Source organism: Homo sapiens, chromosome 9 (genome assembly GCF_000001405.40).
Source record: "Homo sapiens chromosome 9, GRCh38.p14 Primary Assembly".
NCBI classification, from domain to species: domain Eukaryota; kingdom Metazoa; phylum Chordata; class Mammalia; order Primates; family Hominidae; genus Homo; species Homo sapiens.
The window spans coordinates 63,280,248-63,424,426 of NC_000009.12; the positions used below are offsets into that span (position 1 = coordinate 63,280,248).

A 144,179-nucleotide genomic window follows, 5' to 3' on the forward strand; every position below is an offset into this window, starting at 1 on the left:
AAACAATAAAAGGGTATGAAAGGGTAAAGCACAATTTAAAGTGTTTTGGAAAATGTGGTCAGAAAACAACATAAGATCAGTAGAATAATTCTAGCATATCCATCGAATAATTAATATTATCACTATAGTAAACATGATTTAGCTCACACTATTTGGCGAAAAGAAAATTCACTTGCAGTATTCTGCACATTGTGTTATTTCTGCTCAAATGACATACTTACAATAATTTGATTGAAATCATGTGACTCTCCTGAACAATCATGTTCTATCTTCTGGTTTAAGGCTATGTAGATATTAAGAGACATACAGTGATCCATCTTCTTTGTGTGGAAACGATCAAACACTACAAGTCAGTTAATGTGTTTTCAATGGTGAGGGGTTAATACCAAAAGATTTATATTAGAATTGTATAGCATCTATATTTCTAATCCTTAGTTATTTGTATGAACAATTAGAAGTCTGACCTGTTTGGAACTTATTTTGGGGTAAATAGGTTCCCAAGCCTTCTTGCAAAGGACATGCAAATAATGAAAATATGATATTAAGAACCACTCCACTGTTATTAAATGAAGATGAAAAGAATTAAATCAAAGTCTGCCATAGAATAATTTATAGATACCATATTGAACATTTTCTAAATATGCCCACATTCTTGGAGTGGCAGATAATGTGTTAACATTATAATAAGCATGAGTTAATAAACATTATGCATATTCTCTACTACAGATGAGTATACTTTTTGGCCCTTTTAATGAAGGATGGGAAATAAGCAACTCCCTGTAAGAAGAAGAACAGAAATGGATCCATTTTTGACTTGAAACTTTTATAAAAATAGCTGTATTTAATAATGTTTTACTTATCATGGGTACATTTTTTTTAACTTGTGTTCATAAGGTAGATTCATTCAGCAAAAGAGTAACCGGTACTAGAAGAGAAGTAAGAAATTCATGGCTGAGTTAATGTAGTTAAACTATATCCGTCTGAAACTCTTTCTCTCTGAGGAAGCTTTTAAAATTATTTTTTTCATTTTTCCAGACCTTTTTTCTTGATCTCTGTATTTTCCTCTAAAGCAAAGACTATCAATGACATTCTTAAACTTTGAAAGATTTAGGATGAAGGGAATATTTACTTATATTTTAGAAATAGTGCAATTTTGGAGACTGAGAAGTCTCTCAGGTTATTATCATCAAAGTAGAACTTACCAGAGATGACTTTGGCTTTCTAAAGCATCTAAAATAAGCTATAGTATGCCCATGTTCCTGCAGCATTGGACTTACATAATTTCAAATGTTAATAATACCTTTCATGGATGCCTTTACAGGTATGCATAAACAAAATATCTCATTTTTTTAAATCATTCTGCCCTCCATATGAAACTATTGGTCTATTAGATATATTTTTATTTTTTAACTGTTGATTTGAAATTATTATAGATTTACAGAAGGTTGCAAATATAGTACAGAGAGGTCTCTCATACTCTTCACCTAGTTTCCCCAGTGGTTACATTTTTTTTGTAGCTACAGTAAAACATTAAAACCAAGAAATTGACATTGAAAAAATGTGTATGCATACATCTGTCATTTTATTACATGTGTAAATTCTTGTGACCACTACCACTATCAAAATATCTAACACTTCTAGTGAAGTGTAAAAATCTTATCTCGTTGGAAGTCTCTTTACCCATCCTTGTTTATATAATTTTAAAAATTTTTCATTTAGGTATTGATAACCATTTCGATGTTACAGTTTTTGATTCAAAAGTCAAACATAATTTAGAAAACTCAAGAAGAAAAATCTGTTGTACTTATTCATATTTTTGCTCTTTCTGTTACTCTTACATTTTTCTGATGATTTCAGGCCCCTTATTCATTTTATGTTTCAAGAACTTTTTGCTTTTCTTTAGGGTAGGTCTGTTTGCAACCAATTCTTAATTTTTCTTCTTCTGAGAATTTATTTAATTCTCCTTCATTTCTAAAGGACATTTTTGCCTAATACAGAATTCTGGATTGACAGTTCTTGTTTTGCAGTACTTGAGAAATATATCACTTCCTTTTGGCCACCATTATTTCTGACAGGAAATCATTGTCATTCAAATTGTTTTTCTTCTGGAGAGATGAAGCATTGTTTTACCTCACTGTTTCCAAGATTTTTTCTTCTGCTGTTTTCTGAAATTGACCTGTTTCTTTGTTGATTTTTTTGTATCTGTCCCGTTTTAGATTTTCTCATTTCTTGAATCTGTAGTTGTATGTCTTTTGCCAAACTCGAAAACGTTTTGGACATTATTTTTTCAAATATATTTTTAGCCCAACCCACTTTTGCCTTTCCTTCTAGGACTCTGATGACATGAATAGTAGATTTTTTGCTATAGTCTTATAGGTCCTTGAGGCTCTGTTCTTTTTTTTTTTTTCATTTTCAGTCTATACTCCCTCTGGTCTTTGGATTAGTAAATTTTTAATGTCCTATTTTCAAGTTCACTTATTCTTTTCTCTATTTCCTCCATTACCCTATTGAGCCATCAAGTATTTTTTAAAGTTTCAATTATATTTTTCGGTGCCAAAATTTCTATTTGTCTCTTGGCATCTTCTATTTCTTTGTAAAGCTTTCCATTGTTTCATTTGTTCCAGCATATTCGCAATTGCTCATTAAAACATGTTTATGGTGGTGGCTTTAAAATCCTTGTGAATAAATCTAATTTATGTGTTATCACTGTGTTGGCATGTGTTATCTCATTCAAGATGAGATTTTTTTTCTGGTGCTTGATATGCTGAGTAATTTTCAACGTATCTAGGGTAATTTGGATATTATGCTATGAGGCTCTGTATTTTAACTCTTGGAAATAAACCTCCTGTGACACCACACATGGTGAAAGTGGGGGTGCCTTGTTATTGCTAGGTGGTGATAAAAATTTATCCCTGCTCAACCACCTTTGGAGAGTGGGGGATTTTTTTCTTGTTTCTGCTCCCACTATGGCCTACACTGAAGGGAAGGCAAACATCAGGAGGCCTTGGACCTTTTTACCACTAGATGATGGTGAAAGTTCCAACTTCTCACTTAGTTTACTTTGACACCTAAGGAATCTGGTGGAGAAGGACGGGGCACATTGTAACTACCTGGCAGAGAAGAAAGTTCTAGATTCCCACACGGCCTTCTCTGATATCACCCAGACATTGATAGGCGGCAGGGCCTGTTAGTTTGTGTGTGTGTTTAAATTACACATTACCAATAGTATCACTTTGCATAAACCTATACTAAACTAAAAGCACGGACCCCACAGAAGATATGTAATTAAAGTTATCTTGTAGTATGCAGGTCTTTTTCACAGATGCATTCAGTGTGTGGTTTAAAAGGAAGTTAAAAGTTTAGTTCTAGTTACCATGCTAGAAGAACTTAATAGGTAAAGGATGACATCATCAAAGGCAGTGAAAGTCCTCTTTAATGTCTCAAGGCTTTTCATTGTGTATCACGAAATTTTGGTTATCTGTTTCTTTTCAGTAAATATTTAGTCTATTTTTCTAAGTTTTATATATTAGGATTTTCATTTTCATTAATCCTTAGTGTTTGTACTACTGATATTTGCACATACAGTATGAGAACATACATTTCAATTGATCATTTTTAAAAAATTTATTTGAGATATATCAAAAGTTCTATACCATATAAAGGAAAGTTATTCTACTATTCTAAAGCAGCTCATAAAATACAATGTACAAATAGGACAAAATACATGCAAGAAGCGGGAGAAATGTTCCTAAGCAGCTCCACTGATACAGTGGAGATATAATCTCTCCTCTCTATTGAATGAATTTGCTGAGGGTCGGTGCATATAGTAGTCAATGGAATACAAACCAATAAAAATATGATAGATAAATAGAATGAAAAGTATCCAAGGGTCAAGTGCTAAATCTGTTCTGCTGATTCCAGCTGGTATTTCCTTTTCTTCTTTAACCCACATGAAGACACTCTACTAAACAGTCATGTATAACTCAGGCATACTGGTTTTCATTTGTAATTTTCATTTTATTGTACTTTCAATTTTCAGGTTTTGTCCATCTTTCTTCCCCTTGGCCCTTCCATTACTTCTGCTACTTGATGAATTCTGTCTTAAACAGTAGCTAGAATATAAACATTTAATAAAATATTAACCTGATTGCTTGCCCTCCCCATAAACAGTAAAATGACATACATGAACAAATGACAAATACAATATTTTATGTTGTGTTTATTTCTACCTTTCTCCAAGGCTTCTTTTAATCTTTATTAAAGTTTATTATAGCAAACTACTATCAAATATTTCCATGCATTTAACTGGTTATTGTAACATCAACACAAGAGAGCAAATGAAACTTGTGAAGCTTATACTTTCTATTGCTCTAAGGTGTCTATGCAGATCATTATGTATTCTTCACCACAGGTCAGTTGCTTAGCGACCAGAGAAGTAGAGAACTACTAATTGAAAGTATTCTGTATTGCTGGCAAGGCTTGCTGCAGGACGTTGAACTTGGAAACAGCAGAGACTGTGTCAGATAAAAATGTTGCAGAGGATGAAAGAAAAATAGTTGCAGCATTATCATACTAGGAATGGTTATTATTTACTTTATGGTAAATTCTGCAAAATGCTTTGCTGTGCTTCTGTTTTATAAGATATTAAAATTGATTTTACTATTAAGGATCATTTACACAATCAGATTAAAAATCAGAGTTGTGGCATCTATTTTTAAAAAGTAAAACAGAACACAAAGGAGAAAAAGAAGAGGAGGACAAAAGGGAAGAAACAGAAGCAACAGCACTAAGTTAGATCCAGGTCCCTAAAGATAAGTAACAATATCTGTATGAACTTTTCTGATTGCTTATTTTATTTTGTAATGAAAACAAAGAAAGAGGATGAGGAGGAAGATGAGGATGAGGAGACTGAGGAGGAAGGCAAGGAGAGTAAGGAAGAGGAGCAAGAGGTAAAGGAGAAGAAAAGAAAAAAGAGAGAGAGAAGATTATTAAAAATCAAACTAAATACATATTGGAAAAACAATTGAAAAACAAACCAAAAGTAGCAACACTAACAGAGCAATAGTATAAACAAATTTATTCAAAGCATTAATTTTATATTAGTCTGTATCAGGCTTTCTAACCTGTACATTATATAAAATTAGGATTATTTTCTCTCTTCTTTCCACGTAATGTACAATTCATGTATCCATCAAAAATAGATGAGTGGTCATTGTGTGACATCTTTCACTTAATAGAAAAGACTAGGTCAGAAAAGAGAAAATGTCCTTCACAAGACCAAGACTAAGTTGGCTCAATTTTCCTGATAGCTTATTTGCTACAAGAATTCTGATATAATTCTGTATTTACAGGCTCATTCTCTCTCTCACACAATCCACAGGCATACAAAGTGTGTGTGTGTGTGTGTGTGTGCACATGCGTTTGACAAAGAGAGAGAGAAAAAGACTTGAATAACTGTTTCTTATGAGAATTCATTTGTGGTAATGGTTGCTACTTGTATTTCTATAAAGATTACTCCTAGTAATGATTGAAAAACAGGACATATGTTAATTAAATGTTCAGTGACTTTATAGTTAAATATACATATAATGCACATTCCAAGTTTTAAAAAAAATAACAATCAATAAATAGCTAAATGTTTTAAATCATAACTGGTCAGAATTTAGTTGTTAATATTCAGATACCATTTCAGTATCGTGTAGAGTCATTATGAATATCATTTGTCTGCAGTACTCTGAAGATAAAGGTGGTAAAACATGTGTTAGTCAATGGTCTACCTGTTATACAGCCTTTTAAAACAAATCCTTGGCATGAGATTGTCATTTGTCTGTTTCTCATAAAAGCTGAGTGTAGAACATCCTAAAAATCCAGTTCAGCTTTTTTATTCTTGTTACATTTCTGCAGAATTTTAATATAACTTTCCTTTTGTGTATTTATGCCTACTGTTTCTATTTACTTACGGGTGGCCTGAATTTTTTATCCAGAGATAAAGTTAATGCAAGAAAGAATTTAAAAATGTATGGTAGATTATCAAAATTCTTAACTTAAAAAAAGGTCAAATCCACCTTTGCTACAGCACACAACCTAATCTTATATCTGTTCATCTTTTTTGTCTTTGTTTTAAAAACACATACTTGATAATCATATTAGATGGTTACAGCTTTCTATTGCTGCATAATAAACCAGTCTAAACATAGCAGCTTAAAACAGCTAAGTAGCACAGATGGACCTGCTCATGATTCTTCAATCTGGGCTGAACTCAGCTGGGTGGCTCATCTCTTCCCTAGATGGTGTCTTCTGCTGGACTATTTAATATGTTTGTATTTAGAGGCAGCTCCATAGGGACTGGAGGATCCTAGCTGGCCCCATTCATATGTTGTGCTGGAATGACTAGAAACTAACTGGGTCTTCCTCTCTATCTTCCCAGTCTTTCATTCCTCCTGGTCTTTTTCATCATAAGGTGTCTCATCCACAAGGACGCTAACCTAGACATCTTTGCACAGTGGCTCAAGGTAAAAGACAGAGTAAACAAAAGCTATAAAGCTTCCTTAAGCCTAGGACTGAAACTTATACAGTGTCTCTTTAGCTGCATTCTCATGGCTCAACTAATTCACAAGGCTAATCTATTGTCTGGTTGGGAGGATAATGCAAGGACATGAAATCAAAGGACATCCATAATTCATTGGGGACTGTTTGGTAAGAATATGAGTTAAGGCTTAAATTTGTTCGAACACAACTGGTTCTAAAGCATCACATTGTTGTATTAGGTTTCCAGGGTTGTCATAACAAATTACAACAAACTTGATGACTTAAAGCAACAGAAATTGATTCTCTCACAGGTCTGGAGGCCAGAAGACAAATGAATGTGTTGGCAGTATTGGTTTCCACTGGAGACCCAGAAAAAACCCATTCCATGCTGTCAGCAATTCTTAGCGGTTTTTGTCTTTCCAGTCTCTCTGACTCTGTCTTCACATGCCTCCCCGCTTTTTCTGTGTCTTTCTGTTATTCTATCTCTTATAAGGACACTCATTAGATTTAGAATTTATTGTAATAGAGGATGAGCACACTTTATTACCTTATTACATCTTCAAAGATGCTTATTACGATTGAGGTCAGACTGTGAGATTCTGGGTGGACAAACCTTTTGGGCAAACACCGTTCAACTCTTACGATTTTCTATCAAAATGTATAATTTTCTCCCATACTTTTTCAGTAATCTCCACCATAAAGAACTTGGATTTAGAACACTTGGATTCAGTAATCTCCATCATAAAGAACTTGGATTTAGAACACTTTTTTTCCACATGTATTTAAGCAATATTTCTCAAAGTATATTCCTGAGAAAAGTATTTCAGTTATTCTATGAGTAAAAAGTTTCTTGGTCATGCAATTTTGGAAATTACTGCTTACTATTAACACCTCCTGGATATTTGCTTTGTGCATTAATTTATTAATGAGAAATCATATAGGAAAATATGCTAAAATTTTAGGAAGCACATGTTTTTCCCAAACACCAATAAACACTAAATATCACCAATTTTATTCAAATGATACCTATCAACACCTTACAGACAAAGGGTTATGTGTACCAAAGGTCCTGATTTGACCTATTGTGTTGACTACATGATATCTGTTTCAAAAATATAAACAAAATTACCATGAGTATTACTAAACATTTTAGTAATCTGTGCCCTTGCAATTCAGCAAGCCATTTCAACTACCTGGAATTTTCTTTCTCCTTTTTATGGATAACTCCTACTGGTCCTTTAGATATGAGATTAGAGGTTATTTTCCAAAGAAAGCTTTTCTTCACTCCCCAAAGATTCAGTTAGTTGTTCTTCCAGTGATTTTTATAGCTCTCTGTTCTTGGTGGTAATATATCACTGAAACACTCTACTGTAATTACCTTGGTTTTTGTTCTTTATTTAGTGTTCAACCATATGCTTGCTGAAGTTTAGGATGTTATTCGTCATTGATTTTTAAGACACAACAGATATTTAATCAATTCTTATTAAATGAATAGATGAGAAAATTTGACATTGGGTAGAAATCCTTTAAAATATTTTGCATGGAAACCACTTTTTGCTTTCAAAGTAATGTAATTAAAGACTTTTAGTTCCCACAGTTTGCAACAATAATCTTAGGAACTTAACTATTTGTTTTGTGAATATCTAGCACTAAACAATGAGCTAGAAATTTGATAAAACAGTTCAAATAATTTTTAAATCTCTTTGACTCAACTAGTCATGACTGAATTCATTTATACCATTAGGATATTAACACGTCTTTTAAAAAACAGTGTTAAATGGAGCTGGTCAAGCTATGCATTTTAAGAAGAAAAAGTACTCTCTTTTTAATAGGCTCTGCATAAGTAAGGCTATCCTCTTTTTCATAGTTTTTCAGAAACAATAACTTTGTCATTTTCTATACTTATTGATAATTTCCCCAACATATTAACAATTAAGAAATAAAGTTATGGCAGCCTAATTAGTCGAGTCAATACAGGAAGTAAATTGTTAAGACAGTGGGCATACCATCTTAGTTAGTAAGATATGGACATTCAACCACTCTCTTTCCCTACCCTAAGACACACACACTGTCAGAGAAAATGTTATGATGTGACTGAGAACTTTATGCTCAAAGCTTTCCAAAATTTCATATATAAATATTGTACTTTTATCAATATAAGATTTCACACTGTAAGAAAACATTGGCATAGGAATCATTCTCTTTTACACAGTTTGAAAATGAATTTTAATGACACTCATATCTGATAAATAATATAATGTCATGGAGTAAAAGTTATTTTCTTGATATAAATATTTTATCATTTGAGTATATTCTCCCTGAAATCTAGGTGTCAGTTTAACAAAATGCATTTCTCACTTCACTGAATATGACTCCAGGATAAATAAAAAAGAACATTCATATTCAAAAAAAGTAATTTATTTACCTAGTTTATCCCAAGATTTATACTGTCAATGCCTTCATTACAAATTAAGGGCTAAAATATATAGTAAGTTCCTGAAGCTCTACCAAATGTTATCTATACTAAGTAGAACTAAATTAAATCATTGTGTTAACTTTTTATTCCTATTAAAGGATTTAGTCTTCTTCTAGTTTAGCTATAATAACAAAAGCAAATGTACATCCCTGGTTTCTTGCCAATTATAGCTTGGTCACACCTGCCTAAGTAGTGTTTTATAATAAATACATGGTAAGTAAATTAGTATCCAACCCTCAGGCCTACATGGAATAAATTTGGTGGGGTACTTCTCCCTTGGGAAAAAAAATGTTGTTAGCATTTTTTGTTTGCTAGTATCCTTTAGACCTACTACCTATAAAAACCCCTCTAAATGAAGACTCTGGCAGCATTTCAATAAGCTAACTTCCATAGGTTTCTTCAGTTCATGGGGGTATTTTCCTCCTTTAATTTGCCAGCAGAGATCTGACATGAAAAAGTTCAGGTGCTGTTTTATAATATAAGAAAACATATACATGAGACTCCTTGTTCCTTGTCATAATCACATGTACAGTGCTTTAATTTCAACAAATCATATAGAAAAAAGAAGGTTGGTTTAAGTCATCATCACAAATAAAAAAGCCCATAAACCTACACCTATATTGTGGTCTTGTAATTCACCACTTGTAAGCTTGTAAAACCTAAAACTTAATATGCCTACAAATTTTGAATTTTTTAGAATATACTCAATTTGCTTCTACTTCTTCCATTGGGGTTCATGGCTATCTTACATTGTAAGACAGTTAGTAGACCCAGCAGAAATGACTTCAAAATATTTCTGGTTTCTGTGAAAGTTTGAAAATCTGTTGACTCCCTGGTTGTTCTGTTTGGAAGCCTTTTACGTGTTGCTTTCCCTTTCTTATTTCTCCTTACACACATACAAGCTCTTTTCTTGCCTATTGTGTGTACTTGGCTGATCTTCTTGGCACAGTGCCCAGTTGGTTTAATGTGTGCTTATTATTGTCTATAGCATTCCTGATTCTGTTTTGGAGATAGGTATTCTATGAATTATTAATGATTATTATCATCCTTTAGAATCAACTTTGCTTTTGGAATTTAGAAACAAAAGATGAACATTGAGCCCTATGGGTAATCACCAGCAATATCAAGGCCATGTCCAATGCTTGACTGTAAGGGAAAGGAATAGTGAATATACTGAAGTGAACAAAACAGGATTACTCCTATAAACAGATAAAATTAACAGAAGAAAACTTAAAGTTCAAAATGTATTACTTGAAAAAATGCTCGTAATATTATTTTACCATACCCATTTTACCATTTAAATATTACCAGTAGTTTTTTTCCTCAATATCCATTGATAAGCTTATTCTTTAAAAACAGAAGTGGGGAAAGTGCTAGCTTTTTTGCTTCTTATTCACAGGAACTTGTGCACCTGATGTAGTATAGCACATCCTCAAACATCTAATAGGTCACTTCTGAATTTTTCTCTGAACTTTGAATAAGATAAAAGTAATTTGAATTTAGCTATCATTTCAAAGAAGAAAAAAGTTGCATTTGCAAATTATTTACACAAGCACAAATTTTTAGAGAAAGAAATACTAGAGAAAGAAAAACATAGAGGAAAATAGGTGGTGAAAAAATTCTTTGGAAGTGCAAAAGAAAGAAAACATTTATTGGCAATGACACATGATTATTAATCCCCATGTCTAAGTAAATTTGGGGTCTTTACCCTTGCTATAGTTTGGACATGGGTTATTCTCTCCAAAATTCATGTCGAAATTTAATTTCCCATGTAAGGTGTTAGGAGATCGTTCTTTGAAGAGGTGATTAGGTCATTAAGACAAATTAATAACTTTCTGGTGAAACTGGGTTATTTTTCATGATAATGGATTAGTTCTCATAAGAGCCGGTCATTCTAAAGAAAGTTGCCTCTTTTATAAAGCAATGATTTGCCTGATTTCCATTTTGTTTCTCTGCCTTGCTGTGACATAGCATGTGGCTCTCATCAGAAGCTCAACAGATGCCAATGCCATAGTCTTGGACTTTCCAGCCACCAGAACCATAAGCTAAATAAACCTTTTTTTCTTTATAAATTACCCAGTCTCAGGTGTTGTTACAGCAGCACAACACAGACCAAGACAACATTACACCTGTAATACGTAATATTTTGAAATTAGATTTTAGCTTAGGAACAATACATACCCAATAAAGTGGAGCTCAGAAGACATCACTTAAGAATTGTTAAATAAGTGCCATCTTTTTGTTTTTATACTGAAAAACAAATGTATCGATTCTCAATTATTTTCTCCCTAATGTAACAATAATAACATAATATTGTATTTTCCAAAACCATTCCTCCTTTCTCTCAATTGTATGTATTTTTCCTTTTTTCTTTCTCCTTTTTCTTTTTGGAGTATGATAAATATTTTTAAATCTATCCTCCTGAAATTGCATCTAGGATTTGGATATATTTTGCTATAAATCTTTGCTTCCTTGGAATAAAAATATTCTCTACATTTTTATTATTCTAATGTTGATTCAGCTTTGGAGTTAATTTATATGCAAAGCAAATAATTTACCCAAACTTGTAAAGGATATGCATTATCAGAACACAACACCTGCAGGATTTCACATCACGACTATCTGTTCCATTACTTCCTCCATGTTAATGAATTCAAGTCTTGATTTTCTCCAAAGAAAATGGGGCAATGAAAATTGCATTTCCTAAAATTCTCCTTGAATTATGTTTTAACATTTCAAGTGTGTTAATGTAATGCTTTAGAAGCTAAAGGGAATGATTATATAGGAAGCTAAAGTCATCTATGTCTATCCTCGGGATTGATTAAGCTTGCTATTTATACATGTTTCCCCCACAACATTGCTGTGTTGGAATTTATCAGGATAGGAACCATCTAAATTGAAAATGCCCCTTCGTATATTTTTATCACAGTGAAAGTCAAAGCCTAGAATAACAGAAAGGCACAAAATTAATATCATCAGGAAACAATTTACTCAGCTAATTAGCATAACATTCTCATATAAAAAGACAGATGGATTAAGGGATCAGGTCATTCATAGCCTGCAGCAAACTGCTTCAGTCTTTAATCCCCTGCTGTTACCTATCAAATGGTACTCTTTTTATGGATTTGGACAGATCCCTGGGAAGATTTAGATTCTCCCATTGGACTGATTCACCTTGTTCCTTTAACTTTTTATTGATGATATATTTCATTATTTCCTGACTAAAACAACAGTAAGAACTCTAAATTAGTTAGCAGCTAAAGAATTGAACTAAAGGCGTATCTCCACATTTCTCATATAGTAGCTTCTACCACACACACACACACACACACACACACACACACACACACACGATGCCCTGCAGTGCTAACAAATAGGCTCCAGCTTGAAGACAACCATAGAAGAGTTATATATATATATATCCTACTTCAATAAAAATTGGGATTTCATGCTACATACGCAACATTCAAGACAATTAGGAATAGCACAGTAACAGCCAGTAGTAACTATGAAAAATATCAAATTCTTTACATGGAAGTAGTCAATCAGCATAGATTATAGATTTCCATGAGTCCTTTAAAAATGTTTCCAAAAATAATGTCTAAGAAAACTATTAGTGAAGATGTTTGATCTATTGTATAGAAACCAAAACCAACAAATGAAAGAAAAGGCCTCTGGGAAAAAAAAAATTATTTTAAAGTTTTAGGCTACAGGGAGATAATTTATTTCCCTTTGACTATTGTATTAGCTTTCTAGGGCTGCCATAACAAAGTATCACAATATAGGTGGCTTAAAAAAAAAAAACAAACATTTGTTGTCTCACAGCTCTGTAAGCTAGAAGCCTGAAATCAAGGTGTTGGCAAGATTGGTTCCTTCTGAAAAGTTCTGACTTAAAGTCCGTTCCACGTGTGTCTTCTAGTTTCTGGTGGTTGCCAGCAATTTTTGGTGTTCCTTGACTTGTGCATGCATCACCCCACTGTCTGCCTCTGTCATTACATGGCCTTCTTCCTTATATTTCTTTATGTCTCTCTGTGTCCATATTTTCTTTCTTTATAAAGAAACCAGTCATTGAATTAGGGCCCATCCCATTTCAATATGACCCTGTTTCAAAATAACATCTGCAATAACCTATTTCCAAATAAGGTCACATTCACAAGTATTGGGATTAGTATTTCATTTTGGAGACTCGATTCAACACACAATGACTATAAACAATCAGAATGTTAGTTTATTAATTTATAACAAGAACTATGTTATATAAAATAAAATTCTTACTTCAGCATAAACAGTACATACTTTCCACCCAAACGCACATCTGTATGGGAAAACAAAATGTAGTCACATGATAGCTGGGTATGTATTAGATCAGAAAAATAAAGTTCAATGATTAGAATATTTAACACCATCAAGCTAATATAAATGTGCACATGCATTTATTTTTATTGTAGGAAGGCTTACCAACTTAACTGGCAATTTCACTTGCCCAGACTTCCTGCCTCAGGAATTGGACTTCCACTTAGGTGGAAAAGAGATTTATGCCTTAAAGATTCATCTGTAGCTCAGTTTCCATAGGCAACTAATTCTCCTTTCATTGACAGACTCTTTCTATAGCTATGTTAATAAATTCAGTTCCAACATAGTAAAATCCTCTGACTTTACCCCCCTTAGGTTAGTTTACAGTGCTTCAGAAGGCATTCTTTCTTCTCTTAGTTTTATATATTTATAAAGGGTTATATAAAACTAAGAGGGTTGTATTTTTGTAGCCATCTTTCTGATTATCCCCATGTACTGAGAATATGTGTGTGTGTGTGTATTGATACATTTTATTTAGATGTGTGTGTGTGTATATATATATATATATGCAAGACTATATGTATATAGTCTTGTCCTATTTGGAGGCCCATTAAAGTATTTTTTCTTCCCATTCTTTTACTTCAACTATGATATACAATTAATTCTGTTATACACACACACATACACATACATATACACATACATATATATGTACGTGTGTGTATACATATGTTTTAATAATCAAAGTTACAATTTATTTTGAACATATTATTTGCCAGAATTTATATGGCATACTTTGAATTCACTAACCTATTTAATCTTTAATATCTAAATGGGATAATTATTATTATTTATTTTTCAAAGATGGAGTAACAAAGGCTTCTGTTACCCCTCAATGTTGCCCATTCTCTACAGACTGTATAATAGAAGTTAAAATTATTTTTGCCCAACATCAAATATCTTGCATCATACTGCATTCCTTTCAGCAACCTGCATATTTCAGCATCCTGCAATTTCCCTATAACCTGGAAATTTTGAACCTCCATGTCTTCGTGTGTAATATTTTCTGCATGAAAAATGTGTCATTTCAACTTATCTAACTCTTGCTTACTATCTAAGGTAAGGTAGAAGTGCCAACTTTTTCAAGGTTTTAGATAAAAGGTGAAAATAATAGTCTCTTGGTCCACACTCACATAGCCCTTTGTTTATATTAAACACTATATTATATTATGCTATATTAATAGTCAGCTGTTTATTCATCTCCTTCAGCAGACTCTAAAGGCCATTAGGGACTTGCTAATTCATTTACTAATTAATTAAAGAAATTTGAGGAGAATATCAAGAATAACCCTCTACTTGTTCCCGGCCACCATTCATCACTCACTTTCTTAATTGTTCATTCACAGTGTACATATACGGTGATGTCAGAAACGTTACACCATACTTCCATGAGAAACAACTTTATTAACTGGAGCACTGTGCTTGTATACACTTCCTTTCACCTTTAATTTTACAGTCTCCTCTCATTTCTGAAATTACTTATTTCAACGCATTTTTTCCCACCCATCTCAGTGAGGTTGTTTCATATATTTTCAATACAGTTATAATATTTTGTCACACTCTGCATTCCATCTTGCAATCCCTCTACTTCCTAAAGGATAGTTTTTTTTAAAGTTATATAAATTAATGTTTCCTCCTCAAGCTCAAAAACTCTTATGGATTTTGAGAAATGCATAATGTTATGTCCACCATTACAATATCATATAAAATAGTTTCAGTACAGTAAAAAATTTGTTTTCATGTTTCACATATTTAACCCTACTTCCTCTCCCCTCACCTCTGGAAGCACTAATCTTTTATACTATATTGTTTTGCCTTTTTTACCATGTCATATATTTAGCAATATATAATACGAGGCATTTGCTGACCAATTTCTTTCACAGAGCAATAAATATTGAATATTCATGTATTTATTCCTGTAGATTTATATTTATTTCTTTTTTCTGGATGTACCAGTATATCAATTCACTTACTTAAGGTTTAAGGCCATGTAGGTTGCTGTCCATTTTTGATAATTATAAAAAAGAACTCTGATAAACATTCACATTTTTATGTGATATAAATTGTCACATCATTGGGATAAATACCTAGAAGAATGATAGCTGAAGTACGTGGTGAGACGATATTTAGATTTGTAAGAAACTGCCAATCTGTCTTCCAGCGTGCAGTACCATTTTTAAAATTCCCTTCAGCAAACAGCTACTATTGCTCTACATTTTCACCAGAATTTGTAATACTTCGGTTCATGGATTTAAGCCATTTTAACTAATGTGTGGTAGTATCACAATTGTTTTAATTTGTGTTTCTCTAAAGAAAAAAAATACTGAGCATATTTTTATATGCCAGTTGCCATGGGTATTTCGGGGGCAGGGGTGAGGTGTCTTTTCAGATTCTATGCACATTTGTAATTGGCTTGTTTGCTTTCTTATTATTCAGTTTTCAGAGTTATTTGTATGTTTAGATACCAATACTTTATTAGATATATGGTTTACAGATATTTTCTTCTAGTTTGTGGCTTGTCTTTTAACTCTCTGGAGTCTTTCACAGAGCAGAAAATTCCATTTTAAATTTAACAAACTCTAACATCATTTTTTCTTTTGTAGCTAGAACTTTTCGTATTAATATTATATCTAAAAATCCACTATCAAACCTAATGTCACTCATTACATGTAAAGCATACTTTCTTTTTCAACTATTCTAGTGGTTCCCCAGAGTATCCAATACACATTTGTTACTAATCTAAGATCACCTTCAAATAGCACTCCACCAGTTCACATATAGTGCAGGTACCTTAATAAGAAGTTACAGCGTGCTGGCAGCCCTTGCTCGCTCTCCGTGTCTCCTCGGCCTGGACGTCCACTCTGGCCACGCTTGAGGAGCCCTTCGCCCCACCGCTGCACTGTGGGAGCCCGTCTGTGGGCTGGCCAAGGCCGGAGCATGCTCCCTCTGCTTGCGGGGAGGTGTGGAGGGAGAGGCACAGGCGGGAACTGAGGCTGCGCGCGGCACACGCGGGGGCGGCCCTGCACTCAGAGCGGTCAGGCTGGCGCCACAGGCCCTGGGCAGTGAGGGGCTTAGCACCCAGGGCCAGCCGCTGCGGAGTATGCGCTGAGTTCCGCATCACTGCCAGCCCGCCCGCTCTAGGCTCGAATTCTTGCCAGGCCTCAGCCGCCTCGCTGTGGGGCAGGGCCCGGGACCTGCAGCCCGCCATGCCCGAGCCTTTCCCCGCCCGCGCCTTCCCCCGTGGGCTCCCAGCGGCCAGCGGGAGTCTCCCCAACGGCACTGCCCCCTGCTTCGTGGCGCCTGGTCCCATCAACCACCCAAGGGCTGACTAGTGCAGGCACCTGGCGTGGGACTGGCGGGCAGCTCCCCCAGCGGCCCCAGCGCGGGATCTGCTAGGCAAGCCAGCTGGGCTCCCCAGTGAGGTGGGGTCTTGGAGAACTTTTGTGTCTAGCTGGAGGATTGTATATGCGCCAAACAGCACTCTGTGTCTAGCTCAAGGTTTGTAAACGCACCAATCAGCACCCTGTCAAAACAGGCCAATCAGCTCTCTGCAAAATGGACCAATCAGCAGGATGTGGGTGGGGTCAGGTGAGGGAATACAAGCAGGCTGCCACAAGGGACAGTGATAACCGGCTTGGGTCCGTTTCCGTGGTGTGGAGGGTTTGTGTTTTTGCTGTTTGCAGTAAATCTTGCTGCACACTCTTTGGGTCCACACTGCCTTTATGAGCTGTGACAACCACCGGGAAGGTCTGCAGCTTCACTCCTGAGGCCGGTGAGACCAGGAACCCACTGAGAGGAATGAATAACTCCAGACGTGCTGCCTTAAGAGCTGTAACACTCACCGCGAAGGTCTGCAGCTTCACTCCTGAAGCCAGCAAGACCACAAACCCACCAGAAGGAAGAAACTCCGAACACGTCTGAACGTCAGAACAAATTCCGGACACACCATCTTTAAGAACTGTAACACTCACCACTAGGGTCTGCAGCTTCATTCTTGAAGTCAGTGAGACCAAGAACCCACCAATTCTGGACACGTTAATAGAATAGTCCCAGTTCATCCTTCATATCTTTTGTAACATAACCATCAGGCATTTCACTTACCCACATGCTGTAATTGCCCAAAACATTTACTAATATTACTTTAAACAAACATGTAGTTTAAAAAGATTTACAATAAGAAAAATAAAACATTTTTTTTTCCTTTTTCAACATACTTGCTTTCTTATTGTAAATACAGGTTTCTGATCTATATCACTCTTCTCCTCCATGAATAACCTCTTTTAACACATTTGCAGGAAAGTTTTCTGGCAATATATTCCGTTAGTGTTTTATTGTCTGGTAAATTCTGATTTCCCCTCTGCTTTTGAAGTATAATTTTGCTAGATGTAGAATTCTAAGTTGGTGCATTTATTCCTAAACATTTCCCGCAACTCTCTTCTTTCTTGCCTGGTTTCTTACTGGAAGTGGGCTGAAATCCTTGCTCTTTTTTCTCTACAAGGAATGTAGTTTTCATTCCAGATTCTGTCAAGATTTTCTCTTTGTCTATTTATTGATTTATTTTATTTTATTTTATTCTACATATAGGTAATGCTATGTCTGGTGCTGTATTTTTGTTGTTTGTCATGAATTGTATTCTCTGAGCTTCCTGGACCGGTTGTTTGTTTCATGTCATTATGCTTTAAAATTTCTTGACCATTACTCATTTAGATAGATTCTCCTCATTTCTCTCTTTCTTGTCTTTCTGCTATTCCAGTTTCCCATTTTGTACAACTTTAGAAACTGCCCAGCGGGTCTTTGATGTCCTTCACTTTTTTTTTCCGTTTATTTTTTCTTGGCACTTTGTTTTAAAATGTATTTTTGACCTATCTTTAGTTTCACCAATTCTTTCCCCAAACATGTCTGGTCTACTAATGAAACCATTGAAAGCATTTTAAAAAAATCTATTGGCGTTATTTTAATTTCTAGCCTTTTATTTTGGTTCTTTGTTAGAATTTTCATCTCTCTGCTTATACTAATCATCTTTTATTGAATATTTTCTACATTTTCCACTAGTGTCCTTAACATCTTAATCATAGTTATGTAAATTTCTTGATTGCTATTTCCAAAATATGCATCATCATCACTGAGTCTTGTTCTGATGATCATCCTGTCTCTTCAGATTGTTAATTTTTTTCTTGCCTTTTACCATGTTTTGTAATTTTGTTGCCATTGTTGAGAGCCAGACATGTGGTATCCATAATAGATATTGAGATAAATTGATGCTGAGATAAATTGATACTGAGATAAAGTTAATTGAGGATATATGTTAATCTGTCTTGGAGTTGAACTGCATTTAATATTTGTTATAGCTCAAGTTTCTGAAGGTTTCAAATTCCTCTAGTGTCCTTGTTTTTGTCTCCTCCCTTAACTTTAGGTTTCCTTAAGTACTCATCTTCAAACAGTGTCTGTTTCTTATAGCTCTTTTGTCTGTCTCCTTATATTGGAGTCATGTTGGTTTAAATTTTATGGTATGAGCAGAGAAATATGTTCTACAGTGCTCTGATTGAATATCCGCCTTTCAGTGGGCCTATGTCTTAGGTTATGACTTTTACGAGTGTTTTGCCAGTAGTTTATCTTTTGTCCCTATTACAGGACTGCCAGATTCATATGCCCACTGAGCAGCAATAGACCAATACACTGAGACATCATAATTTGCAGCAGAAAAAGAGTTTAATAATCACAATGCCATTGGGCAAAGAGATGAAGGAATCCTCAAGCTTCACATCTGTCTGCTTGAGGGGTTCTGGGCCAGGGTTTTTAAGGGGATTGTGGCGGGTGAGGTTCTGGAGAATTGGGGTTGTCAATTGCTCAGGTCAAGGAAGATTAAATCATCATGATGTGAAAACTGCATTCTTCTGTGAGTCGGCTCCTTGCTGGGACCTTCAGATCAACTGGCATCAACAATTTTATCAGTATGCGTAACATAAAGGAGAAACTCAAACAGAAAGCATATCATCTCATGTGCCTTAGATCTTATCTATAGAAAAGAAAAGGAACACAGTCTTGTGACAAGGGCTACACTATCTTGGGGGAGTAAGAAGTAACTAGCTACAAGGAAGTAGGCCAAATTGGGAAGTGGATTTCATGATTGCCACTGATTATTCTGCAAGCCTAGTTGAATTTTATTTTCTCCCTTAATTGGTTTATAAACTTTTCTTTGGGACAGTTTCATCCTTTATCCCCTTTAGATGAGAAAAGAAGGTTAAATGAGGAGGTGCCAAGATGGCCAATTAGAAGCAGCTGTGGTCTGTGACTCCCATCTAGAAGAACAAAAATGGCGAGTGAATTCTGCACCTTCATCTGAGGTATCCAGATTCTCTCACTGGGACTGACAAGGTGATTGGCCTGACCCACAGGGAGCAAGGAAAAGCAGGGTGGAGCAATGCCTCACTTGGGAGCTGCATGGGGCAAGGGGCACTCCCACCCCCAGTCAAGGGAGGCAGTGAGTGATTGTGCTCCCTTTCCTGAGGAACCATGCTTTTTCCATGGATCTGTGCAACTCACAGATCAAGAGATCCCCTTGTGAGTCCACACCACCAGGGCCTTGGGTGCCAAGCACAGAGCTGTGCAGACTCTCATCACCGCTCAGGCTGTGGCCAGTGACAGCAGACTGGAGACTGTCTAAGATGACTGAGTTCCCAGGGGAAGGGGTGGTTGCTATCACTGTGGCATCAGTTGGCTGTTTTCCCCTGGTGGTGCTGGGGAGACAGGGAGGTTTAGACCGGGAGCACAGCAGCTGTGGCAGATCATGGCCAGACTGCTTTTTTAGGTGGAACCTGGATCCATCCCTACTCATTGGGTGGGGCCCCCTTGTGGGAATTTCACCAACTCCAGCCAGAGGTTTATGGACAGAACTCTGATCTTCCTGGGCAGAACTCCTGTGGGGAGGGACAGCCACAGTCTCTGCGGTTCAGCAGACTTAGTCTTTCCTGCCTGCTGGCTCTGAAGGGTCTGGACATTCTGGACAAGGGAGATTCCCTCCAGTGCAGTGCACCCTCTCTGCCAAGGGGCAGCCAGAGTGCTTTGTTAAGTGGTCCCCGATCCTGTACATACTCCCTAACTGATTGAGACCACCAACAGGGGTCTCCAGGCACCTTATACAGGAGTGTTCCTGCTGGCATCACATCAGTGCCCCTCTGGGATGGAGCTCAAAAAAGAAGGAGCAGGCAGCCATCCTTGCTGTTCTGCAGCTTCCACTGGTGACACCTCCAGGTAGGGGAGGGACCAAGTGAATAGGGTCTGGAGTGGACCCCCAGCAAACTGCGGCAGCCCTAAGGAAGAGGGGTCTGACTGTTGAAAGAAAAACAAACAAACAGAAAACAACAACAACAAAAACATCCACAAAAATGGCCCCACAAAAACCCCTTCCAAAGATCAGCAGCCTCAAAGATCGAAGATAGATAAGCTCATGAAGATGAGAAAGAATCAATGCAAAAATGCTGAAAACTCAAAAAGCCAGAATGCCTCTTCTCCTCCAAATGATTGCAACACCTCTCCAGCAAGGGCACAGAACTGGGTGGAGGCTTGAGGTGGATGAACTGATAGAAGTATTCTTCAGAAGGTGGGTAATAACAAATTTTGCTGAGCTAAAGTATATTCTAAAACAATTCAAAGACGCTAATAACCATGCAAACATTATAGGAACTGTAAACCAGAATAACCAGTTTATAGAGGAACATAAATGACCTGATGGACCTGAAAAACACAACACCAGAACTTCACAATGCAACCACAAGCATAAATAACTGAATAGACCAAGCAGAGGAAAGAATCTCAGAGCTCAAAGACTATCTTGCTGGAATAAGACAGGCAGATAAGATTAGAGAAAAAACTGAAAAGGAATGAAAAATAATCAGAGAACTATGGAATTATGTAAAAAGACCAAACCTACAACTGATTGGGGTACCTGAAAGAAATGAGGAGAATGAAACCAAGTTGGAAAACATACTTCAGGAAATCATTCAGGAGAATTTCCCCAACCCAGCAAGACAGGCCAACATTCAAATTCAGGAAATTCAGAGGACTTCAGTAAGATCCATGAGAAGATCAACCCAAAACACATAATTGTCAGTATCTCCAAGGTCAAAATGAAGGAAAATTGTTAAGAGCCACGTCACCTAGAAAAGGAAGTCCATCAGAATAACAGTGGACTCCTCAGCAGAAACCCCATAAGCCAGAAGAAATTGGGGGCTAATATTCAACAGTCTTTTTTTTTTATACTTTAAGTTTTAGGGTACATGTGCACATTGTTCAGGTTAGTTACATATGTATACATGTGCCATGCTGGTGCGCTGCACCCACTAACTCATCATCTAGCATTAGGTATATCTCCCAATGCTATCCCTCCCCCCTCCCCCCACCCCACAACAGTCCCCAGAGTGTGATATTGCCCTTCCTGTGTCCATGTGATCTCATTGTTCAATTCCCACCTATGAGTGAGAATATGCAGTGTTTGGTTTTTTGTTCTTGCGATAGTTTACTGAGAATGATGATTTCCAATTTCATCCATGTCCCTACAAAGGACATGAACTCATCATTTTTTATGGCTGCATAGTATTCCATGGTGTATATGTGCCACATTTTCTGAATCCAGTCTATCATTGTTGGACATTTGAGTTGGTTCCAAGTCTTTGCTATTGTGAATAATGCCGCAATAAACATACGTGTGCATGTGTCTTTATAGCAGCATGATTTATAGTCCTTTGGGTATATACCCAGTAATGGAATGGCTGGGTCAAATGGTATTTCCACTTCTAGATCCCTGAGGAATGGCCACACTGACTTCCACAATGGTTGAACTAGTTTACAGTCCCACCAACAGTGTAAAAGTGTTCCTATTTCTCCACATCCTCTCCAGCACCTGTTGTTTCCTGACTTTTTAATGATTGCCATTCTAACTGGTGTGAGATGGTATCTCATTGTGGTTTTGATTTGCATTTCTCTGATGGCCAGTGATGATGAGCATTTTTTCATGTGTTTTTTGGCTGCATAAATGTCTTCTTTTGAGAAGTGTCTGTTCATGTCCTCCGCCCACTTTTTGATGGGGTTGTTTGTTTTTTTCTTGTAAATTTGTTTGAGTTCATTGTAGATTCTGGATATTAGCCCTTTGTCAGATGAGTAGGTTGCGAAAATTTTCTCCCATTTTGTAGGTAGCCTGTTCACTCTGATGGTAGTTTCTTTTGCTGTGCAGAAGCTCTTTAGTTTAATTAGATCCCATTTGTCAATTTTGTCTTTTGTTTCCATTGCTTTAACTCATTTTATGAGGCCAGCATCATTCTGATACCAAAGCCAGGCAGAGACACAACAAAAAAAGAGAATTTTAGACCAATATCCCTGATGAACATTGATGCAAAAATCCTCAATAAAATACTGGCAAAACGAATCCAGCAGCACATCAAAAAGCTTATCCACCATGATCAAGTGGGCTTCATCCCTGGGATGCAAGGCTGGTTCAATATATGCAAATCAATAAATGTAATCCAGCATATAAACAGAGCCAAAGACAAAAACCACATGATTATCTCAATAGATGCAGAAAAAGCCTTTGACAAAATTCAACAACCCTTCATGCTAAAAACTTTCAATAAATTAGGTATTGATGGGATGAATTTCAAAATAATAAGAGCTATCTATGACAAACCCACAGCCAATATCATACTGAATGGGCAAAAACTGGAAGCATTCCCTTTGAAAACTGGCACAAGACAGGGATGCCCTCTCTCACCACTCCTATTCAACATAGTTTTGGAAGTTCTGGCCAGGGCAATCAGGCAGGAGAAGGAAATAAAGGATATTCAATTAGGAAAAGAGGAAGTCAAATTGTCTCTGTTTGCAGACGACATGATTGTATATCTAGAAAACCCCATTGTCTCAGCCCAAAATCTCCTTAAGCTGATGAGCAACTTCAGCAAAGTCTCAGGATACAAAATCAATGTACAAAAATCACAAGCATTCTTATACACCAAAAAGAGACAAACAGAGAGCCAAATCATGAGTGAACTCCCATTCACAATTGCTTCAAAGAGAATAAAATACCTAGGAATCCAACTTACAAGGGATGTGAAGGACCTCTTCAAGGAGAACTACAAACTACTGCTCAAAGAAATAAAAGAGGATACAAACAAATGGAAGAACATTCCATGCTCATGGGTAGGAAGAATCAATCTCGTGAAAATGGCCATACTGCCCAAGGTAATTTACAGATTCAATGCCATCCCCATCAAGCTACCAATGACTTTCTTCACAGAATTGGAAAAAACTACTTTAAAGTTCATATGGAACCAAAAAAGAGCCCGCATCGCCAAGTCAATCCTAAGCCAAAAGAACAAAGCTGGAGGCATCACGCTACCTGACTTCAAACTATACTAGAAGGCTACAGTAACCAAAACAGCATGGTACTGGTACCAAAACAGAGATATAGATCAATGGAACAGAACAGAGCCCTCAGAAATAACGCCACATATCTACAACTATCTGATCTTTGACAAACCTGACAAAAACAAGCAATGGGGAAAGGATTCCCTATTTAATAAATGGTGCTGGGAAAACTGGCTAGCCATATGTAGAAAGCTGAAACTGGATCCCTTCCTTACACCTTATACAAAAATCAATTCAAGATGGATTAAAGAGTTAAACGTTAGACCTAAAACCATAAAAACCCTAGAAGAAAACCTAGGCATTACCATTCAGGACATAGGCATGGGCAAGGACTTCATGTCAACAGTCTTAAAGAAAAGAATTTCCAGCTCAGAATTTCATATCTGGCCAAACTAAGCTTCATGAGCAAAGAAGAAATAAAATCCTTCTCAGACAAGCAAATACTGAGGGAATTCATCACAACCAAGACTGCCTTGCAAGAGCTCCTAAAGGAAGCACTGAATATGGAAGGGAAAAACCATTACCGGCCACTACAAAAACACAGTAAAGTACACAGACCAATAATATTATGAAGCAACAACATTAACAAGTCTGCAAAATAACCAGATAGCATCATAATCACAGGACCAAATTCACACATAAGAATATTAACCTTAAATGTAAATGGACTGAATGTCCCAATTAAAAGACAAAGACTGGCAAACTGGATAGTCAAGACCCACCAGTGTGCTGTATTCAGGTGAACCATCTCATATGCAAAGACACACATAGGCTCAAAATAAAGAGATGGAGGAAAATTTACCAAGCAAACGGAAAGCAGGAAAAGGAGGGGTTGCAATTCTAGTGTTTGAGAAAACAGGCTTTAAATCAACAAAGATAAAAAAAGACAAAGAAGGGAATTACATAATGGTTAAGTATTCAGTTCATCAAGAAGAGGTAACTATCCTAAATACATATGCACCCAATTCTAGAGGACCCAGATTCATAAAACAAGTTCCTAGAGACCTACAAAGACATTTAGACTCTCACATAATAATAGTGGGAGACTTTAACACCCCACTGTCAATATTAGACAAATTATCAAGACAGAAAGTTAACAAGGATATTCAGGACTCAAACAGCTGTAGATCAAGTGGACCTGATAAGTATCTACAGAACTCTCCATTCAAAAACAACAGAATATACATTCATCTTGGAGCTACATGGCACTTACTCTAAAATCGATCACATAATTGGAAGTAAAACACTCCTCTGCAAATGCAAAATAACTAAAATCTTGATAGTCTCTCAGACCACAGTACAATCAAATTAGAACTCAAAATTAAGAAACTCACTCAAAACCACACAACTACATAGAAATGTAACATCCTGCTTCTGAATGACTACTGAGTAAAAAATGAAATTAAGGCAGAAGTCAAGAAGTTATTTGAAACTAATGAGAACAAAGAGACAATGTCCCAGAATCTCTGGGATACAGCTAAAACAGCATTGAGGAAATGTATAGCACTAAATATCCACATCAGAAATATCTCAAGTCAACATCCTAACATCACAGTTTAAAGAACTAGAGAACCAAGAACAAACAAACCCCAAAGCTAGCAGAAGGCAAGAAATAAGTAAGATCAGAGCAAAACTAAAGGAGATTGAGACAGGAAAAACCCTTCAAAAAATCAACAAATCCAGGAACTGTTTTTTTGAAAAAAATTAACAAAATAGACTTTTAGCTACACTAATAAGAAAAGAGAGAAGATCAAATAGACACAATAAAAAATGATAAAGGGGATAGGAACACTGAGTTTACAGAAATACAAACAACCATCAGAGAATACTATAAACACCTCTATGCAAATAAATTAGAAAATCTAGAAGAAATGGATAAATTCCTGGACACATAAACTCCCAAGATTGAACCAGGAAGAAGTTGAATCCCTGAATAGACCAATAACAAGTTCTGAAATTAAGGCAGTAATATATAGCCTACCAACCAATGAAAGACCAGGACCAGATGGAATTATGGTGGAATTCTACCAGATGTACAAAGAGGAGCCAGTGCTATTTCTTCTGAAACTATTCCAAATGATTGAAGAGGAGAGACTCCTCCCTAATTCATGTTATGAGGCCAGCATCATCCTGATACCAAAGCCTGGGAGAGATACAACAAAACAAGACAACTTCAGGCCAATATCCCTGATGAACATCGATGCAAAAATCCTCAATAAAATACTGGCAAGCCAAATCCAGCAGCACATCCAAAAGCTTATCCACCACAATCAAGTTGGCTTCATCCCCGGGATACAAGGCTGTTTCAACATATGCAAATCAATAAATGTAATCCATTACATAAACAGAACTAAAGATAAAAACCTCATAATTATCTCAATAGATGCAGAAAAGGCCTTTCAACAACACTTCATGTTAAAATTCAACATCCCTTCATTTTAAAAACTCTCAATAAACTAGGTATTGAAGGACCATACCTCAAAATATTAAGAGCCATTTATGACAAACTAACAACCCATATCATACTGAATGGGAAAAAGCTGTGAGCATTTTCATTGAAAAGAGGCACATGACAAGGATGCTCTTTCTTACCACTCCTATTCAACATATTATTGGAAGTTCTGGCCAGAACAATTAAGCAAGAGAAAGAAACAAATGGTATTCAAATAGGAAGAGAGGAAGCCAAATTGTCTCTGCAGATGACATGATCCTTTATCTAGAAAACCCCATTGTCTCAACCCCATTGTCAGCAAAATCTCAGGATAAAAAATCAATGTGCGAAAATCACAAGGATTCCTGCACACTAACAACAGACAAGCAGAGAGCCAAATCATGAAAGAACTCCAATTCCACAATTGTTACAGAGAATAAAATACCTAGGAATACAGCTAAGAAGGGAAGTGATAGAAAGAACCAATATGATTAAAATGGCCATACTACCCAAAGTAATTTATAGATTCAATGCTATTCCCCTTATACTAACATTGACATTTTTCACAGAATTAGAATAATCTGTTTTAAAATTCATATGGACAAAAAAGAGTCTGTAGAGCCAAGATAATATTAAGCAAAAATAGCAAAGCTGGGGGGATCATGCTACCTTACTTCAAACTACACTACAAGGCTACCAAACCAGCATGTAAACAAAACAGCATAGTGGTGGTGCAAAAACAGACTCATAGACCAATAGAACAGAATTGAGAACTCAGAAATAAGACCACACAGCTACAACCATCTGATCTTCAACAAACCTGACAAACACAAGTAATGGGGAAAGGATTTTCTATTTAATTAATGGTGCTGGAAGAACTATGGAAGAACTTTAGCCATATGCAGAAAATTGAAACTGGACCCCCTTCCTTACACGTTATACAAAAATTAGCTCAAGATAGGTTAAAGACTTAAGTGTAAAATCCAAAACTATAAAAACCCTAGAAGAAAATCTAGGCAATACCATTCAGGACATAGGCATAGGCAAAGATTTCATGACAAAAATGCCAAAAACAATAGCAACAAAAGCAGAAATTAACAAATGGGGTCTAATTAAACTAAAGAGCTTCTGCTCAGCAAAAGAAACTATCATCACAGTGAACAGACAACCTACAGAATGGGAGAAAAATTTGCTATTTATCCATCCGACAAAGGTCTAATATCCAGAATTTACAGGGAACTTAAACAAATTTACAAGAAAAAAACAGACAATCCTATTAAACAGTGGGCAAAGGACATGAACAGGCACTTCTCAAAAGAAGACATTTATGTGGCCAACAAACATGCAAAAAAAAAGTTCAACATCACTAATCATTAGAGAAATGCAAATCAAAACCACAATGAGATACCATCTCACACTAGTCAGAATGGTGATTATTAAAAAGTCAAGAAACAACTGATACTGTTGAGGCTGCAGAGAAATAGGAATGCTTTTACACTGTTGGTAGGAATGTAAATTAGTTCAACTATTGTGGAAGACTGTGGCAATTCCTCGAAGTCCTAGAACCAGAAATACCATTTGACCCAGCAATCCCATTACTAGGTATGTACCCAAAGGAATATAAATCATTTTATTATAAAGATACATGCATGTGTGTGTTCATTGCAGCACTATTCACAATAGCTAATACATGAAATCAACCCAAATGCCCATCAATGATAGACTGGGTAAATAAAATGTGGTACATATACAACATGGAATACTATGCAGCCATAAAAGGAAATGAGATCAAGTCCTTTGCAGGGACATGGATGGAGCTGAAAGCCATTATCCTCAGCAAACTAATGCAGGAACAGAAAACCTTGAAATATGAGCTATAATGAGGGGCACTAGAGGTACTTGGCTTTAAAAAGACATAGGTGCAGTGACATGATGTTAGTTACATAGCCTTTGAAGTCATGTTGTGTGAAAGAGCAGTTGGATATTGACGTTGGCTACCAAAACCAATGGGTAGGCATTTAGATTTTGGTTCACTAGAAAACCTGAACTATCTATCGATTAAGCTCTCAAAAACTAAATAGACTGCTGCCTCCTAAATAAAATATGTCTCCCACTGTGGAAATGTCATTGATTTTCAATTTGTATAGCTTTTATTATTATTATTATTGTAAGGCCAGGAATGACAACTTCTGAGCCCTTCACATGTTGGTGATAAATCCAAAAGTCCTGTAATGTATTTGTTTTCTCATTTTTTAAAACCAAATATTTGAAGCTATTTTATTAAGGGTTTCCTTTTCCTCAAAAAGTAAATGCATTAAATATAATCTAGATATTCTACACTCATGAGAAAGATATTTCATTGTATATAACCAGAGCTATAGGCCTACAAACATTTGGACTTTATCAGAGGTAAATAATAAGAGATAATACTATTCGTTAAAATTAAAGTATAAATTTAGATCATTATTTTTAATTGGTTATTTTTTAAAGCTGACATAACTTTAATTTACAATGTAAACTCAGGAGTGAAAGAGCATTAAGTAACTCATGATCTGTAAAGAAAATTTCAAAATTTAAGGTAAGTAATGAGATTTCCCCATATTTCTGTGTTTAATTCATCAATGTTTTTAAAATACTTAAACCAGCTAAGAAGTGTGTTCAGGTTTCTATTTATTTTAAAAGTGACTTACGTATTTTTCTCACAAGGGAGGATGATTGTAGAGGAGTTTAGAGCCTGCATCGTGGTTCCAAGTTAGCATCACCATTCCTGGTCCTTCCATCTTTCTGCTTAGTCATATTTAACTTGTGTTTATTTCTTCATGATCAGAATATGTGTCTTTCTCAACTATCATATGTATGTTCTAGGTAGAAAGGAGAAAAACAAGAATTTATGTTGTTCTGTCAAATTATAGAAAGTTTATTTGATAATAAATCAACTGTTAAAAAGTACCCCTTAAAAGTATAGTAAGTATACAATATTAAAAGAAAGCATGGGACTTTGCACAATTGTGAAATCTATTGAGAATTTTGTAAGTTTTTAAATTTTGATCTGTGCTGTCATTTATTAATTCAGTCAAAATTTGCTTCAAAAACACATAGTTGTCAGAATATGTAAGTGCCTTAGAAGAGTGCAATCTATAAGTAAAATAATTCTGAATATTCATCTGAAATAGTTTGAAAAGGTTTTGAAAATCTACTGTCTCTCTTATTTCTTGTAATCAACATATTTCTCAATAGGAAAATTCACCATTTGCCATCAAAATGTATTGTCTGAAACTTCCACTGGAACCTTCATATGGCAAAATATTTAGGCATTCTGAGGAGATGCAAAGTTTGCTAAGCAGAATAAATGTGTTTTAATATTTAATAATTATAAATGATATTTGGAAAATTATAAAGATGTTCTTAGTTCAATTAATAGAGTAAGATTTATATATCTATTAAGAGTGCTGGGCCAGACAGGGTGGCTCACGCCTGTAACCCCAGCACTTTGGAAGCCCGAGGCGGGAGGATCACCTGAGGTCAGGAGTTTGAGACCAGCCTGGCCAACATGGTGAAACCCCATCTCTACTAAAAATACAAAAATTAGCAGGGCATGGTGGTGCTTGCCTGTAATCCCAGCTACTGAGGAGGCTAAGGCAGGAGAATTGCTTAAACTCGGGACATTTCAATGAGCTGAGATCTAGCCACTGCATTCCAGCCTGGGCAACACAGTGAAACTCCGTCTCAAAACAAAACAAAAAAAAACAAAAGTGCAGGCAACACATTATAATCAATATTAAAAGTTTTTATGTTGAAAGATGGATAAGAATTAAAACTTTGATTTTTCAACTGAGATATTTAGTTGAGATATTTGAAATTACTGGAAAGCAAAAGGAAATTTTAATGTACTGCGGAGTAGCCTAGGGTAGTATGTGTATGTATTTCTACTAAATGCAAAAGAAAGTACCAGATAAAAATGCAATAGGCTTCTACTTCTAGTTCAGGATGGGAAAAGATGGGGAAGACCAAAAAAGATCTGCATAATGCACAAATCCATGTGATTTCTGAAGGGAGTGGACACGATCAGTCTTGATAAACTGATAACTAGTTAGTGGATCTGCAGGTTTCATCTGTGGTATTTTCTTTTAGATGATTTGTGTAGTGACTAAAAAACAGTCAATACATTTAAATAAACTGCACATTGTGCACATGTACTCTAAAACTTAAAGTATAATAAAAAATAATACAATAAATAAATAAACTTATTTTCTGGTTTAGTAATTGAGGTTGGCCAATGTCTATTATTAATTGTTAACTATTTCCTAATCAATAATCTGTCTTATATTAAACTGTACATACACATTACAAGAAATTTGAGTTACACTCACACATAACTGAATAACATATTTAATGCTTATATAGGCATGCATATAATGTTAAAATCTAGATATAAAAATAAGAAAATGAAACCATAATTTTTAAGTAATGGAACTTGTTCCAAAAAATCAAATGTGGTTATGCATTGGTATGACAATTCTGAATCCTGCCCTCAGGCAGCATCTGAACACTGTTTTATTAGCTATCAATAAATTGTCTGCACTGCAGGCCGATGATGGTTTAAGGACAGCAGTGTTAATAATAATGTTCAAAGTGTCAGTCTGGAGGGGAGGCAATAATTGACTGTATGAGACTATTAAGCTATAAAAACAATGTTTTATTTTGAGCATCAAAATATGATAGACAGAGCTTCAAATGCTCTTGGTGAAGTCATTATTAACACATACAAAACTGATTTTCATTCAACATTTACTGTAGAGAAAATTATATTCCATCAGGCTTTAAAATTGAGAAGAAAACAGAAAGAGTAAGTCTTAAATGCCTTTCTTCCTCACCTTCCTCCTTCACCTAGTTTGCCTGCGGACCTACACTGTTACATTCCCACATACCTCCTGTGTGTATTTCTTTGCAGATCATTTACCTTACATTTCTACATTTCCCCTTAATTTTTTCCTCATCAATAGATGAGAAAAAAAATTTGTTAAATCATGGTAGATGAATATGGACCAGATCATCCCATGAACTACGTTCAATCATTGGTTTTACCTTTCAAAAAATTCTGAATGAAATATGTAATAATTTAATATTCTAAAACTTTATTTTTTCAGGAATATTTACATATATTCACCCTTCCTTCTAAAACAGTGGCCAGAGCAGTTAGAAAACAAAAGCATGAGAAACAGTAACTCTTACAGTTGTATTATGCCTGTATGCCTCCCCAGTTCTGCAAAGATTATGAGGATTTTTTTAGGTCTGTACATAGTTTTAAAATATCCTAAAACAATCCACATAAATAAACTCATTACCATAATAATCTGCAAGATAGACATTGTCATCCTCAAGTAATATCAAATAAATCTTATTTGCCTGCAAGATCTGAATCTGAAAATCCCAAAGCTCAAGTTTACCTAGCTAATAGGTAGTAAGACTGGGGCCTCAATCTGGTTTATCTAATTCTGAAAAGTGTTTTGCTATAAAAGCACTATAGGAAATAAAACATTAGACTTTATACCTTTAGATAATAAGAATATTTATGTCATTGAACCTGAAAAGATACTGTTTAACTTTCATGTTCTACTTGTCATTTTTCTTTTCTGCTTTTATATGTAATTTAGGTAATAGATACCCAGGAATCAACTTAAATTCCCATCAGTGGTAGACTGGAAAAAGAAAGTACGGTACATATACACCATGAATTACTATGCAGCCATAAAAAAGAATGAGATCTGTCCTTTGCGGCAACATGGATGGAGCTTGGAGGCCATTATCCTTAGCAAAGTAACACAGGATCAGAAAACCCAATACTCCCTATTTTCACTTATCACTGGGAGCTAAATAATGAGAACACATTGACAGAAAGAGCAGCACAATAGACACTAGGTTGTGCTTGAGGGAGGAGGATGAGAGATGGGTGAGGTTCAGGGAAAAAAAAATTGTTGGGTACTATGCTTACTACTCAGGTGACAAAATAATCTGTACATCAAACCCCTGAGTCACGAATTTACCTAAAGAACAAACCTCCACACGTTCCCATGAACCTAAAAGTTAAAATATTTAAAATAATAATAATAATTTAAAAATGTGAAATGTTGTGATAATTACTAAAATGTCAAATAGAGACACAAGGTGAGCACGTTGTTGGAAAAATAGAATGAATAGACTTGCTTGATGCAAGATTGCCACAAACCTTCAATTTGTGAAAAATGTGTTATTTGTGAAGAGCTATAAAGTGAAGCACACGCAAAAAAAGTGAGTTTGATTAATGCAATTCATTGTTGCTGAAAGATACCTTGAAATATGAGCTATAATGAGGGGCACTAGAGGTACTTGGCTTTAAAAAGACACAGGTGCAGTGGCATGATGTTAGTTACATAGCCTTTGAAGCCATGTTGTATGAAAGAGCAGTTGGATATTGACGTTGGCTACGAAAACCAATGGGTAGGCATTTAGATTTTGGTTCAGTAGAAAATCTGAACCATCTATCGATTAAGCTCTCAAAAACTAAATAGACTGCTGCCTCCTAAATAAAATATGTCTCCCACCATGGAAATGTCAAGCTAGGGTCACAATTCAAGTAATGTAAATATGAATCTAATGACTTCCAAGATGCTTTTCCAACTTAAAGTGTTAGACAAGTACCTTTTAAAACAGTATACCATTTGAATTACCTGCAACCATTTTAATATTTCTGAGAGGGTTTTTTTTGTGTGTGCTCCTTCTGTCATCACATGGAGAGTTATTTTGCCTTTTAGGGTAAAATATAAAAACAAATGCATGTCACAATATGATGTGGCAAACGTTACCCAGAAGCCTTAGTGATGTTGTTGCGATGGTATTAGCATGCACAGAGTATGCAACTCGCAGCTCTGCTGTGTGCACTTGTTCTTTTGCTTTCTCTCATGTGTTCTGCTCCATATATTTTAAGAGAGTTTAATGTGGGTGTTCCAATTCAATCCCATTAGAGTACTATGTATATTATTGTTACTAAACCTTGCCTTCATAATCATTCCTATGTATGTGGTCTATTGAAAAGCAATCATTTATATCTTTAGGAGGATGAATGGGAAGTCACAGATCTAGAACAATAATCAACTTGAACTCATGCTGCTAGCACAGGTATGGATTTTTAATATAATCTCAGGCAGGGAAGTGCTTGCAGGCATGTTTTCTCAGTCAGGAGCTGAGAGCATATGCACGATGGCAGACACAAGGTAACTACCCTTTGGCTGGTTGAAAGATGAAGTCATTATAAAACTGGATTTTAAACCAAATGTAGTGCTGGCTGCTGTCTGAACTTACCTAAAACATACACTATATTTTAAAAAGTAGGCTGAGAGTCACAGAAGTAAAACAAATAAATTCCAAAGTTGGTGTTTTATATTATCATTTATCTGCAATAAGTGATAATTGATATTCCAAAAATATACTTTGCTTTGAATTCAAATTGTTTATTTTGAACAATTAGTGAGTTCATCTCTGCACATGCCTAAAGAAGATAAATCAATAAATAAAAGAATAAAAATTAAAACTCTATATAATAAACACTTGATTTCTTAGTCCTGATTTCTCTTTTATTATGAAGACCAGAAGCAGAATGTTATTCTATTTTACCTAAAAATATATATATGATCTTTAGAAACTCCTTGTCAGCAATCATCTATCTGTGTGTGGGTGTATATATATATATACATATATATATATCTCATACAAACAATATGTATCACATTTATATGTTATCAAGCACAATCATATAATAAACCCACAAATGTCCAACTCCAAAACTAGAAAATTATTAATAGCTTGTACTACTCCTGTGTTCTTCCCCATCTGCCTGTAGGAATTATTTCTTTTTCTAAAATAGTTTTCTTACATACATATATATATCAAATAATGTGTTTTTGCTTATTTTTCAGCTACAAGATTGTGTCACACTGTATATAGTCTACCGTATTACTTTTTTTTTTTTTTTTGAGACGCAGTCTCACTCTGTCACCCAGGCTGGAGTGCAGTGGCACAATCTCCATTCACTGCAACCTCCGCCTCCCGGGTTCAAGAGATTCTCTCCTGCCTCAGCCTTTTGAGCAGCTGGGATTACAGGTGCCCAACTACACCAGGCTTTTTTTTTTTTTTTGAGACCGAGTCTCGCTCTGTCGCCAGGCTGGAATGCAGTGATGTGATCTTGGCTCACTGCAACCTCCGCCTCCCAGGTTTAAGCAGTTCTCCCACCTCAACCTCCCGAGTAGCTGGGACTACAGGTGTGTGCCATAACACCCGGCTAATTTTTGTATTTTTAGTAGAGACAGGGTTTCACCATGTTGGCCAGGATGGTCTTGATCTCTTGACCTCGTGATCCACCCACCTTGGCCTCCCAAAGTGCTGGGATTACAGGTGTGAACCACCACACCCAGCTACTGTATTACTTTTTATGCCTCCAGAATTTTTCTGTGTTGTTGCAGGTGTCTGTTGTGCCTTAATTTTTGCTATTGTAGAGGATTCTATTATGTGCAATTGCACAGCAGTGTATGTATCTGTTACCCTGTGGATGGACATTTGGGTTGTGTCCAGTGTCTCTTGACCACTTACCTTGTGCCATGCCCCCGACCCTCCTGCCATTACTCCACAATCTAGCTACATCCACAAAGCCATGACTTCACAAAACCCTGTCTTCCACTTCTGAGCTCCAGACCATATAAAAGGCATAATGGTGTTTATTGAGCACTTACTCTGAGCTAGAAACGATTCTCAACATTTTACATGTGGTAGCGCATTTAATATTCACAGCAACACAAATGGGAAGTAATATTCTTATCACCGTTTTACAAATGAGAAGACCAAGGCCCAGAAGAGTTGAATATCTTGCTCAAGATCACACACCTTTTGCCACCCCCCATTCCAAGTCCCATAGGCAACTCAGACTCAGCACATCCATGATGTAACTTATCATCTTCCTCTCCAAACCATTTCCTCACTTGTGCCCTACTCTCAGTGGGGACATCTCCAATCCCCAGGCCCAAGCTGGAAATCGGAAGCCATTTCTGACTCCTCCCTCACCCACTCCATCCAAATGGAGCCCAAGTCCTGTACATTGTACTTCTCGGGTATTGATCAATCCCGGCCTTTGTCTCCACGCCCACGGTGCTGACCCATTGTTAGGTGCCCGGCTGCTGCTCCTGGGTCATCACTTCCCAGCACTCTCTTCGCAGGCCCATCTCCACCATTTCCAGCATCCTACACACTGCGGCTCAGGTGTGCTTTCTAAACCTCACCTCACCATGTCCCCACCTCCAGAATGAAGCCCAGCCTCCTCTGCCCATCCCCTCAAACTGTAAAGTGCAGATCCCAGCCCCAAAAAGGACACCCCCCACCACAATACCCTGCTCTGTCTCCTGCTCTGGGAAGCCTCCTGGCCTTGGCCCAGAGGCTGGATGTGAGCTCCCCCACCCCAAGCCCCACAGCCTCCAAGCCTCCCACTCTGCACTCACCTTCTTCCTTATAATTACCTGTCACCCATTAAACTGCAACCCTCAAAGGCAGAGCCCAGTGCATCCACTGCGCATCCCCAGTGTCCAGGCAGGGCCTGCACACAGTAGGTGCACAATAATTGTTGAAAGGCAAAATACATGAGCAATGACAGGAACCATGGGTGATACTGCCTTCTGAGCCCCAGGCAACAGAGTGATTCCTGCCTGGCCCCAGGGTCAGTGGATCCTGGCCCCTCACCCCACCCAACCTCTGCAGCTGCTTCCCTGGAGCCCTTGGAGCCCTAAGAGGCCTCTTCCTGTGTCTTCATGTGTTCGAAGGATTTCCCTCTTTGCATCTTCCTTTCCTATTCCTTCATGTGGGAGCACTCTGGCACCAGGAAGAAGAAAGAGGAGCCCAACCCCTTACCAGCCTTCAATCTATAACAAGCATTCTCAAGGGAATTAAAACTGATTCTTAAAAGGGGAGGTGAAAAAAAATCTTACTCTTTTTTACGTATAAAGCACAGAACATATACAGAACATAAACAGATGTATAGTATATCTGTGGTATTAAAATTTCATGTGATTAAGAAAAAAAATCTGGAATTATACTAGGGAAGGCACTAATGAAAAAAAGGCTAAAAAATTCTGATCTACCTTCTTGGGCCATGCCTTGTCTGGTCCAAGAACCGGCCAGAACTCGGGGAAGGGAACAACCAGGGGAGAGTCTAGAGTCCAGTCTCAGGATCCCCTCAAAGTATTTCCAAAGCCAGCCCCCCACCAGTCAGCTACAGTCCTTTCACCAAAACTGCCCTTCCTTCCCCCTTGCCTGAAAATCCCTCATTCTGTTTCTGTCATTCTTTCATCTTACCTTGTTCCTACTGAGGGCGCAGGTCAGCTCTTCCCCATTCTCCCCCTGGGGCACCCCAGTTCCCAGGGCATGAAAGACTTGAGGTGCCTCACCTCTACACCTTGGGCTAAGACATAGCCCTAGAGCTCCTGGAAGAACCCAGGAGGGAAGCCCAACCACAGGAGGCCCCCAGGAAGTGGGGGTACTGCTGTGGGACAAGCTTCTCTTTATTGGGGAAGGGATGGGATCACAAATAATCTCTGCTTAGAAGTGCTCTAGGGCCATGGATTCATGTAAGGGTGGGGCAGGGTGGACTGAAGATCTGTTGGCAGGGCTCACGGAGATGAGGGTAAGGGGAGAGATCATGGGTTCATGAGATCCCATCTTGGGCAATACGGTTATCCCGTGGTCTTCATATGCCACAGAGTCCTCCAATTTCAGGGGCTCCCGTGGGATGGTGGAGCCAATGAAGACCAGGTAGATGATGCCACCTAGAGAGGCACCCAGAAGTGGTGCCACCACTGGCACCCACCACAAGTTCTCCCCATCGCTGCAGGCAAGAGGCAGAGGCCGGCTGAGGGGGCTGATGCCCAGGACAGCACCCTCATCCACCTCGGGCCAAGACTGGTTGAGCAGAGGAGTCATCCTCAGGCTAACCCAGGAAACACCCCCAACCCGGGGCCCTGGTCAGCCTCAGCCCGACTCAGGGACAGGGTTGACACTCAGTGCAGGTGCAGGATCTGTATCTCTACTGGCCTGGGGAAATGTTGGGACTCACTCCTGCTCCCCAGGCCACCTGGGGGCTCTGCAGGACCCTCCTGTGCTGCCCCTCACATCACCCCCCACACCTCAACACACAGGGGCCCCACAGAAAATCTCAAAGGAATGGGCCTGGGCAGGGGCAGTACCTGAAGACCAGTTTGCCCCAACCAGCAATGAAGGTGAAGATGCGGGGGGGGGGGGCAGGTCCCGGGACGGATTGATGGCATATCCTGTGTTCATGCCATGGTACACCCTGATGATGACCACGAGGATGCCTATCACCAGTGCGTGTGTTCCTGGCAGTGCTGGGTTGTTCTCCTGGTCCACGATGGCGAAGAGACACAGCTGGAGCATCCCGGTCAGCCACTCCTGAGGAGCAGATGCTGTGGAAGCTCACCTGGGCCCCTCCCCAAGCCACAGGACCTCGGCAGTGCCCCAGACCCAAGCCCACCAGCAGAGACACATCTTGGTACAGTCTCCATCCAGAGTTCTTGTCCTGTCTATCCGGAGGGACTCCCTGCTGGCTCCGTCCTGAGGGGTGGAGGGCAGGGGGAGGGGTACTCATCCTGGACCACTGACCTCATTCAGGAAGCCCCGCCACAATGTCATGTGATCAGGAAGGTAGGTGGCAAAAATGCCAGCTGTAGCAACGGGACCGGTCACCATCAGCTCTCCACCCGAAAAGTGGAGAATGGCCGCTGTGGAGACACAGACTATCACGCGAACCTGTCCCCAACTAAGCCCCACCAGGGTCCCGGAAATGAGGTTATAGGTTAGAGGGTAGGAGATCTCCAAGGCTTTTTTCTCCCAGCTATTTTTTACAAATCAGGACACTGAGGTCCAATCTGCCCATATTTCATAGGAGGCAGCTGAGGCCAGAGGCGGACACCCGGGCAGGACGCTCACTGTAGAAGAGACTGTAGATGGTGGCAGCCGCCAGGAAGGAGCCCAGGAACTGCCCCAGCACATAGACTGGAAACTTCCTCCAGGGCACACGGCCCAGTGCACAGTTAGTGAAGCTCACAGCTGCGTTCATGTGGGCTCCTGCGGGCAGCAGGCAAGTGTGTCAGGGAGCGAGAGCAGAACAAACAACAGTGACAAACAGTATGAGAACAACGATGGCTAGCGTGTATGACAGCATGCTCCGTGACAGAGTTCTCTCCTTGAGCCCTCACAACCACCCCGTGAGGCAGGGGCCACCATCTTCGTTTCACTCTTAAGGAAACTGAGGAACACAGAGGCGATGGCTTGCCTAAGATGACCCAGCCAGTGAAAATGGTAGGTCGGGGGGGCCAGGAAGAATCTGGGGCAGACACGTCATAGGCACGGGGTTCAGAGGAGACTTCCTCCCGCCCGGTGGCCAGGCTGAGGCACTGGCTGTGCTGGCAAAGGAGCTGGCTGAGGCGGGCAGGAAAGAGCCTGTTGGGGACACCTGGTCTTGCCCGGTCCGGCAGGGCCTGGGCTCACTCACCAGAGGTGCGGCCTGCCATGTGCACTCCCATGGTGACTCCGAAGCCAAAACCCAAGTTGACACCAAGGTAGCTCCCAAATGTTTTATTTAGAAGCATATGGGCCACGGAACCAAGGCCGAATACCTACAAGGGAGGGCCTCTAAGGGGGCTGCCTGCCCAGAAGCCCCAACCTCAGAGGAGGGCTCAGAGCTCAGTTCTAGCTCCTCACCCCCATGCCCTGGGCCTCCCTGGCGTTGCCTCGAAGACCCTCTGCCATGCCCTCTTCCTCCAGAGCCTTCCCTCCTCACTGCCTCCTCTCCTTGCCCCTGCTGAGGCCTCTCAGACCTGAGCCACTGAGAGCCGGGTGGAGCAGCAGAGTTAGAAGCTCTTACTACAAACATCCAAGCACCTCAGCCCCAGGCCCACCTGAAGTTTTGGGGTGAGGCAGGGCTGCAAGGAGGGGATGGCTGGCATGCATTGCACCCCCTCAGAGTCCCTCACACTTCAGGCTGACCTGAAGGAAGTTTCTTCAAGGGACCTCCAAATCCATCCATGCCTGACTCTGCCAGGAACCCCTCCCTACACACACACACTCCACCGCAATTCCCACAATGCTGGAACAGTGGGGCCCTAACTGTCTTGCCCTCAGCTTCATTTCCACTGACCTCAGGCGGCATTCCCAAGCTGCTGCTTCTTGCCCATCCCTCACGGCTCCTCAGATAATGCTGCCTTCACAGGGGAAGGGGCCTACCTTCAGGCCCATTACCCTCAGTCTAGAGCCACTGTTCCCTTCAGCCCTGGCTCCTGTGCTATCCTCTCCCTCTGCAGAGGCCTCCGTCTCCCCCATACCTTCCATCCTCCCATTGATCGGTTCCCACACACTGGAGTCTCATCCTTCCCAGCAAACTGTCCCACCCCTGCCCAGTGTCCTTCTCCAGCTGTGGGTTCCTGGTTGCCCCCTCCCTGTTTCAGTCAGGCTGCAGGAGAGAACACACTGGCCAGCTGCTTCACCCCTTCCCTCGCACCCCCTCCTCAATCTGGCTTCCATTTCCACATGTCACAGACACCAAAGCTCTCTCCAAGGGCTCCAGCAACCTCCTGATTTTCCAAAGGTCTTTTCAGGCATGGTTTTACCACGTAGACAGTCTCAGCTATGCCTGATGCGCTGAAATTCCCGTCATCTCCGTGGGGGAGCCAGATGCCTATTTGCAAATCCCCACTGCAACTCTCCTGGTGTTCCGCGGACGTCTCAGGCTCTGTTGAAGGTTCGCCATCTCACAGCACACCTGCTCCTCACTCTATGTTCCCCATCCCCGTTGGCCGAGCCAGAAACTCAGATGTTGCAAATGATAGTTAAGCACTATTATTCTCCCCCACTTGACAGATGGGTAATCTGAAGCTTAGAGGACTTGAATGGCTTGTCCAAGGTCACACAGCCTGTACATGGTGAGCCAGGATTAAATCCAGGCAGTTACCTGTCCCAGATGGCCTCAAACCAAACAACTGCGCTGCTCCATGCATGCCTTGCTTTCTTGTGCCTCTGTTTTATTTGTTTGTTTGTTTGATGCTTGAGATAGGGTTTTGCTCTATCACCCAGGCTGGAGTGCAGTGCCATGATCAGGGCTCATTGCAGCCTCCATCTCCTGGGCTCAAGTGATACTCCCACCTCAGCCTCTCAAGTAGTTGGGACTATGGGCATGTGCCTCGGCACGCAGCCAATTTTTTTTTTTTTTTTTTTGAGACAGTCTTGCTCTGTCGCCCAAGCCGGAGTGCAATGGCGCAATCTCGGCTCACTGCAACCTCCAACTCCCGGGTTCAAGTGATTCTCCTGCCTTAGCCTCCCGAGTAGTTGAGATTATAGGTGCATGCCACCATGCCCAACTATTTTTTTGTATTTTTAGTAGAGACAGGGTTTCACGATGTTGGCCAGACTGGTCTCAAACACCTGACCTCAGATGATCAGCCTGCCTTGGCCTCCCAAAGTGCTGGGATTACAGGCATGAGCCATTGAGCCCTATCCCAGCTAAGTTTTTCAATTTATTTTGTGTAGAGATGAGGTTTCACTATGTTGCCCGGGCTGGTCTCGAGCTCCTGGCCTTAAGCAATCCTCTCACCTCAGCCTCCCAGAGTGCTGGGATTACAGGTGTGAGCCACCATGCCTGGCCAGAATATCCTAATAATTTTACATTGATTGCATCTTGAAATAGGATTTTGGCTATATGGGTTAATTATTAAAATTAATTTCACCTGTTGCTTTTTACCTTTTTAATGTGGATACTAGAAAAAATTAAATTATACAGATGGCTTGTATTGTATTTCCCCTGGAGAACTCTGTTCTAGAGTTGATAAAGGAGAAAACCTGAAGAATTGTAGACATAAGGGCCAAAGTCAAAGCCGACAGAGGAGAAGGCCCCAGGAGAGGGTACAAGGTAAGAAGGCAGACCAGGCCGGGTGCGGTGGCTCATGCCTGTAATCCCAGCACTTTGGAAGGCCGAGGTGGATGGATCACTTTAGGTCAGGAGTTCAAGACCAGCATGACAAAACCCCGTCTCTACTAATAATACAAAAATTAGCCAGGCGTGGTGGTGCTTGCCTGTAATCCTGGCTACTCAGGAGGCTGAGACAGGAGAATTGCTTGAACCCAGGAGGTGGAGCTTGCAGTGATCCGAGATCACACCACTGCACTCCAGCCTGGGCGACAGAGCAAGACTCCATCTCAAAAAAAGAAAAAAAAAAGAGTTGAAAGGCACCAGTGTAGACTCCTCTTCGAGAATTCGCCTGAGGAGCGGGGAAGAGAGAACATGATCCCGTGAAGGGGCTGACAGGGTGAAGGAAGGGATGTTTCATTTTGTGTTGTTTTCAGTGGAGAAACTTCAGTATGTTTATAGGCTGAGAGAGGGATGGGCTGAAGATAAAGGACAGAGAAAAAGGACAGAGTAAAGTACCTGAATAGGCTGGACAGCTGGATTGGTGCAGAAGTGGAGGTGTCCTCCAGGAAGGAGAGGACCCCACCCCAGCCAAGGGGTGATATGTGGATACACGGGTGGTTAACGGGTCTGGTGGTAAGAGGGACAAGAGGGTGAGCTGAACATAGGAAGTGTTGATTATTTTACCTATCAAGCAGCAGATCAAGCCATTTGCTGATTTAAAAAAAAAAAAAGAGTACAGAGCAGCTTTGGGGAAGTCTGAGAAAATGTGAAATAGCCCAGATATGGTGGGGGAGAGGCAGCTGAGCAGGGCCCACTGGGTCCCTCAGAAGCCCCAGGACAGGAGCAGGGGAGCCCAGAGCTAGGCTGGCTTCAGATCCAGGATAAGATACAGCAGGAGAGGACAGGAACAGATGGGGGTGCAGGGGGGAGTGAGGTCAGGACAGGTTGACAGGCTGGCAGGGTCAAGAGGTAGAGGGACTGGAGGAGGCATGGAGGGTCTGAAAACAGAGGGGCCCCCATGGCCTTTCCCGCATTCCAATACCATGTGCTAAAAATACTGGATGAGCATAGGCCGGGTGTGGTGGCTCACGCCTGTAATCCCAGCACTTTGGGAGACCGAGGCAGGCCGATCATGAGGTCAGGAGTTTGAGACCTGCTTAGCCAACATGGTGAAACCCCGTCTCTACTAAAGATACAAAAAATTAGCCAGGTGTGGTGGCACATGCCTGTAATCCCAGCTACTCGGCAGGATGAGGCAGGAGAATCACTTGAACCCGGGAGGCAGAGCAGTGAGCTGAGATCACACCACTGCACTCCAGCCTGGGCAACAGGGTGAGACTCTGTCTCAAAAAAATAAAATAAATAAAATAAAATACTGGGTGAGTGAATGAACCCCACATGATTCCTTGTGTCAGGGTTGCCAACTGGCAACTCATGCACCTAATTCATCCAGCGCACAGATTTTGTTTAGATAACTTGGTTTTGAAGAACAGAAGTTTCCGTCTCTCTTGAAAAATGAGCAGCTCAAGCAACACTGGCCTGCATTCCACCCTCCATGGCAACAGTCAGCTGGAGTGGCAGCAGCTCTACAGCCTTGCACAGATTGGCACTCTGCAGCCAGCCAAAGTCCCCACCGCCCTGAGTTGCCGCTCTCTTGGCCCCCGTAGCATGTGATCTACAACCCTTGCCCCGTGTCTCATGTGTATGGCTGGTTTTCCAGGGCCCGGATGGCTCCAGCCCCTCCTCTCCCTGATCAGTGAATGTGGCCCAGCCCATCCAACTCTCCCCCACAGCCAGGAGGCCAGCTCCAAGGGCAACACACCTGGAAGCTGCAACACGGATCAGTCCACTTCCCTTGTCCTGGCTGCAATAAATGGGGCCAAGGTCACACTAGCTTTTTTGGCAAAACTTCACCCTGGTGACTCACTGAGATTCCTATATATATATTTACAAAAAAAAAAAAAAAAGCCCTCACTTCTTGGCACAGCCTGGCAACTAAAAATAACAACACCACAATATCCGATATAGGCTTACGCCTCACAAAGTTCTTTTACAAGTGCTACTGTCTTCAATCCTCACAACAAATCTGCACAGCAAGAATTTTTCTCCCACTCTATAAGTGGGGAAACTGAGGCCGAGAGAGGCATCTTGAACTACCTGAAAGTGAGGACTTTACCCTGGCTGGGGGAGCATTAACAAGCCAGTCTTTAAAAGCTGGCAATATTTAAGCTAAGGTACAGAGCATAGAGGTTAAGGGTCAAGACTGTGATATTGGGCTGGGCACGGTGACTCATGCCTGTAATCCCAGCACTTTGGGAGGCCGAGGTGGGAGGATCACTTGAAGTCAGGAGTTCAAGACCAGCCTTGACAACATGGTGAAACCTTGTCTTTCCTAAAAATACAAAAATTGGCTGGGCATGGTGGCATGCACCTGTAATTCCAGCTACTCCAGAGGCTGAGATGCAAGAATCACTTGAACCCAGGAGGTAGAGGTTGCAGTGAGCCGAGATTGCACCACTGTGACAAAGCAAGACTGTATCTCAAAAAAACAAAAACAAAAACAAAAAAGACTGTGATATTAGACTGCACTGGATTTAATCTTGACTTAAAGTGTGACCTTGGGCAAAAGGCTTAGTCTCAAGGAGCCTCAGTTTTCCCATCTGTGAAACTGGGATAATAATAGTACCTACTTCACAGGGCTATTGCGAGGATTTGGGAAGATGCTGCACGTAAGGGGCTTAGCATCACAGAGCCCAGGATGCATTAGGTGCTCAATGAAAATCTCAACAAAAGGAAGAGGAACACAGATGTGGGCAGGTATCAAGCATGTGGGCGGTGCCTATTTCCCTAACAGCTCTCAGAGGATGCACCCTCCTGCCTCCGAGGCTCCAAGGGTTAACAGCCCTCATGGGGCTGGAATGTCTTGTGGTAAGTGAATTACTTTGCCCTGGATTAAGGAGGGACAGGATCCAACTGCTGTCCTCACAGCTCAGGAGCCAAAGCAGGTGGGGAGGTAAGAGAGGAGTAGGGGAGGGCCAGAGACAGAGAGGAGACAGCAGCTAGAGCACCCGTCCTAATAACAAGGGACCAATACATGGGTACCACACTGGGTGCTGAGACTTGGCCTTCTTCACACAAGTCCTCCTGTTAACCAATAAGGAAGCTAAAGTTGTGGGCCGGGAGAGGTGACTCACGCCAGCAATCCCAGCACTTTGGGAGGCCGAGGCAGGAAGGTCACCTGAATTCGGGAGTTCGAGACCAGTCTGGCCAACATGGTGAAACCCCATCTCTACTAAAAATAGAAAAATTAGCTGAGCACAGTGGCACATGCCTGTAGTCCCAGCTACTCAAGAGGCTGAGGCAAGAGAGTCACTTGAGTATGGGAGGTGGGGGCTGCAGTGAGCTGAGATCGTACCACTGCACTCCATCCTAGGAGACAGAGTGAGACCCTGTCTCAAAAACAAGAAAGCTAAATTTGTGAACAGTTAAGATACTTGTGGATAGTCGCACAGCTAGAAGATAACAGAGCTAGGATTCAAACGCAGCTCCAAAGCCCACGAAGGCCTAATTCTACACCATATAAGTGAGAAGTCAGGCTTTAAGCCAGGGAGAGACCTGCCCAAGGCAACTGGTCACTCAGTGGCAGGGTCAGGCTAAGAAACCTGGTGTTCCAATTTCCTCTCTCCCTTGAGCTCCATGGGCCCCACCACACACACAAACAGCCTCTCTCACCCCACCTTCCTCTAGCATGCACCTGGCTGCCTTTGCCTCCCTTCCCAGAGGCTGCCCCTTCTTTCTCTAGACCCTGGACCCTGCATAAGATGCAATAAACATGGCTACAGTCATGTTAAGGGCAGAGGCTCACTGGGGTAAGTGGCAGGGCTGAAGCAGGTGCAGAGGGAGCAACCTCACATCCCACCTGCAGTCTGGATTCTGTCCCAATCACACACTAAAGAAGAGCCCTTGTCAAGGTTACCAGCAACCTCCACATTGGCAAACCCTAAGGCCCCTTGCCAGTGCTCACCTTGCGTGGCCCATCTGCCGCTGCCCATGCCGCTGATGGCTTCTTCCTGGTGGAACCACTGCCCCCCTCTGTCATGCAGTCGGCTCTGGTTCTCCTCCCACCTCTCTGACCATTCCTTCTCAGGCTCCTTTGCGTGCCCCTCTTCATTCCTCAGGGCTCTGTCCTCAAACCATCCTTTTCTCTTTCTGTACACTCCTTCTAGACAGTGTTGACAACCACCACCTGTGTTGTGATGAACTTCAACTTTTTCCTTCCAGACCAAGCCTCTCCTGAGCTCCAGCCCCTTGCCTGTGTTTAACTATCTCCTGGATTTCCCCACAGGCATCTTGCCTCTCACCCTGTGCTGGGCCCCGTGCTCCAGAACAGCTCATCGGCGCTTTGCCCACATGTTCTGCTGGCAGAGTCTCCCCGATTCCATCTCCCACAGCCCTCTCAAACATGTGCTTTCTTCTCCAACCCCAGATCAGTCATCACCCTCTCTCTGTCCCAGATCAAAAACAGCCTCTTAACTGGTTCCTTCTTGCCAGCCTTGCCTGTCCTGCTTATGCTCCACACTGCACACAAAATTACCTTTAAAATCCAAATCTGATCATGTCACTCCCCTGCTTGCCAGCCTTCAACATCGCCCATTGCCCTCTGGATTCATTATCAGAGCCTGATCATCAAGTTTCTCTTCAATCTCTCTCTTCTCTTTTTTTTTTGAGACAGAGTTTTGCTCCTGTCACCCAGGCTGGAGTGCAATGGTGTGATCTCAGCTCACTGCAACCTCCACCTCCTGGGCTCAAGTGATTCTCCTGCCTCAGCCTCCTGAATAACTGAGATTACAGGTGTCCGCCACCATGCCCAGCTAATTTTTGTATTTTTAGTAGAGACGGGGTTTCACCATGTTGGCCAGGCTGGTTTCGAACTCCTGACCTCAGGTGATCCACTTGCCTAAGCCTCCCAAAGTGCTGGAATTACAGGCATGAGCCACTGCACCTGGGCCTCTTCAATCTCTTTACTCTGGGTTTCCCTTCTCCCCATTTCCAGCCTTGCCCTGGATACCCCAGTGCATGGTTTCATTTGACCCCCACATATTATGAGCCCTTTCTGTCCAAAAAGACTTGATGAGAAAGCCCCCCCTCCTTACTTTCCTCGCTGCTTCCCCAGGCTCCCAGCTCAGAGGCAAGGAATGGACAATGTGACCCATGGGGTCAGAATGGGGAGGGGGTCATGGAAGGCCCTGGCAGAGCCCACCCACTTTGTGCTGCCCACCCACTCACCATCATGACATATGTGCTCATGAACTCGGCCAGGAACTCTCGCGCCATCTTCCTCTCATCTTCCTCGCACCATATTTCCTGGATCTTTGCTATCACGGACCAGGAGACCATTTTGGAGCCACGGGTGGACCTGATACAGTGGCCCGAGCCCATGGACAGAAAGGAGACTCAAGTCTGCCTGCTGCCCATCGGCTCTTCAACTCACAGCTGAGTTAATAGGTAACCCAGCAGACTTGCCACACACACCTCCTCTTGCCCGGGGCAGCTGGGACAGCTGGAATTGGAGACACTTGAGAGCCATGGGGACATGGAGAGGAACTGGGGTAGATGGCCAAGCCATGCCCCTTGTAGTTGGGACTGGACCAGTAAAAATGGCACACCAATGAGGCCACTTTGCAGACGGGCAGGTGGGGAGCTGAAAGTGCAATCCACGGTGCCAACAAGCCTCTGGGAAAAAGCAGGGTGGGAGAGAGCAGGCTGGAAAGTAGAGCTCAGTAGTCTATGTCTGTCCATCTGTCTGTCTGCCTATCTGCTAGAGCCAGAACTTTGGGGTCACAGGCCAGGGCCTGGCAACAGTGAGGCACTCTACAAACAGCATGAGGTGTGACAAAGTCTGCTGCCGAGCTCTGTAAACAGCACTGAACACTGAAACATGCGCCAGGTTCTGTCAAAAATGAAGGGGTCAGCAAAATGCACCAGGCTGTGCAACCAGGTCAGTGCAAACAGAGGTTTGTGAGAGAGTGAGTGAATGAATGAATGACCGAGAGAGGGAGGGAGAAAAGGAAGGACTGGATCTACTTCCTGGTGTATCTTCAGTGCCCAGCACCATGCCAGGCACATAGTAGATGTGCAATAAGTATTTGTTGAATGGGTGAAAACTGGGGAATCTGTCTTACTCCCAACTAGATCCTCAGAGCTTCCCAAAGGGCCTGGCACTTGATTTATATTTAGTTAAGTGCACGATTAGATGGAAAGGTAGATGAAACAGGTGAGTAACAGGTTCCAAATCTGCGTATAGGGAGAGGTATAGGACTGGAGTTTGGGGAAGGTGGCGGGGTGGGACTGGAGGATAAAGAGGAAGAAGAGGGGCTGGGCCCGGTAGCTCACGCCTATAATCCCAGCACTTTGGGAGGCCAAGGTGAGCAGATCACCTGAGGTCGGGAGTTCGAGACCAGCCTGACCAACATAGAGAAACCCCATCTCTACTAAAAAATACAAAATTAGCCAGGCATGGTGGCGCATGCCTGTAATCCCAGCTACTTCGGAGGCTGAGGCAGGAGAATCACTTGAACATGGGAGATGGAGGTTGTGGTGAGCCGAGATCTTGCCACTGCACTCCAGCCTGGGCAACAAGAGCGAGACTCCATCTCAAAAAAAAAAAAAAAAAAAAAAAAAAAAAGAGGAAGAAGAGGGATACAGATACCTCTAAGTGTGGCCTTAGTCACTCTGCTATCTCACTGTCTGCATGCCCGGAAGCTGACACCAGCCCCTCAACTCCTCTGGCCAGCCCATCCTTGCACATCACGTACTGCCTTAGCTGCAGGCCTTTGCACATGCCAGTCCTACGCCCAGAATGGTCCCCTGCCTCCCCAGAGGCTCCTTTACCCGCCAGCCTTCTTTTCTTGACCTAAATTTCCCTTTCTCTGGGAGAGCCTCCTACCCTCTCCTCTAGGCCATTCACTTCTTCCACATGCCCCACGGTGCCCACTCTTTCAGCTGGGGCAATGCTCATCACACTGCATAGTAATTGCTCAGTTAGGCCAGGCACAGTGTCTCACACCTGTAATCCCAGCACTTGCCGAGGCGAGCTGATCGCTTGAGCCCAGGAGTTCAAGACCAGCCTGGGCAGTATGACAAAACCTCATCTCTACAAAAAAAAAATACAAAAATTAGTCAGGTGTTGTGGTGTACGCCTGTGGTCCCAGCTAATGGGGAGGCTGATGTGAGAGGATTGCCTGAGCCCAGAAGGCAGAGGTTGCAGTGAGCTGAGATCACACCACTGCACTCCAGCGTGGGTGACAGAGCGACACCCTGTCTCAAAAAAGAAAAAAAAAAAAAGCTTAATTAATTAACGGTTTTTCTTCCTAAGGGCTGGGATCATACCAGTTTGCTTCACTGCAGTGCCTGAACATAGTAGGCATAGTAGATTCAATAAATCTTTGGTTCCTTGGCTGGTTGTTACCTGCTCTGTGCTGATGAGAAAGGAGCCAGGCTTCCAGGATTCCCTTGGTGTTCTTGGCTCCCTGCTCTGTCTACCTCTCCCCTGCCTCTATGGTACCTTCCCAGGACTGTCTTTGGGCTGCTGCTTGCATTGGTAGGGTCTCTTCTTCAGGGCTGAGGAGGCTGGTCATGGGATAATGAGACCCCTATACGATGCTGCATGGGAGCTGGAGTTGGATGGGGGCCAGTGGAATATCCGCGCAACTCTGCATCCCCTTCCATCTACTCATCCCTGGTTTTGTTTCTCTGGGGTAAGGAATAGAGCAAGGACTGGGATGGGTGAGCTATGAACAGAGGGTCTCAGCTGAAAAGTGGAAGATGTTTTATTCCATGCCTGGACGTCTCTCATTCCCTCTGCTTACTTTTTGCTGCTGTGAGGTCAGGGGAATTTAGGAGCCCTGAGGAATGCTGCTGCTCTCCCTAGCAGGGCGAGGTGACCCTCCACTGGCTCCCATCCAACCCCACCTCCCATGCTGGAGGTAACTACAGAAGAGGAGAGAGAAGTGGACAGAGCAGAAAGACAAGAACACCAAGAGAATCCTGGAAGCCTGGCTCCTTCCTCATCACCACACAGCAGGCAAGACACAGTAAGCAACAGATAACCACCAACCAGCCAATGAACTCAAGATTTCTTGAATCTACTGTGCCTAGAATGTTCAGTCACTGCAGTAAAGGACACTGGTACAATCCAGCCTGTGGGAAGAAAAGCAATCAATTGAGCAATTACTATGCAGTGTGATGAGCATTGCCCCAGCTGAAAGAGTGGGCACCGTGGGGCATGTGGAAGAAGTGAATGGCCTAGAGGAGGGGGTAGGAGGCTCCCAGAGAAAGGGAAATTTAGGTCAAGAAAAGAAGGCTGGAGGGTAAAGGAGCCTCCAGGGAGGCAGGGATCACTCTGGGCGTAGGACTGGCATGTGCAAAGGCCTGCAGCTAAGGCAGTATCCAATGTGCAGGAATGGGCTGGCCACGGAGGAGTGGAGGTGGCATGAGATGGGCAGAGAGGGGCCAGGGCCAGGTGGCAGAAGGCCTCATGGCCCACATTAGGGAGTCTGAACTCTACCAGAGGGCCATGGGCCAAGTGGAGGGTTTCAGCAGGAGAGCTGCCTCCCCTGTGGAGGCCAGGATGGAGGAAGTGGAGTGGAGGCAGGGTGAGCATCAGCTTCTCCACAGATGGGTGGAGAAGTGGTGGCAGCCTGAGCCACAGAGATGGCAGTGCCAATGGCCACAAGAGCACAGTCAAGCTGAAAGGCTTGGTGTTCGGTTAGAGAGGGAAGGGAGCGGGGCAGCTCAGCGATGCCCTCAGGTCCTGGCTAGGGCAGCGGAATGACTAGCGTGGGGCACAGCAGAGAAGCTGTGAAAGAATGGACAAGGAGGCCCTTTCTGGACATGTTGAGTGTGAGGAGCCCGCTAGACACTTGGGTGGGATGGCCAGTGAGGAGGCAGCTGGTCATGTGGTCTCACTTACAGACACATTTGGAGGACAGCAAATCACAGATGGTCATCTGAGCCATGGGCATAGATGAGAGAGCTCAAGGAGAGGGTACAGACTAAGAAGAGGGGCCCAAGAAAGCCAGCCTACAAAGCAAGAAACTGACAGCCAACCAGATCCCCTAAGTAATCTGTTAACCAAGGAACTAAATAGCTAACAACTCACTAATGCCTGTTTCTTTTCTTTTTCTTTTTCTTTCTTTTTTTTTTTTTTTTTTGAGACAGGGTCTCACTCTGTCACCCAGGCTGAAGTGCAGTGGCACAGTCACAGCTCACTGAAGCCTAGACTTTCCAGGGTTCAAGTGATCCTCCCACCTCAGCCTCCCAAGTAGTTGGGACTACAGGAGCATGCCACCATGACCGGCTATTTTTTCCTATTTTTTGTAGAGATGGGGTTTTGCCATGTTACCCAAGCTGGTCCCAAACTCCTGGACTCAAGCAATCCTCCAGCCTCAGCCTCCCAAGGTGCAGGGATTTCAGGCATGAGCCAACATGCCCGGTGGCTTATTAACCCTTTGACTAACCTATCAAAAACCAACTAACTGATTCTCCTGTTAACCAGCTATTAACTCATTGAATTATCTAATCAACCAGTCAACCATAAACTATCCAACTAACCACGAGCCAACAATTCAACCTGCTAGCCAACATTTCTTCATTCAACAAACATTTGTTGGCCAGGCATGGTGACTCATGCCTGTAATCCCAACACTTCAGGAGGCCGAGGCAGGTGGATCACTTGAGGTCAGGAGTTCAAGACCAGCCTGGCCAACATGGCAGAACCCCATTTCCACTAAAAATAAAAAAAAAATTAGCTGGGCATGGTGGCAGGCACCTGTAATCCCAGCTGGGGTGGGGGCTGAGATGTGAGAATCGCTTGAGCCCAAGAAGCAGAAGTTGCAGTGAGCCGAGATCATGCCACTGCACTCCAGCATGGGCAACAGAACAAGACTCCATCTCAAAAAAAGAAAAAATTTTTGTTGAGCACCTACTTATGAGTCAAGCACCAGGGATACAAAGTCAAAACCCACTCTCCACTCTTGGGTCACTCTGTTTAATAGAAGAGATGGGTAATGGCAACACCACCAGAGAGAAGCAGCCTGGGACTGGGGGAACTCAGGGGAGGCATGGGAGGTGAGGCCTGAAGGGAGTTTTGAAGAATGGGCGGGTGGTGGCCTGACATGGCCATGGGGGAGTAGGGTGGTGGTAGAAAGAATGGTGGAAGCTGTGCACATTCTAGATATTTTAGGAGATTGGTGACTGGATGTGAGGCATGGGGAAGAGGGAAGTATCAAGGACATGACCTTGACTTCTGGCTTGAGCAACTGAAGAGAAGGGGACCCCTGACTGAGCCAAGAGCACAGGAGGAGTGGACTTGTGGGGGGCGGAGGAGGCTGTTTCCATCTAGGAGCTGAGTTGCCTGTGAGACACCAGTGGGTCTCTAGAAACAGGATCTAAAGCCCTGGAAAGAGACGTAGGCTAGAGGCAATGATGTCAACAGAGGGGCACTATTCATTCTCTCCGTCCAAGTGTACAACAGGCAAATATCCCTGCTTGCGTGGAGCTGACAGCAATGAAATGTAATAAGTAAGTACATTTGTATAAGCGAAGGTACCAGCTCCTATGGGAAAAAACAGAGCAAGGAGAGGGGAATTGGGAGTGCAGGGGCTGGAGATGGGGTGTGATTTCAAATAGGGCAGTCAGAGTAATCCTTGTTGAGAAGGTGGCCTTGGAGCAAAGCCATGAAGGAGATGAGAGTGGGCTGTATGTTAACTGCAGAAAGCCTCTCAGATGGAGGGAATAGTCACCAGAGGACTCTCAGCATGTTTAAAGAAAGCAAAGAAAGTCAGTGTGAGGCCAGGTGCAGTGGCTCACACCTGTAATCCCAACCTTTTGGGAGGCCGAGGCGGGTGGATCACCTGAGGTCAGGAGTTCAAGAACAGCCTGGCGAACATGGCGAAACCCCATTTCTACTAAAAATACAAAAAAAAAAAAAAAAAAAAAAAACAAACAACTAATTAGCTGGGCATGGTAGTGTGTGCCTGTAATCCTGTAATCCCAGCTACTCAGGAGGCTGAGGCAAGAGAATCGCTTGAACCCGGGAGAAGGAGGTTGCAGTGAACCAAGATCTTGCCATTGCACTCCAGCCTGGGCAACAGAACTGGATTCCATCTCAAAAAAAAAAAAAAAGAAAAAAAAAACCAGAAAAGAAACTCAGTGTGGCTGGAGGAGGGAGAGCAGGGGGCTGGAGTGGGGAGGCCAGAAAGCTAACAAGGACTACATAGGCAGGGCCTTGGCCATTGCAAGGACTGGCTCTTTTTCACCCCAAAGACAGCTGAGCCTGAGAGGGTGAGAGGTGCTGAGTGCAGTTGAGTTGAAGGCCACCTGCATGCCTTGACCCTCATCCAAGTATTTCTGAGCCTCCCCTCACCCCAGGACCCAGCCCAGGCAACAGGTGGAAGATGCTTTTCTTCTGGGACCTCAGAGGTGAGTGGGTGGGTGGGGAGGAGGAGGTCGAGGGGGGACAGCTGCCCCAAGGGAGAGGCTGAGGATGGAGCAGGGAGGGCACTGAAGTGGGCTGGGTGGAGGACAGGGGGCTGGAGGGTGAGAAGAAGGTGGGGTACTTACCGCCTGTGCCCAGATGCTTGAACCATGTTTTGTCCTTCAGATTTGTAGATGCTGAGGAGCCAAAGAGAGGTCACTAGGGCTGGAGGACACAGAACTTGGCCCCACACTTCCATCAGACCTTTGTCCCCAGGGGAGAAGCCCTGGGGCAGCTCCTGCTAGTGCCACTCCCTTAACCCAGCCAAGGAACAGGGAGGGAGGAGCGGTGCTCAGCCAATGAGGTGACGCCCTGGAGCCCCACCCCACCCATGCTGGCCCCAGGACCCCAACCCCAGGCCAGACCCTCCAGTGCTCCTGCTGACCTTCCCTGTCTGCAGCCCAGCTTTGGACTGTGGAGATGCCCTCAGCCTCTACTCAGTGGCTCCAGCCTCATATTTGCGTGCTATACCTTTAACCTCAAGTTCTCTTGCTGCTAACTTAAGCTGTGACTGTCCAGGACCTGCACACACACATACATGCACGCATGCACACACACACACACACACACACACAGAAGGTGAACACACAGGATGAGGCCCTGAAAACTCATTTCACCCGTGTACCTCACCCAAAAATTCCCCTTTGTACTCCTATCTTTATCTCTAACTGACAGCATGAAGGTAGCCCGAAGTCCCCTCACCCTGTCTGTCCTCCTGATTCTCTAGCCCAGTTCCCTCTAGCTCCAGCACAGACTCTTATCTCCAGCCCTGACTGCTGAAACCCTCCAGCCCCAGCTCCAGCCCCTCAGGAGGGGACTGCGTGGGAGGAATGACTCCAGCAAGCCGGCAGCTGACCCGTCTCTGGCCTGCATGCCTCCCCCTGTGGTCCACTGCCGGTGGTCTTCAGCTCTCTCCTCGTCCCACCCCCATGGTCTGCTGACAGCCCAGCCCAGTGCATCCCTGCCATCTCTGCTCTACCGCTGGTCCTCCCAACAACCAACTTACAGGTAAGGAAACTGAGGCCCAGAGAGAAGGTGTATGTGCCTGTGTCACACAGCAACACAGGACTGCACCATAACAAGAAAGCCGGGACTTCCACTCCCAGCCGGGGCTCCTTCCCCAAACAATCCCTCAGTCACCTCCTCGCTGTATGGTACCCAGGGAATGGCCCTTCCAGATCTGGGCACTGAGGAGGCTGCCCCATCCCCACCCTGCCTGGAGCCCCACTCACTCTGCTGAAATGTCTTCTGATTCTCAGCCTCTGCCTTGGGGGCTTCTCAGTTAAAGCGCATCTTGATCTTGTTCCTCTGTGACTGTCCCTGGCTCAGCTTCCACCCCCAGCTGGGGCTCAGCTATCCCTGTGTCCCCAGTCCAGAGCCTGCCTCTCAGCCCTCCCAGGGCGGCCTTGAGCACTGCTCCTGCTCCTCCAGGGGAGAGGTCAGTAAGGCAGGGATTTGGCTGGTGCCACTTGAACCAAGTCCAGATGCACTGCCCAAAATAACATCCCTCGTCTGGCCAGCAGTGCAGTGGAGACCGAGTTCTGAAGCAGGCCTTTGTGAGGTCAGAGGTGGAGTTCTGGGTGGGCACTCTGGGCCTCACAGTCCCAGAGGAAAGGCCTGTCCTCCAAGCCAATGTGCAGCCTGACTCTGGGGCCAGCGCCTGAGGAAGCCCTCCCTGAGCCCCAGCCCTGGGGAAGGCTGAAGAGGCCTCTGAGCTCCCAGCGCTGGGGAGCGCTGTGCAGAATAGGACTGGAGGTGAAAGTGTTGGAGATTAACAGCCAGATGGAGGGGACGGGGGGAGGCCCTGGGTCAGTCCTCAGGGAACCCCCATTCTGAAGGGGGAGAGGGAAACTCAGGCCCAGTCCTCAGGGGCCCCCAGTCTGAGAGGAAGGAGGACACACGAGCCATATTTGCAGAGAAACACCAGCCTGCGAGAGGAGGTAGAAGCCCAGGCCTGGCCCTCCGAGGGCCCCTAGTCTGAGGAGCAGTCCACCTGCCCTCGGGAAAACACCTCCCTTAGGAAAGGCCAGCAAGGCCCCCGTAAAGGAGCCACAGCTGGATCGGGGCATGGGGCTCGGGGCCCAGCGGTGTGGGAGCTCCGGGACCGAGGTGCAGTCAGGAGAGACCCTGGGGGCCAGTGGCAGTCCAAGAGGACTTTTGGAGCCAAGGCCTGACTGGGTCTCAAACAATGGGGCAGGCAGTTTGGGGTTTCAGCAGGTGGCCCAGTGCTGAGACACAAGGGAGTTGTTTCTGGTCTGCAGACACTGAGGACACTTGCTATGTGGCGTGGTGGATGGTGGGTAAGTCCTGGGAATTTCTGGCACCAGGTTCCCTGGGTGGGAAGGGGCATAGGATTCAGTTGTCCAAAGCTCAGGTGTGGGAATGGAACTGTCCTGTAGAGGGTGCCAAAGACCAGGTCTGGAAACTGCATAGCCCCAGTCCCCACCCCCACACACACCATCCCACCCCTTCCAGCTTTTTCTGCAGGTCTTTCTGCAGGGGTGAGGCAGGGAGAGGAAGGGGTCGGCCGCAGTTCTGGGGCTTCCTAGTCAGAAGCCCTCTGTAAGGCACTAACTTCCCTCTTCCCTCTGCAGATTTTTTTTTTTTTTGAGACGGAGTCCTACTCCACCCAGGCTGGAGTGCAGTGGCACAATCTTGTCTCACCACAGTCTCTGCCTCCCAGTTCAAGTGATTCTCCTGCCTCAGCCTCCCAAGTAGCTGGGATTACAGGCATGCACCACCAAGCCCAGCTAGTTTTTTTGGATTTTTAGTAAAGACGGGGTGTCACCATATTGATCAGGCTGGTTTCGAACTCCTGACCTCAGGTAATCCACCCGCCTCAGCCTCCCAAAGTACTGGGATTATAGGTGTGAGCCACTGTGCCCGGCCTCCCTCTGCAGATTCTACGTGGGCTCTAAGCAGCCTCTAAATTGCCTGAACACCTAAGGCTTATTTGCTAGTTGACATCTGATCTATTCTGACACTGAAAATTTCAGTGCTTTAGGGTGCTAAAAGGAAAAAAGAGGGTTTGCGAGGAATCCTGCAGTTGCTGAGGGGGTACCCTGATAAGGGAATTTTAAGCAATTACAGTAAGTGTCACTAAACTTTTTAAAAAATCTTTAACCAGATTAAACTTACACAATTTTGTTATAATTTGTGTTTCTGCAGCTTCCAATTGTGGACAAGATAAGGACCATTGCCCAGGCTGTCTATGGAGCCAAAGATATCGAACTCTGTCCTGAGGCACAAGTCAAAATAGATCGTTACACTCAGCAGGTAAAAGTTGTACTTTTAGGGGAAAAGAAAAAATTCACCTTAGGCTCTCAGAATACTCAGCTTGACTTGAGGATTTGTACATGTCTCACCAGCTAACCTTTGCTTAATCTATTTTCTGGTTAACAAAGATGAAAGCAATATCCTCGGGTAGAGTGTAAACTATATTTAGAACTTTATGGTGAGGCATGTATCCTCTGATCCATGCATGATTTACTTCTGTGACTATAAATGTGTCTGATATGGGTGGTATCCCTGTTTGTAGGTGATGTGTGATCTTTCATCCCTCCCACTCAGCCCAGAACGTTGAAACTATCCTTTGGAGTAGAGCTGCGGAGTCAGATTTGCATGAATTGCAATGCTTCCTCTTCCTTACAGGCCTCTTACTACCTTAAAAATGCTAGCAAGGTGCCAGGGTAGGCAGATAGGAGTGCAGCCTATAAAGATGGGAATGTTTGCTGTTCTTATGCAAGCGGTTCATTGGCTTTTTACTGAGCTGGTCCACTGAGGTTGAAGGCTCCATCATCTTCTACCTCTAGCCACTGAGAAAGGCAAGTAGGCAAACAGCTGGGAAGGTGGCTACGATCTGACAGCATGTGTCATCACCTAGTCCAGTGACAGTCATGATGAATCAACTCCATTATAGGAGGCTCAGCCACCTTTTACCAAAAGGATCATGTGCCTCCAGTGTCCCTCCTACTTTGGTGTAATCAGATAGATAGAAGTCAGAACATTTTAAGAGCCTGTTGGCTAAAGAGCTTCATGATTGGTAGTGTTGACCTTATCTTTAAAAACAATCTCCAACTCCTTATTCTTTTTTGTAAACCCATTTGAAATTTTGTTAAATGCTACCATTGCCAGCCAGGGTATTTGTTCTCCTAGGTTTGGTAAAATAGGAACTCAGAAAGTTCTAAATTCTTAGAATTTTCCCTGATGTTCTTGGCTTACCCTTTACAAAAAGGATTCCCAAGCACTGCTCTGTGCCTAGGCATTGTGGTGAAGTTTTCATTCATGTGCAATGAACCAAGTAAAATAAGGTCATTCTCATGAGGTTGCTTTGTTTTTTTTTCCCCGAGTTTTTAATAATGATATTTAAGACTATCATTTATTGTAATATTAAGTCTTTTCTCCTTTCAGTGTTAAAATGTTATTTCTTTTATGAAGTAATCTGGTGACAGTATATAGCATACTGGTTGGTTTCTGTTTCTTTTTAATATGCCTACTAACAAAATTTTTACATTAGCAAACCTATAGAAATTACTTTAATATTTAACCATGTCTGAAATTCAAAATTCTGGCACCATTCTGAAAGGCAGTTGTGATTCTCACTCAGCAAAATTCTTATCAGTATAGAAGAGTGGAGATTTCAAAAAGAAAATGGCCCCAAGCCCAAGTCCTCCCTAAGTTGATAAGACTCTAAGATCTTCCAAATAGTTTTAGGCTAAGTCTTATGAAAATTTGACTAAAGATTTCATTCCCTTTATCTCTATCAAGGAAATACTCCTTAAAAGTCGTGTCAACCAGGCACGGTGCTCACACCTGTAATCCCAGCACTTTGTGGGGGCAAGGCAGAGGATCAGTTGAAGCCAGGAGTTGAGACCACTCTGAGCAACATAGCAAAACCTCCATCTCTATTTTTATTTTTTTTAAAGTTAGTGCCAAGTATGTGGTTGCAATGAATTAGCAAAGCCTCTAAAGGAACACTGTGTGCCATTTAATCAGAAACAGGCTTATAGGACACTGTGCTTTTTGTGAGACACCACATGTGACTTCCTGCTCTTTCACCTTTGGAACTCTGGGTCAGACATAGACTTTTGTCCTTAAAAACAGGAAGCTTAAATAGTGACCTCATCTTAGTTCTTGTAATGTAGTTGCAGATCAAATAACCATGATTCATAAACCAACACAAAGGAACCCTTTGCTTCTTGACTGACTCCAGAATGAGTGAACAACATGACTAAGAGCCTAGTCGCAGAGCCTTTCTCCAGACTACCTTGCTGGGTCCCGGATATTAATAGTCTTGGAAAGCGGTTTCTACAGCTGCTGCTTTGCCTGCAAATAGCAATGCTTTTCCCAAACTTGCACATAACACTGCCTTCTCTTAACGAGAACCTCCAAAATAAACAATAGTCACCCTTGACCTACTAAACAGTCATCACATAGAGATGAGTTTTTATCCTCACCTTCTTGCTTCTTCAGTGAACAAGTAGTAACAAGCAGCTCCTGCATGTGCCTCGATCTGAGCTGGCATACCATTGCTGCCGAGACTGTATAAAGTGCAAATTGAAAAACACAGGAGACTCACATCTATATCAGTGAACACATTTTCTTTCCTTTCTTACAGGGTTTTGGAAATTTGCCCATCTGCATGGCAAAGACCGATCTTTCTCTGTCTCACCAACCTGACAAAAAAGGTGTGCCAAGTGACTTCATCTTACCTATCAGTGATGTCCGGGCCAGCATAGGTGCTGGGTTCATTTACCCTTTGGTCGGAACGGTGAGTGAGTCACATTTTCCAAAAACCCTCCCCATTCTGCATTGTCGCAGTGCCTCAAATCGTTATGCTCCACCCGCTCTTTAAAAATCATGGATTAGGGAGAATTGGGAGTAATTAATAGTACAGTATTCGCTATTTTTCTAAACACTCTGTCTCACCTACCTTTGCCATTGTGGTTTGGGTTTTTCTTTTTTTAGATCATGTGTTCAGGATCCTTAGAGTCATAATACTAATTTCCTTCCTAAGGCAAGTAAGAACATAACTTGGGAGAATTCAGTCTATTTAAATGGTAGAATGGCTTAGGACAGTGGTTGTCAACCTTTATCACACATAGCACCCAAAATGATGTAATCAGTAGGGTTGAATGCTCACACCAGACAGGATCTGCCCAGTCACCCTAAGGGCTGGGGAAAGCAGTCCTCACCCTCTCACTTCCCCAGCACATCAGGTGGGAAGTTCTGGCTTAGGAAATTACTGAATCATATGAATTCTCATTTTTGATGTTGTTGTGATGGGATTACGTTGCTATTGGTTGATTATTCTGTTATTTTGTGTTATCTATGGAGGTAAAGGAGAGGAGAAGAGATATAAAAGCTTATCAAAGTGCTTAAAATCCATGAAGATTGGCTTCATTTGGTATAGCTACAGAGTGATAGCCTTCCGTTGGTACCATCAGTGGCCTAAATTTGATTTCTTGTCTTTGGGAGTGCTCCTGAATTTGGTTTAGAATAAAAAAGAATTCTTAAAACCTGGCAGATCCCATGGCAAGAAAAGAAAAAAAATTCTAACCCATCATTATCATCATCATTAGTGCAAAGTGATCTGAGCTTAAACAGCATACATTATAATAATTTTTTATAATAAACCATGTGGCTCTATTGTGCAAACAAGCAATAGACAGACAAAAAGTGCAGATTCTTGCCTTGATATTTACATACTTCATCTAATATTGGACACAATGTTTTTTCAATCAGCATCATTTGAATTCTTCCTGCATGTGAGGCACAGAGATTTTAAGATGAGCAGGTGTGAGATGCATGGATTTGAATAGCATAGAGGTATCTGGAGAGCATTGTGTTGGTATTCTGAATGCCCTCAGATCCCAGGGGGATAACAGCTCATTATGCCTGGGGTAGAACTTACCTGGGCTGTGGAAGAAGAGGGGATTCTTCAAAAAGGGCTCAACCTCTGAACTGGCAAAACAGTGAGTTTTGACTCAAAGGCACCAGAGTACTAATACATGACATCCTCTCCTGGGGTGATCCAATGTGGCTGGAGTTGGATGAGGTGGGGAGGCTGGGGATGGGAATGGGAATGGGATTGGGATAGCAGGACGGGGTCACATGACCAAGGATCTTGAAGACCATCTCACGGAACTTGAATCTGATCTCTACACACTGAGGAGCCACGGTAGGGTGGGTTTTTTGTTTGTTTCTTGGTTTTTTTTTTTTTGATTTTTTGTTTTTAAAGAAGGAGGAGAAGAATGTGGTCTGATGTGTATTTTAGAAAAATAGCTCTGGCAGCAATGTGGAGAATGTTTAGTGAAAAGAGAACCAGGCCCAGAGAGGTGGGTTAATTCAGCTGGGGCCAGAGGAAATCAAGGTCCGCACTTTGGCCACAGAAGTAGATACAGAGAGTGGGGGTGAATTGCAGACATACTCTAAAAGTATCCTCCTACAGTAGGGGCCGGGTGAAGGGACTGTTCTAGCTTGGTGACTGGCTGGTGATGCCATCACCGTATCATGGAAAGGACACGGGAGGAGGCAGATTGGCCAAGCCAGAAATGAGCCTGGCTTGAAGAGAGAGAGCTCAGAGGGTTAATAGGATCTAAGGAACAGTCTGTGTCTCCACTGGAAATACAGATACAGCTCTCCAAAGAAAGGGGCAGGAAGGTCGCCCTGGTGGGTTTAAGGATATGGGTGAAGGCACTCATTAAACAAGAGACACAGGGATAGCTGGAAATCAGTGAGAAGAGAGTAAAGGAAGACACCCCTGAAACACCCACTTTAATGCAGCCGACTCCTGGCAGGGGTGCCTTCCAGAAGGCAGGAAGGAAGGAGCAGGGGCATGGCAGAGAACGTCCAGAAAAATCCCACAGACACCGCTCACAGCAATGTTGACACAGAGAGAAGGGTCCAGATGAAATGGGTTCTGAATGACATTTTCAGGTCTACAGTTCAGATCAGCAGTTGCCAGGAGCTGGGGGAGGGAAGTGTTTGACTGCAGAGGGGCAGGAGGGAACTTTTTGGGATAATGGAAATATCCTATGTTTTGACATGGTAGTGATTCCATGGCTATATACATTCTTCCAGACTCATAGACCTATACACGTGTGTTGCCCAGGCTGGACTCAAACTCCTGATCTCAAGCAATCCTCCCACCTCAGCTTCCCAAGTTGCTGTGACTATAGGTTCGTGCCACTGTGCTGGGCCTGTGTATCATTTAGTTATACCTCAGTTAACAAAAATGGGTAGTGAAGAGCTTGCTGTATATTCCTTAGAATGGCCTCAGTCAGCCGGGTGCAGTGGCTCATGCCTGTAATCCCAGCACTTTGGGAGGCCAAGGTGGGGGGATCACAAGGTCAGGAGTTCGAGACCTGCCTGGCCAAAAGGGTGAAACCCCATCTCTACTAAAAATACAAAAATTTGCTGGGCATGGTGGCGGGCACCTATAATCCCAGCTACTTGGGAGGCTGAGGCAGGAGAATTGCTTGAACCTGGGAGGCAGAGGTTGCAGTAAGCCAAGACTGCACCATTGTGCTTCAGCCCGGGTGACAGAGCAAGACTCCATCTCTAAATACATACAGACATACATACATAGAATGGCCTCAGTGATGGCCACTTTACTCCTGAGCTTTAGTTGGCAAAGGCCTTGGCTTAGGGATAAGAGGGTGGCTGGACAGTGCAGGCCCAGAGAGACTGGACCATCAGGGGAAGTGAGGGGTGATGGAGGTGCCCAAACAGAGCATGAAATGGTAGAGTAGATGAGAAGGTTAGCCTCGATCACGATCTGTCCTGTCCTACCCTCTGCGGACTCTAAACCCCGCAGCAGTTCACCCAACAAATTCATTCACTCGGCCAATGCTGCATAAGGCACTCAGCTCGGGGCTACAGGAAGCCCCAACCTAAAGAAACTTTCTCTGCTTCAGGTAGTTTACAGCTGGTAGACGCAGATAGAAGTGAATTAGCAAAGAAAATAGTTTGATATAAAAATTGTGCATTTAACTGCAACCTTAATTCACTTCTGAGCATTTAATAGCCATTAAACAAAAACCAGGGCCCACACAGTGGTTCACACTTACAATCCAAGCACTTTTGGAAGCCAAGGTAGAAGGATTGCTTCAGGCCAGGAGTTCAAGACCAGCCTGGGCAACATAGCCAGACTGTGTCTCTACTTAAACCAAAATTAGCCAGGAGTCATGGTACACACCTGGAGTCCCAGCTACTCAGGAGGCTGAAATGGGAGGATTACTTGAGCCCAGGAGTTTGAGGCTACACTGGCCTATGATCATATCATTGCACTCCAGCCTGGGAGATAGAGTGAGACCTCTGTCTCTAAAAAAATGGAATAAAATAATAAAAAACACAATATAATTTAAAATCTTTGGAGTCACTAAACAAATATACAATGTGAATCTCCTCCCACTCCAGCTAACACTACCATATCCAACACCAGGTAAAGACCAAAGCCGTTCTGGGAAATCAGAATCTGTTGCCATGGCTCATGCCTGGACACCAGGCTGTCCGCTCCTGATGTCACTCTTTGACTTATGACTTGTTAGAAAATGAATGCGTGGAATGGCCCTGGAGGAGCCGCTGCAGCTCTCTGGGTTTCCTGAAGTGAGCCCTCTGTGTCATTATCTGGTCTTCTCAGCCCTCAGCCGAGTTCCTCCTGTGGCCACATGTGGGGTCGCAGTGAGCATCAGTGCACAGTGATAAAATCTGGAACAATAGGGTGTGGGGTGTGAGGAAAGGGAGTGGTGCCTGACTACAGAAGTTCCTGGAGGTCAGGAAACTCTCACTGGAGGCAGTGGCCCTAGAGGGCTGCTTTCTGTGACAGAGCAGGAAGCTGCATGTGTACTGGGACACATGCAGCAGAGGGGCCAGGATCTCCTAATAAGGACTGGTATTTACTTTTACTTGAACCCATTCTGGGCCTTACCACAGTGTGCTGAAATGCCTTGAACATTCATCACCCATGTGGGAGAAAGGATAGTAATTTCCTGCTGAGATGACTGAGGGGACAGGGAATGGGGACACCAGGGGGACTGGCTCCTGCAGGTGGGAAAATTCTAGCAAAACGAATCACTCTTCTGCTTAGTCACCCAATGTGCGCTTATTAGAGTGCTGCTGAAAAACATATTCGTCTATCCACTCCAGAAAGATAGTCCAAACTGAGACCTCAAGATCAGAAAGGCTCCCAATCTCCTGCAGGGTTCATTCATTTACTCAGTGAATTATTAAATGCCTACAGCACGCAGGGCCATCAGCCCAACGGCTATGAGAAAGAGATTCAGTCCTTTCCTCACAGGCCTTATGATAGACTCCAGTAAATAAAACAATACAGGCACAGAATGTGGCAGGCTTTATAAGAAAGCCTCTCTTGTTGTGTCCTCAAGGGAAGCAGAGAATCTCCCCTCTGGCTCTAGTTGGAGAATCCCAACCCAAGCAAGTCCATCTTTGAACAATAAACATCTCCAGTACTGCTGGCTTTGGAAGACCCCATGGTGAGATGCTGGAGCTTTTTTCCGCTCCTGATTTCACTTTCTAAATATTTACTTTTACTTTCCATGTTCACTTGTAGGCCAGATTTTTTTTTTTCCTACCATTGAATTATTTCATCATGTTCTATTTAATTATTGTTTTAATTGGCATTGGTGACCACAAATAATAATAAATACTATTAACTGATGTAACAGCTTCACTAGTCTATTTAACTTCCCCATGCTGTTGTAACTGAAGCACCCAGCACAAGCATTCCCAGCTCGTGGATGTCTAAGACCTTTGAGGTCATTCTTACATGCATTGCTAGTGTTTTCCATATTCCTTGATGGTAACCAATTTTTCCTTCCTAAAATAACTTTCTTCATTCCTAGTAAGCTTCATGTGTATTTTGTGTATTCTTCCCTCTTTTTTATGACATTATACATATTATTGAAAGCTAGAAAATAATACAAGATGCTTGACTGACATAATACCACTTAGTACCTCTTTTTGTAAGAAATAGATTTTCTAATACAAATCTTTGATATAGGAAGAAATGAGCAAGTGTTTTTTAAGGTTTTCCAACCCTATATTCTACTACAAATTACCCTGTTATGGTATGCTTCCAAAATTCTTTCAAGGATTACAGTTTATAGTGTTCAATAAACCTAATAGTTTATAAAACTTCTCAAAAAATAATCTCATGCCAAAAATAATTTAGTAGTAGGTGGTCTTTGTCTTGTGGTCACATTGTTTTGATATTGTCTTTAAGTTTCTGTAATTTACAAGGGCTGTTTAATCAGTTGGCATGAATTTCATGACAAAAATGCTAATATGTAAGCAAAGTATATGAAATGATATTTTTGAGAAGTAAATTACATTCCATATAGAAAAAGACTAGAAAGACTACACCAAAACCTTAAATTAGACAGTGATATTATGAGTAGCTTTTTTTCTTCTCTTTTTTGTATAGATCAAATTACTACGTTGGGTGTATATCACTTTTATAACATGAAAATACAGTAAATAGGGCGATGATAAACTGCAAGTGCTTGGGGAGAAGGCTTAACTCAGGCCAGTTGCAAGAGAGTGAGAACACACACACAGCCTGTGGGAGCGGGCTCCGTGCCATCACCTGGCCGGTCCTGGCTGTGTTGCTGTGTTTTTGCACCTCAAAAGTTGGGACAGCAAGGAAAGGCCATAAGAGCTAGAATGTTTCTATAAGAAGTGTATTCAGTATGATTTGTCTAGCTCTGACTAATGTGTGCAAACCCCAGATTCCACTAAGCAAATGCAAGATTGTTTTTCCCTGTTAATTTTTTCCTGGGCCCTTCTTGCTTACTGTGTTGGGCATTGGAGAGGGGGTGATTGACTTCTTTCTTCTCACAGTGTTTTCTCTCGCTCTCTCTTTTTTTTTTTTTTTTTTTTTTTGAGACAGAGTATTGCTCTGTCACCCAGGCTGGAGTGCAGTAGCATGATCTCAGCTCACTGCAACCTCCGCCTTCCAGGTTCAAGTGATACTCCTGCCTCAGCCTCCCAAGTAGCGTGGACTACAAGTGCATGCCACCATATCTGGCTCAATTTTTATTTTTCATAGAGACTGGGGTCTCACCATATTGGCCGGGCTGTTCTCAAACTCCTGACCTCAAGTAAGCCACCACGCCCAGCCATCTCTCACAGTGTTTTTTAAAGCAACAATGCATTTTCACAACAGTTGGCCTGGAGAGGTGTCCAACCAAGTTGGAATTCATAGCAGATATCCATTTGAAGTTAATTTTTGGTGTATTTGACTGTTTTCCATTGACTTCACATTGAGGCAGTGAGAGAGACTTGAAGAACTTAGAATATGAACCCTTTTCTCACTGGCAAACATGGGACATAGAGGCATGTCTTGACAGCAATTTATGGCAACACTCTGGGCTGGAATCTAGGGGTTAGGCAGCCTGGCCGGTTTTGTAAATTAGCCAGGCCACCCTCAGAGTCAGTTTGAGGGTTTAGTGGGAAGCCTGAATAAAAAGAGAAGTTAAACTTTTAAGAAAAGCGTCAAGCTTTAAAACTGGAATTGGCTTTTCAAATTTAATGAGTAAAAAGAAACCCCAAAACTGGAATTGTAATTGTGGAGAAGTACAAATTATAATATTTGGAATATCATCTACAAGGAACGAAACTATCCAGAAGCATTTAGATGGTAGTCATTGATTGTAGGGCATCTCTGGGGGCAGGGTGGCTCCTGGCACTGTAGAGAAAGACCATCGGTGCTTCCGTCTCCCAGTTGGAGGAAAGGGATACACTGTGGAGGTCCCAGCAGCTTAGGGCCTGCCCCCATGTGGTTATGTCTGCATGGTTTCCTTCCCTCTGTCTTCCTGTAACTCTTTCACCCTGGCCCCTGTGCCCTTTCTGGGCAGAGGGTGACAGGAGGCACTGCATGGGTGCATTCTTTTTTTTTTTTTTTGAGACAGAGTCTTACTCTGTTGCCTGGGCTGGAGTGCACTGGTGTGATCTCGGCTCACTGCAACCTCCATCTCCCAGGTTCAAGCGATTCTCCTGCCTCAGCTTCCCGAGTAGCTGGGATTACAGGTGGCCACCACTACGCCCAGCTAATTTTTTCCAATTTTAGTAGAGACGGGGTTTCACCACATTGTTCAGGCTGGTCTCAAACTCCTGACCTCGTGATTCACCCGCCTCAACCTCCCAACGTGCTGGGATTACAGGTGTGAGCCACCGCCCCCGGCCAAGTACATGCTTTTTTTCCTCTTGTTGGGATTGGCCTGGGCTATACCTATCTCATGGTGGAAGCCTGCCTAGGGACCAGGCCCTAGAAGACCAGCAGTTTATTTAACTGGGTTGGCCTTTGTCCCCACTCCCTGTGACCCGGCCCTGCCATATCTTTACCCAGGTGCACCACTGATATCATGGCTCGGCTGGACTCTGGAAAGCAGGAAATTGCTGGAGCATGTTTGGGCATCAGTGATGTCACCCGCTACGAATGCCGGGTGGGGTTACTGGACTGAGGGCCATGAAAAAAGAAAGCTGCGGCCCTGCCCCATGGACTCACTGCCATTCTGTTCTTTCTCACATTTCAGTTCAGCTCACTTTGTTTTCCGTCCCCCTCCCTCTACTGTAAAAGTATGTACTCAGTGTTTCATTTCCTGCCGGATCTGATTCAGGTCAGTGATGAAGTTCTTTGCAAGCTCAGTGGGGAGGCGTTTCCTCCCTTTCATACCGGCCCTGCTTAGGGATGCATGGTTGGTTATATACTTGCTTCACTCGGTTAGGCATGGAGGAGAATTCATTCAGACCTCATAGGTTTAAATCAAATGCATGACCCTTCACATTTTCCAGAGATTTAGACAGTTACAGTGAGACAATTAAACATTCACCCCACAAGCTGCACTTGGAGATGTGTAAGCAGTAATGTAGTCATGCGCTCCCCATGATATGAGAGTGTGCAGAATGCCACTCCCCACAGCAGGTCCACGAGGACCTCCTCAGGGAGCATCTTGCCTACAAAATCACCCATCCCTTTTCCCCCACTTTCTTCACTTTCCCTACGTTTCCACTCCCACACCCACAAATAAACAAAGAAACTTTGAGCTTATTTTACAAAAGTCTTTGAAATGGCCTTCCTCTCTCCGATGCTCCTGGGCCCTGGTTTGGCCCCATCTGTGCAGTCTCTCTGATGAGTGTGAAATAAGCCAGGTTTGGCTCATGCTCTCCCTGTGAGCTTGCTCTCCCCGTGAGCCTGCCCTCTCCATCTGGCCTCACTTTGTTTGTGTCCCTGGGTCCTTTGTCTCTGATCCTGGGATCCTGGTGGTTTCCTCCTCCCCGCCCAGCTTGGGTCCTTTTCCCCAGGGTTCTTCCCTATCTCTACATCAGAATTTCCTGCTTTCTCCCAAATATGCATTTCCCTGGCCCAGGCATCCATTGCTTCCTCTCATCGTGAGGTCCCTGCAGCAGACTGCCAATGGTGTTGTGGCCATGCCTTCCTCCACAACCCAGGGAAAGCTACATGTGTGTCTGTCCCATAGGGAAGGAGTCATCCCTGTCTCTTCAGTGTGGCATGTTCAGGAGGAAGGAAAGTAACCAGCGTCATTCTCAATTTCTGGAAACTGTTTATCATATTGACAAGAGGAAGAAAGCTTTGCGACTCATGAGAATGATGTTTTCCTCTCTGGTACATAAGGTTATGTAGGTCCAATCCATTGTGTAGAAGATCTTTTCTCCCTTAATGGGATGTACACTTATTTTTAGCACAAGTATAAAACTACTTTAAATGAAATCAGCCTCAGCCAGGGAAATATGCTGAGTAATAATGTTGCCAGGTACTATACCACTGAGTTGAGTTTGCAATTCACTGCTATTAATCCCTGCATGTTAGTTCTGAATTTTTACTCTTTGCATACGTAGAAAAATGGTGTTTCTCTTCAGAGTCAAGGAGGGAAAAAAGAAAAGTTAAAAGACGCTTATAACACTTTTGTGTCCACCCCTAAAATCAGCATATTGATCTACTATTTTTCTAGGTATTGATGGAATATTGACTCATATACTTTCATACAACTGCTAATATATATATATATATATAGACTCATTTTTCTTCTTCCACTTTCATCTACAGCCTACTTGTTTTTCTCCCCCCATTTTTCGTTTGGATTCATAGCATAAATTGACAACAAAGATACATCTCAATTTAGAGCTTCCAAAAGGCACCCATAAAAGTATCTGGTGCTCATGGAATTTCTCTTTCTTCTGTGTCTCTTAGTTACACTTTTCTCTTATTACACTTTTCTATCCAGCCGTGGCTAAGAGGCATATAATCAGAAGCAGCTAAGCAATGTATGCAAGGGAAATAAAATGAACACAAACCAAAATAACCGGTTTTGTAAATTAGATAGCAAGGCCACCCTCAGAGTCAGTTTGAGGGTTTCGTGGGAAGCCTAAGAAATATAACTGATATAACTGATATATTATCAGTTATAAAAAAAGTTATAAGAAAAGGGTCAAGCTTTAAAACTGGAATTGGCTTTTCAAATTTAATGAGCAAAAAGAAACCCCAAAACTGGAATTGTAATTGTGGAGAAATAGAACTGATAATATCTGGAACTTGCAGCAGTTTACAGGCTTAACTATGTATGTGTTCCTTAAATTATCCACCCGCAGATATCAGATTACAATAAGTCCTCACTTAATGTCATTGATAGGTTCTTGGAAACTACCACTTTAAGCAAAAGGACATAATGCATATGAAACCAGTTTTCCCATAGTCTAATTGATAGGAAAAAGAGTTGAGTTATGAAGCCACACAGTACCTCGTTTGGCTTAAAGTCACTGTTTCCAAGAACATATCCACAATGTTAAGTAAGGACTTACTGTAAATGAAAATATTTGCAGTAAATCGCTTTTGAGAGAATTGGTTATCACACTCTTCTCTGGGTATCACTGAAAATTCAGAATGTTTAGTTACATCAGGCTATACTCACTGGTATGAAATCAGGGAGCAAGTATAAAGTAGGTGTAGGGAAATAATTTATGTTGGATTAAATGATCCAATGAAGGAATTTTATTAAGCCCCTAGAAATCCCAGAATGAAAATGTATAACTGCATGACTAACCCCTGTAAGAATTTGCTGGGGTTTCTGCATTAAGTACGCTTCCCAGGCCATTTGTAATGAAGCTACCGTGATCTGTTAAGGAAGAGACCTACACCTGGGAACATAAACAGCCAATTCCATCCTGGACATCAGTCTCCTGTTTGACTCATTCCAACCCCAAGAATATGTTGTAGAGTGTAGGACCCATGAAAGTTACCTACAGTGCTTCCCTGTACCTTCCATCATCCAGTTCCCAAACATACCTGTGTTTCTTCTCTGAATGCATAGTTACTTGGGATCCCATGTTGTATTAGTCTGTTCTCACACTGCTGTAAAGAACTACTTGAGAGTGGATAGTTTATAAAGAAACAAGGTTTAATTGACTCAGTTTTGCAGGCTATACAAGAGGCATGGCTGGGGAGGCCTCAGGAAACTTACAATCATGGGGAAGGCAAAGGGGAAGCAAGTACATATTCACATGGCGGCAGGAGAGAGAGTGAAGGGGCAGTGCCACACACTTTTAAACAACCAGATCTCAGAACTCACTAGCACGAGAACAACAAGGGGGAAATTCACCCCCATGATCCAGTCACCTCCCACCAGGCCCCTCCTCCAACACTGAAGCTCATAATTCATCATGAGATTTGGCTGGGGACACAGCACCAAACCATATCATATGCCTTTCCCAGGACTGGTGTTGGAGGAACAGTGCCTTTGTCACACCTACCAGAATATACTCACCCACCTCCAGACACTCCATTTCTCTTTCAAGCACACCTCCTCACTTGTGCTGCCAGCTAAGGTTTACTGCAGTTACTTCCTTTGTGTGTCCTCTTACCTTACCAAGTCGCCTCACCCACCACCTACTGTTAATTAAATTACCACCTCCCCCACTTCCCCACCTCCAGAGTAGAGACTGTGTCTTCAGTTCTCTTGGCCTTCCCACAATGGGAAGTCTGGTGTGGAACATACCCTAGGAGCCAATTAAATGTGGTAGTGGCCTGCCAACCCTGCAGAGGGCTAGCAAATCTTCAGGGAGTCTGCTGCCGGTGGAAACTCACCAGTACTAGAATCCCAGGCTCCAAAGAAGTCTAGAAAAGTACGTCTTTTAAGGAGCTAATAAGAGGCTCAAGTTTCCACAAATACTATCTGCTCTTGGCCTAGTTCTTTTGGGATCAGTGTGCTAGTCTCTCTTGTCAAACTAGTTACTGACCAGCAAGACTAAAAAACCAGGCCCAAACACATTCTATTCATGTGCTTAGATATAAACCTATGGATCAAATATCCCACTGTAAAGCAAAAAAGCAAACTGTTTTTCCCTTGTACTCTCACACTCAACAACAGCACACTTCTGTGGCTGGCTGTGTGGGGGCTTTTCCTTACACACCAAACATTTCTCACAGAGACCAACTGGGTGTCCTCTTATTCAATTCAATCCTGACACTGTCTACCTGCAGATAGTGTCCAATCCCACAGATTGACGGCTCGATCCCATGAGACCAGCCCCACTTCAGGCACTAATTCCAAGTCCAGGCGACGCATACTTCTGACTGCCTGGCTAAAAACTACATCCACGGCCGGTCATGGTGGTTCACGCCTGTAATCCCAGCACTTTGGGAGACCAAGGCGGGTGGATCACTTGAGATCAGGGGTTTGAGACCAGCCTGGCCAACATGGTGAAACCCCGTCTCTATTAAAAATACAAAAATTAAGCTGGGCACAGTGGCTCACACCAGTAATCCCAGCACTTTGGGAGGCCGGGGCAGGTGGATCACGAGGTCAGATCAAGACCATCCTGGCTAACACGGTGAAACCCCATCTCTACTAAAAATACAAATAAAAATTAGCCAGGCATGGTGGCAGACGCCTGTAGTCCCAGCTACTTGGAAGGCTGAGGCAGGAGAACGGCCTGAACCCATGAGGTGGAGCTTGCAGTGAGCAGAGATCATGTCACTGCACTCCAGCCTGGGTGAGAGAGCGATGCTCCATCTCAAAAAAATAAATAAATGAAATAAAATACAAAAATTAGCTGGGTGTGGTGGCGGGCTCCTATAAGCCTAGCTACCAGGGAGGCTAAGGCAGGAGAATCGCTTGAACCCGGGAGGCAGAGGTTGCAGTGAGTTGAGATCCTGCAACTGCACTCCAGCCTGGGAGACAGAATGAGACACCATCTCAAAAAAAAAAAAAAAAAAAAAAAGGGTTCGCATGAGCCCCCTCCCTGGGTTCAATTAAGTTCCTAGGATGGCTCACAGAACTCAGAGAAACATTTACAGAGCTGTTATGATATATATTGATTTTCATTGATGAACATTGATGCAAAAATCCTCAATAAAATACTGGCAAAACAAATCCAGCAGCACATCAAAAAGCTTATCCACCATGATCAAGTGGGCTTCATCCCTGGGATGCAAGGCTGGTTCAATATATGCAAATCAATAAATGTAATCCAGCATATAAACAGAACCAAAGACAAAAACCACATGATTATCTCAATGGATGTAGAAAAGGCCTTTGACAAAATTCAACAACCCTTCATGCTAAAAACTCTCAATAAGTTAGGTATTGATGGGACATATTTCAAAATAATAAGAGCTATCTATGACAAACCCACAGCCAATATCATACTGAATGGGCAAAAACTGGAAGCATTCCCTTTGAAAACTGGCACAAGACAGGGATGTCCTCTCTTACCACTCTTATTCAACATAGTGATGGAAGTTCTGGCCAGGGCAATCAGGCAGGAGAAGGAAATAAAGGGTATTCAATTAGGAAAAGAGGAAGTCAAATTGTCCCTGTTTGCAGAAGACATGATTGTATATCTAGAAAATCCCATTGTCTCAGCCCAAAATCTCCTTAAGCTGATGAGCAACTTCAGCAAAGTCTCAGGATACAAAATCAATGTACAAAAATCACAAGCATTCTTATACACCACCAACAAACAAACAGAGAGCCAAATCATGAGTGAACTCCCATTCACAATTGCTTCAAAGAGAATAAAATACCTAATCCAACTTACAAGGGATGTGAAGGACCTCTTCAAGGAGAACTGCAAACCACTGCTCAAGGAAATAAAAGAGGATACAAACAAATGGAAGAACATTCCATGCTCATGGGTAGGAAGAATCAATCTCGTGAAAAAGGCCATACTGCCCAAGGTAATTTACACATTCAATGCCATACCCATCAAGCTACCAATGACTTTCTTCACAGAATTGGAAAAAACTACTTTAAAGTTCATATGGAACCAAAAAAGAGCCCACATCACCAAGTCAATCCTAAGCCAAAAGAACAACGCTGGAGGCATCACACTACCTGACTTCAAACTATACTACAAGGCTACAGTAACCAAAACAGCATGGTACTGGTACCAAAACAGATATATAGATCAATGGAACAGAACAGAGCCCTCAGAAATAACACCACATATCTACAACTATCTGATCTTTGACAAACCTGAGAAAAACAAGCAATGGGGAAAGGATTCCCTATTTAATAAATGGTTCTGGGAAAACTGGCTAGCCATATGTAGAAAGCTGAAACTGGATCCCTTCCTTACACCTTATACAAAAATCAATTCAAGATGGATTAAAGACTTAAAAGTTCAACCTAAAACCATAAAAACCCTAGAAGAAAACCTAGGCATTACCATTCAGGACATAGGCATGGGCAAGGACTTCATGTCTAAAACACCAAAAGCAATGGCAACAAAAGACAAAATTGACAAATGGGATCTAATTAAACTAAAGAGCTTCTGCACAGCAAAAGAAACTACCATCAGAGTGAACAGGCAACCTACAAAATGGGAGAAAATTTTCACAACCTACTCATCTGACAAAGGACTAATATCTAGAATCTACAATGAACTCAAACAAATTGACAAGAAAAAAACAAACAACCCCATCAAAAAGTGGGCGAAGGACATGAACAGACACTTCTCAAAAGAAGACATTTATGCAGCCAAAAAACACATGAAAAAATGCTCACCATCACTGGCCATCAGAGAAATGCAAATCAAAACCACAATGAGATACCATCTCACACCAGTTAGAATGGCAATCATTAAAAAGTCAGGAAACAACAGGTACTGGAGAGGATGTGGAGAAATAGGAACACTTTTACACTGTTGGTGGGACTGTAAACTAGTTCAACCACTGTGGAAGTCAGTGTGGCCATTCCTCAGGGATCTAGAACTAGAAATACCATTTGACCCAGCCATCCCATTACTGGCTATATGCCCAAAGGACTATAAATCATGCTGCTATAAAGACACATGCACACGTATGTTTATTGTGGCATTATTCACAATAGCAAAGACTTGGAACCAACCCAAATGTCCAACAATGATAGACTGGATTCAGAAAATGTGGCACATATACACCATGGAATACTATGCAGCCATAAAAAATGAGGAGTTCATGTCCTTTGTAGGGACATGGATGAAATTGGAAATCATCATTCTCAGCAAACTATCGCAAGAACAAAAAACCAAACACCGCATATTCTCACTCATAGGTGGGAATTGAACAATGAGAACACATGGACACAGGAAGGGGAACATCACACTCTGGGGACTGTTGTGGGGTGGGGGGAGGGGGGAGGGATAGCATTGGGAGATATTCCTAATGCTAGATGACGAGTTAGTGGGTGCAGTGCACCAGCATGGCACATGTATACATATGTAACTAACCTGCACATTGTGCACATGTACCCTAAAACTTAAAGTATAATAATAATAATAAAAAAATACATCACCAAAAAAATAAAGAGGGCATTATAAAATGCTCATGGAAAAAATATTATTTTAACAATTAGTAAAGTAAAATAAAAATTTGTGACTCATAAAGACACACTTCATTTTCATCCTCTATTTTTTTTTTTTACAAATGGGACTTGAATATTTTAAGATAAAATTTAAAAAATCAAGTAATTTTAATCAGAAATTTCAAAAAAATAAAACCCTGAATCCAATTCAAATTTCACTTACTTGGAAATTGTCACTGATATAAATTTATTTATATAAATGTGATATAACCAATAAAGATATGCAATAGAGTCATTGTTAATTTGGGTAAAAAATTTTAAAAACAATGCAAACTTGTATTACCTCCATATGTATGTATGTACACATGTACACATATATGAATATTTATATATTTGCATACACACACCATATATGTACCTGTGTATAAATGAATAACAATGGAATATCAGTTGGCCTCTACTACAACATTTGAAGGCCCATTGCACAATGGCCAGAACAGAGACGACATCAGAATGCAACTTAAAATTTCCAAGATGACTTGAATTATATCTGAATTTCTAACAGGACATAGAGAAATTAAAATCTTGTTTGATTATGCTTCTTTGTTTATTACTGGGAGAGCCTCACACGCAAAGCAGATCAGGATATTCTCTTACCAAATGTGTTAATTAACAGTCAGTTCATAATGTAAGGGTGACTCAAATAGCAGATTCAATATCAAACAGGAAGGGCTTTTGTAGCCCGTTCTATTTTCGGTCAACCACAAACCACCCACTCCTGCTGAAATAAAAACTTAAAAGGCAGGTGGAGGAAAATATGTTCTAGACCAAGGGGTAGGTTCCGGGTCTGCAAAAGACATAGTGTGCCACCCACAAACACACAACTTCAAGGAGCGTGGCTCAATCCTTCAGAAAATTGGTTCTAACTTTCAAATCATTAGGGATCTTCTTTATGAAAGATATAGCAAACAAAAACACAAAATATACCCCTCTAAGATTATTAGGAAGTTAAAAAAAAGTGACTTGTAACTTTTAATAAATAACTAGGGAGGTAAGCTTGTTCATTTCTGAGATTCACAACTTTTATAAAGGTGCTGTATTAATACTTGAATTGTGCTATGTTCAATAGAAGCAGAGACATAAGCCATACTGAGAGAAGAAAAAAATTTTACAAGAAAATCTAATGCTGTTTAATTTCTTTAAATATTTATTAATTTCTGAATGCTATGTGATTGCTTTTATATTAATTTTTCAGTAGAGAAATTGAATACAATTGAATACAATTGCTCAGTTGAGAAATTAAATACAATGGATTTTAGTGTGATGACATACTTGATGGGATAATTTTAAAATCATGATTTTAATTAGATATAATACTTTTAGGTAGAATAATAAAAATAAAGGAAAACCGATTTTCTTTAAATTCCGTCAATTATTTCTTTCTCACAATAATTAATATGTAACTTACCAATGATGTAGTAGATTAATACCAAATTCTCTTACTTTTGGTTTCATCAAAAAATGATGAGCATTTTTCTCTGATTGATGATCAGTTACTTTCAGATGGCTTGTAATCTTGTACTTTCAACATTAAAGATTTTTTTTCACATATTGATACCAATCATTTTATGATACATCTGATTTTATAATTATGTACATTGCTTTCAAATGAGAGTTATGGTTGTATACAGTAAGAATTACAATAGAGGAAGTTATCTGGTGCTCCAGGAATTTAAATAAGAGAAGATATAAAGATCTCAGCCTTTGTATCAATATTTTAATTGGATCCTGAAAAATGAATGGAGATAGACAGAAAACAAGTAAAAAATGGTCTAAGCAGATGGAATAGAAGGAGTAAAAGGAGAGTGATAGAAAAGTGTGTGTGTCTTTGAAGGAAGATAACCTGTTCTGGGTGTGGCTACAGCACAGGTTTGTGAAGGAAAATGTTAAATGATTGAGGAGAATGTCTCTCAATATCAGTGATTTTGTATTTTACCCTTCAATGATGGGACATAAGTAAACAATTTTTAAAAGCATAGTGGGTGTGTGTGTATATAAATATATAGTATATATAGTATATAGAATGTCTATACTTATACTATATACATACATATAGTGTATATGTATATATGTATATATAGTATATATATATACTTATTTTCATTCTAGATAGAAGTTTTTGAGATGCAGTTAGAAGAAAAAGTCAGAAAGAACAGTCAAGATTATTCCAGCAGTACAGGCATGATGTGATGAATGACTAAATTAAAACATTAGCAGCAACACAGAAGAGAAATGGCAGAATAGAAAGGTAATTCAAGGTAGAAACAGCTGAACTTAATAATTCATTTAGAAGGAAGAGTCAAGGTATAAATACTCTAAATTTTCTTGGCGACTGGCTTGATATTATCATCATTAGCTGAGATGGGCAATGCTTTAAAAGAAATAGATTTATTTGCCAAAATATAAAATGTGTTTATGGCTATGTCAAATTTGAGATGCAGGTGGTGAAGACAGAGGGGGAGAATCAGTTGATATTTTAAAATATAGGTTTGAAACCTACAGGAAAATATTGGAGTAAAAAAAAATAAAGAAAATCAAACGTCAAAGGAAATGCTGGAAGTGTGGGAATGGATAAAAGGAGCACAGGAAAAGTGTGCAGAGCATTGTTACCCAAAGTGCTGTGGGAATTTTATACACATATGAATACAACTCGCAAAACACACAAATATTTTTGCTTCCCTGGATCATTTACTGGAGTCTTTTACATACACATTCTGAAGTATAAGGTATGCAGAATTTTCTAAGCGTATCATACAATTCCATTCCAAGAATACATTTCAGGAAAACTACTGTCAATCAGGGAAACATTGGTGCAGAATAGTAAGAAAAGAAATACCCATTAAGACTAGTAGTTACACAGTGGACATGAAAAAACTAGGCAGCAAGGAGTTATTAAAAAGAAAGCATGGGCTGGGCATTGTGGCTCATGCCTATAATCCCAGCACTTTGGGAGGCCGAGGCGGGCGGATCACCTGAGGTTGGGAGTTTGAGACCAGCCTGACCAACATGAAGAAACCCCATCTCTAGTAAAAATACAAAATTAGCTGGGCATGGTGGCACATGCTTGTAATCGCAGCTACTCGGGAGGCTGAGGCAGGAGAGTCTCTTGAAACTGGGAGGCGGAGGTTGCAGTGAGCTGAGATCACACTGTTGCACTCCAGCCTGGGTGAAAAGAGGGAAACTTCATCTCAAAAAAAAAAAAAAAAAAAAAAAGAAAAAAGAAAAAAGAAAAAAATGAAAGCATGGGGCCAACATTGAGTGGTCTTAAGGAAGTCAGGGTAGAAGGAAATTTAAAGAAGGAAATGAGAAGCAATGCAGAATGTTTAGAAAGTCAACTAGGAAGCTCCCATAAATATTCTCACTATGTATTATAGGGAATTCATTTATAACTTCAAAAATACCACTCAAAAAAGATGGTAATTGTTGAAATGAGATTTCAATGGGTGAAAGAGGCTGGGCACAGTGGCTCATGCCTGTAATCCCAGCACTTTGGGAGGCCGAGGTGGATGGATCACGACATCAGCAGTTCAAGACCAGCCTGGCCAAGATGTGAAACCCCATCTCTACTAAAAATACAAAAATTAAACGGGCATGGTGTTGGGCACCTGTAATCCTAGCTACTTGAGAGGCTGAGACAGGAGAATCGCTTGAACCCAGGAGGTGGAGGTCGCAGTGAGCCGAGATGATGCCACTGCACTCCAGCCTGGGTGACAGAGCAAGAGAAAGAAAAGAGAAAAGAAAAGAGGAGAGAAGAAAGAAAAGAACGACGGAAGGGATTTTAAAAAGAGATGAGAAGTCAGTATACTGTTTTGGAGGAAGTGTAATTTATGATTTTGGCTATAACTTGCTATGAATGGAAACAGCAACACACCACTGGATTTCAACTTTTGAGTGCTTAAGAAGGTGGAGATGGTGATTAAAATAATAATAATAATAATAATAATAATAATAATAATGCTAAGTGTGTAATAGTTGCTAAGTGTGTGGTGTCTGAACCCAGGATATCAGGATGTCTGGAACTGGGATTGAATCCCAGCTCTTCCACTTTCTGGTTATGTGAGTGACTGTAGGCAAATTACTTAATCTTTTAATGCTCCAGTTTCCCATATGTAAAATGAGAATTATAATAGTAAACTACTTCATGGCTTGTGAGGATGAAGTGCATGTAGAGTACTTAGTGAGTTCTCTTTGCGTATTATGTATTAGTTTCAAAATGCAGATTCTAGAGCCCTTAGATTCTCATTCAATAGGTATGAGGCAAGCACGGGCCAGGATTCTGCATTCTTTAAGGAGGTGTAATTTCCTATATCTGCTGTGACAAAGTGGTTCACATTAGGTCGCTTAAAATGAGATAAAGTTATTCTTTTACGGTTCAGAAAGCTAGAAATCTTAAATGAAGGAGTTAGCAGTGCTGCATTTTTCTCTGAATGACCTGGAAAAAAATCCTTTCTTGCTTCTTCTAGCACCGGGTGATCACTGAGCTTCATTGTCATTGCTTGGCTGGAGGATACCTCACTTTATTCTCTACCTCCATCCTCACATGGCCATCTCCTCCCTGCGTCTCTGTTTCCTCTTCCCTTCTTATGAGGATATCAACCATATTGAATTATGGCCCACTCTAATGCATTATGAGCTCATCTAGCATATCATAATTATACAGCATCTGCAAATAATTTGATTTCAAATTAAGTCATACTCACAGACATCAGGGGCTAGAACTCTAATATATATATTTTCTTTTTGAAGACACAATCTAACCCACAAAAGGAGGGGAGCCGCTTAAGATCATAAATAACTCAAGTAACAAGACTGTGTGTTTAAAATAGCATTTAAATTTCTCCAAATGGCAGACAGTTTAATTCAGATCAATACCAATCAGGAGATAAACAAGTGTTTGTCTCCTAATTGGCATTTACCTGAGATTAAAACATTATGGTAAAATACATTATCTTCAGTGATCTTTGGTTTAGGTGAGCATTCACAAGGCACACAGTTATTATCACTTGAGCCATCTCTCTCTAATAACTCTTTTCTAATCTGCTGGCCAACAATATCAGGTTCTTTCAAATCTCTGATTATCGGACCAAACCATAAGGTCCTCCACGTGAATTGGTAGAAATATTTTTTACAAAGGTAAATGAAATTTTATTTACTTGATGGATTTCTCTTCTCCTTTGTACAAAGGGGTGACCCTTTGACAGCACAGGGAAAGAACATGATAGAAATAGACTTTCAGAAGGAAGGGCCTTCCATAACAAGGAATGCCATCTGTAATCCAGACTTTTTTCTCCTCAGGAATCCAGTCATAGGCAAATCTCTATGAATCACAGATAAATAGAAAGAAGGGTGGGAGTGTGTCAGGAGTAGGATGCTGAAAATGTGAGTAGCCTGTTCATTAATTGGTCCCTTGGAAACTGAGAAGGCAACGTGGCATACATGCAATTTCCATGGAATGATGGAAGACTGGTTGTAGTTACTATGATCCTATAATGCTCAGATCACAACGGGGTCACCCTTATTCATGACTGAGCATTCCTTCTTATTAGTATCCCAATGTGAAATTGTTTCTCAAAAAAGGAGGGGGCGGGTAATTTTTGTACAAAAGGCTTTTACTCCAAAATAAAGTGGCTTGTACTGTATTTCTCCTCTGGAGCCTTGCCGCTGGCTCCATAGGAAAATTCTGCCTCTCATAGATACCTGAGGCATTGGATTCCCTAAACAAAATTGTAGATCCACTTGTACTGCAGGCCTCTGTAGTCCAAAACGTTTCTCTTTCTCTGAGTCCCACTCACAGCTGACATCCTTCTTGACATTTGCATTTTATTTAGAATACACATCCAAATATGTTTTATGTTGCCTCTAACATTCAAAAGAGCCTCTAACAGTCTTCCTTTCCCTATCCCTTCCTTCCATTTGAAAGATGTTTTCTCCACATCACTTTCTACTGCATTCTTAGACTCCCTGAAGGTAGGAAACCCACATTTTTGTCATTGGCTCGATGTGTCTTTCCTGAAGTCTATGGTAGCTGCTATTTTTCTCTAGAGCATATCAACCGGATGCTGTCCATGTATTCCATAAGTTATGTCCGTTTGGCTAGTGACATGGCCAGGGTTCCTGAGTACAAAATTGTGACACAGACAAAAATAGTTATACTTCTACAGCTACATAGTGAAGACACTGTGCCTGGAAAAAGTAAGAAATTTCAGGTATTTACCATTTATTTAAGATACAGAAAAATAATTTGCCTAAATGTATAGCAGGAAAAGGAGATAAGTGTATTCACTAAAGCAAGGAGACTACATCTGGATTTTAAATGTGTGCCCTCAGATAGGATTCCAGTACACAGTGGCTGGATTCTGAGTGTTTGTCCCTCACACAGGATTACAGAACACTGCTACGAGGTTCTGAATGGAAAAGGAAATATCTTCACATAAAGACAAGAAAGAAGCATTCTGAGAAACTTCTTTGTAATGTGTGCATTCACCTCACAGAGTTGAACTTTTCTTTTGATTTAGCACTTTTGAAATACTCTTTTTGTAGTGTCTGCAAGTGGATATTTGGAGTGCTTTACATTCTATGGTGGAAAAGTAAATATCTTCACATCAAAACCAGACAGAAGCATTCTGAGAAACTCCTCTGTCATCTATGCATTCATCTCACAGAGTTGAATGTTTCTCTTGATTGAGCAGTTCTGAAACACTGTTTTTGTAGAATCTGCAAGTGGATATTTTGAGTGCTTTGGGGCCTATGGTGGAAAAGGAAATATCTTCACATAAAAACTAGACAGAAACATTCTGAGAAACTTCTTTGTGATGTGTGCATTCAACTCACAGAGTTGAAATATTCTTTTGATTGAGCAGTTTTGAAACACTCTTTTTGTAGTATCTGCAAAGTTGGAGGGCTTTGGGAATTCTAGAGGAAAGGGAAATATCTTCTCTTAAAAACTAGACAGAAGCATTCTGAGAAACTTCTTTGTGATGTGTGCATTCATCTCACAGAGCTGAACATTTCTTTTGATTGAGCAGCTTTGAAACACTCTTTTTGTAGAATCTGCAAGTGGACATTGGGAGCGATTTGAGGCCTATGGAGGAAAAGGAAACATCTTCACATAAAAACTACACAAATGCCTTCTGAGAAACTTCTTTGTGATGTGTGCATTCATCTCACAGAATTGAACCTTTCTTTTGATCGAACAGTTTTGAAACACTTCCTTTGAAGGATCTGCATGTGGATATTTGGATCAGTTTGGGGCCTGTGGTGGAAAAGGAAATATCTTCAAATAAAAACTACACAGAAGCATTCAGACAAACTTCTTTGCGATGTGTGCATTCAACTCACAGAGTTGAAAATATCTTTTGATTCAGCAGTTTTGAATCTCTCTTTTTGCAGAATCTGCAGGTGGATATTTGGAGCCCTTTGAGGACTACTGTGGAAAAGCAAATATCCTCACATAAAAATTAACAGAAGCATTCTGTGAAACTACTTCGTGACGTGTGAATTCATCTCACAGGGATGAATTTATCTCATGAGTGAGCAGTTTTGAAACACTCTTTTTGTAGAATATGGAAGTGGATATTTGGAGCCCACTGAGGCCCACAGTGGTAAGGAAATATCTTCTCATAAAAACAACACAGAAGGATTCTGAGAAACTTCTTTGTGATGTGTGCATTCATCTCACAGGGTTGAAACTTTCTTTTCATTGAGCAGTTTTGAAACACCGTTTTTGTAGAATCTTCAAGTGGATATTTGGAGAACTTTGCCGCCTATTGTGGAAAAGGAAACATCTTCACATAAAAACTACTCAGAAGCATTCTGAGAAACTTCTTTGTGATGTGGGCATTCAACTCACAGAGTTGAACCTATCTGTTGATTGAGCAGTTTAGAGTTTCTCTTTTTCTAGCATCTGCAAGATGATATTTGGAGCCCAATGCGCCCTATGGTGGAAAAGGAAATATCTTCAATAAAAACTGCACAGAAACATTCCAAGAAACTTCTTCGTGATGTGTACATTCAAATCACTGAGTTGAACTTATCTTCTCAATGAGCAGTTTTGAATCTCTGGTTTTGTAGAATCTACAAGTGGATATTTGGAGCCATTTGTGCCCTATGGTGGAAAAGGAATTATCTTTAAATAAAACTACACAGAACCATTCAGACAAACTTCTTTGTGATGTATGCATTCAACTCACAAAGATGAACCTATCTTTTGATTGGGCAGTTTAGAATCTCTCTTTTGAAGAAACTGCAAGTGGATATTTGGAGCCCTTTGCGCTCTGTGTTGGAAAAGGAAATATCTTTAAATAAAAACAACACAGAAGTAGTCAGAGAAACTTCTTTGTGCTGTCTGCATTAAACTCAGAGAGTTGAAACTTCCTTTTGGTAGAGCAGTTTTGAAACACTCTTTTTGTAGAATCTGCAGGTGGATATTTGGAGCGCTTTGAGACCTATGGTAGAAAAGGAAATATGTTCATACAGAAACTAGATAGAAGCATTCACAGAAACTACTTTGTGATGTGTGCATTCAACTCAAAGAGTTCAACATTCCTTTAGTCAGAGCAGTTTTGCAGCACTCTTTTTGTAGAATCTGCAAGTGGATACTTGGACTGCTCTGAGGCCTATGTTGGAAAAGGAAATATCATCACACAAAAACTAGACAGAAGCATTCTCAGAAACTTCTTTGTGATTTGTGCATTCAACTCATGGAGTTCACCATTGCTCTTGACAGAACAGTTTTGAAACACTCTTTTTGTAGAATCTGCAAGTGGATATTTGGAGTGCTTTGAGGTCTTCGGTGGAAACGGGAATACCTTCACATAAACACTAGACAGAAGCATTCTCAGAAACTTCTTTGTGATGTGTGCATTCAATTCACAGAGTTGAACCTTCTTTTCGATAGAGCAGTTTTGAGACACTGTTTTTGTATAATCTGCAAGTGGACATTTGGATCGCTCTTAGGCCTACGGTGGAAATGGAAATATTTTTAGATAAAAACCAGAAAGAAGAATTCTCGGAAACTTCTTTGTGATGTGTGCATTCAACTCAGAGAGTTGAACCTTTCTTTTGATAGAGCAGGTTTGAAATACTTTTTTGTAGAATCTGCAAGTGGACATTTGCAGCGCTTTGAGGCCAATGGTAGAAAAGGAAATAACTTCACATAAAAACTAGACAGAAGCATTCTCAGAAACTTCTTTGTGATGTTTGCATTCAACTCACAGATTTGAACATACCTTATCGAGCAGTTTTGAAACACTCTTTTAGTAGACTTCGTAAGGGGATATTTGGACCGCTCTGAGGCCTTCACTGGAAACAGGAATACCTTCACATAAAGACTAGACAGAAGCATTCTCTGAAACCTCTTAGTGATGTGTGCATTCAACTCACAGAGTTGAATTTTTCTTTTGATAGAGCAGGTTTGAAACACTCTTTTTGTAGAATCTGCAAGTGGATATTTGGATAGCTTTGAGGATTTCGTTGGAAACGGGAATATCTTCAATTAAAAACTATACAGAAGCATTCTCAGAAACTTCTTTGTGATGTGTGCATTCAACTCACAGAGTTGAATCTTTCTTTTGATAGAGCAGATTGGAACCACTTTTGTTGTAGTATTTGCAAGTGGATGTTTGGACAGCTTTGAGGCCTTCGTTGGAAACGGGTATCCCTTCACATAAAAACTACACAGAAGCATTCTCAGAAACTTCTTTGTGGTGCTTGCAATCAACTCACTGAGTTGAACATTCCTTTTCATAGAGTAGTTTTGAAACACTTTTTTTGTAGAATCTGTAAGTGGAAACTTGGAGCGCTTTGAGGCCTATGGTGAAAAACGAAATATCTTCCCATAAAAACTAGACAGAAGAACTCTCAGAAACTTCTTTGTGATGTGTGTACTCAATTAACAGAGTTGAACTTTTCTTTTGATAGAGCTGTTTTGAAACACACTTTTTGTAAAATCTGCAAGTGCATATTTGGATATCTTTGAGGATTTCATTGGAAACGGGATTATCTTCACATAAAAACCAGACAGAAGCATTCTCAGAAACCACTTTGTGATGTTTGCATTCAACTCTCAGAGTTGAACATTCCTTTTCATACAGAAGTTCTGAAACACTCTTTTTTTTGTATCTGGTAGTGGACATTTGGAGCGCTTTGAGGCCTATGGTAAAAAACGAAATATCCTCACATAAAAATGAGACAGAAGCATTCTCAGAAACTTCTTTGTCATGTGTGTACTCAACTCACAGAGTTTAACCTTTCTTTTGATACAGCACGTTTGAAACACTCCTTTTTAGAATCTGCAAGTGGATATTTAGATAGCTTTGAGGCTTTCGTTGTAAAGGGGAATATCTTCACGTAAAAACTAGACAGAAGCATTCTCAGAAACTTCTTTGTTATCTTTGCATTCCACTCACAGAGTTGAACATTCCCTTTCATAGAGCAGTTTTGAAACTCTCTTTTTGTGAAATCTGCATGTGGACATTTGGAGCGATTTGAGACCTATGGTGAAAAACGAAATATCTTCACCTAAAAAGTGGACGGAAGGATTCTCAGAAACTACTTTGTGACGTGTTTACTCAACTTACAGAGTTAAACCTTTCCTTTGAAAAGGCAGTTTTGAAAAACTGTTTTTGTAGACTTTACCAGTGGATATTAGGACAGCTTTGAGTATTTCATTGGAAACGGGAATAACTTCACATAGAAACTAGAGAGAAGCATTCTCAGAAACTTCTTTGTGATGCTTGCATTCAACTCACTGAGTTGAACATTCCTTTTCATAGAGCAGTTTGGAAACACAATTTTTGTAGTATATGGAAGTGGAAACTTGGAGCGCTTTGAGGCCTATGGTGAGAAAGGAAATATCTTCCATAAAAACTAGACAGAAGAATTCTCAGAAACTTCTTTGTGATGTGTGTACTCAACTCACAGAGTTGAACTTTTCTTTTGATAGAGCAGTTTTGAAACACACTTTTTGTAGAATCTGCAAGTGGATATATGGATAGCTTTGAGGATTTTGTTGGAAACAGGAATATCTTCACATAAAAACAAGAGAGAAGCATTCTCAGAAACCTCTTTGTGATGTGTGTACTCAACTCACAGAGTTTAACATTTCTTTTGATACACCAGTTTGAAACAGTCTTTTTGTAGTATCTACAAGTGGATATTTGGATAGCTTGGCAGCTTTCATTGGAAACGGGAATATCTTCACATAAAAACTAGACAGAAGCATTCTCAGAAACTTCTTTTTGGTGCTTGCAATCAACTCAGTGAGTTGAATATTCCTTTTCACAGAGCAGTTTTAAGACACTCTTTTTGTCGAATCTGCAAATGGAAACTCGGAGGGCGTTGAGGACTATTGTGAAAAAGGAAATATCTTCCCATAAAAACTAGACAGAAGAATTCTCAGAATCTTCCTTGTGATGTGTGTACTGAACTCACAGAGTTGAACCTTTCCTTTGATACAGCAGTTTTGAAACACTCTTTTTGTAGAATCTGCAAGTGGATATTTGGATAGCTTTGAGGTTTTCGTTAGAAACGGGAATATCTTCAGATAAAATCTAGACAGAAGCATTATCAGAAACGTCTTTGTGATGTTTGCATTCAAGTCACAAAGTTGAACATTCGCTTTCATAGAGCAGGTTTGAAACACTCTTTTTGTAGTATCTGCAACTGGACATTTGGAGCGCTTTGTGGCCTATGGTGAAAAAGGAAATATCTTCCCATAAAAACTAGACAGAAGCATTCTCAGAAACTTGTTTGTGATGTGTGTACTCAACTGACAGAGTTGAACCTTTCTTTTGATAGAGCAGTTTTGAAACACTCTTTTTGTAGAATCTGCAAGTGGATATTTGGATAGCTTTGAGGATTTCATTGGAAACAGGAATATCTTCATATAAAATCTAGACAGAAGCATTCTCAGAAACATCTCTGTGATGTTTGCATTCAAGTCACAGAGTTGAACATTCCCTTTCACAGAGCAGGTTTGAAACACTCTTTTTGTAGTATCTGGAAGTGCACATTTGGAGCGCATTCAGGCCTAAGGTGAAAAAGGAAATATCTTCCCATAAAAACTAGACAGAAGCATTCTCAGAAACTTGTTTAGGATGTGTGTACTCAACTAACAGAGTTGAAACTTTCTTTTGATAGAGCAAAACAGTAAATTGAAGTTTAAAATAATTGTAACAATTGCATCTTATATATCAGGTGAGATTTCATAGTTTGGTTCAAGTAGTTTTCAAGTGACAAATTTTCAAGTTTTTAAGTTTTCAAGAGTTGTGCAAGTTCATCAGCCAGAAATCAAGCAAAAGGCTAGATAAGTAGCAGCAGGTGCAGGATTCTTGATATTGAAACTTTTAGGACTTTTCTCCTTCAGGATTCCAATGTTGTACATTTTATTTCCAGTATAACCCCTATGCATAGGATAAAGTAGTTTCACATGTTTGATTTTTCTAATTAGTTATTTGGGTTTCAAAATGTCCAGTTTATCAAAAAATCTTGTGCTGTGTACTGGGGACCATCTACTATAGCCTGATCATTGAATTTTTTCAAGAACCTAAGGGGTTCCCTAAGTCCAAGGAAGACAATCAGTGTCTACAAGTCAGGAGGAGAAGGGGAAAGGGCATTCTAATCATTGCTTTGTTTTCATTGATTCTGTTGCTGCTTTCTTGCCATTGAAACTACTCTTGCAGTCTGGTAATGATTAACCTTTGCCACCAGGATGCCCTTTCTGTTTGAGATCCCTCAAACTTCATGTTGATCCATAAAAAGGCTTCAAAGTTACAACTATTTTTTTTAGTTCCCAGACTAACAAAAATAATCTAGCTTTTTGTCTTGACTACCAACCACTCTGGATTTTTTTTTTTTTTTTTTTTGAGATGGAGTCTCGCCCTGTCGCCCAGGCTAGAGTGGAGTGGCGTGATCTTGGCTCACATAACCTCCACCTCCCAGGTTCAAGCAATTCTCCTATCTCAGCCTCCGAAGTATCTGGGACTATAGGCACACACCACCACGCCCGGCTAATTTTTGTATTTTCAGTAGAGATGGGGTTTCACCATGTTGGTCATGCTGCTCTTGAACTCCTGACCTCAGGTGATCCATCTGCCTTGGCCTCCCAAAGTGCTAGGATTACAGGCATGAGCCACCATGCCCGGCCCACTCTGGATTTAAGGACAGTTCTTCCTTCAATCAGCAGCCAAAGAGTCCTGATTCCTGATTCTAATTAAGAAGTTTAACTTGGTATTCTATTTCTGATGGAAGGATGGCTGAAAGAAGGGAGACTCAAACAACAGATGAAGGCAAAATACTCTGTACTGAATTTTCAATGTAATCTTAAATTCTATGTTTAATTGAGATGACCCAAATTCTTTTTTTTTTTTTTTTTTGATACGCAGTCTCGCTCTGTTGCCCAGGCTAAAGTGCAGTGGCATGATCTCGGCTCACTGCAACCTCCACCTCCCGGGTTCACACCATTCTCCTGCCTCAGCCTCCCAAGTAGCAGGGACTACAGGCACCCGCCGCCACACCTGGCTAACTTTTTGTATTTTTAGTGGAGACAGAGATGACCCAAATTCTTAACTGCCTCATAAATACTGTTAATATATTGAAAGTTTTGCCCTAGGCTTTTATTAAAGTCAACTATATAGAAAAAGTTTCTCCTATCTTGAGATGTATTATTAAAGACATCATCCCCAATAATATTCCATATTCTCTGTTTAGGAACCCCAATTGTTTTCAAATTCAAGAATTCAGAGAAATCTACTTGTTACAAAAGAGTAGAATGGATAATGGGCACCACATCCTGAAGTGTATTTTAATAAAAATTCATGTAAGATGGTTCAAAATTTCATTAACTACTTTATATAAAAAGAAATGCCTGGGAGAATTCTGTTTCTAGCAGAGTGGCAGACTGATGCCTTGAACAACCCTCCTATTACAAAACTGAATACTCCACATGAAAACAAATCTTTTCAAATGCATTGTTAAGCTGTGAAGAGAATAACGAAAGTTCTAAGAAACCAAAATCTAAATGAAAACACAAGTCCAGGCAGGCACTGAAAACCTAAAAAAAAAAAAAAAAAAAAAAAACTGAAGAGGCCAATTGTTGGCAAGCATGTGGAACAGCAGGAACTCTTCAAGCTGCTGCTGGTGGCGGAGGCCAAGCCACTGTGCTCCCAGAACACAACACAGAAGCCTCCACACTGAAGCAGAGCACAGGTGCCCTGGAGTCTCCACCCCACCCAGGGATCCTCCAGCAGAAGTGGGTGTGCCCCTGCATACCTGCAAGTCCCATATGCAGACTTACTGTTCAGGGCCGTGGGATAACAGCCAAAAATAGGAAATCATTTTACTCATCAATGGAAAAATGGTGACACAGTCATATAATGGAACTCAACAATGACGATAAATCAATGTCTGCCATAGACAAGAACATGGATGTGTTCTGTAATACTGAACCAAAGAAGCCAGGCTAAATAGAATGTGCTGTATTTTATAGAAGTCAAAACCAGGCAGAACAAATCTACATCAGGAACTGGGAAAGTAGCTATTTTGTGGGTTGGGGCAGCAGTGCCTGGGAGAGGCCACAGGTCAAGGCTACTGCTTGGTCCAGGGCGTGGCAGCCTGGTGTGCTACAGTTCATCTAGATGCACACTTATGATTCGGGCACTCTTCTGTATGTACATTAACATTTCAATAAAAAGCTTATTAAAACATTAAAGCTTTCAGAAAAATCCACATTGCTTTAGTAGAAATTAGCACATTAACGTTTAAAAAATACATGTATATGGTGGGGGGAAAAATAGTTCAAAAGAGTATCCAGTGAAAAGTTTAAGAGGGAGTGATGCCAGCTAAGGGCTGATCAATAGCCCCTTGCACTCATCCCCTGACAAAGACAGCCAAAGCAGCAAACAGCTATATTTTGATGAAAGTCACTAAAGGAGAGCCCCAGAGTGCATCAAGGAGTAGCAGAAATCCAGTAGAGCCCGGAAAACAGGACGGTCACGTAAAGGAGGGAAGGAAACATCTGGCCCCCACCACCCATTCCCCCAGAGGGATCAGCCTGAAGCAGAGGGGATGTCTCCCTGCAGGGATAAGGAAGCAAGAGGGGCCCAGTAGCCCCAGCACTCCCCTCAGAGAAGGAACTGACATTGTGCCCCACCCCCATGGACCAGCTGCTGCTGCAACGTGCCCTCCTGGACCTGGACCACTTCGGGAGCATGTCCCACCCAGGGTGAGCAGCCACCGCACCCTTCTTCCATCCTCAGGCTTTGTTGCTCTATATCACACCCACCTAGTGGCCCACCACCCCCGAGCCGCTGTTACACTGTCTTAGGCCATTTAGTGTGGCTGTAACAGAATACTTGAGACTCGGGGTAACTTATTCTATAAAAAAGGTTTATTTGGCTCACCCTGCTTGTGTCTGAAAAGTCCGAGATCAGGCAGCACAACTGGTGAGGGTCTTGTGCTGCTTCATCTCATGGGGAAAGTGGAAGACGAAACAGGTGTATGCAAGGGGCTCACATGGCAAGAGAGGAAACACAAGAGTCTAGGAAGCTGAACTCACTCTGATAACAATCCACTCCTGGTAACTAATCCAGTCCCATGAAAAGGCATTAATCTATTCATAAAGGATCTGCCCTGTGACCCAAATAACTCCCACTAGGCCCCACCTCCCACACCAGCACATTTGGAATCAAATTTCAAATGGATGAAATTTCAAATGGCTGGTGGGAACAAATGATGTCCACATCACAGCATACACCCCACCTGCGGGGCCACGCTGCTGTGCCCCTCCCCTCCCAGCTGCCATTGTGCCCTGCCCCTTGGAGCCTGAGCTGACTTGGTGCCCTGCTTTCCAGGGAATCAGTGTCTTGGCCAGTCTAAGCAGTCACACCCCCCACTGCACGAGAGCTGAAGCACTGCCCTGCTTCACAGGGAATCAGTGTCTTGGCTGAGCTGAGCAGCCACACCTGCCAGGGATGAGCCAACATGGCACCCCCATATCCCAGGAAAACGGCATTGGCTGAACTGGGGTACCTTGCCCTTCAGGACAAACAACTGTAGAACCCTGCTTCCTTGGAACTGGACTAGCCCTGGAGAATCTGAGTTGCCCAGGCACCTGCCTCCCCAGGGAGAGAAGTAGTTGCTGTACTGGTCCCTGCCCCCGAGGGCCCAAGCCACAGTAGTGCTCCACCATTCTGGGGTCCTTGCTGATGCTGTGCCTGGCCTTTCATAGACTGAGATGCTGCTGTGTCCCACCACTGCAGGGTCCAGAGTCACTATCATGTCACTCCCATGTCCAGAGTCACTCCCATCCCCTGGGAGTTTACTTCTTAAACTCTTCGCAAAAACAGAGTGAGAGGAAATAATTCCAAACACATTTTACCAGGCCAGTATCACCTTAATACCTAAGCCAAACCAAAACACACACACACACACACACACACACACAAACACACACACACACACACACACACACGCACACACCAAACAAAAACTACAGGTCAACTTCTCCAATAAATTAAATACTGATGCAAACATCATAAAAAAATTTTAGCAAATAGAATTCAACAACACATCAAAAACATTATACATCGTGTTTAAGTGGGATTTATCCCTGGCATGCAAGGCTGGTTTAAAATATGTAAATCAATCAATGTGATATATCACATTAACAAAATGAAAGATAAAATGACATGGTCACCTCAATTGATGCAGTAAAAGCATTTAACAAAGTTTAGCAACATTTCTTGATAAAACCTCTTAATAGTTTATGTATAGAAGGAAAGTTCCTCAACATAATAAACACCATTTATGAAAAACCCACAGTCTAATCATAGTTAGTGGGGAACAACTAAAGCTTTTCCACTAAGATTGAGTACAAGATAGGGATGGCCAGCCTCATCACTTTTATTCAATAGAGTACTTGCAAGAGCAATCAGATGAGAAAAAAAAGGCAACTAAATTAAAGAAGTAAAATTATCTCTATTTGCAGATGACAAGATCCTTTACGTAAAAAACTCCAAAGAGTCCACAAAAAACTGTGAGAACTACTAAATCAATTCAGTTAAGCTGCAAGGTATAAACTCAACATATAAAAATCAGTTGCATTTCTGTATACAAATAACCTAGCTGATGAAGCAATCAAGAAAATAATCTCATTTACGATAGCATCAAAGAAAAACAAAAACTTAGGAATAAATTTAACCAAGAAGGTGAGAGATGTGTACACTTAAAAACCATAAAACATTGATGAAAGAAATCTAGACATGAACAAATGGAAAGACATCCTATGTTTATGGATCAGAAGAATTAATATTGTTAAAATGTTCACACTACCCAAAGCAAATATACAGATTTAACACAATCCTCATCAAAGTTCTGATGACATTCTTCACAGAACAGAATAAAACAATCCTGGCCAGGCACAGTGGCTCACGCCTGTAATTCCAGCACTTTGGGAGACTGCAGCGGGTGGATCATGAGGTCAGGAGTTGGAGACGAGCCCGGCCAACATAGTGAAACCCTGTCTCTACTAAAACTACAAAAATTGGCCGGGCATAGTGGCATGTGCCTGTAGTCCCAGCTACCTGGGAGGCTGAGGCAGAAGAATTGCTTGAATCCAGGAGGCAGAGGTTTTAGTGAGCCGAGATTATGCCACTGCACTCCAGCTTGGGTGACAGAGTGAGACTTCACCTCAAAAAAAAAAAAAAAAAAAAAAAAAAAAAGAAAAGAAAAGAAAAGAAAAAACAATCCTGAAACTCCTATGGAACCACAAAAAACCCCAAACAGCCAACAGATAACTGTGAAAGAAAAAGTTGGAGGCATCACACCTCTTGATTTAAAATTGTATTACAAAGCTATAGTAATCAAAACAGTATGGTGCTGGCATAAAAACAAAAAAATAGACCAATGGAACGTAACAGAGACCTTTGAAATAAATCCAAACATATACTGTCAACTAATTTTTGACAAGGGCAAACAAGACAACACAATGGTAAAAAAGATAGTCTCTTCAATAATAGGATTTTCACATGCAAAAGAATAAAATTGGACCCTGATCATACACCATACACAAAAATCAACTCAAAACAGATACAAGACCAAAGACCCAAATAAGACCTGAAACCATAAAACTCCTAGAAGAAAACATAGGGGGAAAGCCTCTTGACATTGGCCTTAGCAATAATTTTTTGGATATCGCACCACAAGCCAGGCTACAAATGTAAACATAAACAAGGAGGACTGCATCAAACTAAAAAGCTTCTGCACAGCAAAGGAACAACCAACAAAATGAAAGGGGAACCTACAGACTGGAAGAAATATTTGCAAACCACATATCTGATAAAGTGTTAATATCCAAAAATCAGTAAAGAACTCTTACAACTTAAGAGCAGAAAAACAACCCAGTTGAAAAATGGGCCAAATAGGAAATGACCAATAGGAAATGGGGAGATGTACATTAAAATAATACAAAGTAGCAGACATGTAGGATGAACAAGTTAGAGATCTAGTGTACATCATGAGGGCCATAGTTAATAAAAATATATTGTCTTTGGGATTTTTGTTAAATAAGTAGATTTTAGCTGTTCCTGTCACACAAACAAAAATCTAACTATGTGAGATGGTAGCTATGTTAATTTGCTTCACTATAGTAACCAGTTTACTATCTATATGTATCCTTTAAGATCATGTTGTCAACCTCAAATATATAAAATAAAATTTATTTTAAAAAAGAAAAGTTTTCCTTCAATCCAGAAAGAACCACTATTACCATTTTTTGGTGTTCCATTCCAAAATATCCCACAAATATACAATTGTTCAATCAAATTTAACATTAGACTTTATACTTGAACATTCAAAGTATGTAAGAAATTATAGAAAAGTGTCTGTGTGACTCCCTGTCTGTAGAGCACAGGCTTCATCTCCACTAACACACACACGACCAGTACCTTATACAGAGAGTCCTTGTTTGTCTTTAGTCTGACACCATGGGCGAGCCTGAGTTGGCCCGTGGTCCACATTCCTGACCAGGTGTCTTTCTCACCCACTGGTTTCAACAAAGATGTTACTGGGTTATAGAAGGCTGGGATGGAAACAGGATACCAAGTTCGCATGGAGACAATATCTGAAAAGAGGTAATTTACTTTAACGTTTTCAAAAGAAGATTCATATCCATATTGTGAAGAAACAAAGAACAAAATCTTCACTCCAAACTTCTCTACCTGGCTGCAAAGTATTTGAAGGGAAAGCTCGCTAAGGAAACTATTCTCATAGATCACAGAACTGTTACTGGGTGTGGCCAGGGGACTGCAGACACAAGGCAAATGGGCACACTGCATAAGACTGGGAGATCTAAGGCTGGAGCTGCTCAACTCTCTGGAGACCTGACTCCAGCCTCTCGTCACACTGGCTAGAAGTCAAGCATGAATGGTAACACCCTGCCCTGAACACTACTTAAGACACTCACCGCTCATCCGCAGCTTATCCTCAAAGCTATCCTGGAAAGCTCCTTCTGGAGCTCAGAGTGCTCTCTTGATCTGCCCCCTTATCCCACTGACAGTTCGAATCACAGCATCTTCAAATTTGGCCACTTCCAAGGCAGAATTAAACATTCCCTACAGGTATAGCAAGATAAAAACACACACACACACAAAATCATATACTTTATGCTTTACTTCTTACTTCAAACATACATCCTTGATTAAAGAACAAAAACAACTCACTGAAGGGTGATAAAATAATCAAAATGTATTTGCCCCTGAAAGTGGAATTACTACCTCAAAAAGAATACAACTCTTTCATTTTCCCCAAAATAATCATGTGAGTTCATGGGCATGCTCATCACTGCTGTCTGTGTGGAAGAGAAGATCGAAGAGGGATTTACTGGACTGAATTAGCCTAGGAAGCCTTTGCTGGCATCTCTCAGACTGGACTGCAGCCCAGATCCTTTTACTCAGATGCATGCACTTAGAACATGAAAACAGTAAGATAAACGCCGGTGGTATTATTACCTTATATTGCAAGAACATTTTATGACTTCCTAACACTGTTTTCAATAGAAACATCCCCACTAATGAAATTGTCAATAAATGCTGCTCAAACCACCCTCCCAAAATACTGAAAAACAGTACATCCATTTCTCTGTACCCTTGCCAAGTTGTCTGCAAATGCTTTGTCGATTTTTCTACTGAGTTAGACAAACTTGTGATTTTTTTCCCTTTCTTAACACCAATTTAAAAAGTAGGAAACAAAACCTAGTGGATAAAATGACATATTTTCAATATGAGTTCTGTGGCAGTCTCACATGGAAGTCAGGAGTAACAGCCTCAATTCCTAAATAGCTGTTTACCACTGCTTTTTTGAGCATATTTAAGTAATACAGAATATAAAGGAGCAAACAAAATATGAAGTTTATAAAAGATTTCAAACACTTTTCTAAAAATAAGAGGCCCACATTTTAGAGGTATTTCATTCCTTTTCTCAAACAATATGGACATTTATAAATATGAGAATATACAGATATACAGACCTTAATAAATGAAGTGTTCTTGAAAATTTTATATGGAAAACCAGTTAGCTTTAATTTCTTCACAACTTTTATGGATTTATCCAGATCAAGGACAACTCCTGTGGCAGCTATCCGAAAATCAGGCTAACAGGAGCCCCAAAATTTGAAAATAGGAATAATATTAGCAAGAGAAAAACTTCAATTCTATGTGACACAATAAATTACCAAAGTGAATTTTACTTACAATTAGTTAAGAAAAACAAGAGAGACCATCTGAACTTGCAACCCATTGGTTTGACAAAAGCAATCCAAAACTTTAAAGTTGGTAAGCCAAACTAACAAGGGTGACTTGAGGCCAGGCACAGTGGCTCATACCTGTAATCCCAGCACTTTGGGAGGCCAAGGCAGGTGGATCACCTGAGGTCAGAAGTTTGAAACCAGTCTGGCCAACATGGCGAAATTCCATCCCTACTAAAAATACAAAAATTAGCTCGGCATGATGGTGCATACCTGTAATCCCAGCTACTCGGGAGGCCGAGGCAGGAGAACCGCTTAAACCCAGGAGGCAGAGGTTTCAGTGAGCCAAGATCGTGCCACTGCACTCCAGCCTGGAAGACAGAGTGCGACTCGGTCTCAAAAAAAAAAAAAAAAAAAAAGAAAGAAAAAAAAAAGGCTACTTGAGTACTTTCCTGAGAGTGATTTCAGAGGAATGTAATTTTACTATAATGATTTATTTGGAACGAAATGGAAAAGAAAAATACAGTTGCAATGTTTAGGAAATTAAAATTTGGACCTCCAGGGAAGATTCCATCTGCTCATTATTCTGCTTTCTTCTCTGTTAAATGGGACCAGTAAACCCTGCCCTGCCTGACTGGTCAAATGAAAATGGAGTGAACAGACTGCTACCCCAGCACAGCTGCAGGGAGTCTTGTGTCTGGGTGGTCTCTGACGGCTCCTCATAACCTCATATAGTGCTTAGCACATGGTGAGCACTGCTTAAATACTTGCTTGGATAAATAAATGCAAAAGATGCATAAAAATAGGAAATGTACCATTATAATTCTTCCACCTCCCCTCCTCTAATCCCACACCCTACTGAAAAGGATGTACGAAGATTAAAAGCAAAGGGAAATTTACTTTATATTAATAAAAATGAGTAATTTTCAACTTAAAGTCTCATGTACATAATAACCCACATTCAGGATATATTTCTCAAACCAATCTGTAAAAGAAATCGTCCAAGATAGTTACCATTATGCCACTGACAGACTGTATTGCCAAGAAACCAGTTCCCTGTGGAGTGATAGGGTCTTAAAGGAAAAGGAAAAAAAGAAATATAGCAAACCAGAAATTTTAGATTCTAGTTTAACATACTGGATATTGACATTTAGATTTGGATATAGATGTACATATATACTCCAAACCACCTCCCCGCTCCCAGAAAAGAGAAACATCTTAGGAGTGGAATTTTATGAAAGGAAAAGCACAAAGCTAAAATAACACAGCCTGTAAAGTTTAATCTCGGCAATAGGCAAGTTATTGTAATCATATTTTACCCCAAAAGGCTGCTCCACAATGGATGTGCTGTGGCGTATACTTTAGAAGCCTTTGTCTTCCATTGTGGTCTTCGATATAATAGAGCAGGATGGTCTGAAACCTCCTCCACCCTACAGAAAATATGATTGGATCTTGGGACTTGAGGATTTTCTTATACCAGCGATGATTCTTCAGACGCATCTGAGGGGGATGAGAGGGTAAGATGATTGATGGAGGGGAAATCCACAGAGCCTCAGGCACCAAATACGCAGCAAAGGGACCCACCTGCACGTGTCCAACATTTCCCTCACTGTTGCCCAAGCCACCCAGGATAATGGGGTAATGGGGGTCAAAGTTCTGCACAAATTCACAGGGAACATTTTCAATCTCAACACGGACATACATCCCAGGTCGAAAACCCTCATACTGAACTCTGGCTTCATCATCTTGATCTTCAAATTCTACGTGATTCAGCTGTACATGATGGGGTTGGGGGGGAAAAACCTGTATGCTGTTATTTGTAATAAACATAGGATTAACATGAACAAATGAGCAATTTCTAAGTAAAGGAACTGTGGACAGAATTATGTAGGCTTTATCCTATTAAAAATACTACACATTTGGCCGGGTACAGTGGCTCATGCCTGTAATCCAGCACTTTGGGAGGCCGAGGCGGGCAGATCACATGAGGTCAGGAGTTTGAAACCAGCCTCGCCAACATGGTGAAACCCTGTCTCTACTAAAAATACCAAAATCAGCTGGGCATGGTGGTGCGTGCCTGTAGTCCCAACTACTCAGGAGGCAGAGGCGAGAGAATCGCTTGAACCTGGGAGACGGAGGTTGCAGTGAGTCAAGATCGTGCCACTGCACTCCAGCCTGGGCAATAGAGCGAGATTCCATCTCAAAAAACAAAAAAACAAAAAAAAACCCTACACATTTTACCTCTACAGTCTGTTCAGAATATGTCCCAACCATTTTCTTCTCTCCTGCTCCAAGGGACAGCAAATGTAGATAACTGTGGAGCCCTGCATGCTCAAACATTGGAAACATCCCCAGTCCACACTTTCTTTCCTTCCTCTCCAAATAATTCTTTCACACTTTTCCCTTGTCTTCAAACACCCACCACCACCCTCACCTTCACTCAGCTGATGGCTGTTTCCTGATTCACTCCAAAACCAAAAGAACCTCTACGGTCAACCCTATACCAGGGTTTCCTCCCATATCCAGCCTTATCAGAGCTCTGACCTGCCCCATAGAGGAGCTATGTGTGGCTATTTAAATTAAAATTAATTACAATTACATAATATTTAAAATGCAGTTCCTCAATCACACTAGTCACACTGGAAGTGGTCCGTATCAACCTGTGGCCAGTGTTACAACATTGGGAAGCACAGATGTGCATCTCCATGATCACAGAAAGTTCTACGGGCAGCTCAGGCACAGATGATTTGTCCATGCCTCTACTCAGGGCCACACATCACTTGCTCACTAGACACCATCCACTCTTCCTGGACTTTATTCCAACAGCTCTTCCCTCTGTTCTCTCTCTCATCTCAAAACCTTTTGATTCCACTTCTTCCACCAAAAACTGCTTCATTTCTCTGCTTCTCTCTGCAGCAAAACCCCACAAAAGTTTTCCACAGTTGCAGCCTCCAGTTCCTCTGCTCCCATTCTCCTACATCCATGAAAATTGGTGCTTGCCAAGATCGCTGAAGGCCTCCACGCTGAAGGACTCCTCCGGTGGTCAACTCTGCCTTTACCATAGTTAACACTGCAGCGGGATCTGAAAAGTGTTTCGCCTCCGTGTACAACTGGACTCCTGCGTGCCTGCAGGCTCACACTGCTTCTCCCTCTCCCTCCTAGGCACTGCTCAGGCCTCACGGCCGCAATCGCCCCATCTCGCCCATGCCAGTCTTGCTCCTCCCAGTCACTCTGCACTCACTCCCCGGCCACCTCACAGAGTTAAGTGGCATCTACATGCTGAGGGCTGTACATCTAAGTCCCTGGCCAGACCTGTCTCTCCAGACTTGACACTCCGCTTGTCTGCATGATACCCAGCCGAAACAAACATCATCTTCCCAAAACTGCATCTGCAGACAGTTTCCTATCTAACCTGCAACAACCCATCCTTCCAGGAACTTCCAGTCGCCATCCTCATTTCCTCACACACCCCACATTCAGTCCACCAGGAGATCCTACTGACCCAGCTTCCAAATAAACTCTATCCGGGTTTGACTCTTTGTCTCATCTCCACTGCCAGCCCTCTGGTTTGTGCCACCGGACTGATCTCTACCGGACTGATGTCTTGGCAGAGTGATCTGATTACCTGAATGTCTCTCCTCTGCTCAAAACCCTCCAAGGACTCCCATTTCAGAGTGAAACATTCAGTCTCTTCCAATGGCCCACAAGGCTCTAGGTAATTTTAAATTGTAAATGGTGTGAAGCAGAAACTTCAGAGTTAGCCTAGTCATGCCTTTCAAAGGTCAACACAGACTAGCAACCACTAAGCTAATGCCTAATCAGGAAACAGTCCTTTGACTAGATGAAGATCTAGGATGAAACTCCGTTTCACAAATCATATACCTAATCTGTTCCAGCTTACACAGGCACTCCTGGCCTCACTAACAAGACGCAACTCAGATGCTCACCATCAACTGTACACACGTTTCTGTGTCTGTCTCCTTCAGAGTGAGATCACCGCCTCCAGCAACCTGCTCAGCACCCCCAGGCAGGAGGGCCACACCATCTCCCTTTATCTCCGCATCTGACCTTATACTCCACATGTCCTTCTGAACTCTGACCAGGATGAGTTTTCAGAGCACTTCCCCTGGGAGCTCTGCTGTGTCCATAAGCCACACGGGCCACTGATCACCTGCCATTCAAATCAGGGAGCAGCGATCGGAATAGGCAGCATTGGCTTGCACTGAAATAAACACACTGTCTCAGATCACTACATTGTAAAAGTCTCAAAAGTAGAGACCATGTCTCAGTCACTTCGGTTTCCTAATTCTTGTTACAAAACAGGTATGGATCTTTTTCTGGTGATCTTCTGACTGTAGAAACAATGAGCTCACTGCATGAATAAATACACTCACATGCATCTACCCAGGAGTCCAAATGAAAGGCACAGAAGCAGGATAGGAAGCAGGGACCCAAAGAAAGTCAGGGATTCCTGCACTATGTGATAGTCTTGACAAGGGGCTGAGAGGAACTGAGGTTTTTCACCTGTGCTTCTTTCTGCATTTCTCCTTTAAGATCATCAAAATATGTGCTTTCTCCTTCATCATATTCTGCATCAAACATCTCCTTCAATTTTCTCTTCTTATCCAAATGCTTTTTCTTGGCACTTTCTTCTTCGTCGGGGTCAATTTCTTCCTTGTTTCTCTATATCTTCATTCTTAAATTTCCAGAAGAAAAAATTTTGTGTATGTTTATGAAGGTCTTTTCTTTAAACATTACATTTTTTAAAGTTCTATTTAAACAAAAATCTTAGCAAAAATCTGTTATCATTATCAATAAAACAAAACAAAACACAACATAACCTTTGTCTCTGAATAACATGGTACTGCTACAGGAAATTGTTACATCTGCATTACAATTAGCTGCTATTCCTTAAGCTGGCTGGGAACACAAACTAGAATAAAAATAACAGACATGTCCCTCACCCAGATGCTCCCAGACCCTGTTCTAAAGAAATATTAGGGAGAACAGGGACTTCATTCTTTTAAATGACACTTAAATTTAAAAAGAGGAGAATGATGGCAATGGTTGAATGTAAGTCTGAGAAGCTAAGACTTCTGTGAGTGAAAAATCACAGTGGTCTTGGCAAATGACTATGGCAAGAAACGGTAGTAACTGTCGTCCAAAACTTAATAAGTAAACAAGAAAGCTTCTCTTTGGTCCCCACATCCCCACCCTTTAGGAAGGAATCTATCCATCCAGTCTGCAATCTTCACACATCACAAGTAAGATTTGCATTTCTCAATGTGGGCCTCTCTCAGAACACAATGACCAAGAACAGCCAGCTACGACAAAGTCATACCTGAGTGTCGGGGCCCGATTTTCCCTTGTGCACGTCCTGTTTCCAAGTCTTCAAAGTCACCGTAGAGCTCCTCTGGGAAAAGAACACCCAAAGGCTGCTCTGTGAGCCAGGCATGCATGTGCTGCTGGCCCCACCCACGACAGGCCCACAGTGCGCTCCGCGTTCCAAGCCTCATTCTTACTGTTCCCGTCACTAGACACACAGGCAAAACTTTGCATTAGGGAATGCTTCGTAAAACAGTTAGTATTTCATCATCTGTTTAGGTAAACTAAATGGACCCAATCCACATTTCCGCACTTCATGTCAAAAATCCCAATCTCAATTTTTCCAGTATAGATAATGGACACTCTTTCTTTTTTTTTTTTTTTTTTTTTTTTTGAGATGGAGTCTCACTCTGTCACTCAAGCTGGAGTGCAGTGGCACGATCTCAGCTCACTGCAACCTCTGCCTCCCAGGTTCAAGCAATTCTACTGCCTCAGTCTCCCGAGTAGCTGGCATTATAGGCACCCACCACCAGGCCTGGCTAATTTTTGTATTTTTAGTAGAGATGGGATTTCACCATATTGGCCAGGCTGGTGTCGAACTCCTGACCTCGTGATCTGCCCTCCTCAGCCTCCCAAAGTGCTGGGATTACAGGCATGAGACACTGCAACCGGCCAATGGACACTTTTTATGAAAGGCACAGAGGTCTATCTGTGTCCCCCAAATGAATAATTCAAAGAGTGAATGGAAAAGTCCCATGCTGATAACCAGCACATGTGAAAAGGAGTCTCAATGTAAGTTCAACACAACACAATCGTGTAACACACCTAGGGGAAATTTTAGATCATATAAAACATAGCATTTAGATTAAGAGTAGAGCCCCAAACCACACCAAACCCATGGGAAGAGCTTATTCACTCATTCATTCCTTCATTTGTTTTTGGAGCTCTGGGTTCAATTATAGTTCCCACTCTTAAAAGAAATAGACAAGTAAGGCTGGGTGCAGTGGCTCACACCTGTAAACCCAGCACTTTGGGGGCCCGGGAGGCAGAGGTTGCAGTGAGCCATAATTGTGTCACTGAACTCCAGCCTGGGTGACAAAGTGAGACCCTGTCTCAAAAAAAGGAAAACAAAAGAAAGAGGCCAGTTAAAACTCATTTGGGAGAGCAATGTTTAGAAGGCTATTAAAACATTTTCACATAAGGGCCAAAGAACCAGGTAGACGTTATAAAAGATAGGAAGCTCCTATTTGTAATAAAAGCAAAAAAGGATAAAATAGGAATAAACCTAACAAGAAGTGCACCAGAACTTTATTTATTTAAAAAAGAAGAAAAGCTTTAATATGCTACCAAAGGACAAAAGGAATAGCATCACTACCAACACTCGTAAGTGCTCTCCACACCAGGCACTGTGTTAAGTACTTTCCTTGCCTTAACCACATTCTTCAACCCAAGGAAGTAGGTGTTGTAAATATTATATACTGAATAATGGTATGTCCTCATTTGAAAAGGAAGACTTGACATCACAAATACGCCAATTCTCCCTTTAGCACAGTTACAACCCGAAACCACCACTAAGGATTTCTGGTCTAAAGAAGATAACACATTATACCCTCCTAAGAAATGTAACCCAAACTCTAGAAATAATAGACAGGAGATGATCAATGGAGAATCCCGAAAGGTGGACAGAAAAAGGCTGCTGAGGGACTCTAGGACTAGGGAATGCATAGTGTCCAGGTGTCTCCCTGGATCTCATCCAGTAGGAAGGTGACCCAAGCCCAGAGTTTCCCAACTCCCAACGTAGCAATAGAAGGCAACCCAGGCAGACTCAGTCCCCGCAGATCAAAGGAGATCTTCCCCACAACAAGAAAACCAGCTCCACACACCAAGACAACCACCATTCCCCACCCACCTAGCTGCAGCAGGTGGCCCAGCCTGGGGCAGCTCCCCTGTTCCCTCAGGTGGGCAACAGCAGGGACTGGTGGGAGAATCCCAGTGATACATATTAGCCAAACAGACCAAAATAACACCATGAAGCCTCTGAAAATAAATTGCCATTGGAATCACAGCCCACAAAGTAGACCAAGACCTACAGACTAAACCTAAACAGGAGGACTGCCTGCAAAAATAAAAAAAAATTACATAGGCAGATGTTGGAACCACCTGACTCATCACTTATAACAGTCAGTATAAAAATGCTTCAACAAGCAACTACAAATCCTATGGCAACAATCAAAGAACTGAAAACGTCAGCAAAGAAACTGAAGAAGAATCAAATGGAAATTACACAAATATAAAATACAGTAACAGAAATATAAAAAAAATCTAACTGGATAGGCTCTATTGAGTAAAAGTGGAGATGACAGAGGAGAGAATCAGAGAAGCTGAAACCTGATCAACAGAATTCACCCAGTCTAAACAACAGAGAGAAAATAACCTGAAAACAAATGAACAGAGCTGCACGGACCTGTGGGACGATAACAAAAGACCCCGCATTTATGTTATCTGAGTCCCACAGGAGACCAGAGCTGCGAAAGCATGCAAATAACTAATTCCTGAGGCTTCCCACATTTGGTGAAAGATATAAACTTACAGATTCAAGAAGCTGAGCAAACCTCAAAGTATCCCAAAAGAAAGCAACACTGATTAAACTTTCAAAACTAAAAACAAAGAGCAAAAATGGCAGAATGCCTGTAGGGACGTGCCAACTCAAATGCCATGGAGGCCAGAAGGAAGTGGCACAACATTTTCAAGTGCTTAAAAAAAACCAACCAAACAAAAAAACCAACCAAACAAAAAAACCGTTGGCTGCAAATTCTATATCCCATGAAACTACCCTTCAGAAATGAAGAGAGAAATAAAGACATTCTCAGAGGAAGAAAATATAGGAATTTGTCACTGGTCAATTTAGAAATGCTAAAAAGTGGCTACAGAAATATGTTCTGTCATTTCCACAATACAAAAAATTAAAACAAACAAATCAAAATAAAAAAATGGCTACAGAAAGTTCTTATGCAGCAGGGATGAATATGGGACTATGGGAGGGGGGACAAAGGAAAGACCAGAAATGTGGATACATACACGAGACAATCCACAGTTCTTAAAATCACATTTGACCACTGAAACAAAAACTATACCACCACGTACTACTCAAGCCAGTGATTTATACAAGTGGAAAAGGTAAAGAGACATAAATGCAAGGCAGGTTTCCACACTTTGAAGTGGTAAATACTGGTGCCAGTAGACTACTATATTACAATACACATATTGTAACATCCAGAGCAAACACTTTAAGACTATACAAAGAGATACACGCAACAACATTATACAGAAATAGATCAAGATGGAGGGAAAGAAAACGGAAACAAAAAAGCAAATAATAAAAACATCAGACATAAGCAATTATGTAACAATAAGCACCTTAAATGTAAATGGTCTAAATAAACCAAAAGACAGATTGATGGAGAGCCTATAATAAACACATGGTCCAACTAAATACTGTTCATAAGAAACTTCAAACTCACTTAAGGACCTAAGTAGGTTGAAAGTAAAAGAATGGAGAAAGATATCCTGTGAAATCATTAATTTTTTAAGGAAGCAGGAGTGAATATATTAATATCTCATGAAGTAGACTTCAAGCAAAATAATTTACCAGAGCTGGAGAGGATCTTCACTGAATTTTAAGATCTAAAATTTCCTATGCTGCCTTGACATCTTTGAGCCTCACAGGGCCCCAAAGGCCTAGCCGTGGGTTTTCCTGTTTCTACCAGACACCCCCTACCCCGCCGCCCAACAGGAAAGGCTCCCCACCTGGCTAGTTCTTTTATCAGCCAGAACAGTTGCACCTCAGCCTAAGAAGTTTCACTTCACCTGTCTGCCAGCCCATGAATTTATTCAAACAAGCCAATTGCTCTCCCCCTCGGGAACCATTGGTCATTGTGTGCTCTTGTTACTACCAAGCCTGCCTGCTTCCTCAGCCCGCAGCCCTCACTCCGCTACAGAGTGCGGTGCCCATCTGACCCTGTGTGGCATGCAGTGTCCTCCTCTGAGCTGTGGGTATATGTGACTAAAACACTGCTGTCAATCTCATCCATCCACGCCAGGTGTCGTGTTCAGCCATCTCCTACACTTTAGGGCAGGGACCCCTTCTTCACCAATGGGGTGAAAAGGAAGTGACCATAACAACTGCTTAGTGACAAAAGGATTGACCCACCAAGAAGACATCTACTTCAACATCCTCCTCTTAGCAACTATTAAAACTAGGCAGAGGCCGGGCACAGCGGCTCATGCCTGTAATCCCAGAACTCTGGGAGGCAAAGACAAAGGATAGCTTGAGGCCAGGAGTTCGAGCCTGGGCAACATAGCAAGGCCTCATCTCTCCAAAAAATTTTAAATTTAGCCAGGTGTGCCGGCACACACCTATAGTACCAGCTACTCAGGAGGTTAAGCCAGGGGAAGTACTTGACCCTAGGAAGTCAAGGCTGCAGTGAGTCATGTTCGTGCCACCGCACTCCAGTGTAAGTGACAGAGTGAAACTAGGCAGAAAAGGAGCAAGGATTGACAAAAGATCTGAACAGTCAACCAGCAAAATGTGACATCCGTATAACACCCCACTCCCCAACAGCAAAACACACACATTTTTAAAGCCAATAGAAATCTACCAAGATGAAGTACACTTGGGGCAATAAAAGAAATCACAGCAAATCTTGCTGTGCGCCCCTCTGCCCTGGCGCCGGCGCCGTGCCCCTCTCTGCGCCTTCTTTTCTCACCATGGGGAAGCGTTTGGGGGCCTCTTGAGGGACCCCCTAGATGCTTCTACTCAGAGCCCCCAAAGCCGGGGAGCCTCCACTCCTCTGTCTGCAGCCTCCCCTGTCGGTTCTCGCTACCCAGGGTTCAGTGGCCTGGGGGCTGATGGAGGTGGTCGCCTCTGCCAAGGACCCTCCCGGCACCTCCCTGGCTCATCCAGCCCACCTTCCTCCCACGCTGGCTCACGCAAAGTGCTCTGGTCACCAGGAGCCCTTCCTGACCAGCCCCGGCCCCTTCTTGGCCTTCGCCCACCTGGCCTCCCCTGGAGCCCTGACCGGGGTGCCGGGCCTGCTGGGTCCAGAGCCCACCCCGCCCTGAACAACCCCGAGTCTCAGCCACCCTCAGCTCTTACCCTTTCACAGCTGGGGAGTGGAGCCTGGGCCTGCGCCTCTCCGCGCCTGCGCCGCCGCTGTGCGCCTCGCCGCCGCTGTGCGCCTCTCCGCCGCTGTGCGCCTCTCCGCCGCTGTCCGCCTCTCCGCCGCTGTCCGCCTCTCCGCCGCGCCGCCGCCGACCGCCTCGCCGCCGCCGCCCGCCTCGCCGCCGCCGCCCGCCTCTCCGCCGCGCCGCCGCCGCCCGCCTCTCCGCCGCGCCGCCGCCGCCCGCCTCTCCGCCGCGCCGCCGCCGCCCGCCTCTCCGCCGCGCCGCCGCCGCCCGCCTCTCCGCCGCGCCGCCGCCGCCCGCCTCTCCGCCGCGCCGCCGCCGCCCGCCTCTCCGCCGCGCCGCCGCCGACCGCCTCTCCGCCGCGCCGCCGCCGACCGCCTCTCCGCCGCTGTCCGCTTCTCCGCCACGCCGGCACCGGCGCTGTGTGCCTTTGCAAGGGCGGAGCTGCGTTCTCCTCGGCACAGACCCGGAGAGCATTGCGAGGGCGGAGCTGCGTTCTGCTCTGCATAGACCTTGGGGCACAGCCTCGCTTTGGGACAACTCGGGGCCGCATCGACGGTGAATAAAATCCTTCCTGTTTGCCATGTTTGTGGTTGGTGGCAGCGATGGACACTGCAGCCAGCCAGAGTGTAGAAAGGCATTGGGGTAAGTGCGCCATCCAGGCTGCACTGCTGGTGGCCTGGGACGGGTTGGGAGCCCTATCTCAGGCGTCACTGCCCGTCTTGGGTGGTTGGTTGGGTGTGCTATCTGGGGCTGTGCTGCCTGCACCGGGGGCGGGGGGCGGTTTGGGGGCTCAAACCGGGGCTGCACTGCCTTTGGCGGGGAGCCGGTTGGGGGCACTATCCCAGACTGTATTGCTGGCAACAGTGAGGTGGGTTAAGTGTGCTATCTGGGGCTGCACTGTGCGGCTGTGGGGGGGGGTGGCGGTTTTGGGTTGAGGGCGCTATGGGCTGCTGTAATGCCCATGGTGCGGGGAGGCGGGGCGGTTAGGGTATGTTGGGTGTGCTATTTGCGGGGGGCGACACTGCTGGTGGTAGGGGGCAGGGTGGGTTGGGGGCCATATCAGGGGCTGCACTGATTGCTTTAGCTAGGATTTCTGGTACTATGTTAAACAACAGTGGTGACAGGGGGCATCCTTATCATGTTCCAGATCTTAGAGGAAAAGCTTTCCATTTTTCCCCATTCCATATGATTCTAGCTGTGGGTGTCTTTCCTGTAGTTTTTATTATGTTGCGGTATGTTTCTTCTGTGCCTGTTTCTTTGAGGATTTATAGCATGAAGGGATGTTGAATTTCATCACATGCTTTTTTGGTTTCAGTTGACATGATCATACGGTTTTTGTCGTTTATTTGGTTGATATGATGTATCACATTGTATGTTGAGTGACTCTTGCATTCCAGGGATACATCCCAGTTGATCATGATGAATTATCTTTTTAATGTATTACTGAATTTGATTCACTGGTATTCTGTTGAGGATTTTTGCATCAATATTAGAGATCCTGTCCTGTAGTTTTCTTCTTTGATGCTTTTATCTGATTTTCGTATCACAGTAATAATGGTCTCATAGAATAAGTTTGGAAGTATTCCCTCCTGTTTTTCAAAATAATTTGAGCAGGATTTGTACTAGGTCTTTAAATTGTTTGGTGTGAAGCCATCAGCAGTGAAGACATCATCAGTTCCTGGGCTTTTCTTTACTGGGAGACTTTTTCTGATGGCTTCAATCTCATTACTTGTTACCAATCTGTTCTGGTCTTGGATGTTTTCATTGTTTAACCTAAGTAGGTTGTATGCATCTAGGAATTTGCCAATTTCTACTAGGCTTTCCAATTTATTGGCATATAATAGCCAGTTATGATCCTTTGAATTTCTGAAGTATTAGTTGTAATGTCTCCTTTTTTTAATCTGTTGATTTTATTTATTTGAATCTTGTCTCTTTTCTTAGGCTGGTTGAAAGTTTGTCAATTTTGTTTAGCTTTCCAGAAAACCAACTTTTCGTTTAATCTTGTGTGTTTTTTATTTCAATTTTGTTTCTGCTACGATCTTATTTATTTTCTTATTTTCGGTTTAGTTTGTTCTTACTTTACTAGTTCTTTAAGATGTATTGTTTATTTGAAGTTTTTCTTTTGTTTGGATGGTAGGCACTTATAGCTGTAAATCTCTGCCTTTGTACTGCTTTCTGCGTAACAAGTTTTGGTATACTGTGTTTTCATTACCCTTTGTTTCATGAAATTTTTGAATTTCTGTCTTAGTATCTTCATTGACCTTTATTTATTCAGGTCATTTATTCAGGAGGGTAGTGTTTAACTTCCATGTGATTGTATTGTTTCCAAAATTACTTTTCTTATTGATACCTAGTTTTATTTCTTTGTAGTGAAAGAAGATTGCCACGGAGACAGACAGCAGCATGGTCAGTGTGGTAGGAGCCGGCCATCAGCAAGAGCTGCTCCATGCCTGGCTGCTGGGAGCTAGAGCCTGCAGCCCACTGGCTTGCCTCACTGTAGTTGGTGGTGGCAGTGACAGAGACTGCAGCATGACCAGAGTGGTAGGACAGGGGCTATCCAGGGCTGCACCTTTCGCAGTGTGGGGTGGGTTGGGGGCGCTATCCAGGGTGTCATTGCCTGCATTAGGGGTACTGGTTGGTAGCACTGCACAGGGCTGCACTGCCCACAGCAGGGAGGGTGGGTTATGGGTGCTTTCTGGGGCTGCAATGCCCATGGAGGAGGACAGGTTAGGGCATATCGGGTATATGCTACTGGCGGCATTGGGGGACGGAGGTGGGGGGCGCTATTGAGGGCAGGACTAGCCGTGGAGCGGGGGCGAGTTCGGTGCTATCAGGGGCTGCACTGCTGGCGGCAGTCAACAGAGTTGGCATCCAAGGAAGGAGTGGTTCTCCTCTCCCTGACTCCACACTCCAGAGGGCGAACCACTCTTGGTCATACTGGAGTGCGGCAGGGTACGCAGCGTTTGCATGGGAATCCTGAGCATGGCAGAGCCCCCACACCCACCGTGGTTCCTGGGCCTGTGCACTCTGGGTCTGTGCCTCAGAGGCTGCCAGGCACCCCTGGGGACACCACGGGGAACAGGGCCCTGTGTGTGGAGGCATCCGGAACAGGAATTGGCACCTGGGTGCGGAGGGCTGGCTGGGTCTGAATTTTTCTGCTTCTCCTGTTCCCCGAGGAGTGCAGCCCCGGTGGGCCCAGTGGTTCCTGTGGAGTGGGGAGCTGGGTGCTGTGGTGTCTCCAGCACCCACCCCAGACCCCAGTTCCCGGCCAGCTTGGGCCAAAAGGAGAGGCTGGACTTTGGAGGGTGGGTGTGAGTGCCTTTGCTGAAACTGGCCCCTGCCACCCAGTGGCCGGCACGACAACTTGAGGCTCTAACGCTTCCACTCCTCACAACTTCCTCTAGGCTTTTCTGGCTTTGCCCGCCCAGCTGCTCCATGCCAGGAGGAGGAGGAGACACCTAGAGCCTGCAACACCACGGCTCACCTCGCTGCGGGTGGGTGGCAGTGACGGAGACTGCAGTGCGCCAGAGCGGTAGGAGAGTGGCCACGCTAGGAGGGCGGGCGGCTGCAGGCAGGGTTGGGAGTCAGGCTTACAGTGATGGACGGGCTGCAGCAGTGGCCAGGTAGTAGGAGCCTTGTAGGGAGGGCTGGTGCATTGGCAATGGGCCTGGCTTTGCCCTGTGCCTGCCGTGGATCTGGCCCTGTACTGCCCTGCCTTGCCCTGTACCTGCCCTACTGTTACCTGGACTCTCAGCCCTGTCCTGCTCTGGTCCCATCCTGACCCTGTCTTGGCCCCGTGCTACCCTGTCCCTGCCCTGGTCTTGCCCTGGCACTGGCCCTGCCCTGAACCTGCACTGGCCTGACCTTGGCTCTGGCCCTGGCTCTGGCCCTGCCCCTTGTCCTGACCCTGGTCCTGTCATGGCACTGGCCCTGCCAGTGGTCATGGTCCTGCTCCTGTTCTGGCCCTGACCTGGCCTTGGAAATGTCCTGGCTCTGCTTTGGCCCATCCCTGCCCTGGCCCCACCATGGGCCTTCCTGTTCTGCCCTCTCCTGGCACTGACCTGGCCCTGTCATGGCCCAGTGGTGCCATTGCCCTGCCTTACCCTGCGCTGGTTGTGCCTTGGCCCCGCTTGGTGCTGGCCGCTTCCTGGACCTGCCCTGGACCTGCCCTGACCCTGCCTTGGCTTTTGCCCTGCCCTCACTATGGCCTGGCCCTGGCCCTAGCCCTGGTCCTGCCATATCCCTGACCCTGCCCTTATCCAGGCCCTGCCCCTGCTGCTGCCCTGGCCCTGGCCTGGAACCTGGTCCTGTCAAGGACCTGCCCTGACTCTGCCATGGCCCTGGCCCTGCTCTGCCTTGTTCCTGGCCCTGACCCAGACCCAGACCCTTTCCTGGCTCTGCACTGGCCTTTCCCTGGCCCTGAGCTGGCAGTGGTCTGCCCCTGGTCTTGCCATCACCCTGCCCTGCTGTGCTCTGGATGTGTCATCACCCTGCCCTGGCTCTACTCTGCCTTTGACCCTGCCCTGGCCTTGCCTTGGCCCTCACCCTAGTCTTCGCTAGGCCCAGCACAGACCTGGCTCTGACCCTGGCCCTGGTCTTTGTCCTGCCATAGCTTTGGCCCTGAAGTGGACTTGGAGGTGTCCTGGCCCCGGTGTAACATGGCTCTGCATTGGCCTGTCTCTGCCCTGCCCCTACCATCGCCTTGCCCTGCTCTGCCCTGTCCCAGTACTGACCCGGCCACGCTATTTCCCCGCCCTACCCTGCCTTGGCTGTGCCCTGGCTCGGTTCTGGCCCTGGCCCCGGCCCTGCCCTGGACATGCTCTGACACTGCCTCAGCCTTGGCACTAGCCTGGCTCATTCTTGGCATCAGCCCTGCTCTCTCTGTGGACCGGCTCTTGTCCTGTCCTGCACTGGCCATACCATGCCCTGCCCTGCCCTGACTCAGCCCTGACTCAGCCTTGGCCTTGGCATTGCCCCTGGTCCTGCCATATTTCTTGCCCTGTCCCTACCCTAGCCTTGGCCCTGACCCTTACCTTGCTCTGGCCCTGCCCTTGCCCTAATGCAGCCCCTGGCCCTGTCATGACCCTGCCCTGGACCTGTCCTGGCCCTGGCCCTTCCCTGCTTGAGACCTTGCCCTGGTTCTCCCATGGCCCTGACCCTGAAATGCCTGGCCCTACCCTGGCCTTGCCCTGCTCTGGCCCTTGCCCTGACTCTGGTCCTGTCACTGACCTAGCCCCAGCCCTGTTGCTGGTCTTACCATGGCCCAGACCCTGCCTTGGCCCTGCCCTGACACTGTCCTGGACCCTGGCTGTGCCAAGAACCTGCACTGTCCTTGCCCTTGTTTTGCTCCTGCCCCGAACCTGGTCCTGCCCAGGCCGTTTCTATGGCCCTGGCCCTGGCCCTGCCCAGGTCTTGGCACTGGCCTGGCCCTGCCCTGCCCTGGCCCTATGCTTTCCTGGCCCTGCCTTGGCCCTAGCCTGGCTTTGACCCTGCCCTGGCCCTACCTTGGCCTTCACCCTAGCCTTACCAGAGCACTGTGTTGGACCTGGCCATAGCACAGACCTGGTTGTGGCCCTGGCCCAGACCCTAGCCCTGCAGGTACCGGTCCTGGCCCAGCTCTGGGCCTGGCTTTGTCCCTAATTCTTAGATGACCCTGCCCCTGCCCCTGCCCTTGCCCTTGCCCTGGCACTGGCCTTGGACATGTCCGTGGTCCTAACCCTGGCCCTGCCCTGGAGCTGCCACTGTCTTGGCCCTGCCCTGGCTCTGGCCCTGCCCCGGCCCTGGCCCTGCCCCGGCCCCAGCCATAGACCTGCCCTGGTTGGTCGTGCCCTACCTTAACCCTGTGCTACCCTGGGCCTGCTCCACCCTGCCCTGGCCCTGCCCTCCCTTTGGCCCTGCCCTGACCCCGTCTTGGCCCTCACACTGGCCCTAGCACAGACCTGGTCCTATCTGTGGCCTTGGCCTGGCATTGACCCCTGCTCCTGACCCTGATCCTGCCATGGCCCTGGCCCTGCCAATGACCCTGGCAGCCCTTACCCTGGCCCTGAACTGGCCCTGCCCTGACCCTGGCCCTGAAGTGGATTTGCAGGTGTCTTGTCCATGGTTTAACCTGGTCTTACCATGGCCCTGTCCCTCCCCTGGCTCTGTCCTGGTCTTATGCTGACCCTGACCCAGACCTTGGCCCTGCCACAGCCTTGTCCTAGACCTGGCCATGGCCCTGCGTCTGCCCTGGACCGGCGCTGGCACTGGCATGGACCCTGGCCCTGGCCCTTCACTACTTAAGGCCATACCCTGGCCCAGCCCTGGCCCTAATTTGGCCTGGCTCTACCCTGGCATGCTATTCTGGCCCTAGCCCTGACCCTGTCCCTGTCCCTGTCCTGGTCCTAGCCCCGTTGCTGGTCCTGCCATGGCCCTTGTCCTGACATTGCCCTTTCCTGGTTCTGGCCCTGGCCCTGTCCCAGCCCTGCTCTGGCCCTGGTCTGAACCCTGGCCCTGCAATAGACCTGCCTTGGTCCTGCCCAGACCCTGGCTCTGGCCCTACCTCTGCCCTGGCCATACCCTTGCCCTGGCCTGGACCCCGGTCCTGGTCCTTGTCCTGCCCCAGCCGTGGCCCTGGCCCTGCCCTGCCTGTGCCCTGTTCTATCCTGGGCTGGCCCTGCCATGGCCTGGTCTTGCCATTGCCCTGCCCTAGCTTGCCCTGCTTGTGCCCTAGATCTGCCCCGCTTGTGCCCTAGATCTGCCCCGGCCTTTGCCCCATCTTGGTTCTAGCCTTGACTCAGCCCTGGACCTTCCCTGACCTTGCCTCAGCCCTGGCACTACCCTGGCATTGCCTTGGCATTTGCCCTACTCTCTCTATGGCCTGGCTGTGGTCCTGCCCTGCTCTGCTCTTGTTCTGTCCTGGCACAGCCCTGGCCCTGGCCCTGGCCCTGCCATATCACTGGCTCTGGTCCTGCCCTTATGCAGACCTGACCCTGCCACTGCCTTGGCTTTGGCCTGGACCTTGGCCATACAGTGACCCTGCCATGACATTTTCCTGGTCCTGGCCTGGAACCTGGCCCTGCCAAGGACTCGCCCTGGCTCTGTCATGGCCCTGGCCCGTTCCTGGATTTGGATGTGTCCTGTCCCTTATTTGCCCCGGCCCTTCCCTGGCTCTGCCATACCCCTTCTCTGGGGTAGGGCCAGGGTCAGGACCAGACCAGGGCAGGGTCAGGACCAGGGTAGGGCCATGTTAAGGCCTGAAGATGGGAAGGGCCAGGGCAGCGGCTGGACCAGGGAAGGGTCAGGGCCAGGGATGTAGTAGGACTAGGGGCAGAGCCGGCACTAGGGCTGAGCCAGGGCAGAGCAGGAGAGATTACTTTAGGCTATTACTAAAATTTTTATTTTAGATTTTTAAGATAACTATAGTAGTAGTAATGTCTATACTATGTTGTTTGTAATAGTAATAATACTTGCAGTAATCACTAAATTTTAACTAATACTATCTTTGCTTCCAGTAGTGTTCTATGAGTATAATTTTATCAACATGTAAATATGTGAGGCATTGATTCTCATAATAATTCTATATGCTAGGTACTTAAAGCATCCCCATTTTCCAAATGTAGGAAACAGGCAAAAAGAAGGTAAATACTTGGCCAGATTACTCCTGTAATCCCAGCACTTTGGGAGGCCAAGGCAGGCAGATGGCTTGAGCTCAGGAGTTTGGAACCAGCCTGGGCAACATTGTGAAACCCCATCTCTACTAAAAATGCACAAAAAGAACTAATTTAAGTTTCTTGTAGGATTCTGGTTATAAAACACTGGTCAAACACACAGGGCATGGATAGGGCAGGGCCAGGGACAAGGTCAGGCCAGGAAGGGGCCAGGGCCAAGGCAGGGCCAGAGCTGGACTTGGAGGTGTCCTGGTCTGATTTGCCCTGCCCCAACGTTGGCCCAGCCCTGCTCTGGCACGTCCTGTCATGCCCTGTCCCTGGCCTGAGCATTGGCCCTGGCCCTGTCCTGCTTCTGGCCCTGCCCCGGAGTTGACCAGGCACTGCCATGGCCCAGTCCTGCATTGCCCTGCCCTCCTCTGCCCTGGTGCTACCATGGCCCTGCTTGGGCCCTAGCTCTGCCTCGACTCTGGACCTGCCCTGACTCTGCTCAGCCCTGGATCTACCCTGACTCTGCCTTGGTGTTGCCCTCCCATCTCTATGGCCTGGCTCTGGCCATGCCTTGCACAGACCATGCTCTGCCCTGCGTGCCCCAGCCTGGGCCCAGCCCTCATCCTACCATATTCCTGACCCCAGCCATACCCTTGTTCTCGCCATGACCCTGCCGTGGCCCTCTCCTGGCCCTTCCTTGATCCTGCCCTGCCCTTCCATGCCCTGGCCTTGCCCTCACCCTGCATTGGCCCTGCACTGGTCCTGCCCTGCCCTGGCACTGCCTTGGCCCCGGCCCTGCCTTCTTCCTGGCCTTGCCTTTGCCCTGCCCTGGCCTGACCCCAGGCCTACTGAGTCCATGAAATGGCCCTGGACCTGCCTTGCCATCCTCTGTCCTGGCCCTATATTGTCCCCACCATGCTCTGGTCCAGCGCTTGCCCTAGCCCTGTTGCTAGTCCTGCCACTGCTATGGCCCTGCTCTGTTTTTGGCCGTGCCCTGTGCTACCCTAGCCCTGCCCTGCCTTGGCCTTGGCCCTACCATGGCCTTCTCCTACCCTGGCCTTTTCTACCCTGGCCTTGCCCTTCCCTGGTCTTGCCCTGCCCTGGCCTTGCCCTGCCCTGGCCTTGGCTTTGCCTTATCCTGGTCCTGGTTCTGCCCTGACCCTGGCCTTGCTCTGGATCCTCTCTGGTTCTGCTTTCTCCCTGGCCCTGCCCTTGCTCTGGCCCTGTCCCTGGACCAGCCTTGACCCTGACCCTGACAATCCCCAGGTCTGACACTGGCCATGCTTGGCCCTGGCCCCTCCTTTTGGCCCTGCCTTAGCCCTGTGCTATCTTAGTCCTGCCCTGGCCCTGAACTCACCCTGGTCCTACCCTCACCCTACACTGGCCCTGCCCTATCCTGGCCTTGCCCTGCCCTGGCCCTGCCTTTGGCCTGCTCTGGCTCTGGTTCTGCCCTGGACTTGCCCTTGCCCTGGACCCTCCCTGGCCATGTTTTTCCCATGGTCCTTCTCTGGCCTTGCCCTTGCCCTGTCCCCTTTCTGGTCCTGCCATGTTTCTGGCCCTGCCCTGTCCATGTCCTGGACCTGACTCTGGCCCTGGACCTCCCTGTCCCTGCCCTGCCATACCCTGGCCCGTTCCTTGCTCTACACTGACCCTGCCCTGCCTTGGCCCTGTGCCACCCTAGCCCTGCCCTGGCCTTCTGCTGACCCTGATCCTGCCATGGCCCTGGCCCTGCCATGTCCCTGCCCTGGCCCTGGTTCTTCCCTGCTTCTGGACCTGGCCTTGGTCCTCTCATGTCCCTGGCTGTGACCCTGCCCCTGGTTTTTCTCTGGCCATGACCCTGCCCCAGTTCTGTCCTATCCCTGGCCCTGTCTCAGTTCTGTCCTAGCCCTGGCCTTTCACAGTACTTTATGCTTAGTAAGGGCTCCATGGTGTCTGTGAGTTGAATGTTGTGTTCATAGTATCTGCCAAAACAGAAAGAAAAAAGTAAAATATTTTGATAAGAAGTTAAAGCTTTGTATATAATATGCCTTGAATTGTAAGTGCCTGTTATTAGTTGTATTACATATGGGTCATGGCTTTGTACACGTAACTCCAAACCATTGATACTGTTAAAAGGATATATGAATATATGAAAGAATGTATAAACGTAAGAATGTATCAGTATCTAATGACCTTTCCAAATTAATTTTTATTTTTAGCTCTATTAGATTTTTCTCAGTGTAACAAATGTTTATTCCTATGTAATTAAGGGTGTGTTTCCTGTACAGAATATTCATAATACCTAATTGAAAATTATATGATACAAAAATATAATACTATTTTTAGGCCAAGCATGGTGGCTCATACCTGTAATCCCAACATTTTGAGAGGCCAAGTTTGGAGAATCATTTGAGTCCAGGAGTTGACCAGCCTGGGCAACATAGTGAGACCTTGTCTTTATTAAATAAATAAATAAATAAATAAATAGGTTGGGCACTGTGGCTCATATCTGTCCTCCCAGCATTTTGGGTTGCCAATGCAGGAGGATTGCTTGAGCCCAGGAGTTTGAGACCAGCCTGGGCAGAATAGCAAGACTCCATCTCTGCAAATAATAAAATATTAACCAGGTGTGGTGGTGCGCACCTGGGGTCCCAGCTACCTGGGAGGCTAAGGTGGGAGGTTTGCTTGAGGCTTCAGTGAACTGTGAATGCACCACTGCATTCCAGCCTAGGCCACAGAACAGGACCTTGTTTATAAATAAAGAAATAAGTAAAAATATAAATAAAAAGTAAAAATAACTATAAGTAAATATAAATATAAAAATGCATACATGAAAAGAAACAATTTTTAAATTTAACATCAGTGAGGGCATCCTATCCATTTCATTTCATGATTCCATTACATCATTTCACTTAGATGAAATGATGACTTGAGATGAAATAATGAGATGAAATGACGAAATGATGAGATGAGATGATGAGATGAAATTTTGAGATGAAATGGTGAGTAGAAATGATGAGATGAAATGATGAGATGAAATGACAAAATTGAAAAGAAATTGAAAGGAGAGGAGATGAGATAAAATGAGATGAAATGAGATGATGGATGAAATGAGATGAAACGAGATGAAATGAAATAATGAAATGATATGAAATAATGAAATTGTAATGAGATGATATGAGATGAAATAATGAGATAAAATGATGAGATGAGATGAACGATGAGATGAAATGATGAAATGAAATGAGATGAAAAATGATGAGATGAAAAATGAGATGAAATGAAATAATGAAATGAGATGAAATGAAATGAAATAATGAAAGGAAATTATGAAATGTAATGATGAAATTGAAATGAGATGAGTTGAAATGATGAGATGTAATGGTGAAATGAAATGATGAAATGAGATGAGATGAAATGAGATGAAATAATGAGATGAAATGAGATAATGAGATGAGATGAAATCATGAGATGAAATGATGAAATGAAATGAAATGATGGATGAAATTATGAGATGAAAGATGAAATGTAATGAGATGAAATGAAATGACATAATGAAATGAAATAATGAAATGAGATGAAATAAAATAATGAAATGATGAAATAATGAAATGAAAATGAAATGGAAATGATGAGATGAGAAGAAATGATGAGATGAAATGATGAAATGATGAGATGAGATAAAATGAGATGAAATGATGAGATGAGATGAAATATGATGAGATGAAATGACATAATGAATGAAATGATGAAATGGAATAATGAAATGGAAATGATGAGCTGAGATGCAATGAGTTGAAATGAGATGAAATGATGAAATGATGAGATGAAATGATGAGATGTGATGAAATGATGACATGAAATGATGACATAAAATGAGATGAAATGAGATGTAATGATGGAATGGGATGAGATGAAATGAGATGAAATGATAGATGAGATAAAATGATGATATGAAATGATGAGATGAATGATGAGATGATGAGATGAATGATGAAATGAAATGATGAGATGAGATGATGAAATGAAATGGTGAGATGAAATGATGAGATGAAATGAAATAGTGAAATGAAATTGAAATAAAATCGAAATGAGATGAGATGAAATGATATGATGAAATAAAATGATGAAATGATGAGATGTGATGAGATGAAATGATGAGATGAAATGATGAGATGAGATGAGATGACATGAAATAATGAAATGAAATTGAAATGAGATAAGATACGAGATGAGATGAAATGATGAGATGAAATGATGAAATGATGAGATAAGATGAAAAGGGTTGAGATGATGAGATGAAATGAGATGAAAAGATGAAATGATGAGATGAAATGAAATGATGAGATGAAATGAGGTGAAATGAAATTAGATGAAATGTAATGAGATGAAATGAAATGAAATAATGAAATGAGATGAAATAAAATAATGAAATGATGAAATAATGAAATGAAAATGAAATGGAAATGATGAGATGAGAAGAAATGATGAGATGAAATGATGAAATGATGAGATGAGATAAAATGAGATGAAATGATGAGATGAGATGAAATATGATGAGATGAAATGACATAATGAATGAAATGATGAAATGGAATAATGAAATGGAAATGAGCTGAGATGCAATGAGTTGAAATGAGATGAAATGATGAAATGATGAGATGAAATGATGAGATGAGATGTGATGAAATGATGACATGAAATGACATAAAATGAGATGAAATGAGATGTAATGATGGAATGGGATGAGATGAAATGAGATGAAATGATAGATGAGATAAAATGATGATATGAAATGATGAGATGAATGATGAGATGATGAGATGAATGATGAAATGAAATGATGAGATGATGAAATGAAATGGTGAGATGAAATGATGAGATGAAATGAAATAGTGAAATGAAATTGAAATAAAATCGAAATGAGATGAGATGAAATGATGAGATGATGAAATAAAATGATGAAATGATGAGATGTGATGAGATGAAATGATGACATGAAATGATGAGATGAGATGAGATGACATGAAATAATGAAATGAAATTGAAATGAGATAAGATACGAGATGAGATGAAATGATGAGATGAAATGATGAAATGATGAGATAAGATGAAAAGGGTTGAGATGATGAGATGAAATGAGATGAAAAGATGAAATGATGAGATGAAATGAAATGATGAGATGAAATGAGGTGAAATGAAATTAGATGAAATGTAATGAGATGAAATGAAATGACATAATGAAATGAAATAATGAAATGAGATGAAATAAAATAATGAAATGATGAAATAATGAAATGAAAATGAAATGGAAATGATGAGATGAGAAGAAATGATGAGATGAAATGATGAAATGATGAGATGAGATAAAATGAGATGAAATGATGAGATGAGATGAAATATGAGATGAAATGACATAATGAATGAAATGATGAAATGGAATAATGAAATGGAAATGAGCTGAGATGCAATGAGTTGAAATGAGATGAAATGATGAAATGATGAGATGAAATGATGAGATGTGATGAAATGATGACATGAAATGATGACATAAAATGAGATGAAATGAGATGTAATGATGGAATGGGATGAGATGAAATGAGATGAAATGATAGATGAGATAAAATGATGATATGAAATGATGAGATGAATGATGAGATGATGAGATGAATGATGAAATGAAATGATGAGATGAGATGATGAAATGAAATGGTGAGATGAAATGATGAGATGAAATGAAATAGTGAAATGAAATTGAAATAAAATCGAAATGAGATGAGATGAAATGATGAGATGATGAAATAAAATGATGAAATGATGAGATGTGATGAGATGAAATGATGACATGAAATGATGAGATGAGATGAGATGACATGAAATAATGAAATGAAATTGAAATGAGATAAGATACGAGATGAGATGAAATGATGAGATGAAATGATGAAATGATGAGATAAGATAAGGGTTGAGATGATGAGATGAAATGAGATGAAAAGATGAAATGATGAGATGAAATGATGAGATGAAATGAGGTGAAATGAAATTAGATGAAATGTAATGAGATGAAATGAAATGACATAATGAAATGAAATAATGAAATGAGATGAAATAAAATAATGAAATGATGAAATAATGAAATGAAAATGAAATGGAAATGATGAGATGAGAAGAAATGATGAGATGAAATGATGAAATGATGAGATGAGATAAAATGAGATGAAATGATGAGATGAGATGAAATATGATGAGATGAAATGACATAATGAATGAAATGATGAAATGGAATAATGAAATGGAAATGATGAGCTGAGATGCAATGAGTTGAAATGAGATGAAATGATGAAATGATGAGATGAAATGATGAGATGTGATGAAATGATGACATGAAATGATGACATAAAATGAGATGAAATGAGATGTAATGATGGAATGGGATGAGATGAAATGAGATGAAATGATAGATGAGATAAAATGATGATATGAAATGATGAGATGAATGATGAGATGATGAGATGAATGATGAAATGAAATGATGAGATGAGATGATGAAATGAAATGGTGAGATGAAATGATGAGATGAAATGAAATAGTGAAATGAAATTGAAATAAAATCGAAATGAGATGAGATGAAATGATGAGATGAAATAAAATGATGAAATGATGAGATGTGATGAGATGAAATGATGACATGAAATGATGAGATGAGATGAGATGACATGAAATAATGAAATGAAATTGAAATGAGATAAGATACGAGATGAGATGAAATGATGAGATGAAATGATGAAATGATGAGATAAGATGAAAAGGGTTGAGATGATGAGATGAAATGAGATGAAAAGATGAAATGATGAGATGAAATGAAATGATGAGATGAAATGAGGTGAAATGAAATTAGATGAAATGTAATGAGATGAAATGAAATGACATAATGAAATGAAATAATGAAATGAGATGAAATAAAATAATGAAATGATGAAATAATGAAATGAAAATGAAATGGAAATGATGAGATGAGAAGAAATGATGAGATGAAATGATGAAATGATGAGATGAGATAAAATGAGATGAAATGATGAGATGAGATGAAATATGATGAGATGAAATGACATAATGAATGAAATGATGAAATGGAATAATGAAATGGAAATGATGAGCTGAGATGCAATGAGTTGAAATGAGATGAAATGATGAAATGATGAGATGAGATGTGATGAAATGATGACATGAAATGATGACATAAAATGAGATGAAATGAGATGTAATGATGGAATGGGATGAGATGAAATGAGATGAAATGATAGATGAGATAAAATGATGATATGAAATGATGAGATGAATGATGAAATGAAATGATGAGATGAGATGATGAAATGAAATGGTGAGATGAAATGATGAGATGAAATGAAATAGTGAAATGAAATTGAAATAAAATCGAAATGAGATGAGATGAAATGATGAGATGATGAAATAAAATGATGAAATGAGATGTGATGAGATGAAATGATGACATGAAATGATGAGATGAGATGAGATGAGATGACATGAAATAATGAAATGAAATTGAAATGAGATAAGATACGAGATGAGATGAAATGATGAGATGAAATGAAATGATGAGATAAGATGAAAAGAGTTGATGAGATGATGAGATGAAATGAGATGAAAAGATGAAATGATGAGATGAAATGAGGTGAAATGAAATTAGATGAAATGTAATGAGATGAAATGAAATGACAATGAAATGAAAAAATGAAATGAAATAATGAAATGAGGTGAAATTAAATGAGATGATGAAATTAAATGATGAAATGAAATAATGAAATGGAAATGATGAGATGAAATGAGATGAATGATGAGATATAATGATGAGATGCAATGATGAGATGAAATGATGAGATGAGATGAGATGTAATGATGAGAGGAAATGATGAGATGTAATGAAATGAGATGAAATGAATGAGATGAAATGAAATAATGAAAGGAAATTGAATTGAGATATGAGATGAAATGAGATAAAATGAGATGAAATAAATGATGAGATGAAATGATGAAATGCTGAGGTGAGATGAAACGATGAGATGAAATGAAAGGATGAGATGAAATGATGAGATGAGGTGAGATGAGATGAAATGAGATGAAACGAGATGAAATGATGAAATGAGATGAGATGAGAAGAAATGATTTGATGAAATGAGATGAGATAAAGTGATGAGATGAAATGAAATGAAGTGAAATGAAATAATGAAATGAAATTGAAATGAGATGAGATGAAATGAGATAAAATGAGATGAAATGAGAAGAAATGAGATGAAATGATGAAATGAGATGATGAGATGAAAAATGATGAGATGAATTGAAATGAAATGAAATAATGAAATGAAATGATGAATTGATGATATTGAAATGAAATTGAAAGATGAGATGAAATGAGATGAAATGAAATGTTGAAATGATGAAGAGATGTGACATGAAATGAGCTGAAATGAGATGAAATGAAATGAGATTAAATGATGAGATGAAAAATGATGAGATGAAAAATGATGAGATGAAATGATGAGATGAGATGAGATGAATTGAGATGAGATGAGATGAAATAATGAAATTAGGTGAAATAATGAAATGAGATGAAATAATGAAATAAAATTGAAATGAGATGAGAAGAAATGAGATGAAATGTTGAAAAGAAAGGAGGAAATGATGAGGTGAGATGAAATGATGAGATGAAATGAATTGAGATGAAATGAGATGAAAAATGATATGAAAAATGATATAAAAAATATGACATGAAATGAAATGAGATGATATAAAATGACAGAATGAAATAAATGAAATTACATGAAATGAAATGAAATAGTGAAATGAAATGATGAAATAATGAAAATGAAATGGAAATGAGATGAGATGAGATTTGATGAAACGATGAGATGAAATGATGAGATGATATGAAATGATGAGATGAGATGGGATAAGATGAAATGAGATGAAATGATGAGGTGAAGTGATGCACTATCACGTGTGTGTCTTTTTCCCAACCAACAAAAATTATAATTCATTAATTTTAATTTTATTATTTAAGAATATTCTTAAGAGTTGAAGGAAAAATAATATCTGTACATTATGGGTTACAATTAAGTACAAATAATACATAAATATATTAAAACTTACAAAGAATATGTTTCGGAATCGAATATACCATGCTTCTGTGATGACAGTTATTTCATGCTGGTTGTCACAATTTTACATGAAAAACTAATGAAACAATGTTTTTAACTGTTTCTAAAAATAACAGTTTCCAAAACAGTTTTACATTCAAAATATGAAAAAGATGTCTTTGTGTTCCTTAATCTGATGAGATTTTCACACTCTGCACATGATAATTGTTAGATTTTTATTGTGTTGATAAATTGTATATCAAATAAAAAATGTTATTACCTCTTAAATTAGGATTTTTAGGTGATATAGGCAGAAAGGAAGGCAAGTTTTTATAACTTTGTCTAAATGAACTTTCTAAATGCCTGAGTATTAAAAGATAGCATGTCTATAAATGACAATGTATATATTACTGTATGACCTAGGACCAATCAAAACCGTTACCTCTGATAACATTATATTGTGCCCAGTATAAAATAGATATAATAATACCTCAAACTTAAATCCAGGCATTGTCATTGAATATGTTAAGAATATGCAGCAAAGGTGCTTTTAAAAATACAAGCTAGTGATTGTACTAAATTTGTAAATCACATAGGATAGTGGGTCATTTTAAGAATATTATTTCAATCTATAAACGTGGATGTCTTTGCTTTTTTATGTTTTCTTTAATTTCTTTCATTAATATTTGTCATTTTTGCTGTCGAAATCTTTTACTTGGTTAAATTTATTTCTAAGTACATTTTTGTAGCTATTGTAAAAGGAATTGCTTTCTTAATTTCTTGTTTCAGCTAGTTTACTGTCAATATATAGAAATGCTACTGATTTTTGTATGTTGATTTATATCCTGCAACTTTATTAATTTCATGTATCACCCTGAGAAGCTTTTGGCAGAGTCTTATTTTTTTCCATGTATAAGATCACATTGTCTTTAAACAAGGACAATTTGACTGTCTCCTTTCCAATTCAGATGTCCTTTATTTCTTTCTCTCACCTAATTGTCCTGGCTAAGACTTTCACTATGTGAAATATGATTGGTGAGAATAGGCATCCTTTTCTTGTTCCAGTAAAATCTTTTTCTTGTTCACAGTAAAATCTTTCACCTTTTCCACACTCAGTATGATCTTAGCTGTAGATTTGTCCTTTATGTCCTTTGTGTTAAGGCATATATTTTCTATACTAAATTGTTGAGAAGTTTTTTGTCATGTAAGAATATTTAATTTTGCCAAACGCTTTTATTGTGTTTATTAATTTAATCATATGGTTTTCAGTATATATCCAAAGGAAAGAAAATCAGTATATCAAAGAGTTACCTGCACCCCCATGTTTATTACAGCACTATTCACAATAGCCAAGATATGGAATCAACAAAAGTGTCCATCAACAGATGAATGGATAAAGAAATGTGACATACATATATAATGGAATATTATTTAGTCATAATAAAGAACAAAATCCTGTTGTTTGTGGCAACAAGAATGCAAGTGGAGGGCATTATGTTAGGTGAAATAAGCCTGGCATAGAAATATAAACACCACATAACTACGTGTTCTCACTTATGTATGGAAGCTAAAATTTTTAATCTCGTAGAAGTAGATAGTAGAGTTTTGGTTACCATATCCTGGAAAGAGTAGGAGAAAGAAGAGTATAAGAAAAATGTGGTTAATACATACAAAATTACAGCTGGAGAGAAGGAAGAAGTTCTAGTTCTCTACAGCACTGTTGGGTGACTGTAGTTAATGGGAATTTATTGTGTGTTTTCAAATAACTAAAAGAAAAGATTTTGAATATTCTCACTGCAAAGAAATAATACGTGATTTAGGTAATGGATATGATAATGACTCTGACTTGATCTTTACGCATTGCATAAATATATCAAAATATCACTCTGTACCCCATAACATGTACATTTATTGTATGTCAATTAAAGTAAATTTAAAAGAGAAAAAATGAGGTAAAGGTAAATGTACAGAATTTAATTACTTTTTCTTCTATAAAACCCGAGTCAGTACCAAGAAGAGTCAATTTATTAGTTTTCTAAAATAAAAAAAATCAAAATCACCAAAAAAGAGCAATATCCAAGAAAACATTGAAAAGGAAACACAACATTTAGTAAGAATAGAAAACTTGGGCACTGTATCACCCTGTTCCTAGACACCGATTTACTGATGGCCATTTAAACAGAATTTTATTCTATCTAATTCATTTATACTCCCAGAGTTCGAAATTACATTTTACCTACAATAAATGAGATAACACTTGTAAATTATATGGTACTCTGCCTAACACACGTTAATAACTCAATAGATGTTAGCAATAAACTTTTAGTGTAGTAGTCAAAGCATTAATTTCTCACATTGCAATTTCCTTCAAAGACATAAATACAACCTTTCTAATGACTCCTTGTTCATCAAGATACCTCTTCAAATTATTCTATTTGTTTCATTCAGTATATTATCTGTGTATACCGATATTACACTCTTTTCTTTTTTTGAGATGGAATCTCATTCTGTTACTGATGCTGGAGTGAGGTGGCATGATCTCGGTTCACTGCAACCTCCACCTCCCAGGTTCAAGCGATTCTCCTGTCTCAGCCCCCCAAGTAGCTAGGACTACAGGTGCACACCACCATGCCTGGCTAATTTTTGTATTTTTAGTACAGTCAGAGTTTCACCCTGTTGTCCAGGCCGGACTCGAACTCCTGACCTCAGGTGATCCACCCACCATGGCCTCCCAAAGTGCTGGGATTACAGGCATAAGCCACCGCACCCAGCCTGATATTGCACTCTTGGATTTTGAACACTGAATATCTTTTTGAAAGATTACACCTCTTTACCTCTTCGTGCTTCAGAAATTATTTTCCTTCAAGTGTTCTAAGAGGCTAATGAAGAATGAAGTCATGTTTTATCACTTTTGTCCTTAAAGATTTCAGACATGCTGAAACTGATTGAAGTATCATTTGCTACCAGATAGATTAGTTATCTCTAGTTGTAGGAGTGGATACATCTTTAATGGTATATTTTGGTTTATTGTCTTATTTTTGATGTAGTATTCTATCAATAATTTATTAAACCTGGCATCCTTGGGTGAGCATGGATTTTTCAACTTTGGTGTTATATTGTGTTTGCTTTTAAAAACTGCTTTTGAGGCCAGGTATGGTGGCTCTTGCCCATACCCAGCACTCTGGGAGGCCAAGGTGGGCGGATTACCTCAAGTCAGGAGTTCAAGACCAGCCTGGTCAACATGGCAAAACCATGTCTCTACTAAAAACACAAAATTAGCCAGGCATGGTGGTGCATGCTTGTAGTCCTAACCACTCGAGAGGCTGAGGCAAGAGAATCACCTGAACCTGGGAGGCAAAAGTTGCTAGGTTGCTGTGAGCCAAATTCTCACCATTGCCCTCCAGCCTGGGTGAAAAGAGCAAAACTCTGTCTCAAAAAAAAAAAAAAAAAAACGACCAAAAACTGCTTTTGAATGGAGTTGTACATACAATTTTGATGAAAAAAATTATCAAGTGCATAAGTTCTTAATAGAAAAACCAATAATACTCCAGGCACAAGTTAGTACTAAAAAAATTATGTTGAATATGCTCTAATACAACATGCTTTTTCCCTTCATGAACAATTTGTGTTTTACTGAGAAGAGTCATTGTTTATGGTAGACATTAGACTACAGATGAATATGCACTTTAAACACTCTTAGTTGCTTTCTTAATTTTATATCTGCTGCTTTTTGCTTCTGTTTATTTTCATTCTTTCCAATGTCCACATTCTAGTAAATTTGAATATTTTAATCCAAGTTTATATACTATTTAATATTGCTTGCATAGTTTAGTGTTGTTAAGACTCAAAAAGGTTTACAGAAAGAAGAAAAAGATCAACATGTTATTAATCATTTAAAGATCATTTTGAAATCTTTGACCTTTATATTTTAATGAATAAAATATTAGTAGTTATTAGTATAAAATAATTTATGTCTTTTGGACTTAGCATCCAGTATTTCTTTTTTAATAAAGAAAATAATTATTCTCTTGCAATATACTGTGTTTACCTGGGTTTTGAAAAGTGATGTTTCCTAATATGAGAAAGCCATTTACATTTTTAAATCTACAAAGGCAAATGGAATGGTACTAAATTATTTATATAATAATGTTTAGATGGTGGCCCTTATAACATTCTTTCTATACTTCCTACAGAGTTGGGGATATGCAATCCTGGAATATTTCTGGGAGCTAATCCTTCAGCTTGATGAATGAAACAAGACTTTTAAATAAAATTAAACTTTCAAATTATCCAGGTAATGGGCCTGTCTTTTAATTCAATGGATATGGAGCATAATGAATTATCCCCTGTTCATTGGGTAATAAGTTCTCATTCTTAATTTATAATACTCAAAATATCCTTTAATTTTTAATTTTTGATAGTCATATCATTATCCCTAGGTATTTTAGCTTCTATCTTAAATTCTAAAATAATTTTGAGACAGGAGAAAGTATTCTTTATTACTATATGTATTAAACATCATGGTTTTCAAATTTAACTGCAAATGTATCTTTTCATTGCTTCTTGGTGATGCCCTTCACCCTATCCATATTGTCACTACCAAGTGGTGATTACTTTTCAGGTTCACATACTTATTCTTTAGAAAAATCTTCTCTGTGCCTTATAAAGAATATGATTGTTGGCATTGAAAAGCCAGTGAAATATACATTATTAGCCTGTTGCCTAACTCATTTATTTAAGAAACTACACTAATTACCCACATACTTATGTTTTTATTTACTCATTATTTCTGGAGAAAACAAATACTGCTAACATGATATTTGTAAGAGAGAAAAAAGTCTTTTCTTGAAAAGTGCTGTCATTGTAGTACTAACTTATAGTATCAACTTCTTTATCAACTCCTTATACACTTTTTATTCTGAGAGAAATAAAAAAGCTAAAAGTGAAATGACTTTGTAACTCTCCATATTATAAGCACCCATCTTGGTAATTTAGGGTCTTTATAGTTAGGGTAAGTTGTGTCATACCGAGGTTACAAAATAAAAAGTATTTTGTCTCTTTGGGCCTTTCCTTATTCAGTAATACTGTCAGTTTGGCTTTTTTTGTAGGTCAACTTATTGAACTCAGTATTCTGAAATAATGTGTTTACTATCTTTTGATAAGCATTTAAAATATTAGATTTATTGTTACTCTTCTGCCTTCATTGGGCTGGAAGAATAATTGTTTCACTCCACAAAAGCCAAGTTGCAGAGAAAAACACATAGACATTCAACTGCAAAGCAGAGAAACTTGACTATTTTCTGCAATTTTAAAGTGTATATTGAATAAAACCATCTTTTTATTTTCTTTTTTGCTCACTGGCAAATATTAACAACATCAAGTGCGTTATTATAATGTTATCTAGTTAAAAATCTCAAAAAGTTTTCATAATTACCATTTAAAAATATATAAATAAGTGACCTAATGTTAATTTTTATTGTCTGAGACCATGTCTGTTATTTCACTCTTTAAATTCAGTTAGTAATGCAGAACCTAGCACTTAGTAGATACTCAAAAATTATTTGCTGAATAAAAAAAGGTTAAACATGTAATATACACAAAATGTACTGGAAAAAATGCACCAAACAATTTTGTTATACCAGTTTAATGTAAATATTGTCTTTAAAAGATAATATAGTTTTCAGGTGTCTACAGTGATTTTGTAATATTTGTGCACATATAAAGTAATATTTCCAAAAATGTAATCCAGTGGGGAAATATACTTTCTAAATTCTAGATTTATAATTTAGGGTTTAAATTATAAAATCATTAAATAACACACAAGTGAAATATAGTCAAATATCCCCTTGGAAAAAAATTAAGTGGCCTCTAAAGTGAGGTATTCATATATGTAATTTTACAATCCTCTAGTGATAGAATTAATTAAATATGCCACCAAATTGATTAATTCCTACAGTGTTAAAAGAGAAGCACTAACAATGCCAGTGACCATGTAACATGGATTTAAGCTACAAGTCATAGAAATGTGATGAGAAGCCTCAGCACTGTAAAACTGAGGGTGGAGGAAAGCTTTTCCTCTCTCAAATGAGCTTTGCGAGGTATACTTCTTGAAGGATAGGAAGTTGAAGTGTTCAGGACTTTTATGTCTATTCTACTTTGGCTTAGTTTACATGATTCTTAGTTTATTAGCCTAGAAATGGCCAAGAAAACTTAAGGCTCAATAGTTAGTTATAAATATGAAATATCCCCAATTTTCAAGATAAAACAACTTATAAATGTATTTGTAAAAATTGTGTATATTTTTACAGAACATCTATTTCTTTCTTTATTTTTTTATTTTTTTTATACTTTAAATTCTAGGGTACACATGAACAATGTGCAGGTTTGTTGCATATGTATACGTGTGCCATGTTGGTGTGCTGCACCCATTAACTCATCATTTATGTTAGGCATATCTCCTAATGCTATCTCTCCCCCCTCCCCCCACCCCACAACAGGCCCTGGTGTGTGATGTTCCCCTTCCTGTGTCCAAGTGTTCTCATTGTTCAATTCCCACCTATGAGTGAGAACATGCGGTGTTTGGTTTTTTGTCCTTGTGATAGTTTGCTGAGAATGATGGTTTCCAGCTTCATCCATGTCCCTAGTAAGGACATGAACTCATCATTTTTTATGGCTGCATAGTATTCCATGGTGTATAATGAACCTGAAACGGGAAAGGGCGAGATTAACTAAGCCTGTTTGCCATGGACAGCAATGGGGTTGCTAGAAGATTAGCTGTGTGGAAAAATTATGCATTTACCTTTGGGCATAATAAAATGCAATTGACTCTCCATATTCATGGGTTCTGCATCCACCGATTCAAACAACTGTGGAACAAAATTGTCAGAAAAAACAATACAATGATAAAAAATGATACAAATAAAAAACAACATGGTATACCAACTATTTACATAGCATTTACATCGTATTAATTGTTATTAAGTAATCTAGAGATGATTTAAAGTATATAGGAGGATGTGTGCAGGTTATATGCAAATACTACACTATTTTATACCAGTAACTTGAGCATCCATAGATTTTGGTATACAAGGGGGATCCTGGAACCAATTCCCCATGCATATCAAAGGATGACTGTATGAGTTATCTGTAAAATGGTTTGGTTGAAATGTTTAGAAAACAGCTAGAAATACAAGACTGGCTGTTGGATGAAAAAAACATAGGACTAGGAAATTCAGGTATGCTAGTCTTTTTGAGTATTGCTTAAAGCCATGGGAAAAGAGCTCTCTGTGAGTTCCAAGACAGATGCAAGGACTGGCATTCATGCACAGCTTCTAACAGATAAATCTGAAGAGTTCTTAGTATGCATGTTGACTGAAATTACTTTAGAAGTAATTTTTCTCCTGGTGATAAAAGGCATGTAAGGCTATTTTAGGAAATTGAAAAATGCAAAAAGTATAAAGAAAAAGAAAAGATAATCATTAATAGTACGTTAGTAAACAAGACTTGACTAAAGATATGACTTTCCTCCCGCTTGTTTTCTTATGCATATAAAGGGATAGGAAATATGTATGTATGTATGTGTGTGTATAGGATCATGCACTATATATAGCTTGCTTCTTTTTCCATTATGATAATTTTCCCATGTCATGAATTACGGCTTGCAAGTGCTTATTCTTAAAGGGCTGCATTATTTTTCATTATTTGGATTTATTGTTATTTAATTGGAGCTCTATTATTGAACATTTAGATTGCTTCCAAAATTTTTTGCTCTTGTTAATATATTGTAATAAACTTCTGTGAAACACATACTCTTCACCTGCTACTTACATATGACTTCTGTAAGCAGAGACCTCTGTATCCCCAGGACCTAGAAGGTTACCCGGACATAGTAGTTGCTTAATTAAAAAAAATTATTGATTGAATGAAAGAAGACTATTAAATGTTCAGTTCTTCTTTTTTTATTCTGATTCCCTGTGTATCCAGGGGCCTCTTATTTGGCTGCATGTATGAGTTTGGCTGTAATGAAAGTATTGGCCGTATATGACCATAAACAGGCATTCCTATTTCTGTCACAGTTATATTTGTCATTCTGTATTAATACATCTATATCCTGATTTCTATTGAAGCATGGTTAATTTTGTTTGCTTCTAAGCAATGTAGCTACCCTGTTGATGCTGATAAAAATAAATTTCTGAACCTATAAGACTGAGGATTGGGCCTAGGTTGTAGTAAATTGGCAAGATAATGGATGCTACCCTGTCAAGAGTCCTCTGAAGAGAAAAGTCTGCCACCCTTCACCAGGTAGAAACTCCAGGCAGTGCCACATTTTCCAGTTTGACGCCCTGTGATACCCTGAAAAGACAGATGTTTGACTCTTTTCAAATAATATTTTAACATATTTTAAGACGCAAAGGCATTGTGTCGGACTTTTTTCTTAAGAATATATTTCATTACCACTCAGAAGTTAGTTTCCAAAAGAAATAAGTGTGTGCAAAGGTTTATGATAGTGGTGTAGAGAAGTTTTTAAAATAAATGTGCATCTTTTATGGTAATAAAAGCACATTACGAAGAATTTTTTAGGTCCAGTTCACAGATTCCTTGTGCCTGGGGAAAACTTTATTAGAAAATTAGATAATTTCTAATTTGATTAGGGGAAGTCTAATGGGAAAACTTTTTAACTGAGCGGTCCAATTTGAAACATGAATATCTGTGCTGGAAGCTTCTATTGAACTTTACTTAAGTCACATCTGAGACCCTCTGCCTGTCAGTCCACCATTACCCTAACAGTGGTAGAAATTCTTTATATGACACCTAGATCTTTTTTTGTTGCACTTTTAAGCTGTGTAGGAAACACACTGCCCACATGTTCATACAACACAGAGTGATTATCCACTTAGTTCCTAAAAAGTTGTGTTTGGTTATGGGATTTGATCCCACTTGTCCAGGGTTCAGGTCAGCTACTGAAGATTAGGATATCTGGGTACCTCTTACTGGAGAATCCATTCCTGTTTTCATTTCATTCCTGGGGGCAATATTCAATCTGGTGTGGCCCTCTGTATTATAAAATGTTTCCCAGATTGTGTTTATCTGAAATACAAATCCAAGAAGAAGCATGGTGTTAATTGCCATGTAAAAAAGATTCCAGAGTCAAGAGCTTGAGAAGTTCTATTCCTTCCTTCATAGGTTCAGTTGTTTAACTCAGCATTTTTCAAACATATTTTACTCCTAGAACCTGTTTTTCCTCAGACATATTTAAGAAAAAAGCATTTTGTAGAACACATTTGGACAAATGATACTTTATATCATTGCTTTGTTTTTTAAATTTTAGTTTGACTCAATTTTACAGTTTCAGGATTTTGTTTCTGTTTCAGGTTTTAAGCTTTTCTTTTATAAATAGTTACTTTCCTAGTCTGAAATCTATACATTGTTTCAGTAATGAATTCATTATGTAAATTTGCCCATCATTCATCTAAAGGGAATAAACATTAAATTGTTTTTTTAAATTTTGACTTGTGTCACATGAGAATATAAAGTATATCTGTACAATAAAGGAAAATGAAACATCAAAGTATCTACCTCAGGTTAAGAAGCAGAACTTGGCTGGGCATGGTGGCTCACACCTGTAATCCCAGCACTTTGGGAGGCAGAAGTGGGAAGATCACTTGAAGCCAGGAGTTGGAGACCAGCTTGTTCAATAAAGGAAGACCTCATCTCTAACAACAACCACAACAGCAAAAAACTAGCCAGGCACGGTGACACATGCTTATAGTCCCAGCTACTGGTGCAGCCTCGAACTCCTGGTCTCAAGCCATCTTCCCACCTCAGCCTCATGTTGTAGTGAACTTTGTTATGCAGTGTCTCCTATTCTACTTGTGCAGGAGTATTTTTCCTGTATGTACCTGGAGTGGAATTGCTTGGTCATTGGGCATGTGTGTGTTCAGCTCTATTGAGTGGCATCATACTGTTCTCCAAGGCAGTTGTACCAATCTACACCCTCACCAGCAGTGAATAGTCTTCCCATTGTTCTTCCTCAATGAAACTAGATATTCACAGCCTTTTAGGTTTTTCCTAGAGTATGAAGTGGTATCTCTTTGGGGTTTTAATGTTTATTTCCCTGATTAGAATTGTAGTTGAGCATCTTTTATTGTGTTTATGGGCCATTTATGTTTTCTCTTCTGTGAAATTCCTATACGGGTTTTTTGCTCATTTTAAATGTTGTTGTTTGTGTTTTTCTTATATAGGAATTCTTCACGCATTCAAGATGCACGTATGTTGTTCAGAATAGTACCTGAGACATAGAAACAACTTTGTAAGAATAGCTATCATTACATTACCATTGTATTTAATCTTTTGTTTTTATGTGTTACAATTATCTTCTGCTAATTTGTGGCTTATTTTTCATTCTGTAATGCTAATTTTTTAACCTAGTATTCTATTATTTTAAAAATACACAATCTTGAGTAGTCTACATGTTCATAACCATGACATATTCATGTTGCATATGTTCTGTGTCATAACCCAGAACTTTCTTTTTTTTTTTTTTTTTTTTTGAGATGGAGTTTTGCTTTTGTCACCCAGGCTGCAGTGCAATGGCGTGATCTTGGCTCACTGCAACCTCTGCCTCCTGGGTTCAAGAGATTCTCCTGCCTCAGCCTCCCGAGTAGCTGGGATTACAGGCACCTGCCACCATGCCCAGCTAATTTTTGTATTTTTAGTAATGGTGTTGTTTCGCCATGTTGGCCAGGCTGGTCTCGAAATCCTGACCTCAGGTTATCTGCCCACCTTGGCCTCCCAAAGTGTTGAGATTACAGGCATGAGTAGCTGCACCCGGCCAACTTTCAATCTTAAGTACCATTTTTTGCTGCTGTTTCTTTTTTTGAACCCCAGGAAAAAATTAACTCATTTAATCCCCTATTCAAACTGCTACAATTTTATTTTCAGTGTTGTCGCCTGGTTGTAGATGCATTTGTCTCTCCAAATGCACTGTGATTATTTCGAAGACAAAACATTTTTGGCATTGTGATATATATATATATATATATATATATGTATATATGTATGTAATATATATGTATGTATATATGTATATAATATAGTATAAATATTTATGTTTTATATATCATATAAAATTTATATATAAAAATTATATATATATATATATATAAATGCCACTTATCCCTAATATAGGGACTCGATTAGTTTCTGCTAGTGTGGAGACAAGTCATATCATGGCTAGGGGCCATGATGGTAGGAGCAGTCAGAGGATTTCTTGCATTGTGATGAGTGCCTATAAGTTAAATGAGCCACTTATCAGTAGATTTGATAGCAGGATAATAGTTATATCACTGATACCTAGGCAGTACATGACACTCGGTAAAGAATAGATTAATCCTCGTGCTCTTCATCTTCCTCCTAATCTCTTTACCTGTGCTGCCCTCCAGCTTTCAAAGTGCTCTGAGTCATCACTTACACAGTGTTCCTTAGCTGCCCCTTCAGTGAGCCAGTGTTTCTGTGCCCCAGTGTTCCTGAGAGTTAGAACACAGAAAACAGAGCAGGCTCTTGCCCACATCACAGAACATCTTTGTCTCCCTGTGGATCCCGCACATTTGTTCATTAGAGCTCAGGAATTGCCAGAGACTGGCTTTTGTGGCAATGGACACTAGATTCTTCAGAAGAATATTGGTTGAAATCTTCCTGCTGTGACAATTCCCTGCATGCAGGGCAGGAGTGTGTGCTTCTTCCCAGCAAAGGCAGAGGCAGGGCCTACAGAAACTGTGCCCGCAGCCTATAGTGATGGGGTCTATGAGGTAATTCAGGCAGATAAGGCAGGTGAGTTCTTTCTGGAAGGCTTGTGGGAAGTCTAAGTCCATTTTTCTGAGGGAAGAAAACCAGAAGAATTTATTCTTATGCCACAGAGAGGCAAAGATCTACACAAAGTTTGAATCAGGTTTTGAGTAGGATTCGCTCACAGGTTTAAATCTATAGCAGGATACGATTTTATTTTGCACATAACAAAAATGAAAAACTGAGGCATAGAATTCAAGCTTTGCAGAAAAATGTGTTGGCTCCCTAACCAACACACACACACACACACACACACACACACACACACACACACACACACACCTACTTTCCAAATTCTTTCCTCCTGTATGAAAAAAACTTAAGGCTGGGCACAGTGGCTCATGCTTGTAATCCAGCACTTTGGGAGGCTGAGGCAGCAGGATTGCTTGATCCAAGGAGTCCAAGACCAGCCTGGGCAACATGATGAGACCCTGTCTCTACAAAAAGAAAAGGAGAAAAAAATTAGCTGAGCATGCCAATAGTCCCAGCTACTAGGGAGGCTGAGGTGAGAGGATTACTTGAGCCTAGGAGGTCAAGGCGGCAGTGAGCCATAATCCAGCCACTACACTCTAGCCTGAATGACAGAGCAAGACTCTGTCTCAGAAATGAACAAAGAAAGAAAAAGAGAGAGAGAGAGGGAGGGAAGGAGGAAGGAAGGAAGGAAGGAAGGAAGGAAGGAAGGAAGGAAGGAAGGAAGAAAAGGAAGGAAGGAAGTTTACAGAGGTTTTTGAGGTGTTAGTGTTCCCTAAATTGTATGGTCTTCAGAGGTTTACCCTCCTATAGCTTCAAGGGGTGAGTCCTGACTGGTAGGAAAATCAATCACACTCTTACTTGCCAGTGATTCATTTAGGGAAGACAGCTAACTAAGCTCTTCCACTTTGATTATTTCATTTAATTGTAACAACCATCTTATTATGACTTCTTCAAAATTACCCTGCCAGTAAGTGTTGGAGGACTCCCCAGAAGCAGAAACCACCATGCTTCCTGTATAGCCTACGGAACCATGAGCCAACTAAAGGTGTTTCTCAGGTATTTCTTTATATCTTTGGCCAAAATTAAAGAGTTAGGCTTTACTCTCCAAGATACTGCAATGGACAAAAACAAGCCACCACTGTTTTCTAATGTTGTTTTCTTGTTAATTCAATCAACAAGTATTTTCTGGTAAGTTTAGTGTTCCAGAGACTGGTAACCTGGTGATGCACCAGTTAATAAAACATCCTTAAGAGAAATAAAAGTTGAAAAATGAACCAGATGATAAAATGCAGTAGTGTACACAATGCCACTTATCCACAGGTCTTCTGTGTGTCACCCATGATCCAGAAAATGTCTTTAGTATAAGCCATTGATAAAGATGCCTGAAAAATTTACGTATAGAAGACATAGTCACAAAATTATTTTTTTCCTTTGATATCCCTTGTTACTTCAAACAGAATTTACCACTCCAATTCGATTTCTGAATACATGGGAGTTAATAGAATACTCCTAATCCATTTATAGGATCTACACTAAGTAAAAAATTTAAAGACATCTGAAAACTATTTTGTGAGTCCTTATAATCCATATCAACAATCATGGAATATATTAAGTAATAGACCAAAAATTAATCATCATATTAACCAAAAACACATAGCAAGACAACTAAATATTTTCATTTGGAAATTGGGAAATTTAGTCAATTTTAAAACTCAGCAAATGAGATCATTTCACAGAAGCAACCTAGGTTTGCTGGTAAATTAAAATTATGACATTTTGTTTTGGTTTGGGAGGGTAGTTCCTCTTCTGTAAATTGTGTACTCACATAAGAAATATATCTATGTTCTCACGGACACTTGCTGTAGAGGTAATAATATGAAGTTAGCTCAGGGATCAGGGCCTCACAGTGCAGTGCTGGTAGTTTTTTTTTTTTGTTGTTTTTTGTTTTTTTTTGCCCTGCACCTTGAGTAAAAGTTTCCTGAGGCCTCCCCGGAAGCAGAAACCACCATGCTTCCTGTATAGCCTATGGAACTGTGAGCCAACTAAAGGTATTTCTCATGTATTTCTTTATAGGAATGCAAGAGCGTACTAATACAGCTAAGCAGAGGCCATCAGGACCAGCAAAAGTCTGAGCTGGATGAGAGACAAAGCTAAACTTTGAGCAGCAGCAGGAGCTGCCAGGGATTACAGAAAGGAAGGACTGACTCCTAAATTCCAGGATGTCTCCTTTAAGTCTGTAAGAAGCTCAGCCACTGTCTCCTTACCTGACTCCTCTGGGAAAGAGTTTCCCTAGGTTAAACCATACAGGGATAGGGTAGGAGATGCCATTTGGATCTAGGAGCAGAGGGCAGAGACTCAGCAGGAAGAGTGTCTCTTTGAGAAGGATACACAGTGGAGCAGGTGTGTAGGTTCACAGGGCCAGCTATGGGTAGAGTCGGGTGTACATTTTTAGAAGCCACAATTCCCAAAAATCTCCTGACTATAAGATCAGTGCACAGAGCCAGTCAAATGGAGGAGGAGTGGGTCCAGGCAATTCAGGAAGAAGGAAAGTAACAAATGAGTGGTTGCAGGAGGACACTTTTTCTGTCGAGGTCACTAAACAAAACATTGTCTCCTCCCCTTAACTTCAGAAACAATGGAGGGTAAAAGTGTTGCCTGGGCCCTGGGGGCAAAGGCAGTAGATAACTTCTCTGTCGTGTTCTCCAGAAGGGCCCATTCCAGCCTCACAGGCCGAGAAGTCTGTTCGGTTCCCAAGTACTAGAGATGCTGCTATAAGGGACTCCTGAATTTCCTTCCTGAACCAGAGGCTGCCCAGCCTTTTCTTCCTGTTTTATTTTTTCCCAGGAAGAAACTTGCCTGTACAATTACAAGGTTCTACGGTTCTAAATTCCAATCTAGTCTTCCACATCATTTTGAAGGTATAATATTACTTGTCAAAGTGGGATGATAGAAGATATGTGTGGACATAAATTGTTGACAAGGAAAAAAACTAAAATCAGAAAATAAGAAAAAATATATGTATGTACAGTGGTTAGCTAGAAATGTGCCTTTTAAATATTTGGCATGTGGTATGTGTGCCTCAATGTGTACTATTGCACTAGCTTCCCAAATATTAAAGGATGTCTTTTAAAAGAAAAACCTCTTGCTAAAAGGTTAACAGTTAAAATAACCAGAGTGGCACAGGTACCAGTCATTAAGTGAAACCTTTCATCTTCCCAGAATAGTACCTGTTCCCAAGCCAGCTTCTTTGAAAATCACTTTTCTCTCCTTTACTATTTAGTTTACAGATTGTATAGTAACAATACAGAAACCACAATAGTAGCAAAAAAAATAAAGAATATTTTTAAATGAAAACTCACATCCTAACTCTACCAAAACATGAAAATTAAACCTGAATGCCTCCCATTCCTGATATATTTTCACCTAAATATTCAGCTCTGGGATTGCATTGTTTTTGGATTGAGTGGAAATTATTGCCTGGTCTTGAAATCTTCCATAATGTGTGTGTGTGTGTGTGTGTGTGCGTGTGTGCATGTGTGTGTGTGTATATGTATGTATGTGTGGTGAATATATTTCTTTTTGTTCGGAGCAAAGATTTTTTCAATATGTATATTTATTTTAGGCAGATTATGCTAGTAATTTTCTACAAATGTGCTTTTTAAAAAATAACCTTTAATTTAAAAAAAATTATTCTTACTCAGTGGCCCACAATTGTTAAAAACGCTACTAATGGAGCTGGGTATGGTGACACACACCTGTCATCCCAGCTACTTGGGAGACTGAGGCAGGGGTATTGCTTAAACTTGGGAATGTGAAACCAGCCTGGGCAACATAGTGAGATCCCAATCTCAAAAATCAATCATTAAAAAATAAAATAAAATAAAACACTACTAATAGCTTTTTAAAAAATAGTTCTTAACCAATTTTCCTAGCACCTTCCTTTCCTCAGTGAAGTATAGAAATATGTGGTCAGTCACTGTGGCTCACACCTATAATCCCAATAATTTGGGAAGCCAAGGCATGAGGATCAGTTGATTCCAGGAGTTCAAGACTAGCCAGGGTGACATAATGAGACTTGGTCTCTAACGAAATTTTTTTTTCTTTAATTACCAGGGCATGAGGGTGCATGCCTGTAGCCCAGCTACTTGGAAGGCTGAGGTAGGAGAATCACTTGAGCCCAGGAGGTGAAGGCTGCAGTGAGCCATGGTTGCACCACTGCACTCCATACCTGGGTGACAGAGTGAGACACAGTAACAAAAACAAACAACAACAAAAAGTATTTGTTTTAGAAAAAACATTTGGTGAGATTTGGGCTTAAAAATATATTATTCTAAAATATTCATAAATATTCTCTAGTAATGATAAGATTAAAGTGACAAAGACAAACTTTTTTCCTGTGCAGTTCCATCTCTCACCTTCCTGTAATTTGTCTGTCCCATCCAGCTTCCAAAGGAAATTATTTACAAAATAATGTCTGCATCCTGGGTCTATATATCTATTGCCTATGAGGAGAGCGTTTAAGATCTGAGCCATCTTCAAGTCTTATACTTTGTGTATAGCTCTCATGTTTTTGCAGGTTATGTAAGTTTGTATACCCTTTCTTTTATTAATCTGTGTATGGTCAGTTCATTTCCGGTAATCTTCAGAGGGTGAAAGGGGAAGCTTTTCACTTCACTCCTACTGTGACAACTAACTACCTTCTTACTTATTCAATTTTTTAGTCTATATCAACATTTTTATATACATTTACTTTTAAACAAAATTTTGCATCATTACACTTAAAATTTTATTTAACTTTTAAAAAGGAAATTAAAAATAAAATTAAAAATTATAAAATTTTACATAATAAAAATAAAATAAATGATTTATATAAAAATTAATCTGACCTGTGAAAAACACTGTCCAGAGGCCAGGTGCGGTGGCTAACGCTTGTAATCCCAGCACTTTGGGAGGCCGAGGTGGGTGGATCACGAGGTCAGGCGATCTAGACCACGATGAAACCCCTCTCTACCAAAAATACAAAAAATTAGCGGGGCGTAGTGGCGGGCGCCTGTAGTCCCAGCCACTCGTAGAGGCTGAGGCAGGAGAATGGCGTGAACCCGGGAGGCGGAGCTTGCAGTGAGCCGAGATCGTGCCACCGAAATCCAGCCTGGGTGACAGAGCCAGACTCTGTCAAAAAAAAAAAAAAAAGAAAGAAAAAAGAAAAACACTATCGAGAGAATAAAAAGACAAATCACAGACTGGGAGTAAAAATTTACAAAAGCTATATCTGGTGAAGATACATTTGTTATCCAAAATATGCAAAGAACTCTCAGGACTCAATAATAGGAAAACAAATAGTCTAACACAAATGTAGAGATCTGAACAGACATTTCACCATAGAATACAGATGGACGATACATAAGCACATCATTCATCATTAGGGAAATGTAAATTAAAACCACAATGAGATACTGTTACTTGCCTATTAGAATAGCTAAAATTTAAAAGACTGACCATACTAAACATTGGTGAGAACACAAAGGAACAGGAATGCTCATATACTGCTGCTGGAAATACAGCCACTTTGTCAGTTTCTTTAAAAGTTAAACTGGCTGGGAGCGGTGGCTCACGCCTGTAATCCCAGCACTTTGGGAGGCCAAGGCGGGCGGATCACGAGGTCAGGAAATCGAGACCATCCTAGCTAACACGGTGAAACCCCATATCTACTAAACATACAAAAAATTAGCCGGGCATGGTGGCGAGCACCTGTAATCCCAGCTACTCCGGAAGCTGAGGCAGGAGAATGGCGTGAACCCGGGAGGTGGAGCTTGCAGTGAGCCGCGATGCACCACTGCACTCCAGCCTGGGCGACAGAGCGAGACTCCGTCTCAAAAAAAAAAAAAAAAAAAAAAGTTAAACATATCACACCACCTAGTCATTCAAATCCTGCTTATTTGCCCAAGACAAATGAAAGTGTATGTCCAAACGATTGGACAAACATTCGTAGCAACTTTATTTGAAATAGCAAAAACAACTGGAAGCAAACCAAATGTCCATCAAGAGGTGAATAGATACACTAACTGTAGAATATCCACACAATAAAACTATTTTTTTAAAAACTACGGGGCAAAAAACAAAAAACCAAAGATAGAATCTAATTTCTTGGTAAATACATTCACTATTAGGGTTTTTATAACAGAGAAGTCATTCTTTATTAACACTCTTTTGACTATGAAAATATTTTAACATCAAAAATCTGCAAAATATGAAGAAACAAAGGACACACAGCTTTTTCTATTTTTTATTTTTATTTTATTTTTATTTTTTTGAGAAGGAGTCTCTTTCTGTCACCCAGGCTGGAGTGCAGTGGCGCGATCTTAGTTCACTGCAAGCTGCGCCTCCCGGTTCACGCCATTCTCCTGCCTCAGTCTCCCGAATAGCTGGGACTACAGGCGCCCGCTACCAAGCCCGGCTAATTTTTTGTATTTTTAGTAGAGACGGGGTTTCACCGTTAGCCAGGATGGTCTCAATCTCCTGACCTCGTGATCTGCCCGCCTCGGCCTCTCAAAGTGCTGGGATTACAGGCGTGAGCCACCACCCCCGGCCCCAGGACACACAGCTTTAAAATTTCTCCTTGGTCTCACCCAGTGCCAACCACCTAAAACCTCTCATTTTCCCCCAGACATTTCTTCTGCCTCCAGGATGGAGGTAGAGAATCTTGGCCTTGGACCACGCACTGGGGACCATGCTGGGCTGCCGTGGACAGTGACGGACTCAGGTTCTCACCAGGATCCCCAAAATAGGCCCCTGAAAAAAATGTTACCATCAGGGTGCGCTCCCTGATTCTTGTGTCTGCTGGAAGGAGGAAATCAAGCCAGGAACATTGTCAGGATAGAGATGAAAATGGGGCTCACTTTTCTGTCTTTTGTGATGTCAGACAAGCCTTTCAGCTCTGTCTCTTCAGCCCTCATGGAATTGTTTGGTGTGGACGCACCGAGATTCTGAACTGGGTCCCCTTTCCCTCTGCCCTTCTCTGGGGCCAGATTCTGAGCTCTCCATTCCAATTTTTCCCCCAATTTGCCCTTGCATTTATTTATCTGGATTACTGTCTGCCTGTCCCAAAGAATAAAAGCTTTATCACAGTGGGGATTTTGTTTTAAAAAATAATAATAACAGCTATATTTTTAGGATCCATGACACTGTCCAGCATATCGGTGGTATCTGATAAAAAATGTTTGTTGACTGGATGAACAAATATATTATTCACAATTCACATTATCCTGAACTGGCTAGAAAATTAAATATCTGATATCAGTATTGGCAATATTATGAAGTAAATATAAGTCTGATACAGTGCTCGTGAAAGTCTAATATGCAATGCTCATTTTAGAAAACATTTTCTTGTAGATTTGAAAATGTTTCATCTCCATGAACTAGTTGTATATCTGCAAGTTGTGTATCTTTGGGTTAGGCAGAATAATTGCCCCCCACCAAAGACAGCCACATCCCAGTCTTCAGATAAGGTGAACATGCTAACGTAAGTTAGCATGTTCAAAGAGACTTGGCAGATGTGATTACCATTAAGGGCATTGAAATGGGGAAATTACCTTGAATTACCTTGGTGAGCCAGTCTAATCTCATAATTCCTTGAGAGCAGAGAATATTTTCTGGATGCTGAGATTCAGACAGATGGCAGTATGAGAAAGATGTGGCCTGCTATTACTGGCTTTTAAAACAGTGGTAGGGGGCCACAAGCCAAGAAAAGCCAGTGACCTTTAGAAGCTGGGAATGACCCAAAGTTTACAACCAGGAAGAAACTGAAGATCTACAACCACAAGGAACTGAATTCTGCCAACAACCCAGATGCTCTTTTAGAGCCTTCAGAAAGAAATGCAGCCTGCCAACATCTTGATGTTAGTTCAGTGAGAGCCATGCCAGATTTCCAACCAAAACAATTCTAAGACAATAAGTCTGTGTGTGTTTTTTAAAACTGACTCAAATCTTACAAAAATGTGTTCTTTTAAGCCACTGAATTTGTGGTAAATTGTTACAGCAGGAATAGAAAACTGATACAACCCTAGAGAAAGTCTTGTACATGTGCCCTATAAACACACAGCAGAATTTTTTTAACTTTTTATTGAGTTAAAAAATATATATATATAATTTACCATCTGTACATTTTTAGAGGACAGTTTAGTGGTGATAAATACATTTATATTTTCTTCTCTTAATCTCCTCTTCCCACTCCCCTTGCTGGCCTCTAGCAACCACCAATTTACTTTCTATCTTCATGAGATCCACTTTTTTACTGCCCACATATGAGTGACAACATGTGGTATTTGCCTTTCTGTGCTTGGCTCATTCCACTTAACATAATGGCCTATGTTCATTACGTTAAACCAAATGGCCAGTGCCACCTATGTTGCTGTGAATGACAGAATTTCATTCTTCTTTGTTTCTGAGTAGTATTGCATTATGTATATATATGACTTTTAAAATCTATTCATTTGTTGATGAGCACTTACGTTGATTCCATATTTTGTCTATTGTGAATAGTGCTGCAGTACACATCGGCATGTAGATATGTCTTTGATACATTAATTTCCTTTATTTTGGATATATATCCAGTAAAGAAATTGCTGGACCACATGGTAGTTCTATTTTTACTTTTTTGAGGAACCTCCATACTATTCTCCATAGTGGCTTTATTAATGTGGATTCCCACCAACAGTGTACTAGTATTTCCCTTTCTCCACATCCTTGCCAGCATCTGTTATTGCCTGTCTTTTTGAAACAAGTCATTTCAACCAAGGTGAGATGATATTGCATTGTGATTTTGATTTGCATTTCTTTGACGATTAGTGATACTGAATATTTTTTGTCTTCCTATTGGCCATTTGTTTGTCTTCTTTTGAGAAAATATCTGTTCAGATCTTTAGCCCATTTTTAAATTGTATTTATTTATATATTTTTAACTATTTTTTTTGAGAAGTAAGGTCTTGCTTTGTCACCCAAGCTAAAGGGCAGTAGCATAATCATAGCTCACTGTAACCTCAAACTCCTGGGATTAAGAAATCCTCCTGACCGGGCGCGGTGGCTCACGCCTGTATTCCCAGCAATTTGGGAGGCAGAGGTGGGCGGATCACGAGGTCAGGAGATCGAGACCATCCTGGCTAACACGGTGAAACCCCATCTCTACTAAAAATACAAAAAATCAGCCGGGCTTGGTGCCGGGCGCCTGTAGTCCCAGCTACTCAGGAGGCTGAGGCAGGAGAATGGCGTGAACCCCGGGGGAGCAGAGCCTGCAGTGAGCCGAGATCACGCCACTGCACTCCAACCTGGGCGACAGCGAGACTCCATCTCATTAAAAAAAAAAAAAAAAAAAAAAAAAGAAATCCTCCTACCTCAGCCTCTTCAGTAGCCCATTTTTCAATCAGATTTTTTGTTTGTTTATTATTGAGTTGTTTGAGCTCCTTATATATTCTACTTGTTAATCCTTTGTCAGATAGATAGTTTGAAAATATTTTGTCCCATTCTGTGCTTGGCTCTTCACTTTGTTGATTGTTTCCTTTGCTTGAGGCTTTTTAGTTTGATATAATCCCATTGTCTATTTTTGCTTTTGTTGCCTGTGCTTCCGAGGTCTTATGCAAAAAAATCTTTGCCCAGACTAATGTCCTGGAGCATTTCTCCTATGCTTTCTTTCTTTCTTTCTTTCTTTTTTTTTTTTCACGCCATTCTCCTGCCTCAGCCTCCCGAGTAGCTGGGACTACAGGCGCCCACCATCATGCCCCGCTAATTTTTTTTTTTGTTTTTTGTATTTTTAGTAGAGATGGAGATTCACCGTGTTAGCCAGGGTGGTCTCGATCTCCTGACCTTGTGATCCGCCCGCCTTGGCCACCCAAAGTGCTCAGATTACAGACAAGAGCCACCGCGCCCGGCCTTTCCTATTTTGTTTTTTTTACTAGCTTCATAGTTTCAGGTCTCAGATTCAAGTCTTTAATCCATTTTTATTTGATTTGATTTTTGTGTATGGTGAGATGGGTTTAATTTTATCCTTCTGCATATGGTTATTCAGTTTTCCCAGGATCATTTATTGAAAAGACTGTTGTTTTCCCAGTGTATGTTCTTGATGCCTTTGTCAGAGATGAATTGTTTGTAAATGTGTAGATTTGTCTGCGATCTCTATTCTGTTCCACTGTCCTATGTGTCTGTTTTTATGCCAGTAGAAATATATTGGCAATAATTAGTACAGAAGAGCTGAAACAATGAAATGACAAAAGTGAATTATACTGATATAATTCATTATGCTCACTAAATGCAATAGCATACAGCTAGGAAAACAAAGTAGTGCACACCGTATTAAAATACAACACAATTCAATATACACAGTGCTCACAGTGGCCATCGTTAGAGTGTTGAAGAAGGGGATGTAGTCAGCAAAAGTTGTACAGGTGACTTCAAAAGTAATCATAAGCACTTATGATTACTTTTGGCTTAATTTCTTAAACCAAGACTGGAGACACAGGTGTTCATTATGTGCTTATTATATATATAAAATAAATATTTTATAAATATATTGTTTCTATTCAGTATTTAATAAAGTAAATCAGTAGAAAAGGTTAAAGAGCAATGCACACATATTTCAAATATGTTTTGCTCCAAATTATATAAACATTGCATAGTTATTGCCCTGGGCCTGGCAAGGTGACTCACACCTCTCATCCTAGCACTTTAGGAGACTGAGGC

The 144,179-nt window shown here is 41.5% G+C and overlaps 1 long non-coding RNA gene and 4 pseudogenes across 10 annotated transcripts, besides 6 other annotated features; 2 read left to right on the forward strand and 3 right to left on the reverse strand.

The window, feature by feature from the left end:
* Positions 1-34,995: 34,995 nt before the first annotated feature.
* On the reverse strand, positions 34,996-54,273 carry AQP7P1 (aquaporin 7 pseudogene 1; annotated as a pseudogene). The gene is made up of 4 exons (NR_002817.2): positions 53,965-54,273; positions 52,819-52,869; positions 46,483-46,612; positions 34,996-37,685 (listed from the first exon to the last, which is right to left on the reverse strand). The product of NR_002817.2 is annotated as an aquaporin 7 pseudogene 1 (transcript).
* Positions 49,375-49,875: an enhancer, noted in NCBI's record as "H3K4me1 hESC enhancer chr9:67284594-67285094 (GRCh37/hg19 assembly coordinates)". NCBI's record gives its function as "activates a minimal SCP1, AML or CMV promoter by ChIP-STARR-seq in primed H9 embryonic stem cells {active_cell/tissue: H9 hESC(primed)}" and the evidence as "EXISTENCE:reporter gene assay evidence [ECO:0000049][PMID:30033119]".
* On the forward strand, positions 53,091-98,600 carry LOC100996643 (methylenetetrahydrofolate dehydrogenase (NADP+ dependent) 1 like pseudogene; annotated as a pseudogene). Of its 5 annotated transcripts, NR_160667.1 has the most exons (5): positions 54,291-54,487; positions 54,930-55,032; positions 55,901-56,008; positions 58,350-58,502; positions 66,102-67,939. The product of NR_160667.1 is annotated as a methylenetetrahydrofolate dehydrogenase (NADP+ dependent) 1 like pseudogene, transcript variant 4 (transcript). The 5 variants fall into 5 exon arrangements; NR_160665.1 differs by lacking the exons at positions 54,291-54,487; positions 54,930-55,032; positions 66,102-67,939 and adding exons at positions 53,091-53,740; positions 97,268-98,600; NR_160664.1 differs by lacking the exons at positions 54,291-54,487; positions 54,930-55,032; positions 66,102-67,939 and adding exons at positions 53,091-53,740; positions 87,322-87,690.
* Positions 66,070-66,364: an enhancer, noted in NCBI's record as "tiled region #10095; HepG2 Activating DNase matched - State 5:Enh". NCBI's record gives its function as "activates a minimal TATA promoter and a strong SV40 promoter by Sharpr-MPRA in HepG2 cells {active_cell/tissue: HepG2}" and the evidence as "EXISTENCE:reporter gene assay evidence [ECO:0000049][PMID:27701403]".
* Positions 82,683-83,215: an enhancer, noted in NCBI's record as "OCT4-NANOG hESC enhancer chr9:67317902-67318434 (GRCh37/hg19 assembly coordinates)". NCBI's record gives its function as "activates a minimal SCP1, AML or CMV promoter by ChIP-STARR-seq in primed H9 embryonic stem cells {active_cell/tissue: H9 hESC(primed)}" and the evidence as "EXISTENCE:reporter gene assay evidence [ECO:0000049][PMID:30033119]".
* Positions 84,900-85,424: an enhancer, noted in NCBI's record as "OCT4-NANOG-H3K27ac-H3K4me1 hESC enhancer chr9:67320119-67320643 (GRCh37/hg19 assembly coordinates)". NCBI's record gives its function as "activates a minimal SCP1, AML or CMV promoter by ChIP-STARR-seq in naive H9 embryonic stem cells {active_cell/tissue: H9 hESC(naive)}" and the evidence as "EXISTENCE:reporter gene assay evidence [ECO:0000049][PMID:30033119]".
* Positions 85,425-85,948: an enhancer, noted in NCBI's record as "OCT4-NANOG-H3K27ac-H3K4me1 hESC enhancer chr9:67320644-67321167 (GRCh37/hg19 assembly coordinates)". NCBI's record gives its function as "activates a minimal SCP1, AML or CMV promoter by ChIP-STARR-seq in naive and primed H9 embryonic stem cells {active_cell/tissue: H9 hESC(naive and primed)}" and the evidence as "EXISTENCE:reporter gene assay evidence [ECO:0000049][PMID:30033119]".
* On the reverse strand, positions 92,556-99,765 carry BMS1P10 (BMS1 pseudogene 10; annotated as a pseudogene).
* Positions 104,096-104,296: a silencer, noted in NCBI's record as "peak7251 fragment used in MPRA reporter construct". NCBI's record gives its function as "represses an SCP1 promoter by STARR-seq MPRAs in K562 erythroleukemia cells {active_cell/tissue: K562}" and the evidence as "EXISTENCE:reporter gene assay evidence [ECO:0000049][PMID:32103011]".
* Positions 108,402-114,860, forward strand: LOC124902166 (formin-2-like; annotated as a pseudogene).
* Positions 114,861-128,300: 13,440 nt separating this feature from the next.
* On the reverse strand, positions 128,301-141,125 carry LOC105379442 (uncharacterized). 4 transcript variants are annotated; one of them, XR_007061542.1, is made up of 4 exons: positions 133,765-133,861; positions 130,619-130,721; positions 128,434-128,500; positions 128,301-128,337 (listed from the first exon to the last, which is right to left on the reverse strand). It is a non-coding gene; the product is annotated as an uncharacterized LOC105379442 (long non-coding RNA). The 4 variants fall into 4 exon arrangements; XR_007061543.1 differs by lacking the exons at positions 128,301-128,337; positions 128,434-128,500; positions 133,765-133,861 and adding exons at positions 129,657-129,986; positions 141,051-141,125; XR_950656.4 differs by lacking the exons at positions 128,301-128,337; positions 128,434-128,500; positions 133,765-133,861 and adding exons at positions 129,657-129,986; positions 141,041-141,122.
* Positions 141,126-144,179: the final 3,054 nt, after the last annotated feature.